Here is a 144179-nt window from a genome sequence, read left to right as displayed (position 1 = left end):
CTCAGTGAAGAATTTCATAAAAATCGCCTATTCACCCCCCTCTAGTCGATATAACGCACTTTCAATTGGTATCAGAGCAAGGTACTCCCTTGTTCTGTGTGATTTTGGTTTAACTGCCTGGAGTTTAGTTATGTCGACCGCAGGTATGATCAAGGTCTCTGCTGGGTGTCCTACCTTCGATGGGACGGACTACCCCTACTAGAAGAATAAGATGCGAATGCATCTTGAGGCAATTGATAACGATCTCGGGTATGTTGTGTAAAATGGTGTCCCCTCAGTCACACCTTCTCTGAATGCTGCTGATGTGAAGAGATTCAAGCAACTCGACACTCAAGCGAAGAATATCATATGTGGCCATCTGAGCAAAGGACAGTATGGCAGAGTGAGTGCTTTGGAGACAGCAAAGCTTATTTGGGACAGGTTTTCCAAAGTGAATGAAGGAGTCTCAACACAGCGTGACTCTCGAGTTGATGTTCTTCGCAATCTCTTCAACCACTTCAAAAGACTCGACAATGAAAATGTTCAACAAACCTTCGATCGCCTCACTGACATCTCAAATGAGCTTCAAGCACTTGATGCCACTGACATCACTGACCATGAGGTGGTGAAGAAATTGCTGAGATCGCTTGATTCCTCATTTGACACTCTGGCATTGATGATACAAGAATGTGTTGATTACAAGTCACTTGATCCCGCTGATATTCTCGAGAGGCTAAATACTCATGAGTTCCACCTTGCTGAAAAAAGAGATCTCTACGGTTCGAGCTATGGCAGATCTCATGCGCTGAAGGCCAAGGCAGTATCTGAGTCCGAAGATGAAGACTCTGGTAGCAGCCTTGGTGATCCTGGAGAACAAAGCCATGATCTAGCTCTGCTTGTGAAGAAGTTCCAAAAGTTCTCAAGACGTGGTCGCCTTGGAAGACCCTCAAGGAGCAATGATTCCTCATCCAGTGACTACAAGAGGAGGCTCTGTCACAAATGCAAGAAACCTGGACATTACATTCAAGATTGTCCTCAGTAGGAAAAGGAATCAAAGAAGAAGAAATACAGGGATTACAGTTCTGATGATGCGAAGAAAAAGAAGAAATCCACAAAATCTTCATCATCAAAATCCCCAAAGTCTTCATATCACAAGAAGAGCAGCTCCAAGAAGGCTAGGGCATTCATTGGCAAGGAAATGGACTCTGAGGCAGAATCAGAAGAAAATAAGGAAGAGGAGTCATCTGAGGAGTCCGAATCCGGAGTGGCGAGCCTAGCTCTCGCTACTGCATTCATCAGCAAGTCTATCTTCAACACTGAAGAAAATGACCTCCCCAACAAGGCTGATGAAGGCGATGATGACTACGCTCCCACCTATTGCTTCATGGCAAAGGGTGCTAAGGTACTCAAATATACCTCCTCTGAATCTAGTGAGCATGAATCTGATGAAAACCTTAAGCCCAGTTATTCTAAACTTGCTAAGATTGCAGTAAAACAACAAAGGGCTCTTGAAAAGGTTCAAAACATGCTAGACAAAAGTGATGATATGTTGGGTGAAGAAATGGATCGCACTAAAGCCTTGACTGAAAATCTTCAGAGACTTCAGACTAGGTTTGACGATCTTCAAGGTCATCATAACACTCTCTTATCTGATCATGAGAAGCTTTCTTATGAATTTCTTCAAAGAAAGCAAGACCTTGAAAAGCTAAGAGTGAGTTATGAAGATCTTCAGAAGGAGCGCGATTCATTACTTGCTCAAAAAATCAGCGCTTCTCAGGAAGAATTTGTTCCTCCTTGTTTGAAGTGCATTAAACGTTTATCTGCTCATTCTTCACCTGAATGTTCAAATGCTGCTAATGTTTCAAATTCTTCACGTGCCTCTGCTATCACTAATTCCTCATTTGAGGACATTGCTAGTATTACTGACGATGCAGGGATGAAGGAATTGTACATGACAGGCATGTACAAAAGCCTCAAAGGGCATCAGAATCTTTGTTATGTGCTTAAAAAGCAGATCCTCAACAAGAACCCTAGGAAAGAGGGTATTGCTTTTGAAGGGAAACTCAATGCTGATGGTACATATTGGAAGCCTGAGCAGTACCCCAAAACTACATGGGTTGCTGCAAAGGGACCTCCAGTTGATCCATCTAACTTATTTGGATTTGCTTGTGAATCTCCTCGTTCTGATGATGAGTCATTTGACTCCAACTATAAACTGTTCAAAAATCAAAATGGTGAAGTATTTGCTAGATATGTTGGCACTAACTGCAGGAACGGTTCCCCTATGAAGAAAATCTGGGTTCCCAAAAGATGCCTTGAAAATCTTCAGGTGAATGTCATCATGACACCACCTATGAAGAATAGGAACCCCGGATCAAATTCTTCATATGGACCAAATTCGTCATATGGATCCAAGTCCTCATACGGACCAAACTCTTCACATGGATCATATTCCTCAAAAGGACCAAAGTCCTCATATGAACATCATCGTGCTAACCCGTCTGTTTCGCAGGGAAGATCTAAGGATTATGGATATGTGCATTATTCTTCAAATCATTATGTCCATAAGTCCTCGAAGAATTTCTCTGCCTACTCTTATGCTTACTCTAACCCCTCTTATGTGAAACGAAATGGACTGGCTTCTATGCCATCCTTCTCGTATGGAGCTCGCAGAGTGATGAACTCTTTGCCACCCCTTCAGATGTGGGTGGTGAAGAAAAAGAACTAATCTCTTCTGCAGGGTCAGGTCTCCAGACGTACGTAATCGTCTGAAGAATTTTCTGGAGACCTGAGTTTGCCTGACAGGACGCAGGCTAATCATGAAGAAATGAACTTTCATTTCTCACGTCCTCATACTGCTTTATCTGTTCTTTTGCTTGATGAAATTGATCTGATGAATTGATGTCATATTCTTCACTGATGAAGTATATGAGTTTGTAAGCTACACTAATTCATTTGCAGGATGATCAACCAAAAGCCACTGAGTGGGTCCTCGATAGTGGATGTACAAATCACATGAATGGTGACAAGAATCTATTGATGGATGCTCCATTATCTCTGTCACATCTGAAGCATATCATCTTTACCGACAAAGGCAAAAGTCAGGTATTGGGTCTAGGTAAGGTTGCAATCACAAAGGATCGACACATGGACAAAGTCATGCTTGTTGAGTCCTTAGGATACAACCTTATGTCTGTCTCAATGCTTTGCGATCTTGATATGGTTGTTGTCTTTGGCAAGTATCGTTGTGTTGTGGTCATGGAAGCTGACAATTCCAAAGTCTTCGAAGGCTTTAGGAGAGGAGACCTGTATATTGTTGATTTCTCTATAGGACCACAACCAGCCGTGTGTCTACTTGCAAAAGCTTTAGAAGGCTGGCTCTGGCATCGATGACTTGGTCATGCAGGCATGAGGAATTTGCACACGCTTGCGAAGAAGAAGCATGTCATTGGCATCGAGAATGTCAAATTCCTCAAGGATCACCTATGCGGAGCCTGTGAAGCTGGGAAGATGACAAAGGCCAAGCATCCAGCGAAGACTATCATGACCACCACTCGCCCATTTGAATTGCTTCACATGGATCTCTTCAGTCCTAATCATTATTCTGCTGTTTCAAATGAAACATCTCAATATGGCTTTGTTATGGTTGATGATTACTCTCGTTACACATGGGTACACCTTGTTACTTACAAACATGAAGTGCAGGAAGTCTTCAAACGATTTTACTCGAGGGCTTCAGCCAACTTTGGTGTGAAGATTAAGCACATCAGAAGTAACAATGGCACTGAGTTCAAGAATTCTGGTCTCGATGACTATCTTGATGAACTTGGTATTACTCATGAGTTATCTGCTCCTTACACTCCTCAGCAGAACGGCGTCGTGGAGCGCAAGAATAGGACTCTTGCTGAGATGGCTCCCACTATGCTTGATGAATACAATACACCTCGTCATTTCTGGACTGAGGCAATTGATACTGCATGACACATCATCAACAGAGTATATCTTCACAAATTCTTCAAGAAGACTGCCTATGAACTCCTCACTGATAAGAAACCCAATGCAAGTTATTTCAAAGTCTTCGGTGCTAAATGTTGGATTAGAGATCCTCATCACAACTCAAAATTTGCACCGAAAGCACATGAAGGTTTTATGCTTGGTTATGGAAAGGACTCGCACGCCTACAGAGTCTTCAACAACGTTCTTCACAAGGTTGTTGAAACTGTAGATGTGCGGTTCGATGAAACTAATGGCTCGCAAAGAGAGCACCTACCTACTATGATAGATGAACCAGCACCTGAGGAAACTATCAAGTTCAAGGCTACTGAGGATGTCATTCCTACTGAAGAATCTGCTGAAGAATTCATTCCAGAACATGAAGAACGTCGGCCTAATGCACCTGAAGAAAATACTGAAGAAAATGGTGCTGAAGAGAATGCTGATCAAATTCCTCAACGACAACCAGCTCATCCTCGCATTGCAAAAGAAGTCCAAGTTGAAAAGATCATCAATGACATCAAAGCGCCACGTCCTCTCACATGCTCAAAAGCTTCACATTTATCTAACTTTTGTGGGAACTATGACTTTGTCTCTATCACAAAGCTCACTAAGGTAGATGAAGCATTTCTGGAGCCTGAGTGGATTCAGGCCATGCAAGAAGAATTACATCAGTTCGAGCTCCACAATGTCTGGGAACTGGTCAAACGTCTAGATCCTCGCAAGCACAATATCATTGGCACAAAGTGGATCTACCGAAACAAGCAAGATGAAAATGGCCTTGTGATGAGGAATAAGGCATGGCTTGTAGCTCAAGGCTACACACAGGTTGAAGGAATTGATTTCGATGAAACTTTTGCACATGTTGCTAGACTTGAGGCTATTCGCATATTACTTGCTTATGCTAACCATCATGATATCACTTTATATCAAATGGATGTGAAAAGTGCATTCCTCAATGGTAAGCTTGAGGAAGAAGTATATGTTGCTCAAACCCCTGGTTTTGAAGATCCGAAGAATCCTGACAAAGTCTTCAGACTCAACAAGGCCCTCTATGGCCTCAAGCAGCCCCCACGGGCGTGGTATGACACATTGAAGGAATTCTTCATGGAGAAAGGCTTCAAACCCGGTTCACTCGACCCTACTCTTTTCACTAAATCTTATGATGGTGAATTGTTTGTGTGCCAAATATATGTTGATGATATTATCTTTGGCTGTACTGACCAACGTTATAGTGATGAATTTGCCTATATGATGAGTGAAGAATATCAAATGTCTATGATGGGAGAGTTGAAATTCTTCTTAGGTCTTCAAATTCGTCAACAACACAATGGCATATTCATATCTTAGGAGAAATACCTCAAGGATGTACTGAGGAAATTCGGCATGCAAGATTGCAAAGGCGTCAAAATTCCTATGCCCACAAATGGCCATCTGTGCACTGATGAAAATGGTATTGACTTTGATCATAAGGTATACCGCTCCATGATTGGTTCTTTATTGTACTTATGTGCATCTAGGCCAGATATAATGCTTAGTGTTTGCATGTGTGCCCGATTTCAAGCTACATCGAAGGAATCACACCATAAGGCTGTGAAGCATATTCTTCAATATCTAGCTCACACACCAACACTTGGGTTATGGTACCCCAAGGGCTCGGCTTTTGATCTCATTGGATATTCTAACTCTGACTATGCTGGTGATCATGTGGACTGCAAGTCAACATCTGGTACATGTCATTTCCTCGGACGATCTTTGGTCTGTTGGTCCTCGAAGAAACAGAATTGTGTATCACTATCTACTGCTGAAGCTGAGTACATTGCCGCCGGTTCTTGTTGTGCTCAATTGCTATGGATGAAGCAAACTCTCAAGGACTACGGTGTCAACATGAAGAATGTGCCTCTCTTCTGTGACAATGAGAGTGCCATCAAGATTGCTCACAACCCAGTTCAGCACTCGAAGACTAAGCACATTCAGATTCGTCATCATTTTCTTCATGATCATGTGTTGAAGGGCGACATTTCTATTGAGCATGTGAAGACTGAAGAACAGCTAGCCGATATCTTCACAAAGCCCTTGGATGAGAAGAGATTTAGCAAGTTGCAATGTGAGCTAAATATCCTAGAATCTTCGAATGTTCTTTGGAAAGGACACTCATCCTAACACTTATGCAAAATTGATGACTTAGATGTGCAACACATGAAGAAACGTTTTTCTTCAAATCAATGAAGAATAACACTCTTACTATGAAGAAATTAATGAAGAATTTGATTCTCAGAACCCTACGATAATTGTACGCAGTGTTTGAAATCATCATTCTTATACGGTGGGTCATGCCACCACCAAAAGTTGAAACTCCTCAATTGTTCATATTCTTCAACTTTGCATTGTCTTCACTGTTTCCGTCATTTTTCTTCATTGGCTATATATATATATGAGTTTAGGTCCTCTACAGCATTCACTTATTGCTAATTCTTCAAGTTGGTTTTTCTGCTAAGTGAATGTGATCGGACCCTTCCCCCTCTATGCTAATCTCAACCCAAACTGTTCACAAATTCTTCATGTGCGTTCTATTTGAAACTCGTTCAAAATCTTCACTGTGTCCTTGTCAGCTGAAGAAATTGCGAACGGAACTTTAAAACCTATCTTATCTAAATTTTCAGCTTTGCCGCTCAAACCGTTCTGCATCCCACGATACACTTATCCTTTCACCCACGATCGAACACGATCTCCACCTCTCAGTACGTGGGTGACACATGTTAAGCGAATGAGAAGGGTCAGGGGCACGTTCGTCCAATTTCTTCGGGCGAACAGTTTTTCACCGTGACTATAAATACCCCTCTTCCCCTTCCTCACTTCTTTTACTCCGCTCAACCTCTCTCTAGCTCGAGCTTCTCAAACTCTAGCGCCGCCGCTACTTCATCATCGCCGGTGAGGAAGAGCTTCACTGCCTTGACCTTGTCGCCGCCGTACTCACGCCGGCCGCGGAAATCTTCACTCTGTCGCCGCCGTAGTCGTCTTCCTCCGCCGAGTTAGGGCGTGGAAGATCTACACAGATGAACTTCACCTCTCCACCTCACTGTTCATCGTGTTCTTCATCCAGGTTAATTAAAAGTTACTTTTACTACCCTTGTTGATTCGAATGATTATCTACAAAATCTTCAAAGGTGTTTTTCTTCATATCGTCACACACTAAAACACCTCACATATCATCTCTTCTTGATTCGTTTCTCTAAGCTATGTTTTTCTTCAATATTCCTCAAATGTGTGGATTTTTTAACTACACATCTCTGGAACCTAAGACAAAGAACGCTTAGTGAAATTCTTCAAGACTCATCTGGTCAAATTCCTCAAACTTGTTCTTTATAAAACCTTCTGAGAACGCATATGACCTCTCCAAATTCCTTGCAACTATAGTCTGTTCACAGGTACTCATGTCAGCTGCTGAATCACTAGGTTCTCATCAACTTAATTCATTTGCAGCGTTCCTCGAAGAAAAGTTGCATACTTCTTCAGAAAATTCAATTGTTCAAATTCCTCAACTGAAGAAAATGGCTGACGGTAAGAAGCCATAGAAAGGAGGAAAGCGGGCTGAGGTCAACACATTGTTTGAGATCCCTGATGATATATATGCTGGGTACTGCACACCTCCTGAGGAAGACAAAAATCAGCGCACGGTGCGCATTCAGAAGATAGAGAGGAGATGGGCTAGAGAGTGAAGGGAGTACAGATATGTCACTCCCAAATACATGAAGAAATTCGCACTCAATCCTCCATGCCCAAGACCTCCATTGGCACCTGGCAAAATAGCTGATCCCACCAGCCTCAAGCGTGGTGAGGACTATCCTGATGAATGGGCCAAGCGCCAAGCTAAGTTGGCTAAGCAAGCCAGAGAAGCAGTGAAGAAATTCAATGAAGACTCTGCTGCTGCTGCCTCTGCTGAGGCCTCTGCTGTCAAGCCGAAGAAGGCTATGTCAAAGAAGCCTGCGCGCAAGCCAAGTGCTTCACCAACAGTTCCCTCAAGGCCAAGTTCCTCAGCAATGCCCTCACGGCCAGAATCCTCAAAGCCCTCACGGCCAATTCCTCATGATGCTCCTGCTCCTTCAAAATTCTCAGCTCCTCCAAAGTCCTCGGTTGTTCCGACAAAGTCCTCAGCACTTGTGCATCTTGCCTCGTGCCAAAGGACTACAGGCATCTCAATTGCCTCAGGAGCTTCAGCTAGTTCCTCAGCTGCACCAAATTCCTCAACGGGACCCTCTCTACTGAAGACAAAGGCCACTGTTGGACGAGGTCCTCACCCTAGTCCTCAGAAGAAGCAAGTCGTCTTCCAAGTGCTGTCTGATGAAGACGAAGCTGATGATGATGAACTTGCTGAAATCATCAGAGATAGGCAAGTCAGGGCCGCTAGAGCCAAGGGAACAAATGTGCCACTGCTTTTGGATCCCAAGTTGATCCTTGAATACATTGACGTTTGGCACAAGGACCCCAACACTCCCATGCCTGACTTCAAGCTGACTACTGGCCAAAGTCACATGCTGACTCACTTCATTCAAGAAGAAAAATGGAAATTTGAGAAGGCCAGGCAGATCAAGAAAGCGCAGTACAAGAAGGAGCGCTATCTGAAGAAAAATGTTGTCTCTATGACAACTGAAGAACTTGTCACTACTCAATCTGAGATCAAGAAACTCAGTGATGAATTTGACGCATATCATGCTGATTGGTTGGAGCCAAAGTTCGTTTTGTGAGACTCGCTGATAACTTCACCTCAAATGTTGCAGCCCCAATGCAACAGGAAGTTCCTCAGGCTAAAGCATCTGCTCAGCCGACTGAAGAACATGCCAGCACCGCTGATGAAAATCAGGCTACTAAAGAAAATGTGAGTTCCAGGGCTGATGACTGCATTCCAGCCGCTGAAGAAATTGCCAGGGCATCCACTAGTGGTGCGCCTGAAGAAACTGAAGAAATCAGGGCAACTCCATCAGTTGTGCCTAAAGAAAATCAACCAAATTCCTCTGCTCCTCCTGCGCCAACACCAACTCCGATCCTGCCATCTGCATCAGATGTGAAGAAGACCAAGGCTGCAGAGTGTGCAGCAGTGAAGAAAAGGAAAGCATCAGCTACTTCAGATTCTTCAGCTCCGAAGAAGATGAAGCCTTTGACCAGTTCATTTGCAAATCCCATTGATGATGTTCCAATCTCATCCATGTCATCAAAGGACCTTGTTCCTTTTGGTGAAGAATATGAGATCCCTAGCGGATCTGATGAAAAAAATCATTCTGCTGCTTCGTCAAAGCAGATTGATGAAGAAATTGAAGTGGATACGATCCCTTCAACACCTGTTATCTCCTCGCCTATGCCTCGGTTCACAGCTGAAGAGGCTGGCGTTGAAGAAATGGAAGATGAAGATGTGGACGTTGGCTGCTCCACACCCATGATGAGTGATGAATTCTGGGAAAGTCAGCATCCAAACTCTCCAATGTTCACACCGTTGCAGCAAATACCTCAGTCCCCGCACAAACTGTTCAAATGGGCTCTGAAGAAACTCACCCCACTTCATCTGTACATGAGGAAATTCCAGCCACTAGTGCTGAAGAAACTGCTGCTGTTGAACATCTAAAGACGCAGCCTGCCACTGAAGAGGAACCAGAAATTCCTCAGCCTGAAGAACCTGAGATTGTGATTCCTAAGGTCATGATGCAACTCACTGACACTCCTCTGCCCAAGCCAAATGATCCATTATCACGCAAGCAAAAGTTCAAGGCTGATGATTTCTTTGGCGAGCACGTATTCTTCGAAGATTACAACCCATATGATTCTGCTTGTATAAGAAATAGGCGTTTTTGGACTGCTAGCAAATTTCTATTCCTAAGTGTTGTGCAACAAAGAGAAAATCTTCTACCATGAGCACATTCCTCACGTGGATATGGAATCTCTGCCGTGTTTCATGCCAGTCCTCAGTGTTCTTCACGACACTGGACTATTAAACTTTTGCTCTGACATCTGTGATTGGAATGAAGAACTGATTCTTCAATTTTATGCAACACTGCACATCACAGGAGATTCTGAAGATGTGAATTCATGGGTGCTGGACTGGATGTCTGAAAACACTCACTACACAGCACCAGCATCTGAATTGCTTCGTGCCTTACCACTCAGTCCTCCCCTTGAAGAAGCTCGTTGCATCTACAGTGAACTTGAGCTTACAAATCATTACATGCAGGTTCTGATGAAACCATTGAAGCCAAGTCAGGCCCCACGAACCAAATTCCTCGTGAAGGAATTACTTTATGTGCCCAGAACTGTCTATCATATTCTTACAAGGACAATGAGTCCTATCAAAGGCCACGACTCATCTGATGAGAAAATTGTTGGCATCATGAAGAATTTGGTATTCAACATCGTTCATGGCATTCCTGTCAATTATCACGATTTCTTCATGAGGACTCTGGCATATGTTACACTGTCTCCGTTTGAGCTGAAGCCTTATGCACCTTGGATTATGAGATTCCTCAGGACAAGGTCTTCATTCAACTACAAAGCTGATTTTCAGAATCACCTCAGCTACTTGCCCCCGATTGAAGTCCTCAAGCAGACCTATTCCTCAGTTGATGAAAAGGGCAAGGCACCAGCTGTTATAGATGAAGGCATTCGTCCATTGGATGGACAGTTTCGCAAAGCTGCCTCTTATTCCACCAATGATGACTCTGCCACACATGACTCTGCCAATGCACCCAAGTCTACTCCTCAAGCCACTGCTCCTCATGTGATGACTGATCGTGAGCTTCTGCTTAGTCTTCACCAGAAGGTGGATCGAAATCATAAATGGGTTAAGCGTCAGTTTGGTTCATTTCTTCACAACATGACTGTTACACACAATGCAGTGAAGAAAAACCAATACTACCTCCATGAAGTCTTCGGTCACACCTGGGCAATACTGTCACATCTGTATGGTGAAGAAGATATGAAGAAAATGGGTCTCAAGGAAGATTTTGACTGGTCTGCACCTCCACCGAAGAAATTCAAGAAGGTCAAGGTTCCTTCCTTGGTGGCCAGCTCATATTCTTCATCGCGTGACACGGATGAGAATAAAGATTTGGACGACACTGCGGCAGGCCCTGCTACGACAAACGACCCCAACAACGCTGGCGCTCCTTCATCAACTTGATATTCTTCAGGGGCGTTAGTCCTCATATTCGATCCTTTTGGTCATTTGATGACAAAGGGGGAGAATTTTGAGTTAGTCTTCAAGCGCGTCTTTCTATATGGGCGTTTTTTTCAATTTACAACTCTCGTTCTTTTGAGACTTTATTGGATCGAGTTGTAAACTTAAACCCGATGGTGCTTTGATACTTTTGATATGTTTTTCTGCATGCTTATTCCTCATATATGCTAATGCACGCATGCTGAATTACATCAGTCACCATATTTCATCATGCATTTCAAATTCTTCACTGTTATATGTCAAATGCGTGTATGAATTACAAGATATAGGGGGAGATCTCCATGATTCAACTCTTCAAGTGTGCTTTGCTTCAAAAGCAAATTCCTCACTATGCACATCTTCAGGGGGAGTTCTTCTATATCTTGCAATCAAATTCCTCAATGTCAGTATTTACACTTCATATGTTTATCCCCGTTGAAAACTTAAACTATATTGTCATCAATCACCAAAAAGGGGGAGATTGTAAGTGCATCTAGTGCCCCTTAGTGATTTGGTGTATTGAAGACTTATAGGTTAAGGGAATAATGCATTTGTGAGTGTACACAGGTTTATAAGTCTATGAGGAGTTTGATATTTACAGAGAAAGTCGACCCCTAAAAATTAAGTTCTTCGACTGAAGACTTTGGATTTCTGAAGACTTTGAAAGTGAAGAAATTGGTGTGACCGTGAAGACTTGGTATTCATTCGAGAAACATGAAGCGTGAAGACTTTTGTTTTCGTAGTTTCATTCTCTCTTTCTTGAGTCATAGGAAACACCGTACTGTTAAAGGGGGTCGAGGAAATACTAAGGAAAAATTTCCATGTGATGCTCAACTCAAAATCCTACACCTACCAATCCCTTCGAGTGAAGCCATTGGAAATCTCATACAGTCCAGTCATATTCTTCAGTGACAGAGACGAAGTTCTTCTGGTCTCTGAGGAATTTCTTCTGACTGAGGAGTTAGAAATTCACCAGTGCGGATTGTCTACACTGTGAGGAACATGATAGACCTGAGGATTTTGCTACTCAAAATTCCGCCCGTTGCTATGCTATGCGCCAGCTGTCCCAAAATATCTATCCACCTAATGGTCATATCATTGAAGGGCATTTATGTCTTATCATGTCGGGCTGCTCCCTGGGCTATAAATAGCCGCCCCCTACAACCACTAGCTGGTTGGCTGCTCCAAGAGAAACTGACACTTGTCATTTGAGAGAAACCCATCCTCCGAGGACTTTGAGCGAAAATCATCAAGTGAGGAAAAAACCCAAACCCAAACACCTACAAACCCCAAGTGATTGAGCATCACTCAAGAGATTAGGCGGTTAGGCGTGGTTCCCATCCTCCGAGGACTTTGATCCCGCGTGGTTCCCACGCTTGTTACCTTTGAAGACTGTGCTTCTTCTAGACGGTTAGGCGTCATGGTCTAGAGCATCCAAGAGGAATTGTGGATCGCCAAGTGACCAAGTTTGTGAAGGTTCGGAAGTCACCTAAAGACTTACCACGAGTGATTGGACGAGGTCTGTGTGACCTTAGTTCAAGGAGAATACGGTGAGGACTTGGTGTCCTGAGCTGCGTGTTCAGGACTGGGTGTCCGGGACTGTGTGTCCTCGAGTTTAAATACTCAGCCGCTCCAACCAGACGTACAACTGTGGCAGCAATTGGAACTGGTCTACCAAATCATTGTCTTCACCAAGCTTACTATATCTATTCCCTCAACTCTTTCATTTCCTCATAACTGTGTTGTGTGTTTGTTCATATATGTGTTTGAAGACTTTGACTGAAGACTTTCTCAATTTCCTCGGTTCAATTTCTTCAGTCTGTTTGTCTTTATCTTGTGTTATCATGTGCTTACGCTAACTGTACTCTGTGCCTGTCTTCATTTCATCATGATGACTATGCTTGTATTCTGTTATTTTTACTTTTGAGTACTTATTCCGCTGCTAGTAGTTCTTCGCTAAGGAATTTCCTCACCGGCAAATTCCTCAGTGAAAATTTTCATAAAAATCGCCTATTCACCCCCCTCTAGTCGATATAACGCACTTTCAGTGAGTGTTGCGTGCGTCCATGTGTATGTGTGAGTGTTGCATGTTGGATGCATGCATGGGGCATACTCCCTCCCATTGAGATGTTCATATTTCAAGCTTCCTCTGTTCCCTCCATATGGTGATACTCCCTCTGTTCCCAAATAGTACGGAGTAAAAGCCTCCCTTTGTTCCCAAATACGGAGTATTTGTCTTTCTACAGATTTCAACAAGTGACTAGGTACGGAGGAAAATGAGTGAAGTGAGCATAGAGGCATAGGGATACTGTAGAAAGGAAGTCCTCACGATCCATTATTCCCCATCTCGGTCAGAGAGAAGTATTCAACTAGTCTTCGTAGTGAAGTGACAATACACGCTGCAGCAGACGGGACACGTAATTAATAAGCTGAACCAGCGTGTTGGTGTTACTAAATCAGCCTTACCCAGTACTGCCATCTCTTCTTCTTCCTCCTCTCTTCCCCATCGTCGGCAGCACACAATTTACCCCCGCTCACTGCTCGCCCGCCCGCGCCATCTTCCTTGGTAGCTCGCGCGTACCATATCCCCCCGCTCACTGCTTGGCCACACGAGGAGAAGCTTCTTCGCTCGCCCTCCCGAATCCACTTCTCCGCTGGCTCGCAGGCACCGAAAACCCCAATGGAAGAACCGACTGACACGCAGAGTCGCGATTGGAATTCCCTCCCCGATGTTCTCTTGGAGCAGATCTGTAGTCGTATGAACCTACTCAGCACTGTCCGTCTGGTTGCATGCTCAGTGTCGTTGTACCGTCTACTCGTCTGCAACCGGCCGGCTCTTTTCAAGACACCCTGCTTGCTGATGCTCGATCCTCACAGGTGGCCCAGACACCGACTTGACGATCCTACGGAGGTTGACATGGTGTCCCTCGACATGCTACCACTACCCGTCCACCTGTCCTTCATGCGCGGCCACTACTGGGCGGGCATGAAGGCCAACTGGACCGTCCTCATCCACCACACCGCTAGTCCGTGGCGTCTTGTGGATATCTACACCCAGTGAGAGATCACCCTTCCATCGTTGGATACCGCCGCCATCGAACCTCGCGGCCCGCCGAACACTCCTGCCTACTACGCACGAGACGCGTCAAGCTTTTGGCTCGACCTCTGTTTGCAGAAAGTTGTAATCTGCGAAGTGCCCACACCATCAGAAGACTACATGGATTGCAAGCTCATTGCCTTGTTCAACATGGGATTAGTCTATCTGGAATCCGGTCGCCATACATGGTTATGGCTCATCATCAATCCTGTTGAGGCAACATTTATGTCTGATGCTATAGTGCATGATGGCATCGTTTACGCGGTCGACACACAGATTGGCTGCCTATACTGGTGGAATCTATCGTTGTGTAATTGTTCTATATCATCTCATCTTTACCTTATGAATACGACTGCCTGTTCATTTATTACAAATTTAGAATGCATAGCATGTCTATAACCACATCATTGCTATATGTTCCTCTCATTTCCTAGATTTTTATGACCACACATGTTATTGTTAGAGTTGATATGAGAACAATTGGCATCTAATGATTGTTAAATACATATTATGAGCATAACATCATGATTGCTATATGTTACTCTCATTTACAAGATTTTTATAACAACACATGTTATTGCTTAGAGTTGATATGAGAACAATAGTAGTAAGTGCTATGGTAGAATATGAGTAGGCACTGTTATAGCTGTTTCCCTCTCATTGTTACATGATGTTTGAACCATGACATATTGCTAGAATATGAAAGCCATTGGCTTGTATTTTTAACTTGGGGTATGATTATGACCACGACATTGCAATTCTCTGTCTATGATATGTGTCACTGTTATAATAATCTTAATTCCACACATACTCTTAACATGATTGTTTATTTTTGTCCTTTTGGTTTCCAATTTGAATTGTTGCAGCAGACGCAAATGCGCTGGCCTTCATGATTCCAGGACCTGGAATCATACCAGCCGATGGGTGGTGGTTTATCGCTCGTTCAGCTGACGGTGGTCATTTGATGCTCATTCGCACGTACCAAATTGACCAAACCATTACATCAAACCACATGCAGTACAATGCGTGGGGCGTACGTGACATTGATGGCTATGGCTGCTTCGTGTTCAAGAAAGATCCCAGCTCCATTGGGCCATGCATATTCAACTGGAGGTGGGTTTATAGCTGTAACACTCCAAAATTTTTGATTTGGTTTTTTATCAAATTCTTTATTTTAGTGGAAGGAGGTCATTTAAAAAATTCTAAAGGACTCTCCTTCTCAAAATTTTCATTTGTGACAAGTATTTTTTTGGGTTCTTCCAAATCTTGATCTTTGGTCTTAAGGGTTTTTCATCTCATGTTGGCTCAACACAAATAACTTTGGAGGGTTTTTACAAATCATTTCTATTAAAAAGAATTCCTATAAAATTATGGATTACATCTTTCCATTTAAAAATTTCTCTTTTGACATGGCATATGTAGAATATTTTTCTTCCAAAACCCACCTCCCCACTTTGGGTCAAGCCAAGCATCCTATTCCAGCAAGTCTCAACCTCTTTTAAATTTTATTTCTATTTATTTTACCCACAAAATCATTTTCTGTCATTTATTTGGGCCTTGATGATTTACAAAGGAACTACCAAATTTCTATTGAATCTTGATCCCAAATAAACTCCTCTGGCTAGTCCTTAGTACCCTCAACCTAGATCCATCAAGATCTGCTAGTCCACAGTTCAAATTTTTCAAAATGTGCTTACTGCAAGTTTGGACCAGATTTGCCATTTTTGGTGAAATTCATTCTTTTTCTTTTCCAAAAATTCTGAGATAATTCAGGCAGTCTCCAGATGCATCAAGAGATCACCTCACCAAGCCTCAGCTCAAGAAAAAATTTCCACATGCTCAAATCATTTCGTTGAACAGTTGGTGTGCATTGTTTCTGTTCAAAATTCAGATTTCAGAGTTTCAGTTTTAGAGACAATGTCGTTTTCGTCAGTCAGCAGCATCGATCTCGCCAGTGCACGCGTTGGCTCGTAGCTCACTTCTCCTCCTTATTATCCAGTGCGTCGCGCGGTTGCTTGGCCAGTTGCGAGTGTCGGTGGCGACGTGTCGCGTCAACTCTGGCGCCTTCCGCGGTGGCAGAACCACCCGTGGTGGTCAGCAGGGGCCAGCCCTGTCATACGGCACCGTCCAGCACCGCCCACACCACCAGAAGCCTACGCGTGGCCGTCCTTTCCCCCTGTGCGTGCTGCAGAGCCGTCGCCGTGGCCTGAGAGGCACAGAGCGCGCTCTCTGCCGCAGACGAGCCTGTGAGGCCGTACCGTCGAAACCACAGGAGCATATCAAATCCGACCAAGGTTAGCCGTTGGATGGTGCTAGTGGACCAATCCGCAGCTGCCCAGTCACCTAAACCGCCTGCCTGACCACTACCTCGTCGTAATCACTCGCCGGAGTAACCCCGTTCTCGGCAACCGCCTCGGGCTGGCTATAAATGGAGGCCCCGAGCTCGTTCTCGACCCAGCACCTTCCCTCCTCGCCTTAGAACCTCGCCACGCTCATCAGAAGGCCTCGGGAAAGCCTTCTTCCCCGACTCCGTCCGCCCTGATCCGCTTCGGGCTCTGGCAAAATTTTCTCTGGTGAGGGCACCCCCACCTCCCAAACCTTGTCAGCAACCTCCTAGTGCACCCACTCTTCTAACCCGAGCCCCAACTTGACATTTGCAGGCCTCCTCGGCGAGATTCATCACCGCCCGAACCACCGTCCGCTGGCGTGGAGGCCGATGTCGACGTGGTGCTCGCCGACGACCAACTCCACCACCCATAGACACCGGAGAGCTCCATGAGTCCGTAGGTACCATCCCCTCCCCCTACCTCGTCATGGATCGACGCCGGCGACCACTGCAAGCCTCGGGCGCCGGTGGACTCTGTTTAGAATTTTAATCCTGACGGGTGGGACCCCCTCGTCAGCCTCTCCTCTCTTATTCGAAGCGTTATCTGAAAGCGCCTTCGGGCAAAGTACGTTTTTCTTTTGGGTTGGCGTATTTCTAACCGAAGCATTTTCTGTTATTTCTAAACTATCCCCTGGATAGTTTCTGTTTCATCACAGATTAGTCCCTGGACTAAAACCTTTATAACTTTTAAACAAAAGATGATTGAGTTAATTCTTTTTCTGTCATCTTTATTTTTCTATCTAGTTTTTTTATCATATTTATTAGAAAAATATTTGGAACAATTTTATTGCACGCACGGTATTCAGGTTAGTAACCGATTTTTTTATACCGTAGATACCGAAGGAGGTGACGGAACCGCAAACTTCGCCGAGCTAGACTCCGACTACTCCGAACCAGGCAAGCATGTTTGAACCTTTGATATGATGGGTGTTTTGCATGTTTGCTTGAGTAGTTTTTCTCATGGCATGTTTATATAAGCAATTGTGAATGTTATATTGCATGCAAGGCAAGCTACAAGTGGACTTCGAAATATGATGTGTTCATATGATGGTGATATAACCTGATCATGTGGTGCATGATAGGTGGTAAGCTGGTATTGTTGAAGCATGCCAGTCTTATGCCAACCGTTTAACTCCAGTATTAACGTGGATCAAGTCATGTCCCGTTCGTCCCCTTTTTGTGCCACCACATTTCTTCTACAAAGAATGCGGTCTAGTCAGTTGCTAACCTCTTTCCTTGTACACACCAAATAGAGGGGCCGCGATGAGGGTTCCATGGCCCTGGATTAAAGCCTGTCATCCGGTCAGGGGGCATGGGTGTTTCCGGTTCGGGCTGAGAGGGGGGCACCCCTTAGAGCGCGTGAATAAAAATTTGATCCCATGCTACTCGAGGTTGTAGCCTCCCCGTCTCAAAAAATTTCTTGAACGTTGCCTAGGGTGATTCCTGGCAGCAGAATGCGGAATGGGTGTGTACGGGTTAGATGTGTTTCTTCTAAAATACCGTGAACGGAACTAGGCCTTTGTGACTACTGAAATCCGTTGGCTGTGGGTAAAGAGTACAAACTCTGCAGAGTCAAAACCAGTCAAGTAACCATATCCATGATCAAGGACCTCGACCATCACATCAGTGACAGTCTCCGTGTCGATCTCAGTGTCCGTGACAGTCTCCGGAGAATGAGCATGAAACCGAGAATGGTAAACCTGGCTGAATGTTATGTCTGTGAATGGACTAACCAGTATATTATTATGTACTGAGTATTTCCTTGGGATGATTTAAATTCATGAGGTACTTGAATTCGATTGATGAAATATAAGCCCTTTATGTGATGTCGCTCAGACGTCCGACTATGGCATTCTTGTTATTTACTTTTGATATAAGCCCTTTATGTGATGTCGCTCAGACGTCCGACTGTGGCATTCTTGTCATTTACTTTTGATGTAAGCCCTTTATGTGATGTCGCTCAGACGTCCGACTGTGGCATTCTTGTTATTTACTTTTGATATAAGCCCTTTATGTGATGTCGCTCAGATGTCCGACTGTGGCATTCTTGTCATTTACTTTTGATATAAGCCCTTTATGTGATGTCGCTCAGACGTCCGACTGTGGCGTCCTTGTTATTTACTTCCATTATAAGCCCTTTTCAAGATGTCGCTTAGACGTCCGACTGTGGCATACACTGTCATTTACGTTTCAGTATAAGCCCTTTATGTGGTGTCGCCCTGACGCCCGACTGTGGCATGTCAATTTATTTTCCTTTCGAGGCGTCGCTTCAGACACCCGATCGGTCTTCAGCTATTTTATTGGGATTTCAGGAGGACTACCGCCCGACTTCCTTTCATTTATCATGCAGTGCAAATTTATTACCTGGGTGTGCATTACTAGTCTGCTCATGTGCATCATGTTTGCATTTGTTATATCTTATGTCCAAACTGTCTTGCGAGTACATTCAAAGTACTCACCTGGCTTGTTGATTTGGCCAGATGTTAACGAAGGCGATCTTATGGATGAAGAGCACGATAGTGAGTCCGACGCCTAGAGGAGACCCAGTCAGTCCTGTGCGATCCTGGAGTTGGTCACTTGTATTATATACGCTTCCGCTACCCAAATAAAATCGTCAAGCCTCACTGTGGCGCTTGATGAGCTGTAAGATTTGGAGTCATGTCACCCACTTCACTGTGACATATCCACCACTTTTTATTACGAGTCAGTAGTTATGCCACCATACCCCTTTGTGTCATATCTGCCTTTATGTATAATATCGGTGTGCTTGTAATAAAATTGTTGAGCGGCCTCAGCTCAACCTTGTATAATATTTAGTACTTCTGGATTTCTGTATCAAGGATTTGTGTACCAGTAAGGAGGATTCTTCTATACTGGTCCGATAAAATGGTCAGTTTTTCAATAAATGTTTTATTGGAAACCGGTCCTGACAACCTTGGTATCAGAGCCAGGCTGACTATAGGAAGCCACTAGGTGCGATCGCTAATCGGTTATTAGCGTAATGAGTGCTATTTTAACATTTTGCAATTGTGGCAATTTTCTGTTAGTCATCATAAATTTATGAATTGACTATCTGGAATTTTTGTCTACTCTTGTAGATGGCTGGAAGCGACTGTGAGTCACAGGTGTTCGCCAATGTACCTAAGGGATTTATCAAGCTTCTCGTCTCCATCACCAAGGTCGCGATCGGGCCATCGACTCGTCCGAAGATCACACTCTACCAGCACAAGATCAGCGACAGCGTGTCTATGCACCAGGCCACGGTGCAATTCAAGGGAGGACGTTCTGAGACACGCCGCTTCCGATTTGTGGGAAGGGCCATGCCTACGAAGAGGCATGCCATGCAGATGGCTGCCCGTGAGGCGATAGCTCGTCTCCGAGATGCTCTTCCTTCGATGAAGACTCGTCGCTACCGCTACCTCCCATGCCACGTGCCATACACTTGTCACTATGTGTTCGCTTGCGCTAGGGGGGAGAGAGATGAAGCTATTGAATTGTTGGTTGAGTATCTCAAAGCTCTCGAGGCAGCTTTTGATAACCTCGTGGACGACTTTGTGGCTGCTCGTATGGACTTCGTGGAGGGCTGTTCCGCCAACAGGAGGGAGCTCCTCCGTACAGCAACACCACTGACTTACGTCTCGTCCTCAACATCCTATGCACCTGCCATCTTAGCCACCACTCGCCGCTTGCCTACCACCGAGGAGTTTGACCAAGTCATTGCTCCTACTCCAGTCAGAGCTGCACCACCTGTCGTGCCCGCACCAGCTCCTCAAACCAGTACTTCGCGCCTAGAGCCTATTAGTGAGGAGGAGATTGAGTCTCCAGCATCATTGGGTCTTACCCTCGGCAGGCAGAGGGAAGTTTTTACCATCTCCGACTGAGTGCACCTAGCAACCGTGTGATGTACCAGCTTGTATGATATGTTTATATGTATATAGGTTTGGTGAGAAGTAGTTTGTGTGCGCATCATGTAGGAACTCGGAGAAGTGCACTAGCCTAAATAACATGTCCGGAAGGTGTACTCACATCCCGAGTGATGTATTGTACAATTATGGCTTGTGTGTAAGATATGTACTGAGCAGTCCTTCTCCATGCGCAATCAAGTATTTTTCTTGAAAAAAATTTGAGTTCTTAAAATTCTGCCTTTGCAAAAAATTATTTATTTTTGCCACTCAGTTTTCTCATGAATTCTGTAAAAATACCCCAGAGTGGAAAATGCCTCGTCCCTGGACTCGTTCCATGCCATCTCTGCCGGAGGAAAATTATGGTACCCAGACTAGTAACAATTTCACACAGGGGCAGTCAAGTCAGCAAGGCAGTGAAGCAGCATTTTTTCAAATATGCCGCCTTTATGAGCAAAGCCAGCAGCAGCATCAAGAAATGATGAACCATGTTATCAATATGGGAAACCACCGTGAACCATATCAGTAGCATTCCAAATTGTCTGAACTACAAAAGACACGTCCCCCAATGTTCTCTCACACTGATAAACCTCTTGAGGTCGATGATTGGCTTCGAGACATTGAAAGGAAGTTAATTATTGCACAATGTTCGGACCGTGAGAAGGTACTTTATGCACCTCACTACCTCACTGGAGCAGCTGCATCATGGTGGTAAAATTTCCTACACATGCACCCCAATGAAAATAACATCACCTGGGAAGAATTTAAAGAAGGTTTTCGTGGGGTGCACATTCCTAGAAGCATTATGAAGATCAAGAAAAGGGAGTTTGATGACCTCAAGCAGAGAAGCATGACAGTGACTGAGTACAATAGTCAATTTACTCAATTATCTCGTTATGCCAACGAAGAGCATATGACTGAAAATAAAAAGATGGAAAAATTGCTGGACGGTCTGGCACGAGCACTTAAATGCCAGCTGGTCGTACACACCTTTCCGGATTTCAAGACACTTGTGGACAAAGCTATTACATTGGAAAATGAGCGTCGTAGCTTGGAGGATTTTCGCAAGCGCAAAAGGGACAAAACTACTCATGCTCGCAACAATCAAAACAAGACTGATTTTCAGAAAATTGGAGCGAACAAATCCCCAACCAGTGCTCCATGCCCGAACAAAAACTTTCATGCAAGAGACAAGGATTTTACATATCGCCCAGGTGTTACTTGCTACGCCTGTGGAGAGGAAGGACACTATGCCAAACAGTGCCCAAAGCCAAGAAACTTGGCCCCCAAGCCGAACAACAATGGAAATAATTCAACACCCAAGCGTAACAACTTCAACCCCAATAACAATCATAGGAAGGGTCACTTGAACCATGTGACCAAGGAGGAAGCACGGAATGCCCCAGATATCGTACTCGGTACGTTCCGTGTCAACACAATACCTTCCATGGTTTTGTTTGATTCTGGAGCTTCTCACTCGTTCATTTCAAAGAAATTTGCTTTGCAACATGATTTTTTGATGCTTCCCCTGGAAAAATCCATGACCATCAAGTCCCCCGGGATTAAGCAAATCACTCAGAGTTACTGCCAATGTGTGGTTATTGAGATTGAAGGACTAAACTTTCAGGAAAACCTCATTGTATTGGAAAATAAGGGACTGGATGTTATCCTAGGAATGGACTGGTTAACCACCAACAAAGGATTTATCGACTGCTTCAATCAGACTGTAATTCTTACTCATCATCATGGGAAGACAATAAAAGTTGCAGCTCAAGAAAGGCCAGTATCACGGCAACCAAGGTTGAACAACATGGACATTTCAGAGTTAAGAACAGTTCTAGTGGTGTGTGAGTTCCCTGACGTATTTCCTGAAGAACTACCAGGCATGCCACCAGACCAGGAAATAGAGTTCAGCATTGAACTAGCACCTGGAACCACCCCCATTTACAAGAAGCCCTATAGAATGGCACCCTCCGAGTTGGTAGAATTAAAGAAGCAAATAAAAGAATTGCTGGACAAGGGATTTATACGGGTCAGCTCCTCACCTTGGGGTTCACCAGTATTATTTGCCAAGAAAAAGGATGGGACACTGAGATTATGTATAGACTATCAAGCTCTCAACATGGTCACCATCAAGAACACATATCCGATACAACAACAACAAAGCCTTTAGTCCCAAACAAGTTGGGGTAGGCTAGAGGTGAAACCTATAAGATCTCGCAACCAACTCATGGCTCTGGCACATGGATAGCAAGCTTCCACGCACCCCTGTCCATAGCTAGCTCTTTGGTGATACTCCAATCCTTTAGGTCTCTCTTAACGGACTCCTCCCATGTCAAATTTGGTCTACCCCGCCCTCTCTTGACATTCTCCGCACGCTTTAGCCGTCCACTATGCACCGGAACTTCTGGAGGCCTGCGCTGAATATGCCCAAACCATCTCAGACGATGTTGGACAAGCTTCTCTTCAATTGGTGCTACCCCAACTCTATCTCGTATATCATCATTCCGGACTCGATCCTTCCTCGTGTGGCCACACATCCATCTCAACATACGCATCTCCGCCACACCTAACTGTTGAACATGTCGCCTTTTAGTCGGCCAACACTCAGCGCCATACAACATTGCGGGTCAGACCGCCGTCCTGTAGAACTTGCCTTTTAGCTTTTGTGGCACTCTCTTGTCACAATTATAAAAAATATCCGATGCCACGGATAAATGATTTATTTGACCAACTCACACAAGCAAAGGTTTTCTCAAAAAATGATTTAAGGTCAGGGTATCATCAATTAAAAGTACGGATAGAAGATATCCCTAAGATAGCATTCACCTCCAGATACGGATTATATGAATTTACAGTAATGCCGTTTGGACTAACAAACGCCCCCGCATATTTTTTCCACCTCATGAATAAAGTGTTTATGAAATTCATGGACAAATTTGTGGTGGTGTTCATTGATGATATTCTGGTATACTCTAAGACACCAGAAGAACATGTTGAACATCTCAGAATTGTACTGGGAGAATTAAGGAAGCATCAATTATACGCCAAATTCAGCAAATGTGAATTTTGGTTGAGACAGGTTGGTTTTCTAGGCCACGTGTTGACCCAAGAAGGTGTTCCGTGGACCCAGAAAAAGTCAAGGCCGTACTTGGCTGGAAACCACCAGCCAACGTGATAGATGTGCGAAGTTTCCTGGGGATGGCTGGATATTACCGAAGGTTTATTGAGGGGTTCTCCACCCTAGCAAAACCAATGACACAGTTACTCAAGAAGGATAAGAAATTTGTATGGACTGAAGCTTGCGAGAAAAGTTTCCAAGAGCTCAAAAGGAAATTAACAACAGCACCAGTATTGGTTGTACAAGACATACACAAAAGTTTTGAAGTATATTGTGACGCATCCCGGAAGGGCCTCGGATGCGTACTAATGCAAGAAGGCAAAGTAGTCACATACGCTTCTCGGCAACTACGAAATCATGAAGAAAACTATCCTACTCATGACTTGGAATTAACAGCAGTCATTCATGCACTCAAAGAGTGGAGGCACTTTTTGCTTGGAAATCGTTGTGAAATATATACGGACCATAAAAGCCTCAAATATATTTTCACACAACCAGAACTCAATTTGCGGCAACGGCGCTGGTTAGAATTAGTGAAAGATTATGACGTTGGCATTCACTACCATTCAGGAAAGGCGAATGTAGTGGCAGATGCTCTTAGTCGAAACCCCAGCTCGGGCAACGACAGTCTACAGAACTTGAGACCTGAATTTCAGCAGGAGTTCGCTAAACTCAACTTGGTGATGGTCACTGAAGGCAATGTGTCAAATTTAGAAATACAGCCCACCCTAATGGAACAGATTAAGAAGGCTCAGCATGGACACCCCAGCATCGAAGGCATAAAAAGAAAAGTGAGTCTGGGCAAGGCCTCAGAATTCGTCATGGACGATGAGGGAATATTATGGTACGGAGACAGACTTTGCGTACCAAATATAGAGGACCTAAAACAGCAAATTCTAGCCGAAGGCCACACCGCTCCATATTCAATCCACCCTGGAGGAACCAAAATGTACAAGGCTATTCATGAAAAATTTTGGTGGCACGGTATGAAGAGGGATATAGCCACATTCATTGGATGTTGTGATTCATGTCAACGCATTAAAGCCGAGCACCAAAAACCAGCAGGACTATTACAGCCAAACAGGATACCTGAGTGGAAATGGGACGAGATTGGAATGGATTTTATTGTCAGACTACCTCGGTCACGACACGGAAATGATGCCATATGGGTCATCACAGATAGATTAACTAAGGTGGCACATTTCATCCCAGTAAAGACAACCCACACCACTCAGAAGCTTGCCAAACTTTATCTCTCCCGTATAGTTTGTCTGCATGGAATTCCAAAGACTATAATATCCGACAGAGGGACTCAATTCGTCTCTAGATTTTGGGATCATTTACAACAAGCTTTGGGAACTCAACTAGTATTCAGTACAGCATACCACCCCCAGACTGGAGGGCAAACTGAACGTGTGAACCAAATTCTAGAGAACATGCTAAGAGCATGTGTTCTCACCTACGGAACCAGTTGGGAAGAAAGCTTGCCGTATGCCGAGTTCGCATACAACAACAGTTACCAAGCCAGTCTACAAATGGTACCTTTTGAAGCATTGTATGGGCGAAAATGTCATACCCCATTAAATTGGTCAGAAACAGGAGACAGTCGTATCTTCGGCCCAGACATGCTCAAGGAAGCTGAGGAGAAAGTAAGACTAATCAGGGATCGACTCAAGACAGCCCAGAGCCGACAAAAGAGTTATTACGATCAGAAACATCGGGAAGTCAGCTTTGAACCCGGTGAGTATGTGTATCTACGAGTATCTCCTATGAGGGGCCTACAACGATTCAAAGTTAAAGGAAAGCTAGCACCACGGGTTATTGGACCCTTCTGTGTGGTTGCACAAAGAGGCACAGTGGCCTACCAGCTAGACCTACCCAAAGAACTGTCAGACGTCCACGACGTGTTCCACGTCTCACAGTTGAGGAAATGTGTAAGCAACCCAGAAGAGCATGTATCTCACGAGAACATTGATATGCAACCAGACCTCACCTACGCGGAACGTCCAGTAAAAATATTGGAGTAATCCGAAAGGAGGACCCATCAGAAAACAATTACGTTTTTCAAGGTTCAGTGGAGCAATCACACCAAGGATGAAGCAACATGGGAAAGAGAAGATTTTCTTCAGACAGAGTACCCACACCTATTTGAGGACCAGCTGAAATCTCGGGGACGAGATTTTTCCTAAGGGGGTTGGTGTTGTAACACTCCAAAATTTTTGATTTGGTTTTTATCAAATTCTTAATTTTAGTGGAAGGAGGTCATTTTAAAAAATTCTAAAGGACTCCCCTTCTCAAAATTTTCATTTGTGACAAGTATTTTTTATGGTTCTTCCAAATCTTGATCTTTGGTCTTAAGGGATTTTCATCTCATGTTGGCTCAACACAAATAACTTTGGAGGGTTTTACAAATCATTTCTATTAAAAAGAATTCCTATAAAATTATGGATTACTTCTTTCCATTTAAAAATTTCTCTTTTAACCTGGCCTATGTAGAATATTTTTCTTCCAAAACCCACCTCCCCACTTTGGGTCAAGCCAAGCATCCTATTCCAGCAAGTCTCAACCTCTTTTAAATTTTATTTCTATTTATTTTACCCTCAAAATCATTTTTTGTCATTTATTTGGGCCTTGATGATTTACAAAGGAACTGCAAAATTTCTATTGAATCTTGATCCCAAATAAACTCCTCTGGCTAGTCCTTAGTACCCTCAACCTAGATCCATCAAGATCTGCTAGTCCACAGTTCAAATTTTTCAAAATGTGCTTACTGCAAGTTTGGACCAGATTTGCCATTTTTGGTGAAATTCATTCTTTTTCTTTTCCAAAAATTCTGAGATAATTCAGGCAGTCTCTAGATGCATCAAGAGATCACCTCACCAAGCCTCAGCTCAAGAAAAAATTTCCACATGCTCAAATCATTTCGTTGAACAGTTGGTGTGCATTGTTTCTGTTCAAAATTCAGATTTCAGAGTTTCAGTTTTAGAGACAATGTCGTTTTCGTCAGTCAGCAGCATCGATCTCACCAGTGCACGCGTTGGCTCGTAGCTCACTGCTCCTCTTTCTTATCCAGTGCGTCGCGCAGTTGCTTGGCCGGTTGCGAGCGTCGGTGGCGACATGTCGCGTCAACTCCGGCGCCTTCTGCGGTGGCAGAACTGCCCATGGCGGTCAGCAGGGGGCAGCCCTGCCATACGGCACCGTCCAGCACCGCCCACACCACCAGAAGCCTACGCGTGGCCGTCCTTTCCCCCTATGTGTGCTGCAGAGCCGTCGCCGTGGCCTGATTGGTGCAGAGCGTGCTCTCTGCTGCCGACGAGCCCGTGAGGCCGTTCCGTCGAAACCATGGGAGCAGATCAAATCCGACCAAGGTTATTCATTGGATGGTGCCTGTGGACCAATCCGCAGCTGCCCAGTCACCTAAACCGCCTGCCCGACCACTGCCTCGTCGTAATCACTCGCTGGAGTAACCCCGTTCTCGGCAACCGCCTCGGGCCGGCTATAAATGGAGGCCCTAAGCTCGTTCTCGACCTAGCACCTTCCCTCCTCGCCTTAGAACCTCGCCACGCTCATCAGAGGGCCTCGGGAGAGCCTTCTTCCCTGACTCCGACCGCCCCGATCCGCTTCGGGCTCCGGCAAAAATTTCTCTGGTGAGGGCACCCCGCCTCCCAAACCTTGTCAGCAACCTCCTAGTGCACCCACTCTTCTAACCCGAGCCCCAATTTGACATTTGCAGCCCTCCTCGGCGAGATCCATCACCGCCCGAATCACCGCCCGCCGGCGTGGAGGCCGCCGTCGACGTGGTGCTCGCCGATGACCAACTCCACCACCCACAGACGCGGGAGAACTCCGTGAGTCTGTAGGTACCATCCCCTCCCCCTACCTCGCCGTGGATCGACGCCGGTGACCACCGCAAGCCTCGGGCGCCGGTGGACTCTATTTTGAATTTTAAACCTGACGGGTGGGACCCCCTCGTCAGCCTCTCCTCTCTTATTCAAAGCGTTATCTGAAAGAGCCTTCGGGCAAAGTACGTTTTTCTTTTGGGTTGGCGTATTTCTAACCGAAGCGTTTTCTGTTTTTTCTAAACTAGCCCCTGGATAGTTTCTGTTTCATCACAGATTAGTCCCTGGACTAAAACCTTTATAACTTTTAAACAAAAGATGATTTTGAGTTGATTCTTTTTCTGTCATCTTTATTTTTCTATCTAGTTTTTTTATCATATTTATTTGAAAAATATTTGGAACAATTTTATTGCACGCACGGTATTCACATTAGTATCCGATTTTTGTATACCGTGGATACCGAAGGAGGTGACGGAACCACAAACTTCGCCGAGCTAGACTCCGACTACTCCGAACCAGGCAAGCATGTTTGAACCTTTGATATGATGGGTGTTCTGCATGTTTGCTTGAGTAGTTTTTCTCATGGCATGTTTATATAAGAAATTGTGAATGTTATATTGCATGCAAGGCAAGCTACAAGTGGACTTCGAAATGTGATGTGTTCATATGATGGCGATATAACCTGATCATGTGGTGGCATGATAGGTGGTAAGCTGGTATTGTTGAAGCATGCTAGTCTTATGTCAACCGTTTAACTCCAGTATTAACGTGGATCCAGTCATGTCCCGTTCGTCCCCTTTTTGTGCCACCACATGTAGAGGGGCCGCGATGAGGGTTCCATGGCCCTGGATTAAAGCCCGTCATCTGGTCAGGGGGCATGGGTGTTTCCGGTTGGGACCGAGAGGGGGGCACCCCTTAGAGTGCGCGAATATAAATTTGATCCCATGCTACTCGAGGTTGTAGCCTCCCTGTCTCAAAAAATTTCTTGAACATTGCCTAGGGTGATTCCTAGCAGCAGAATGCGGAATGGGTGTGTACGGGTTAGACGTGTTTCTTCTAAAATATCGTAAACGGAACTAGTCCTTTGTGACTACTGAAATCTATTGGCTGTGGGTAAACAGTACAAACTCTGTAGAGTCAAAACCAGTCAAGTAACCATATCCGTGATCAAGGACCTCGATCATCACATCAATAATAGTCTCCGTGTCGGTCTCAGTGTCAGTGACAGTCTCCAGAGAATGAGCATGAAACCGAGAATGGTAAACCCGGCTGAATGTTATGTCTATGAATGGACTAACCAGTCTATTATTATGTACTGAGTATTTCCTTGGGATGATTTAAATTCATGAGCTACTTGAATTCGATTGATGAAATATAAGCCCTTTATGTGATGTCGCTCAGACGTCTGACTGTGGCATTCTTGTTATTTACTTTTGATATAAGCCCTTTATGTGATGTCGCTCAGACGTCCGACTGTGGCATTCTTGTCATTTACTTTTGATATAAGCCCTTTATGTGATGTCGCTCAGACGTCCGACTGTGGCATTCTTGTTATTTACTTTTGATATAAGCCCTTTATGTGATGTCGCTCAGACGTCCGACTGTGGCATTCTTGTCATTTACTTTTGATATAAGCCCTTTATGTGATGTCGCTCAGACGTCCGACTGTGGCATCCTTGTTATTTACTTTCATTATAAGCCCTTTTCAATATGTCGCTTAGATGTCCGACTGTGGCACGCACTGTCATTTACGTTTCAGTATAAGCCCTTTATGTGGTGTCGCCCTGACGCCCGACTGTGGCATGTTAATTTATTTTCCTTTCGAGGCGTCGCTTCAGACACCTGATCGGTCTTCAGCTATTTTATTGGGATTTCGGGAGGACTACCGCCCGACTTTCTTTCATTTATCATGCAGTGCAAATTTATTACCTGGATGTGCATTACTAATCTGCTCATGTGCATCATGTTTGCATTTGTTATATCTTATGTCCAAACTGTCTTGCGAGTACATTCAAAGTACTCACCTGGCTTGTTGATTTGGCCAGATGTTGACGAAGGCGATCTTATGGATGAAGAGTACGATAGTGAGTCCGACGCCTAGAGGAGACCCAGTCAGTCCCGTGCGATCCTGGAGTTGGTCACTTGTATTATATACGCTTCCGCTACCCAAATAAAATCGTCAAGCCTCACTCCGACGCTTGATGAGCTGTAAGATTTGGAGTCATATCACCCACTTCACTGTGACATATCCACCACTTTTTATTATGAGTCAGTAGTTATGCCACCATACCCCTTTGTGTCATATCCGCCTTTATGTATAATATCGGCATGCTTGTAATAAAATTGTTGAGCAGCCTCAGCTCAACCTTGTATAATATTTGGTACTTCAGGATTTCTGTATCAAGGATTTGTCTACTAGTAAGGAGGATTCTTCTATACTGGTCCGATAAAATGGTCGGTTTTTCAATAAATGTTTTATTGGAAACCAGTCCTGACAACAGCCTCGGCAACCACTCCTTGTTCCTCGGGCTCAATTATCCGATCATCCAACCAATCATCTATCATATCACCGGCGATGATTACTGTGCTATGCAACTTCCATTCGCGAGGGGGGGCTGTGTTTACACATCATACCATGGGTTTCATGAATCACCATATCCAGAGATTCGTCGACACAGCTTATTGCTAGATAATCTTCAGTGTGTGAAAGGCATCAAGCTTCCATGCGATGGATGGCTTTTGCAAACCCGACATGCGGCGATCTGGTTCATGCCAACAGCAAATATGCACAACTTGATTCGTGCTGATATCTAGACTGAGCCATGTATTCTGCTGTTGTAGCACGGCCCACTTTTGTTGGATATTATGTATTGTTGTTAGTTTGAAGCACTCCTCTGGTTTGAAGGATAGATACCTTCCTGGGATCAAGTGCGTCCTAACTCACCTGCGTAGGATGTACTGATAATGATGATGGAGATGATGTGCAGAAGCCATATATATATCAGTTAGGCTTCAAGTGCGTACTTGTTAGTTAAACCTATGTATAAATTGTGACACTAAATACGACTAGTAAGTAGTACAGTAGCAGTACTAGTATACGTCGGTCAAATTATTCATCATGTCCACACATTGAATTGACGTGACAACACGCTGCGCGTGAGGTGACACAAGAATCCCGGTGGCGTGTTCGGGTATACTGGACTTCAGATTTGGAGTACCACTTATCTGTCGAAATCTTTCATCATTCACTTAAAACAGTCGATTGATCATACATTGAGTACCATATAACTGGAATTACCGATGCAAGTCAAAGAGGGATTGGCCGGTGCTGCCGGCTGGCGTCAAGTTCGATCCCACGGATCAGGAGCTGATCGAGCACCTTGAGGCCAAAGTGAGTGCTGACAGCGCGAGATTTCAGTCTCTCATCGATTTGTTCATACCAACCATCGACAGCGAGCACGGCATATGCTACACCCAACCAGAGAAACTTCCAGGTAAGACACCGATCGGCCGTCTACTTGCACAAACATATTTCTTTGTTTATAGCTCTATTTTTGTTTTTAGACGCAGACCTGGTGAAGCAATTACAATTTGACAGTTAATAAAAAGTGAAACAAGTGACTGCAACATGCCAAAGATGTTATGAAAATGCCAACTAGGTACACTAAAACCTGTATTCCACAATACTGCAGGTATCACACTGAGTGTCCTAAGGAAGCATTTCTTCCAGCGCAATTCCATGGCGTTCAAAAGGGGCACGTGGATGCGTCGCAAGATACAGTTGGAGTGCGGCATGCACGCGATGTGGCACAAGACCGGCAATACCTTGTCGGTGATGGTCAACGGCCGGCAGACGGGCAGCAAAAAAGGTTCTGGTGCTGCACACCAACAAGAACTTCGACCAGCAGAGGACCAACTGGGTGATGCACCAGTACCACCTCAGGGACCTAGAGCAACAGAAGGAGCGGGAGCTGGTCCTCTGCAAGATTTTCTACCAGACGAACACTAGGGCCAGGAGTAAAAAGATTATAAGTTAGTTTGGTATTGGTAGTTGTACTACCTTGTCATCCGCAAGTTGGTATTGTTGTTACGATCTTTTGGTATGAACTTGCATTTGCTTCCAACCATCATGCTGAGCGTCGACGTGGATATAAAGCTAAATCATTTGTTTCGAAACGAATTTTCAGGCACCTGATTTTTATTTGATGGGTAGCATAAGCACCCGCCGTTCGAATTCCCAGTTCCCCAATTTTTTCGAAACAAGTGCATGCACTTATTATCACGATAAAAAAATATCCATGTTGCATCCCAGTTATCAGTCTGTACTTGTAGAATTCTCTCGTTTATTGAGCACGTATATTGTTTTTTCAGGTCGAGCAAGTTTCAACTGGGTTGTAGACTGCCCAGGGTTGGTTTTGTTTTTAACAGGCCCAGCCCATGACAACAACGGGTCACAAAGATCCAGCAGGTATCTACTAGCCTCTGGCATGCCAACTTTAGTTATATTTTGTCTTACAACATCCACAGGCAGTTTTTTTACTGAATCAAACACACAGCCCAGTTCTATTATCCTCTTGAAACGCATGTCCTACATCCGTTTTCTAATCTCTACCTATAGTTTTACTAGCTCATATACACATATCATTATATTGAAAACACATAAAATTCCCTATTCATATTTACATCCTTATTTTTGTTGTTTTTTCCCACCCAACGCTGATTTTTTTACCACTGGTTTTCCCTTAAACCAACTCAATTGTCCCACGTCTTATTTGCTTACAAAAACAAACGATTTTTTTGGCAAATCAATAAGTTCTTAAAAAATGTTTATCATTTCGGGATTACAATAGTTCGGACTCCACCCAAATATGAAAAATAAGGTTGACCTTTTTGACCGTGGTCCTGGGCAAAAAATGGGCTGTAATAAATTACTTAAGAATTAGCAAATGGGCTGCAAATTATAAAAAATAGCAAATGGGCTTTATGCTGTCTGCCACAGATTTGGAGGCTGACTTGTGGGCCTACTAAGTTCATGCGTACACAAGGTTTCTCAAAAAAGAAACTTAGTCAACAATCGACTCTACCAGCGTCAGACCGTTAGATGTCAATCTAATGGCAATCGTGCTTCTTCAGTCTCTATCTTCCTGCCCCAGCCACCCAAACCAGCGCCATCGGAACCGCCTGTTCCCGCCTCCCGTGGCCGGCAGTGCTGCCGGGCAGGCCTCACGGCCCCATCATACTCGCATCCCTGGCCTATCTATCCCTCTACTCACCCACACCTCCTGTTATTTTCCGGCGATGGCAGCCGAACCAGTCAACCCTCGTACTCTGCACCGCGTGGGCAGCCACTGCCGTGTCTTCCCCGTCTCCATGCCGTTCCCTTCGTAGGCCTTGCGGTCGTCCACCGCCCTGGTGCTCTCGGCGCGGCGTGGTCAACGATGTCCATCCAACGGCCGTAGTGCTTCTTCAACCTCTGGTCTTCTTGCCCCAGCCGCCCAAAGCAGCGCCGGTCGTGCCGCATGCTCCTGCCTCCCGTGGCCGGCTATGCTGCCGCGGAGGCCTCACTGTCCCCATACTACTCCCACCGCTGGCCAGGCCATCCCTCCACTCACCCACTCCCCCTGTTATTCTGCGGCGACGGCAGCCTCACACCGCAGCAGAACCAGTGAACCCTCGTACTCCTCTCCACGTGGGCATCCACTACCGCGTCTTCCCCGGCTCTGCGTCGTCCCCTTCCTAGGCCTCGCCGTCGTCCACCGCCGTGGTGCTCTCGGCGCGATGTGGTCAATGTGGTCAACGACCGACTTCCATCGGCAGCTGACAGCTGGGTCCACGGCAGCCGCAAGGAAGTGCCTCCTTATTATGCGTAAAAAAATTATTCCTGCACCTGACAGCAGGGACCCACCGGACGGGCCACCAATATTTCGTGGAAAAAACGTTTCCCCCTGACTATTGGGACCCACCGGACGGACCACCGTATTTCGCAAAAAAAACGTTCCCCCGCTGTCAGCTCAGACCCACCGGAAGTGCCTCCTTATTACGCATAGAAAAATGAATACTCCCCCTGCCCCCTGCTAGCTGGGACCCACCATGGTGGGAGGCTGACTTGTGGGCCTACTAAGTTAACGGGGATGGAGGGCTTTGTCAACTTAGTCAATATGAACGATTCTAGCTCCAGTGAACGTACGATGTCCATCCAACAGTCGTCGTGCTTCTTCAATCTCTGCTCTTCCTGCTCCAGCCGCTCAAATAAGTGCCGGCGGGACTACCTGCTCCCTCCTCCCCGCGGCCAGCTCTGCTGCTGCGCAGGCCTCACCGCCCCACCGTACTCCCATCGCTGGCCTAGCCATCCCTCTACTCACCCACACATGCTGTTATTCTCCTGCAACGGCAGACGAACCAGTAAACCCTCGTACAGTCGTACTCCCCTCCGCGTGGGAAACAACTGCCGAGTCTTCCCTGCCTCCGTGTCGTTCCCTTCCTAGGCCTCGCCTTCGTCCACCGCCCTGGTGCTCTCGGCGCAGCCTGGTCAACGTGGTCAACGACCGACATGCATCTGAAGTGGACTATACGTGGAGAGGCCGGCAGTTGGGTCCACAGCCGCATTCAAGGAAATGCCTCCTTATTACGCGCAAAATAATGATTCCTCCACCTGACATCAGGGACCCACCGAAATGGCCTCTGTATTTCATGAAAAAAACGTTACTGCCGCTGACAGCTTGGACCCACCAGCTATATCTTCGCATGCAAGGAAGTGCCTCCTTATTACGCACAAAAAAATTGAATACTCCCCCTGTTAGCTGGGACCCAATATAGTGGCAGGCTGACTTGTGGGCCTACTAAGTTGACGGTGACGGAGGGCTTTGTCAACTTAGTCAATATGCATGATTCTAGCTCCAGTGACCGTACGATGTCCATCCAACAGCCGTAGTGCTTCTTCAACCTCTGGTCTTCTTGCTCCAGCCGCCCAAACCAGCGCCGGTCGTGCCTCGTGCTCCTGCCTACCGTGGCCGGCTGCGATGCGGCGGAGGCCTCACCGCCCCCTACTACTCCCACCGCTGGCCAGGCCATCCCTCTACTCACCCACACCCCCTGTTATTCTGCGGCGACGACAGCCTCACACCGCAGCGAACCAGTGAACCCTCGTACTCCTCTACGCGTGGGCATCCACTGCTGCGTCTTCCCCGGCTCTGCGTCGTCCCCTTCCTAGGCCTCGCTGTCGTCCACCGCCCTGGTGCTCTCGGCGCGGCGTGATCAACATGGTCAAGGAACGACTTCCATCGGACGTGGACTATACATGGAGAGGCTGACAGTTGGGTCCATGGCCGCAGCAAGGAAGTGCCTCCTTATTACGTGCAAAATAATTATTCCTCCACCTGACAGCAGGGACCCACCGAACGGGCCACCGTATTTCGCGAAAAAAACATTTCCCCCTGACTGCTGGGACCCACCAGCTACACCTTCGCACGCAAGGAAGTCTGTCCGGGTAAAAAAAACAAAACGATTCGCCCCCCTGACTGCTAGGACCCACCAGCTACATCTTCGCACGCAAGGAAGTGCATGACAGTCAGGACCCACCTGGTCGAAGCGTACGTAGCGTTGTCATTCTGGTCGCGAACGTGTACGTACATACTGGTCGATGTAGAGGCACGCACGTGTCGTAGTAGAGGTGCGCACATAGCATGTACACGTACATACACCGGCCAGGGTGCAAGAAAGAAAATACGGCCACGTATGTGTATATACGGGCGGGGTCTCGAACGCCTACTGGCGCATACGTACGACCAGGGCTCATGTACATGGCTGGGTCGGAACGGAGAAACAGCGTCGTCGTCGTGTTCATGGGGAGGCAACGGAATGCGTCGTGTTCACGGGGAGGCAACGGAATGCGTCGTGTTCATGGGGAGGAAACGGAATGCGTCGTGTTCATCGGGAGGCAACGGAACGCGTGGGAGCCAACCGGCTGGGTCAGAACGGAATGCGTCATCGTGTTCATCGGGAGGGCTTGGACGGAACAGGCGATGGAAATGAGGCCTGGCGTACCGAAAAACGGAGGAAACGGACCTCCTACGTTTGGAACGGGGTCCTGTTGATCGGGAGGGGTGTAGACTACCGCAAAACGGAGGAAACGGGCCTCCTACGGTCGAAACGGGGGTCCTGTTGATCGGGAGGGGTGTGGCGTACCGCAAAACAGACGAAACGGACCTCCTACGGTCGAAACGGGGGTCCTGTTGATCGGGAGGGGTGTGGCGTACCGCAAAACGGACGAAACGGACCTCCTACGGTCGAAACATGGGTCCTGTTCATCGGGAGGGGTGTGGCGTACCGCAAAACGGGACTCCATGGGATACTGTTCATCTCCACCATCGACCTCCTCCAGCCTCCACGGGCTACCGTCGACCTCCTCCAGCCTCCACGGGCTACTGTTCATCCAGCCTCCACCGCGCGCTACTCCACCGGCTACTGTTCAACCACCCCTCCATGGGCACCCCTCCAACGTCTACTGTTCATCCAGCCCTCCACACCACGGGGTCCTGTTCAACCACCCCTCCACGGGAACCCCTCCATCGTCTACTGTTCATCCAGCCCTCCACACCACGGGGTCCTGTTCATCCAGAGGCAACACCACCACTCACTGTTCATCCAACCCCCCCCCCCCCCGCAACGCTCACTATTCATCCAATCGATCGGCTTCAGTTAGCAGCAGTAGCGAAGGAATCGCTCGATCGGGTTCAGTTAACAGCCATCGATCGATCGCTCGGGTTCAGTAACGTGTAGCCTGCAGTGCAATCGCTCGGGTTCAGTTAGAGCCCAACGCCTCGCTCGGGTTCAGTTAGAGCCAATGCCTCGCACACACGCGCGTACATGTATGAGAGAAACGTGCATCGCTCGGCCCCCGACCTCCCACCGTAACCGGGAACTCCCTGAAATTTTCCTCCCCCTCGCTTCTACCATGGTTTTTTCCGTCATGGACGGCCCAAAGAATGTCATGCAACCATGTCTCCGGCCCGCCCAGGACGAAAAGCCCATTTTCTATCATGATTTTTTGTCATAGAAGTAGGAGCCCACAACATCTATGATGATACCGGGTTTTGTCACAATTATCGTCATAGAAGTGTCATATGTATGACAGGAAAAATTTCGTTCCGCCCAAAATGTCACGGATGTGTCTTTTTTTGTAGTGGAGATCGTGTCCGCTTATCACGGGATTCTTATCAATATGGGCATGGGTAATCCAACCGTGTCATTTGCACGATCCCTTGGGAATATGCGAGCTTAAGGCCCATGAGGAGGCGTTCGATATTCATCGCCTTTATAAAGGGGTACAAACCCATCTTTCTCCCCCATGCCTACCTCTTCCTCAGCCTTTCCAACCCCGAGCTCCAGCGCCCAGGTCTCGATTTTTTCATTGCTACCAAGCCTTCTAGTCATGTCCAAATCTAGCTCCCAAGGCAGGTGGATGGCCTCCTCGGTCACCGAGGAAGATATCGCGAAGCTCTGGGAGGCGAGGTACCTGACTGCGGAAATCCCCCACAGGCTCCCTGCAAAGGGGCAGGTTATCCCGACACCAAAATCTGCCGAGAGGGTTGTATTCATCCCTCACTTCCTCCGCGGGTTAGGGTTCGCTCTCCACCCCTTCGTTCACGGCCTTATGTTCTATTATGGGCTAGATTTTCACGACCTAGCCCCAGACTCCTTTCTCCACATCTCAGCGTTCATCATTATGTGTGAAGCCTTTCTCCGCATCCCCCCACACTTCGGCGTATGGCTCAAGACCTTCAGTGTGAAGCCGAAGATAATCGACGGGGAGCAGGCGAAGTGCGGCAGCGCTACGGTGAGCAAGCTCGCCAATACTGTCTGGCCAAAGGGCACCTTCTCGGAAACCTCCAACTTATGGCAGCGGGAGTGGTTTTACATCACCGAACCTCGTGGTACCAAATGGGGTCACTGGGATCCCTTCTACGGTAGGCGGGCGCGGGGTCGTGAGAAGAGCGGGTCTGACAGGGAGCACACAGATTGTTTACCCAGGTTCGGGCCGCGAAGATGCGTAATACCCTAGTCCTGCTTTGGTGGATGTATTTGAGTATTCTTGTGTTCTTGAGCTAGCTACGGGGTGCAACTTTGCCCAAAAGAGCCGAATCCCTCTCCTGGTCACCTCGAGCCTCCTTTTACAGGCAAAAAGTGGTTGCCACAATGGCACACAGGAAGTGGAATGGTCTACAGTCGATGAGCCTATCCTCTGGGACCGTCGGACAAACGCATTTAATGTGCCGTCGACGTGCCCCCCTTGCCTTATCAGGGACGCCAGGGAAGCACGTCCTAGTTGTCGCCGCCTCGCCTAGCCTTGACACGCGTCCGAGCTGACGGGGCGTCGTGGCGCCATGTTGATTGGATGCTAGGCTGGCGCGGTGGTGGAGCCTTCAGGAAGACTTGCATGCCACCACACATGAGCTTGCTGGATTGGTATAGAGGTCGCACGTCGCCACATAGGCACCTGCTCGACTGGTTGAGCTGGCAGCTGCATGGGGACGATGGTGGAGTCTTGGCTGGCGCAGGCCTGGCAGTGGCCCTGCTGATGCCCACGACAAGGGTCTTGCCGGGGGGGCGGCAAGGGTCTTGCCATGGCGTTGCTGTCATCCCCGGCAAGAGTCTTGCCGGGGGTCTTGTGGATTTCCTCGGCTAGGATCCTACCGAGGGTCGACGTCTTCTGGTCTTCATCCGATCTCATATGTTTCCGATCTTTAAGAAGATTTGCATGCCACCACAGAGGCGCCTCCCGAGCCTTGGCTCCAACGTAGTTCATTGGGTTGGAGCCCGTGGGCTCAAGGGTGGCTCGCTCTGCTGGTGTTGGGCAAGTTGCCCTGGCAAGGCTCTTGCCGGGGCTGCGGGGGGCCGCCTCGGCAAGGATCTTGCCGAGGGAGTCCACCTCACCTTCTTGCCCTCCTACGCTTCTGGTCTTGGGGTTGCCTTGGTTGTCTTGTGCTTCGGCTTCTCTCCGGCTTCCCTCCTCTGCCCTGCTAAGTGTGGCCGCGGCGCGTGGCTCTGACTGCCCGTGCACAAGTAAAGGGGTCAAAAGGAGAGTCCCTACTTTTGTACACCGATAGGAGCCCCCGGGTCTGGGCCACACATAAGCGCGACGCGTTGCTGGGCTAGGCCCAGAACGGTGCACGGGCAGGTGGGGCGGATTTTACCGCAGTAGCTTCTCGTCTGCGGCGCTTCCCCACGACCCGCGTTGAACGCACGACGTGGAGGGTCATGCGTGACGTGGGGGTCATGCGTGGGGCGGCTTCCGCACGCATGCGTCATATCATGGTAAAGAGGCGGTTCGTGCCTTCCCCATAAAAGGAGGGAGGCGCAGAGGCACGACCCATTTACTTGGGCAGACTCAGGTCGTGGTCTTCAAGGCGCTCGTGCCCCACGATCACGGGGTAGGGAGCGGCTTCTTCGCCCGTCCCTTCAATGTTGCTTGCTCGCCATGTGTCCCTCATGTAGGTGGCAGGAGGTGGAGGCGGGAAACCAGGCCGTCACTGATTGGGGCAGCGGGCCGGTCCTGATTCCCTACGCCCCCGATGACCGGATTGGTCGAGTGGGGCGGCCGAGCCCCGACTCTGCCCCTTTATAAGAGGGGTAGGGGCGGCATTCCACATTCTTCCATCATCCATCTCCTTTCACCTCCGCTTCTTTCTTCCATCTGCCATGGCGAGAGGAAGCGCTGGCCCTTCGACGGTGGCGGCGAGGGTTGCTACTCGTCAGCGTGTTCCTCCTTCCCAAGAGCTCGTGCCGGCGGAACTAGCCATGTGAGGAAGGGGGAGGGCGAGGCCGAGGTCGTCGTGGTGCTCGGGGGAGAGGAGGACGGGGCGGCGCATCGGCCTCGCCTCCGCCAGCGATGCCTCCCCCGACGGAGGGCCACGACGGGGACCAACCCCGCGAGTTCTTCATCAGGTTGCGCCGGCCACCGCGTCGCCGCCTCCGTCTCCCTACTGCATTTTCTTGGGAGATGGAGCTCGATCCACCACAGACCCTCCGGTTGCACATGAGGGGCTGCGGGAATGGCAGCACACGAGTCGACGTTGACTTCCCCGCTCCTCATGTCATGTACCTCCGCCGTGGATGGAAGATGTTCACTCGCATCCACAGCTTGACGGCGGGGCTTGTCCTCTACTTCAAGTTAATGGAGGGTAGCCTGCTTTACATCAAGGTCTTTGGAGATCTCGAAACTTGCTTGAAGTGCTGCGTGGGGAGCTCCTCCGACAATGAAGATTCCTCTTCAAGCGGGAGTGATGAGGAGGGCAGCGACAGCGATGACGAGAGCATCGAGCGGGGTCACGTCGACCTCATCTCCGACTGACCGCGTCGCCCGCCCTACGTCGTGCGGCCTGCTGAGGGCCTTCCTCGTCAATCTCTCCATCGGGGCGCTCCTCGTCGTCTCCTTGGGTGGCTGGTGGCCGTCAAGTCAGAGTACGCGGGCACCGACGCCTTCGCCGCGTATTGCCGGCCCGCCGCCTCGTCTTCCAGCTCCTTTCCCGGCACCAAGATGTTCTCTTGGTGCCTTCTGCTCCTCGTATCTCGCTTAGGTGCTCTTTTCGCCCTTCCGCCGTCTTGTTCCGCTTTCTGAGGAGATTGACAATAAAGGGATTACAGGCATCTTATCTCTTTTTAGTTTGTAAGCCTGCGGGAACTTGTTAATTTTAAGACTTGTTATCCCCTTGATCATGTTTTTAATTCCGTATGAACTATACCCGTATGGGATGTTTTTAATGAAAAAGGGTGCTTACCGAGTTCTTTGTGCGTGATCGAGGCCCATGCCAAGGAACGAATCCTTGTTATTTTTAAAATAAACATTGTTGCCCGGCAACAGGCCTTTCCGTCCCCTGACTTTGGTCAACCATTCTCATGCTTTTGGCGGAGGCAGGGGCGAAGTAGAGTTAGGCCCTTCGTTTATTTCCTTTCCACCGCGTCTACAACCCGGTTCTGTCCCAGGGACTTGGGTATAAGAAGAAGGGGGCGCACGGTGGTCTTGGAGCAAAACGAGGTTTCATTTGTCCCAGTTCTATACGGAAATGCACAACAGGGGATGAAGGACTTATCTGAATCCGCAGCCCCCGGCAACTTTGGCTTGCCGTGGTTAGATCCTTGCGTCTTCAGCCCCCGGCAGTCTTGGCTTGCCGGGGCCAGAGCGCCGATTCATTTTGTTTCTCCCAAGCGGCTCAGTAGAAGTGTCCATGTGCCCTGCAAACCAAAGGAGACAGAAAAACACATACTCGACCTCTAGGCTAGGGGTTAGTCGCTGCTACACACTATCAACCCTAACTGAGGGAGAGACTTAACATAGCATGCATGCTAAAACTTAGGGCACCGGCGATTCGTTTATTTATGCTCAGGGTCTGCGCTTGGCTTTGTACAGAGGGTTACATGCCTTGCCGGCAAGGCTTGTACAAAAGGTGGGTTGCCGGGGGGGCGGCAACCGCGCCTTATGGGGAAAACTTGCGAAGATGTTCAATATTTTAGGAGTTGCTCATTGGAATAGCATCTTCGGTCTCCAGGCGGACTGCGCCAGGCCTGGTGACTCGTATTACCCGATAAGGGCCTTCCCACTTTGGCGTCAACTTGTTGGAATTCTTGGCCGACTAAACGCATCGAAGAACAAGGTCACCTTCCTCAAAGCTTCGGGCATGAACCTTGCGGCTATGGTAGCGGCGCAAGGCTTGCTGGTAGCATGCTGCTCTCACAGCCGCCCGAAGACGATCTTCCTCAAGGAGCGTTGCGTCATCTTGCCGCAATCGCTCTTGCTCAAGCTCGTCATAAGCGAGCACTTGAGGTGACCCGTATATGAGTTCCATGGGGAGAACTGCTTCTGCCGCGTATACCAGGGCAAAGGGTGTCTGGCCGGTGGCTCGATTTGGCGTTGTTCTGATCGACCAAAGAACCGTTGGCAACTCATCAATCCAGCACCTTCCACTTTTGTGCAGCTTGTCAAAGGTCTTTGTTCTCAGGCCTCGCGGTACTTCAACATTTGCCCTCTCCGCCTGGCCGTTGCTCTGTGGGTGTGCCACGGAAGCGAAATAGACCTTGCTGCCGTGGTCTTAGGTGTACTGCACGAAGGTGTGGCTTGTGAACTGCGTGCCGTTGCCGGTGATGACTCTGTTTGGCACACAAAAACGGTAGACTAGTCCCTTGAAGAACTTGACGGCTGATTGTGTTGTCACCTTTCTCACTGCTTCCACCTTCAGCCACTTTGTGAACTTGTCGATCGCAACGTACAAGTACTCAAAGCCCCCAGCAGCACGGGGGAAGGGGCCCAGTATGTCGAGCCCCCAGACCGAAAACGGCCAGGAGAGGGAGATTGTTTGAAGGGCTTGAGCTGGTTGATGAAGCTTCTTTGAATGGAACTGACATGCTTCACACTTGGTTACTAGTGTCGTTGCATCCTGGAGGGCAGTGGGCCAAAAGAAACCTTGCCGGAACGCTTTGCCTGCAAGGGCCCTCGACCCTATGTGGGAGCCACATATGCCTCCATGTATCTCCGCCAACAACTCCAGTCCTTCCTCCCAGGGAATGCACTTCATGTCGTTCGGTCGCTTCCTATACAGGACGTCATCGGTGAACTGATACATGGAAAACCGACGGGCTACTTTCTCCGCTTCTTCATGCTCCTCGGGAAGATCCCCTGTTTGGAGGAATCGGACGGTATGATGTGCCCATGCCAGAGCCTGGGGCTCGACGGCAAGGGCCAAAGGCATTTCTTCTGCCATGGGAGCGGCCGTCTCTACGGCTAGGGCTTGACGGCCTGCCGGAATCAGTCGCTCCTCGGCAGGCTTAGAATCCACGGCAACACCCTCACCGGCGGCCCCCTGGGGCTCAGCGGGAAAGTACTTGCCGGGGCCTAATTTCCTCTGTTTATTCTACTCCGTTGATGGTTCGACGGATGGTTGAGTTAACCGAAGCAAAAAAGTACCTGGTTCCATAGGTAACTTGAATGCAGCGCGCTTTGACAGGTAATCGGTGATGTTGTTCTCTGCTCGGGGAACGTGCTCCGCTTGTATACCATCAAAGCGCTCCTCCCGTTTCCTCACCTCATATTCGTAGGCCTCCATCAACGGGCTCTAATAATCTTTGTTAACTTGCCTGGCGACAAGCTGTGAATCACCCCTGGCGATGAGCTTCTTGACCCCGAGGTCTGCCGCGATCCTGAGACCGGCAAGCAACCCCTTGTACTCAGTAGTGTTGTTTGTGGACATCTCCTTGGGAAAGTGCATCTGGATTACATACTTGAGGTGCTCTCCGGTGGGTGCGACGAGCAGCACACCAGCACCGGCGCCTTGCAGCAAGAAAGCCCCATCAAGGTACATGATCCAGTTGTGACTTGCTTCCTTGCCGGGGAGGGTGGTCTCCTGGATCTCTTCGTCAGGCGTTGAGGTCCATTATGCAATGAATTCTGCCAAGACTCTGCTCTGGATTGTCAAAGTACTTTCAAACTTCAAACCAAAGCTCGAAAGCTCCAAGGCCGACTCCATAATCCTTCCGGTTGCGTCTGGGTTGTGCAGTATCCGTTGTAACGGGAGGCGGGTGACGACGGTGATTTTGTGTGCTTGGAAGTAGTGACGCAGCTTCCTCGAGGCCATAAGGAGTCCTAAGAGCAATTTCTGCACACCATAGTACCTTGACCTAGCCCCCTGCATGAGGGAGCTGACAAAGTAAACCGGGTGCTCCATCATCTTCTTCTGCACTGCCTCACTTGATTGCATGGGGTCTGTCCTGATGCTGTCAAACTCCGCCGGGGGCCTTGCCTTGCCGGCATCGGGCCCTGCCGGTGGAATCTCTGGCTTGCCATCTGCCAGTCCTGCCGTCGCCACTGCCTCTTCACCGACCTCCCTCTGCACCACTAGCGCGGCACTGACCACTTGATTCATCGCTGCCAGATACAGCAGCAACGGCTCTTGTGGTTTAGGCGCAACCAGTATTGGTGTGGAGGAAAGGTATTTCTTCAGATCCTGCAATGCTGCCTCGGCCTGTGGGATCCACTCCATTGGGCCGGCCTTCTTCAAGATCTTGAAAAAGGGAAGGGCACGCTCAGCGGACTTGGAGATGAATCTGCTCATGGCGGCAACGCAGCCAGTGAGCCGACACACATCCTTGATCCACTTGGGTGCCTTAATATGCTCAATAGCCTTGATCTTGTCCAGGTTTGCCTCGATCCCACACTGCGACACAAAGAACCCGAGAAGTTTGCCGGACGGAACGCCTAACACATACTTCTCAGGGTTCAGTTTGAGGTTGATCTTGCGTAGGTTGGCAAATGTCTCTTCTAAGTCTTGTACAAGGGTTACCTTGTCCTTGGTTTTGACCACTATGTCATCCATATAAGCTTCCATATTTCTATGTAGCTGGGGCTCAAAACCAATTTGGACCGCCCTTGCGAATGTCGAGCCAGCACTCTTCAACCCAAAAGGCATCCGTAAAATGCAATACATACCACATGGGGTGATGAATGTTGTCTTCTCTTCGTCTTCCTTTGCCATGAAGATCTGGTGGTAGCCCGAGTAGGTGTCGAGGAATGATAACAGATCGCACCCGGCCGTGGAGTCAACAATCTGGTCAATGCGCGGCAATGGGAAGGGTCCTTAGGACAAGCCTTATTGATATTTGTGTAATCAATACACAGCATCCACTTCTCGTTCGCATTGCGCACCACCACCGGATTGACCAACCACGTCGGATGGAGAACTCCTCTCACCAAGCCCGCCGCTTCCAATTTCCTGATCTCCTCTATGATCAATTCCTGCTGTTCCAAAGCTTGCTTCCTAAACTTCTGCTTGACGGGTCGCGCATGGGGACAGACCGCAAGGTGGTGCTCAATCACTTCCCTAGGAATGCCGGGGATGTCGGATGCTTGCCATGCAAACACATCAACATTCGCCCGCAGGAAAGTGACGAGCGCGCTTTCCTATTTGCTATCGAGGGTGGAGCTTAATGTGAAAGCTCCTCCCATGCCATCCTCCTTGACGGACACCCTCTTGGTCTCTGGTGGTGCAGCTCTGGATTTCTTGCCCTTGCCGAAGGAGCTCTTTGGCACGTACTCGATGGTAGCACAACACTCCGAAGAGGTGCGCTTGCCTGAGAGGGTGCGAGAGGTCATTTTGGTCTTCTTATTCCCTCCCGGGGCTTCAGTGGCTGGAGCAAGTGCCTTAGCGGCAGCTGCTGCAACTGCTTCTCGGTAGAGTTGGTCAGCGCAGATCAGCGCGTCCTTCTTGTCGGATGGGGCGGTGATGACGGTCATCGGCCCAGGCATCTTCAGCGTGTTGTAGGCGTAGTGTAACGCCGCCATGAACTTGGCTAGTGCCGGGCGGCCGAGGATCCCGTTATAGGGCAAGGGAATCTCGGCTACATCGAAGACAATCTTCTCCGTCCTGTAGTTCAGCTCGCCTCCAAACGTCATAGGCAGCGTGATCTTCCCCTTCAGCTGGCTCCTTCCCGGGTTGACCCCTTGAAACGTGCCCGTTTCCTCGAGGTCTCCATCAGGAATTTGCAGCCTTTTGATCACAATGGGTGAGATCAAGTTCAGACCGGCCCCGCCGTCAACCAACATCTTGTTCACCTTGAGGTTGCGTATCGTTGGTGAGACCAACAACGGCAAACACCCAACCGCAGTTGTGCGGTCAGGGTGGTCCTCAGCATCAAAGATGAGGGGTGTGCTGGACCACTTTAGTGGCCTCTGAGCGTCGAACGAGGGCTCCACTGCTGTGATCTCACGCGCCCACTGTTTGAGCTGGCGGTGAGAAGTATGCAGCGAGGCGCCACCATCGACGCACATGGCCTCCGTAGCCTTCTGGAACTCATGCTCACCGGACTCGTCATCCTCATCATGATCATCGTCTTCCTGCTTCTTGTGACGGCCCCGAGCGGGCCTCTCTTGCTAGTTATCCTTGCCGCGGCGACCTCCTTGGCCGCCACACTTCTTGCCGGATCCTTCGGCACCATCCTGACCCTTCTCCTTGTCCCACCTCTCATATTTGGATTTTTTCTTTTCAGCAAGCAGCTCAACTTGTCGTCAGTTCTAGAGGTCGTGGCCCTTGGTGCGGTGGATCTTGCAATAATGCTTGTTGGAGCCCCCTGGCTTGTCGGCAGCCGCCAAGGCCCGGCAAGCAGCGCACCCGGCAATCTCCTTGCCAGGGTCGTCTGCCTTGGCCTTCTTGGTGGCACCGGTGTCGTCGGATCCCTCGACAGCAAGCACGTCCTTGCCCTTGTGTTTCTTGTTGTGATGCCGACCCTTCTTCATCGGGGCGGCAGTGTCTCTGTCGGTAGAGTCGGGTTCCGGGCCGGTGTCTTTGCCGGGGTACTTCCTCCCCTCTTCTGCCCGAGCGCATCTATCGGCCAGAACGTAAAGCTCGGCCACATCCTTGACCTTATTCATTGCCAGCTCTTCACGCATCTTGCGGTTGTGCACATTCTGATGGAATGCGCTGATCACGGCGGCGGGATGAACATCTGGGATATTATATTGCACTCGGCTGAACCTCTGTATGTACTTGCGGAGGTTTTCACCTTCCTTCTGGGGAATGATATGTAAATCACTCGCCTGGCCATGAGCTTGGTGGCCTCCAGTGAAGGCACCAACGAACTCATGGAACAGATCTGACCAAGAAAAAATAGAATCCGCCGGCAAGTGAATCAACCAAGACATGACATTGGGTTTCAGGGCCAACGGGAAGTAATTGGCAAGCACCTTATCGTCACGATCTCTAGCGGCTTGCATCGCGATGGTGTAGATGCTAAGGAACTCTGACGGGTGGGTCTTGTCGTTGTACTTCTCGCTGAAGTCGGGCTTGAACGTGCGGTGGGACGGCCACTGGAACTGCCGCAGTTCACGGGTAAAGGTTGGGCAACCCACCTCGTAAGGTAGGCTGTCGGAGCCTCCCGATGCTGGGTGTCCATAGCAGGCCCCGCCCGCCTGTCCGACTGGTGGCGCGTATTGCGCCGGCGCTCGATGGTTGTTTGAGCGTCTTCATGGGCTCCCTCCCGAAGAACCTGGCGTTGGTCGCGGTGGGTCCGTGGGTCAGACGACGCTATGGAAATGTCATCACAAGCGTCATCACAATGGACCGACATTCGTGGTGGCTGGCAAGGAGGAGGAGAGTGCACGGTGGCCGCGGCGCCTCCGGCCCCTCCACCGTCGGCATGTAGTGGCTCGATGGAGCGCCGGCCTGAGGGCCCCGCTGGTCGTGGCTTGTTTTTGTTGGCGACGCCGACGAGGCTCCGGATAGTGGCTCTCCACTCGTCGAGCTTCTCCGTAGCGGGAGGGAAGTCGAGGAGCAGCTGCGCGCGCGCCAAGGCTTCTGCTGGCGTGGGTGGCGGTGAAACCTGCGTGGACCGTGGCACGCTTCGACTTCTAACCATGTTAGAAGGAGCTCTGTCACGGCCCAGCGGTTGTGCGCCATCTTCGCCAGCACTTCGGCGGGCATGCTGGCCTCCTTCATCCCGCGGATGACGCACAAGACTCTTCCCACGACGGTGTCTAGGGTCACCGGCGTGGTGACGCTGCTCGTCGCGCACAACCTGGGAAGAGCGTGCTGTGGGCGCCGGGGTAGGCTTCCCGGAGGTCGTCGCGCCACCCATGGGTGGCACGGCGACGCCCCCGGAGGGTCCCGTGCCGCCTGCGGGGGGTCCAGCTCCGTCTCTGGATCTTGCGGCGTGCGTCCCGTTGCCTTGCGCACGAACGACGCTGCTCGCCAGGCTCTGACTGCTAGAGCGATGTTGGTGCTCACGGGCCGTGCCTCGGGTCCTGTCCGCGACTGGCCCGCTATTCGCCCGCACCGGTACGGGCCGTCCGGCTCCTGACGAACCGATCACCGTGGCTTCCTTCTTCTTGGGAGCCATGACGATGAAGAACCGCTAGGCTGACTGGCAGACCGGATTTTCACGACTGCGCGCCCCCTACCTGGCGCGCCAGAGATGTCGGTGGAAACAACACCTATGGGGTCACTGGGATCCCTTCTACGGTAGGCGAGTGCGGGGTCGTGAGAAGAGCGGGTCTGACAGGGAGCACACGGATCGTTTACCCAGGTTCGGGCCGCGAAGATGCGTAATACCCTAGTCCTGCTTTGGTGGATGTATTTGAGTGTTCTTGTGTTCTTGAGCTAGCTACGGTGTGCAACTTTGCCCAAAAGAGCCATATCCCTGTCCTAGTCGCCTCGGGCCTCCTTTTATAGGCAAAAGGGGGTCGCCATAGTGGCACACAGGAGGTGGAAAGGTCTACAGTCGATGAGCCTATCCTCTGGGACCATCGGACAAATGCATTTAATGCACTGCCGACGTGCCCCCCTTGCCTTATCGGGGACGCCAGGGAAGTACGTTGTCGGTGTCAAAACCGGCGGATCTCGGGTAGGGGGTCCCGAACTGTGCGTCTAAGGCGGATGGTAACAGGAGGCAGGGGACATGATGTTTACCCAGGTTCGGGCCCTCTTGATGGAGGTAATACCCTACGTCCTGCTTGATTGTTCTTGATGATATGAGTATTACAAGAGTTGATCTACCATGAGATCAAAGAGGCTAAACCCTAGAGGCTAGCCTATGGTATGATTGTCTGTTGTCCTATGAACTAAAACCCTCCGGTTTATATAGACACCGGAGGGGGCTAGGGTTACACAAGGTCGGTTACAAAGCAGGAGATATACATATCCGTATTGCCTAGCTTGCCTTCCACGCCAAGTAGAGTCCCATCCGGACACGGGACGAAGTCTTCAATCTCGTATCTTCATAGTCCAACAGTCCGGCCAAAGGATATAGTCCGGCTGTCTGGAGACACCCTAATCCAGGACTCCCTCAGTAGCCCCTGAACCAGGCTTCAATGACGATGAGTCCGGCGCGCAGTGTTGTCTTCGACATTGCAAGGCGGGTTCCTCCTCCGAATACACCATGGAAGAGTTTGAATACAAGGACGGTGTCCGACCCTGCAAAATAAGTTCCATATACCACCGTAGAGGGAATAATATTTCCACAAATCTAATTTGCTGACACGTTTTGGCAACATGACACCACGCCATGGCCCGGTCATTATTCAAACCGTTTTTCTCAACCAGCTCCGCACATAACGCGAGGCGGTTTTCTTGACACGTCTTGTCAAAGCAGAGATCGTGTCCCCTGATGTCTACTACACAACCTTCTTCTCCTAGACGTTGTTGGGCCTCCAAGTGCAGAGGTTTGTAGGACAGTAGCAAATTTCCCTCAAGTGTATGACCTAAGGTTTATCAATCCGTAGGAGGCGTAGGATGTAGATGGTCTCTCTCAAGCAACCCTGCAACCAAATAACAAAGAGTCTCTTGTGTCCCCAACAAACCCGATACAATGGTAAATTGTATAGGTGCACTAGTTCGGTGAACAGATGGTTATACAAGTGGTATATGGATGGTAGATAAAGGTATTTGTAATCTGAAATTATAAAAACAGCAAGGTAACTAATGGTAAAAGTGAGCGTAAACGGTATTACACTGCTAGGAAACAAGGCCTAGGGTTCATACTTTCGCTAGTGCAAGTTCCCTCAACAATACTAACATAATTGGATCACATAACTATCCCTCAAGATGCAACAAAGAGTCACTCCAAAGTCACTAATAGCGGAGAACGAATGAAGAGATTATGGTAGGGTACGAAACCACCTCAAAGTTATTCTTTCCAATCAATCCGTTGGGCTATTCCTATAAGTGTCACAAACATCCCTAGAGTTCATACTAGAATAACACATTAAGACACAAATCAACCAAAACCCTAATGTCACCTAGATACTCCAATGTCTCCTCAAGTATCCGTGGGTATAATTATACGATATGCATCACACAATCTCAGATTCATCTATTCAACCAACACATAGGACCTCAAAGAGTGCGCCAAAGTTTCTACCGGAAAATCACGACGAAAACGTGTGCCAACCCCTATGCATAGGTTCATGGGTGGAACCCGCAAGTTGATCACCAAAACATACATCAAGTGAATCACGCGATATCCCATTGTCACCATAGATACGCACGGCAAGACATACATCAAGTGTTCTCAAATATTTAAAGACTCAATCCGATAAGATAACTTCAAAGGGGAAAGTCAATCCATTACAAGAGAGTAGAGGGGGGAAGAAACATCATAGGATCCAACTATAATAGCAAAGCTCACGATACATCAAGATCGTATCACCTCAAGAACACGAGAGAGAGAGAGAGATCAAATACATAGCTACTTGTACATACCCTCAGCCCTGAGGGTGAACTACTCCCTCCTCATCATGGAGAGCACCGGGATGATGAAGATGGCCACCGGAGAGGGATTGCCCCCTCCGGCAGGGTGCCGGAACGGGTCTAGATTGGTTTTCGGTGGCTACGGAGGCTTCTGGCGGCGGAACTCCCGATCTATTGTCTGTTCTGGAATTTTTAGGGTACGTGAGTATATATGGGTGCAGGAAGTACGTCGATGGAGCTTCGGGGGCCCCACGAGGCAGGGGGCGCGCCCCCACCCTCGTGAGCACCTCCCTTGGCTCCTGGCGTGGGGTCCAAGTCCATCTAGTATCTTTCCTTCCAAAAATAACTTCTCCAGTTGATTTCGTTCCGTTTCGACTCCGTTTGATATTCCTTTTCTTCGAAACACTGAAATAGGCAAAAAACAACAATTCTGGGCTGGGCCTCCGGTTAATAGGTTAGTCCCAAAAATAATATAAAAGTGGATAATAAAGCCCAATATTGCCCAAAACAGTAGATAACATAGCATGGAGCAATCAAAAATTATAGATACGTTGGAGACGTATCAAGCATCCCCAAGCTTAATTCCTGCTCGTCCTCGAGTAGGTAAATGATAAAAACAGAATTTTTGATTCGGAGTGCTACTTGGCATAATTTCAATGTAATTCTTCTTAATTGTGGCATGAATATTCAGATCCATAAGATTCTAGACAAAAGTTCATATTGACATAAAAATAATAATACTTCAAGCATACTAACTAAGCAATTATGTCTTCTCAAAATAACATGGCCAAAGAAAGCTATCCCTACAAAATCATATAGTCTGGCTATGCTCCATCTTCACCACACAAAATATTTAAATCATGCACAACCCCGTTGACAAGCCAAGCAATTGTTTCATACTTTTGATGTTCTCAAACTTTTTCAATCTTCACGCAATACATGAGTGTGAGCCATGGACATAGCACTATAGGTGGAATAGGATGGTGGTTGTGGAGAAGACAAAATGGAGAAGATAGTCTCACATCAACTAGGCGTATCAACGGGCTATGGAGATACTCATCAATAGATATCAATGTGAGTGAGTAGGGATTGCCATGCAACGGATGCACTAGAGCTAGAAGTATATGAAATCTCAAAAAGAAACTAAGTGGGTGTGCATCCAACTCACTTGCTCACGAAGACCTAGGGCATATTGAGGAAGCCCATCATTGTAATATACAAGCCAAGTTCTATAATGAAAGATTCCCACTAGTATATGAAAGTGACAACATAGGAGGCTCTCTATCATGAAGATCATGGTGCTACTTTGAAGCACAAGTGTGGTAAAAGGATAGTAACATTGTCCCTTCTCTCTTTTTCTCTCATTTTTTATTTTTATTTTTGGGCCTTTTCTCCTTTTTATGGCCTCTTTTCTTTCTCTTTTTTTATTTGGGCTTCTTTGGCCTCTTTTATTTATTTTTCGTCCGGACTCTCATCCCGACTTGTGGGGGAATCATAGTCTCCATCATCATTAACTCACTGGGACAATGCTCTATAATGATGATCATCACACTTTTATTTTCTTACAACTCAAGAATTACAACTCGATACTTAGAACAAAATATGACTCTATATGAATGCCTCCGGCGGTGTACCGGGATGTGCAATGACTCATGAGTGACATGTATGAAAGAATTATGAACGGTGTCTTTGCCACAAATACAATGTCAACTACATGATCATGCATAGCAATATGACAATAATGGAGCGTGTCATAATAAATGGAACGGTGGAAAGTTGCATGGCAATATATCTCGGAATGGCTATGGAAATGCCATAATAGGTAGGTATGGTGGCTGTTTTCAGGAAGGTATATGGTGGGTTTATGGTACCGGCGAAAGTTGTGCGGTACTAGAGAGGCTAGCAATGGTGGAAGGGTGAGAGTGCGTATAATCCATGGACTCAACATTAGTCATAAAGAACTCATATACTTATTGCAAAAAACTACAAGTTATCAAAGCAAAACGCGCATGCTCCTAGGGGGATAGATTGGTAGGAAAAGACCATCGCTCGTCCCCGACCGCCACTCATAAGGAGGACAATCAATAAATAAATCATGCTCCGAATTCATCACATAACGGTTCACCATACGTGCATGCTACGGGAATCAAAAACTTCAACACAAGCATTTCTCAAATTCACAACTACTCAACTAGCATGACTCTAATATCACCATCTTGATATCTCAAAACAATCATCAAGCATCAAACTTCTCTTAGTATTCAAAACACTCATAAGAGAATTTTATTATTAATCTTGTATACCTAGCATATTAGGATTTTAAGCAAATTAGCATGCTATTTAAGACTCTCAAAATAATCTAAGTGAAGCATGAGAGTTCATCTATTTCTATAATACCACCACCGTGCTCTAAAAAGATATAAGTGAAGCACTAGAGCAAATGACAAACTACTCCGAAAGATATAAGTGAAGATCAATGAGTAGTCGAATAATTATGCAACTATGTGAAGACTCTCTAATATTTAAGATTTTCAGATCTTGGTATTTTATTCAAACAGCAAGCAAAACATAATGAAATAAAATGACGCTCCAAGAAAAACACATATCAGGTGGCGAATAAAAATATAGCTCCAAGTAAAGTTACCGGTGAATGAAGACAAAAGAGGGGGTGCCTTCCAGGGCATCTGTCGGCGTTCTGGGAACGGGGGTCCCCAGACTTGCCTGCCTGCGGCCTGTGGCATGGCTCAAAGGGGGGCCCAGCGCGGCCCATCTTCACCAACACAAACCCAAGACCCTCGCGAGGGGCCAAGCCTCGCGGGGCGGACGACACGGAGCTTCCTCAGGCGCGGCCTCGTCAGGCTGGCTCACGAGGAGGCGGAGAGATCAAGGCGGGGTACCTCACGAGGTGCCCGTGACGCAAGCCATGACGACCGGGGGCGCCAGGCGGGTGCCAGCCCGCGCAGCGTCCTCGCTTCCTCTTTGGTGCAAAGGGGGCAAGCGCAGCCGCGGAGTACCGAGGCATCAGGCAAAGGTTGCCATTTCGGTGCAACGAGACCAAGACCAGGAGGACTACGAGGCGGAGGTCATCGTGGAGCCCAAGACGGGCAAAGTTGGCTCCGACAGCAGGGGGCTGGGCACCCCAGCATCCACATACAGCCACCGCTCGCGGAACCCAGCCGCGGGCGGAGGGAGCTTGAAGTCAATCCCAGAGGCCGTTGTCTCAGGCGCAGCAACGAAGCTCACACACGCCCAGCGTTGGGTAGGGTCAACAAGACGCAGCGAGAAGAAGTGGCGCAGCAAGGCAACCGAAGGAAGGATGCCCATCATAGCCTCGCAAACAAAGGCGAAGACCGAAAGGAGAGCGATGGATTCAGGACCCAGATGCATCATGTGGATCTGATAATGGGAGAGCATGGCATTGAGGAAATCAGAAAAGGGAGGAACCAGACCCGCCCACAGGGCGTCGGCAAAATACGGGACCTCGGTGGCTATCCTGCCGTTGGAGAAGTGGGACGCGGGCCAAGTCGTCGTCCTCCCGCATTCATTGAAGATGGTGGCCAGAGCCAAGCTGACTTTGCCCAAGCCCTCGGCGGGGGCCGCCAACGGCGGCGGGCAAGGCGGAGACATGGGTTTCTCCCCTATTCCCTTCTTCGTCGGAGCCATGGCGATGGGAAGGGGGGGAAGGTTCAAGATTGAGTTGGAAACAGAAACCAGAGTTCGAGCAGAGGAAGGACAGAGGGCGCTCGAGCAACCAAACAGGGGAACGGCTGTGTACGACTACGGGTCCGCCTAGCACGGCGCAAGATAAGGAGGGCGTGGGGGAACAGTGCCGCCCACGTCCAATCAACCACCACGCGGCGCCCAAGGCCGCAGGCTGTTAGGGCCCACAGCGCTTCGCTCTTGCCCTTCCGCCTCCCAGCACGGCCAAGTCCGGGCGCGCCTTGGGCCCGGGGGCTACTGTCGGCGTTCTGGGAATGGGGATCCCCAGACTTGCCTGCCTGCGGCCTGCGGCGTGGCTCAAAGGGGGGCCCAGCGCGGCCCATCTTCACCAACACAAACCCAAGACCCTCATGAGGGGCCAAGCCTCGCGGGGCGGACGACGCGGAGCTTCCTCAGGCGCGGCCTCGTCAGGCTGGCTCACGAGGAGGCGGAGAGATCAAGGCGGGGTACCTCACGAGGTGCCCATGACGCAAGCCATGATGACCGGGGGCGCCAGGCGGGTGCCAGCCCGCGCAGCGTCCTCGCTTCCTCTTTGGTGCAAAGGGGGCAAGCGCAGCCGCGGAGTACCGAGGCATCAGGCAAAGGTTTCCATTTCGGTGCAACGAGACCAAGACCAGGAGGACTACGAGGCGGAGGTCACCGTGGAGCCCAAGACGGGCGAAGTTGGCTCCGACAGCAGGGGGCTGGGCACCCCAGCATCCACATACAGCCACCGCTCGCGGAACCTAGCCGCGGGCAGAGGGAGCTTGAAGTCAATCCCAGAGGCCGCCGTCTCAGGCGCAGCAACGAAGCTCACACACACCCAGTGTTGGGTAGGGTCAACAAGACGCAGCGAGAATAAGTGGCGCAGCAAGGCAACCGAAGGAAGGATGCCCATCATAGCCTCACAAACAAAGGCGAAGACCGAAAGGAGAGCAGTGGATTCAGGACCCAGATGCATCATGTGGATCTGATGATGGGAGAGCACGGCATTGAGGAAATCAAAAAAGGGAGGAACCAGACCCGCCCACAGGGCGTCGGCAAAATACGGGACCTCGGTGGCTATCCTGCAGATGGAGAAGTGGGACGTGGGCCAAGTCGTCGTCCTCCCGCATTCATTGAAGATGGTGGCCAGAGCCAAGCTGACTTTGCCCAAGCCCTCGGCGGGGGCCGCCAACGGCGGCGGGCAAGGCGGAGACACGGGTTTCTCCCCTATTCCCTTCTTTGTCGGAGCCATGGAGATGGGAAGGGGGGAAGGTTCAAGATTGAGTTGGAAACAGAAACCAGAGTTTGAGCGGAGGAAGGACAGAGGGCGCTCGAGCAACCAAATAGGGGAACGGCTGTGTACGACTACGGGTCCGCTAGCACGGCGCAAGATAAGGAGGGCGTGGGGGAACAGTGCCGCCCACGTCCAATCAACCACCACGCGGCGCCCAAGGCCACAGGCTGTTAGGGCCCGCAGCGCTTCGCTCTTGCCCTTCCGCCTCCCAGCACTGCCAAGTCCGGGCGCGCCTTGGGCCCGGGGGCTACTGTCGGCGTTCTGGGAATGGGGGTCCCCAGACTTGCCTGCCTGCGGCCTGCGGCATGGCTCAAAGGGGGGCCCAGCGCGGCCCATCTTCACCAACACAAACCCAAGACCCTCGTGAGGGGCCAAGCCTCGCGGGGCGGACGACGCGGAGCTTCCTCAGGCGTGGCCTCGTCAGGCTGGCTCACGAGGAGGCGGAGAGATCAAGGTGGGGTACCTCACGAGGTGCCCGTGACGCAAGCCATGACGACCGGGGGCGCCAGGCGGGTGCCAGCCCGCGCAGCGTCCTCGCTTCCTCTTTGGTGCAAAGGGGGCAAGCGCAGCCGCGGAGTACTGAGGCATCAGGCAAAGGTTGCCATTTCGGTGCAACGAGACCAAGACCAGGAGGACTACGAGGCGGAGGTCACCGTGGAGACCAAGACCAGGAGGACTACGAGGACGGCGTCATCACCAGAGCTTTGTGCAGGCGAAGACTACTTTTGTCAAGATAATTGATACTAGCTGTCCCCCTTCAAATTAGCCCGCCATTGTTGGCTCCCTTCCCGCTCGATATTTGGGAAGAGGACCAGGGCCTCTATAAATAGGACCAGCCACCCACAGAGCAAAGGGAGGCTGAGAGGTAGACAGAGAGGCAGGCATGGAAAGAGAGAGAGAGAGAGAAAGGTGACTGAGCTCTTCCCAGCAGTTCATCGCCCCAGCCAAGAACAGACCCTCGCGAGGCTGTTCTTCCTTGTATTGTTCATCATCATTAGCCCAAGATGCATTCCACCACACCACAAACTGGAGTAGGGTATTACACCACAACGGTGGCCTGAACCAGTATAAACCCTGTGTCTCTCGCAAGGCGGGGGGTGCAGGTAAGGTAGGAGGCGAAATCTCCACGCGCACCCCAGTGTTCGAACCTCAAGGGTCTGCCGGAACCTGAAATCCGACAGCATCCCCAAGCTTAGGCTCTTGGTTGTCCTTGAATATTACCTTGGGGTGCCTTGGGCATCCCCAAGATTAGGCTCTTACCACTCCTTGTTCCATAGTCCATCGAATCTTTACCCAAAACTTGAAAACTTCACAACACAAAACTTAACAGAAAACTCGTAAGCTCCGTTAGCATAAGAAATTAAATCACCACTTCAAGGTACTGTAATGAACTCATTCTTTATTTATATTGGTGTTAAACCTACTGTATTCCAACTTCTCTATGGTTTATAAACTATTTTACTAGCCATAGATTCATTAAAATAAGCAAACAACACACGAAAAACAGAATCTGTCAAAAAAAGAACAGTCTGCAGTAATCTGGATCAAACTATACTTATGGAACTCATAAAATTCTCAAATAAATTTCTGGACCTGAGGAATTTATCTATTAAACATCTTCAAAAATAATTAACTAAATATCACTCTTCAATAAAAAATGGCAGCAATTCTCGTGAGTGCTAAAGTTTCTGTTTTTTACAGCATGATCAACAAGACTTCTCCCAAGTCTTCCCAAAGGTTCTACCTGGCACAAACACTAATTAAAAGCATAAAACCACATATAAACAGAGGCTATATGAATTATTTATTACTAAACAGGGGCAAAAATCAAGGAACAAAAATAAAATTGGGTTGCCTCCCAACAAGCGCTATCATCTAACGCCCCTAGCTAGGCATGATGATTTCAACGATGCTCACATAAAAGATAAGAATTGAAATATAAAGAGAGCATCATGAAGAATATGATTAGCACATTTAAGTCTAACCCACTTCCCATGCATAGGGATTTTGTGAGCAAACAACTTGTGAGAACAAGAATCAACTTGCATAGGAAGGTAAAACAAGCATAACTTCAGAATTTTAAGCACATAGAGAGGAAACTTGATATTATTGCAATTCCTACAAGCATATATTCCTCCCTCATAATAATTTTCAGTAGCATCATGAATGAATTCAACAATATAAATATCACCTAAATCATTCTTTTCATGATCTACAAGCATAGAATTTTTATTACTCTCCACATAAGCAAATTTCTTCTCATTAATAATAGTGGGAGCAAACTCAACAAAATAATTATCATGTGAGGCATAATCCAATTGAAAACTAAAATCATGATGACAAGTTTCATGGATATCATTATTATTTATAGCATACAAGTCATCACAATAATCATCATAGATAGCAACTTTGTTCTCATAATCAATTGGAACATTTTCCGGAATAGTGGATTCATCACAAAATAAAGTCATGACCTCTCCAAATCCACTTTCATCAATATAATCATCATAAATAGGAGGCATGCTTTCATCATAATAAATTTTCTCAACAAAACTTAGGGGACAAAAAATATCGTCTTCATCAAACATAGCTTCCCCAAGCTTGTGGCTTTGCATATTATTAGCATCATGGATGTTCAAGGAATTCATACTAACAACATTGCAATCATGCTCATCATTCAAATATTTAGTGCCAAACATTTTAATGCATTCTTCTTCTAATACATTGGCACAATTATCCTTTCCATCATACTCATGAAAGATATTAAAAAGGTGAAGCATATGAGACAAACTCAATTCCATTTTTTAATAGTTTTCTTTTATAAACTAAACTAGTGATAAAACAAGAAACTAAAAGACTCGATTGCAAGATCTAAAGATATACCTTCAAGAACTCACATCCCCGGCAACAGCACCAGAAAAGAGCTTGATGTCTACTACACAACCTTCTTCTTGTAGACGTTGTTGGGCCTCCAAGTACAAAGGTTTGTAGGACAGTAGCAAATTTCCCTCAAGTGGATGACCTAAGGTTTATCAATCCGTAGGAGGCGTAGGATGAAGATGGTCTCTCTCAAGCAACCCTGCAACCAAATAACAAAGAGTCAATTGTGAACCCCCAACACACCCAATACAATGGTAAATTGTATAGGTGCACTAGTTCGTCGAAGAGATGGTGATACAAGTGGTATATGGATGGTAGATAAAGGTATTTGTAATCTGAAATTATAAAAACAGCAAGGTAACTAATGGTAAAAGTGAGCGTAAACGGTATTACAATGCTAGGAAACAAGGCCTAGGGTTCATACTTTCGCTAGTGCAAGTTCCCTCAACAATACTAACATAATTGGATCACATAACTATCCCTCAACATGCAACAAAGAGTCACTCCAAATTCACTAATAGCGGAGAACGAACGAAGAGATTATGGTAGGGTACGAAACCACCTCAAAGTTATTCTTTCCAATCAATCCGTTGGGCTATTCCTATAAGTGTCACAAACAGCCCTAGAGTTCGTACTAGAATAACACCTTAAGACACAAATCAACCAAAACCCTAATGTCACCTAGATACTCCAATGTCACCTCAAGTATCCGTGGGTATGATTATACGATATGCATCACACAATCTCAGATTCATCTATTCAACCAACACATAGGACCTCAAAGAGTGCCCCAAAGTTTCTACCAAAGAATCACGACGAAAACGTGTGCCAACCCCTATGCATAGGTTCATGGGCGGAACCCGCAAGTTGATCACCAAAACATACATCAAGTGAATCACGTGATATCCCATTGTCACCACAGATACGCACGGCAAGACATACATCAAGTGTTCCCAAATCTTTAAACACTCAATCCGATAAGGTAACTTCAAAGGGGAAACTCAATCCATTACAAGAGAGTAGAGGGGGAAGAAACATCATAGGATCCAACTATAATAGCAAAGCTCGCGATACATCAAGATCGTATCACCTCAAGAACATGAGAGAGAGATCAAACACATAGCTACTGGTACATACCCTCAGCCCCGAGGGTGAACTACTCCCTCCTTGTCATGGAGAGCACCGGGATGATGAAGATGGCCATCGGAGAGGGATTGCCCCCTCCGGCAGGGTGCCGGAACGGGTCTAGATTGGTTTTCGGTGGCTACGGAGGCTTCTGGCGGTGGAACTCCCGATCTATTGTCTGTTCTGGAAGTTTTAGGGTACGTGAGTATATATGGGTGCAGGAAGTACGTCGGTGGAGCTTCGGGGGCCCCACGAGGCAGGGGGGCGCCCCCCACCATCGTGAGCACCTCCCTTGGCTCCTGACGTGGGGTCCAAGTCCATGCGGTAGCTTTCCTTCCAAACATAACTTCTCCAGTTGATTTCGTTCTGTTTCGACTCCGTTTGATATTCCTTTTCTTCGAAACACTGAAATAGGCAAAAAACAACAATTCTGGGCTGGGTCTCCGGTTAATAGGTTAGTCCCAAAAATAATATAAAAGTGGATAATAAAGCCCAATATTGCCCAAAATAATAGATAACATAGCATGGAGCAATCAAAATTATAGATATGTTGGAGACGTATCATCACCCTTATCACGGGATTCTCATCAATACAAACGTGGGTAACCCAACTGTGCCTGTTGGTATGACTCCTAGATCTTAGGCAAGTCCCAAACGGCCACGAGGAGGACGCCTGATATTCACCCTCTTTATAAAAGGGGACAAGGCTTTTTATTTTTTCCCTCCCGCGCTCAATCGAATCCTTCCCCGCCTCGAGTTGTAACACCCAAAGCTCAGGTCAGGTGCTTCGGACCATCAACTATGTCCGGATCCAACCTTCAAGGTCGGTGGATGCCTTCCTCCGTCACAGAGGAGGACATCAAGAAGTTGAGAGAGGCCAGATATCTGACCGCCGAAATTTCGCATAGGCTGCCCGCCTGAGGGCAGGTCGTCCCTACTCCCGAACCCAATGAGAGCGTTGTGTTCATCTCCCACTTCCTTCGAGGACTAGGCCTCGCTCTGGATCCCTTTGTTAGGGGTCTTATGTTCTATTACGGGATGAATTTTCACAATCTGGCCCCAGATTCCGTTCTTCACATCTCGTCATTTATTGTCGTATGTGAGGCCTTCCTCCGCATTACCCCTCACTTAGGCCTGTGGCTCAAGACCTTCGATGTGAAGCCGAAGATGATCGAAGGGCAGCATGTAGCGTGCGGAGGTGCTTTAATAAGCAAAATCATTGATGCTCCATGGCCAGAGGGTTCCTTCCCAGAGGTGTCCGGATTGTGGCAGCGGGAGTGGTTTTACGTCACAGCTCCCTGAAGTGCCAAGTGGGTAGCTACCCCCACCTTTCGCTTGGGCCCCCCACCGCAACTGATGTCATGGATCAGCAGGGGGTTGAGCTGGGGTCCAGCAAAGGATGTGCCAATACTGCAGAGCCGCATCCAAGATCTCTTTGAAAGAGATTTCAGCCTGGTTATGGTAATGCAAGTTATGCTAGTTCGTCGAATCCAGCCTTGCAAACACCGGCCCCTCCGCATGTGGGAATTCAACTCGGAAGGACCGCGAGCTATTCAGCATTTCCTCAGCATAACACTCGAAGAGATGTACAAATCGTTCTTCGGACCTCAAATAGAGTGTCCGGACACCACTGAGGACAAGGGTCTGAGCTGCAACCGCCCCGCTTCCCAAGTAAGTAATCCCATGTATAACCTACTGTCCTTTTATTTATCATGGCATCATTCTAAAGAGCCACTTTTTGACCAGGACTGGATAACAAAGGCGATGATGATCAGGTGTTTGGCCCCCTTCCTGAGGTCTTGGACAATCCGGTACTAGACAAGATGCTCGAGTCGGCGCCTTATCCAGTGCCCTCGAAGGAAGATGATGGGGGAATAAAGAGGGCGAAAGCGGGCCTCACTCGCTACTTATTCCAGGCGGGGGAATGAGCACCTCCGTGAGGGAGGACAATCAAAGGGAAGAATCTGACATTCTCTCTCCCCGGGGAAGGAAGAGGACTACCTCTGAAGATTCAGAAACTAAGGCTTCCAAACGGGAGAAGAAATATTCATCAGAGGGTCCTGCCTCGGAGGGTATTCTTGCTGCACAATGTCCGCGCGGGGATCAGCCCTCTACCAAGATGTAAGTAATAGAGAAGTACTTAATAGTGGAAACATCCTACCTTACTTCCGAAGACAATAACCGATGCTTATAAATTGTAGTCCGGATCATAGCCCTTCTCGATAGAGTTCGTCTTCGGGGGATCTTCTTTCGGAGATGATGGAGAGCGAAACGCCTCCCCCGGACACCCCGCCTCATGAAGCGGGCGACCTTGAAGTGTCGTCGTGAAGGGTATCTCCGGATCCACTAAGGCCAGAGGATAACCCTTTGGCTACCTGGAATCCCCAGTATCTGGCTCCTAAGGAGACCGACAACAAGGGTCCGTACAGTGTGTGGTCGGACGCGCTGAAGGATCTTCTGGGGCAAGCGGCCGTCTCGGAAGCACATCGTACGCTAATGGGTACGGTAATTGAAAGGATTTCATCCGCTGAAAGCGGTTTGCATGAAGCTTTTATGAGTCTGCTGAAAGGCTTTGAGGTACGTGAAATAATGTATGTTTTTAATAGTACCGCACATGTTAGGTGTTCCCTATGCAGATAGTAGCCCCTGAAACTCTGGTTGTCGTCGAAAACGGCAGCAAACAGAGGATCATAGTCCCAGGTAATAACACCGCCTTTATGTGCAGGTGGCTGAAGCTCCGGTGGCTAGCCGGACTTATGGGTTTGCCGAGCTAAAGCGGCAACTTGATGCGGCAGATGCCGACATCGTGCTTGTCAACAAGCAGCTTGACGAGGCACAGGGTGAGTGATTTCTCTGGTGATCGTCACATAATAAGAGTAGCATGATGCCAGTATCTTTAATATGTTGTGACTGCAGATGGAGCTGCCACCGTGGAGACCCTTCGAGCGGAGCTTGCCCGAGCCAAGGATCAAGCAAGGAGTAGAAATGCGGCCGCTCTAAAGGCGGTCGAAGAGTTAAGGGTCGAACAGGACGTGCATTGCAAGAGCAAGGAAAAAATAGCCAAGATGGTTGTAGAGTTAAAAGATGCCGCTAACCGTTACCAGCTTCTTGAAGAAGAAAATCGGGCGAAGGCGACGGACCTCGAGAAGGCCCTGCTGCCAAGGAAGCCCGCTCCAAAATTAGAGCGACGAAGGAGGAGCTGAATCAAGCTGCAGATATCGTGTCTGGGAAGCCCTTCTTGTTGCGGACTAAGTTCGGAGATCCGAAGTATGCTCCTCTAGACAGGCTATGGAGTTCTATGGATGCCTACATGGATTTGGCTGCAAGTGCTGCTGATGCAGCCGAGTACTTCAAGGATCAGAAAGGTCCCGAAGTGGAAAAGCTATTCTGGTCACAGTTTCACGCTCCAGTCCGTCCGGTGCTGTTGAATGAGCGATTGGCCGAGTGAGCCGAGCTCCATAGGTTTTCCGGACTTTCCATGAGGTCCGTTGTGGATCACCTGTGGCTGGGAGGGCCAAGGCCGAATAGCTACTTTAGTTCAGTGCAACAATTCCTTGGTGTTGTGCCATGCATCGATGCTGTAAACATACCAGCGTGCATAGAGGGTGCGCGGATGGCCCTTGCCCGTGTCAAGACATACTGGGCTGAGATGGAGGCCACCACTGTTGTGACACAGGGTTCGACCGTAGGCCGAGTGGCTGCCGAGCACTACTTTGAAGAAGTTCTAGAAGGCGCTCGTTCGATAGAGGCTCAGTGCTCGAAGAATATTATGTTCTAGTGACATGTATTCCCATTGTAAAAACAATGTTTTACTGAATTATCAAGGCTGTATTTATACTTTTGCCCGAAAGTACTATGATGCCTCCTGTGTGGCCGTTTATGTATATATGTATATAACCTGAAAGTTTGCAGTCGTCGGCTTACGCCCCCACGCATATAATGTGGGGGTGTTCGCAGAAAATGCATATCCACACTTGATCCAACGTCTTGGTCCGTTAAGGAGGTGATAGCACAGCGAACGAGGCAATCGGACTATATTGCTTTAACACTTTCACTTAGCCATAGGAGTTTGACGGTGGGGCTACTATATAGCCCCTGGTACTTCTGCGCTCGTCCGAATATGGGGCGCGTACGTACATGACCAGGAAATGGCCCTTCGTTAATGCGTAGGAATCCCGAAGATTCCGATGAGTCATCAAGTGGTTGACCAGTCTCTCGCTATATCGTGACAGTCAGTTTTCGGCTTTCTCTACTGAGGTGCTCGTCCGGATGAACCAGGGCACAATCGCAGTAGTTCTCCCAGTGCTACCTTAGCCGATATAACGGAACATAAGGTACCAAAATGTGGGAGCCGGGCAAACCCAACATGTGACCAAAGACATGATTCGGAGCTGATGCATATAGGGCCAAACTCGCGATGCCGAACACTCCCTAAGGTGTTCGGTCTTTATAACATATACCGGGCTAAGCAATGCCCTTAATAAGAAACCCCGTGTGTCCAGGTATGTGCAAAATCCTGACGTGGCCACATGCCAATAACGCCAGCATCCTTCTCGGTTGTGTGGAGTATCTGGAGGATGTGAGCAACAAGAGACAGTAAAAAGGTTTACGCAGGGTCTTAATCTAAAAATAAACCTTTGGGCGGGTCCCTGCTACACGTCTGCGCCTGTGTCTATGTTGTGCCGTGTCCTGGACGGGTGTAGCACGATTTTCATCTGCAAAAGGAAAGAACTTAGGTGAAAGTTGCCGTGCCAAAAATAAGAATTGGTTATTATCAATGAACTATCAAAATTCAAGAGAAGCCAAGTTGAGCCGGGCTGGCCCTGATTACACGCGGGAAGCCCCTGGTATCGTTTATGAGGGTTTGATCATCAAACCAATCTCGTGTATAATGATGGAACGCCGCATTCGTTTGACCATGTCCGTGGCCTTGACGACCTGCCATTTTTCTGGTGGGTGAGGCCGTCTAGTTTGCGGCTGCTAGAGCCTCCGCATCCTCTTCCGTGCGTGGGAAACGTTCGGTACTTCCGCTAACTGAGATGATGCCACGTGGACCGGGCATCTTAATCTTGAGAAAAGCATAATGCGGTATTGTGTTAAAACGAGCGAAAGCCCTTCTTTCGAGTAGTGCTTGATAGCCACTTCAGAATGGGGCGATGTGAAAAGTTAACCTTTCGCTTCGGAAGTTATCGGGAGAACTGAATACCACCTCTAGTAGTAGAGAGCCCGTACAGCGGGCCTCTTGGCCTGGTATTACTACCTTGAAGGAAGTATTACCGTGGCTTACTTGTGTCGGGTCTATCCCCATTTTGCGGACTGTGTCCTGATATATCAGATTTAGATCACTGCCGCCGTCCATGAGGACTCGTGTGAAATGGTACCCATTTATTATTGGGTCTAACACCAAGGTCGTCAGTCCTTCGTGCCGGATATTTGTCTCGTGATCCCTACGATCAAAAGTGATCGGGTAGGTCAACCAGGGGTTAAACCTAGGGGTGACGGGCTCTATGGCGCGTGTGCCTCGGAGTGTATGCTTGCTTCTCCTCTTTGTCACATGGATCACGTTTACTGTTTTAACCTCTGGTGGGAACTTTTTCTGTCCTCCGGCACTTTGCTGGTGAGGCTCATCCTCGTCTTCGCTTGGTGTCTCTTCCCCTTTGTGTTCGGCATTTAGCTTACTGGCCTGCTTGAAGACCCAACATTCTCTGTGGGTATGATTTGCAGGTTTGTCTGGGGTGCCATGAATCTGACAGAGTTTGTCAAGAATTTTGTTTTGGCCAGATTGTCCTTCTCTGCTGCCTTTGAAAGGCTTTTTCCGCTGACCTGGTTGGTTTTGGGGAACGTAGTAATTTCAAAAAAATTCCTACGCACACGCAAGATCATGGTGATGCATAGCAACGAGAGGGGAGAGTGTTGTCCACGGGTTAGATGTGTTTCTTCTAAAATACCGTAAAAGGAACTAGTCCTTTGTGACTACTGAAATCTGTTGGCTGTGGGTAAAGAGTACAAACTCTATAGAGTCAAAACCAGTCAAGTAACCATATCCGTGATCAAGGACCTCGATCATCACATCAGTGATAGTCTCCGTGTCGGTCTTAGTGTCAGTGACAGTCTCCGGAGAATGAGCATGAAACCGAGAATGGTAAACCCGGCTGAATGTTATGTCTGTGAATGCACTAACCAGTCTATTATTATGTACTGAGTATTTCCTTGGGATGATTTAAATTCATGAGCTACTTGAATTCGATTGATGAAATATAAGCCCTTTATGTGATGTCGCTCAGACGTCTGACTGTGGCATTCTTGTTATTTACTTTTGATATAAGCCCTTTATGTGATGTCGCTCAGACGTCCGACTGTGGCATTCTTGTCATTTACTTTTGATATAAGCCCTTTATGTGATGTCGCTCAGAAGTCCGACTGTGGCATTCTTGTTATTTACTTTTGACATAAGCCCTTTATGTGATGTCGCTCAGACGTCCGACTGTGGCATTCTTGTAATTTACTTTTGATATAAGCCCTTTATGTGATGTCGCTCAAACGTCTGACTGTGGCATCCTTGTTATTTACTTTCATTATAAGCCCTTTTCGATATGTCGCTTAGATGTACGACTGTGGCACGCACTGTCATTTACGTTTCAGCATAAGCCCTTTATGTGGTGTCGCCCTGACGCCCGACTGTGGCATGTCAATTTATTTTCCTTTCGAGGCGTCGCTTCAGACACCTGATCGGTCTTCAGCTATTTTATTGGGATTTCGGGAGGACTACCGCCCGACTTCCTTTCATTTATCATGCAGTGCAAATTTATTACCTGGGTGTGCATTACTAATCTGCTCATGTACATCATGTTTGCATTTGTTATATCTTATGTCCAAACTGTCTTGCGAGTACATTCAAAGTACTCACCTGGCTTGTTGATTTGGCCAGATGTTGACGAAGGCGATCTTATGGATGAAGAGTACGATAGTGAGTCCGACGCCTAGAGGAGACCCAGTCAGTCCAGTGCGATCCTGGAGTTGGTCACTTGTATTATATACGCTTCCGCTACCCAAATAAAATCGTCAAGCCTCACTCCGACGCTTGATGAGCTGTAAGATTTGGAGTCATGTCACCCACTTCACTGTGACATATCCACCACTTTTTATTATGAGTCAGTAGTTATGCCACCATACCCTTTTGTGTCATATCCGCCTTTATGTATAATATCGGCGTGCTTGTAATAAAATTGTTGAGCAGCCTCAGCTCAACCTTGTATAATATTTGGTACTTCTGGATTTCTGTATCAAGGATTTGTCTAGTAGTAAGGAGGATTCTTCTATACTGGTCCGATAAAATGGTCGGTTTTTTAATAAATGTTTTATTGGAAACCAGTCCTGACAACAGCCTCGGCAACCACTCCTTGTTCCTCGAGCTCAATTATCCGATCATCCAACCAATCATCTATCATATCACCGGCGATGATTACTGTGCTATGCAACTTCCATTTTCGAGGGGGGTGTGTTTACACATCATACCATGGGTTTCATGAATCACCATATCCAGAGATTCGTCGACACAGCTTATTGCTAGATAATCTTCAGTGTGTGAAAGGCATCAAGCTTCCATGCGATGGATGGCTTTTTCAAACCCGACATGCGACGATCTGGTTCATGCCAACAGCAAATATGCACAACTTGATTCGTGCTGATATCTAGACTGAGCCATGTATTCTGTTGTTGTAGCACGACCCTCTTTTGTTGGATATTATGTATTGTTGTTAGTTTGAAGCACTCCTCTGGTTTGAAGGATAGATACCTTCCTGGGATCAAGTGCATCCGAACTCACCTGCGTAGGATGTACTGATAATGATGATGGAGATGATGTGCAGAAGCCATATATATATCAGTTAGGCTTCAAGTGCATACTTGTTAGTTAAACCTATGTATAAATTGTGACACTAAATACGACTAGTAAGTAGTACAGTAGCAGTACTAGTATACGTCGGTCAAATTATTCATCATGTCCACACATTGAATTGACGTGACAACACGCTGCGCGTGAGGTGACACAAGAATCCCGGTGGCGTGTTCGGGTATTCTGGACTTCAGATTTGGAGTACCACTTATCTGTCGAAATCTTTCATCATTCACTTAAAACAGTCGATTGATCATACATTAAGTACCATATAACTGGAATTACCGATGCAAGTCGAAGATGGATTGGCCGGTGTTGCCGGCTGACGTCAAGTTCGATACCACGGATCAAGAGCTGATCGAGCACCTTGAGGCCAAAGTGAGTGCTGACAGCGCGAGATTTCAGTCTCTCATCGATTTGTTCATACCAACCATCGACAGCGAGCACGGCATATGCTACCCCCAACCAGAGAAACTTCCAGGTAAGACATCGATCGGCCGTCTACTTGCACAAACATATTTCTTTGTTTATAGCTCTATTTTTCTTTTTAGACGCAGACCTGGTGAAGCAATTACAATTTGACAGTTAATAAAAAAGTGAAACAAGTGACTGCAACATGCCAAAGATGTTATGAAAATGCCAACTAGGTACACTAAAACCTGTATTCCACAATACTGCAGGTATCCCACTGAGTGTCCTCAGGAAGCATTTCTTCCAGCGCAATTCCAGGGCGTTCAAAAGGGGCACGTGGATGCGTCGCAAGATACAGTCAGAGTGCGGCATGCACGCGATGTGGCACAAGACCGGCAATACCTTGCCGGTGATGGTTAACGGCCGGCAGACGGGCAGCAAAAAAGGTTCTGGTGCTGCACACCAACAAGAACTTCGACCAGTAGAGGACCAACTGGGTGATGCACCAGTACCACCTCAGGGGCCTGGAGCAAGAGAAGGAGCGAGAGCTGGTCCTCTGCAAGATTTTCTACCAGACGAACACTAGGGCCAGGAGTAAAAAGATTATAAGTTAGTTTGGTATTGGTAGTTGTACTACCTTGTCATCCGCAAGTTGGTATTGTTGTTAACGATATTTTGGTATGAACTTGCATTTGCTTCCAACCATCATGCTGAGGGTCGACGTGGATATAAAGCTGAATCATTTGTTTCGAAACGAATTTTCAGGTACCTGATTTTTATTTGATGGGTAGCATAAGCACCCGCCGTTCGAATTCCCAGTTCCCCAATTTTTTCGAAACAAGTGCATGCACTTATTATCACGAAAAAAAAATATCCATGTTGCATCCCAGTTATCAGTCTATACTTGTAGAATTCTCTCGTTTATTAAGCACGTATATTGTTTTTTCAGGTCGAGCAAGTTTCAACTGGGCTGTAGACTGCCCGGGGTTGGTTTTGTTTTTAACAGGCCCAGCCCATGACAACAACGGGGCACAAAGATCCAGCAGGTATCTACTAGCCTCTGGCATGCCAACTTTAGTTATATTTTGTCTTACAACATCCACAAGCAGTTTTTTTACTGAATCAAACACACAGCCCAGTTCTATTATCCTCTTGAAACGCATGTCCTACATCTGTTTTCTAATCTCTACCTATAGTTTTACTAGCTCATATACACGTATCGTTATATTGAAAACACATAAAATTCCCTTTTCATATTTACATCCTTATTTTTGTTGTTTTTTCCCACCCAACGCTGATTTTTTACCACTGGTTTTCCCTTAAACCAACTCAATTGTCCCACGTCTTATTTGCTTACAAAAACAAAACGATTTTTTTGGCAAATCAATAAGTTCTTAAAAAATGTTTATCATTTCGGGATTACAACAGTTCGGACTCCACCCAAATATGCAAAATAAGGTTGACCTTTTTGACCGTGGTCCTGGGCAGAAAATGGGCTGTAATAAATTACTTAAGAATTAGCAAATGGGATGCAAATTATAAAAAATAGCAAATGGGCTTTATGTTGTCTGCCACAGATTTGGAGGCTGACTTGTGGGCCTACTAAGTTCATGCGTACACAAGGTTTCTCAAAAAAGAAACTTAGTCAACAATCGACTCTACCAGCGTCAGACCGTTAGATGTCAATCTAACGACAATCGTGCTTCTTCAGCCTCTGACTTCCTGCCCCAGCCGCCCAAACCAGCGCCGTCGGAACCGCCTGTTCCCGCCTCCCGTGGCCGGCAGTGCTGCCGGGCAGGCCTCACGGCCCCATCATACTCGCATCCCTGGCCTATCTATCCCTCTACTCACCCACACCTCCTGTTATTTTCCGGCGATGGCAGCCGAACCAGTCAACCCTCGTACTCTGCACCGCGTGGGCAGCCACTGCCGTGTCTTCCCCGGCTCCATGTCATTCCCTTCGTAGGCCTTGCCATCGTCCACCGCCCTGGTGCTCTCAGCGCGGCGTGGTCAATGATGTCCATCCAACGGCCGTAGTGCTTCTTCAACCTCTGGTCTTCTTGCCCCAGCCGCCCAGAGCAGCGCCGGTCGTGCCGCATGCTCCTGCCTCCCGTGGCCGGCTGTGCTGCCGCGGAGGCCTCACTGTCCCCATACTACTCCCACCGCTGGCCAGGCCATCCCTCCACTCACCCACTCCCCCTGTTATTCTGCGGCGACGGCAGCCTCACACCGCAGCCGAACCAGTGAACCCTCGTACTCCTCTCCGCGTGGGCATCCACTACCGCGTCTTCCCCGGCTCTGCGTAGTCCCCTTCCTAGGCCTCGCCGTCGTCCATCGTCGTGGTGCTCTCGGCGCGACGTGGTCAATGTGGTCAACGACCGACTTCCATCGGCAGCTGACAGCTGGGTCCACGGCAGCCGCAAGGAAGTGCCTCCTTATTACGCGTAAAAAAATTATTCCTGCACCTGACAGCAGGGACCCACCGGACGGGCCACCAGTATTTCATGGAAAAAACATTTCCCCCTGACTGCTGGGACCCACCGGACGGACCATCGTATTTCGTGAAAAAAACGTTCCCCCGCTGTCAGCTCAGACCCACCGGAAGTGCCTCCTTATTACGCACAGAAAAATGAATACTCCCCCTGCTAGTCCACTATGTCATCCATATAAGCTTCCATATTTCTATGTAGCTGGGGCTCAAAACCAATTTGGACCGCCCTTGCGAATGTCGAGCCAGCACTCTTCAACCCAAAAGGCATCCGTAAAAAGCAATACGTACCACATGGGGTGATGAATGTTGTCTTCTCTTCGTCTTCCTTTGCCATGAAGATCTGGTGGTAGCCTGAGTAGGTGTCGAGGAATGATAACAGATCGCACCCGGCCGTGGAGTCAACAATATGGTCAATGCACGGCAATGGGAAGGGTCCTTAGGACAAGCCTTATTGATATCTGTGTAATCAATACACAGCATCCACTTCTCGTTCGCCTTGCGCACCACCACCAGATTGGCCAACCACGTCAGATGGAGCACTACTCTCACCAAGCCCGCCGCTTCCAATTTCTTGATCTCCTCTGTGATCAATTCCTGCTGTTCCAAAGCTTGCTTCCTGAACTTCTGCTTGACGGGTCGCGCATGGGGACAGACAGCAAGGTGGTGCTCAATCACTTCCCTAGGAACGCCGGGGATGTCGGATGCTTGCCATGCAAACACATCAACATTCGCCCGTAGGAAAGTGACGAGCGCGCTTTCCTATTTGCTGTCGAGGGTGGAGCTTAATGTGAAAGCTCCTCCCATGCCATCCTCCTTGACGGACACCCTCTTGGTCTCTGGTGGTGCAGCTCTGGATTTCTTGCCCTTGCGGAAGGAGCTCTTTGGCACGACCTCGAGGGTAGCACAACACTCTGAAGAGGTGCGCTTGCCGGAGTGGGTGCGAGAGGTCATTTTGGTCTTCTTATTCCCTCCCGGGGCTTCAGTGGCTGGAGCAAGTGCCTTAGCGGCAGCTGCTGCAACTGCTTCTCGGTAGAGTTGGTCAGCGCAGATTAGCACGTCCTTCTTGTCGGATGGGGCGGTGATGACGGTCATCGGCCCAGGCATCTTCAGCGTGTTGTAGGCATAGTGTAACACCGCCATGAACTTGGCTAGTGCCGGGCGGCCGAGGATCCTGTTGTAGGGAAAGGGAATCTCGGCTACATCGAAGACAATCTTCTCCATCTTGTAGTTCAGCTCGCCTCCAAACGTCATAGGCAGCGTGATCTTCCCCTTCAGCTGGCTCCTTCCCGGGTTGACCCCTTGAAACGTGCCCGTTTCCTCGAGGTCTCCATCAGGAATTTGCAGCCTTTTGATCACAACGGGTGAGATCAAGTTCAGACCGGCCCCGCCGTCAACCAGCATCTTGTTCACCTTGAGGTTGCATATCGTTGGTGAGACCAACAACGGCAAACACCCAACCGCAGTTGTGCGCTCAGGGTGGTCCTCAGCATCAAAGATGAGGGGCGTGCTGGACCACTTTAGTGGACTCTGAGCGTCGAACGAGGGCTCCACTGCTGTGATCTCACGCGCCCACTGTTTGAGCTAGCGGTGAGAAGTATGCAGCGAGGCGCCACCATCGACGCACATGGCCTCCGTAGCCTTCTAGAACTCATGCTCACCGGACTCGTCGTCCTCATCATGATCATCATCTTCCTGCTTCTTATGACGGCCCCGAGCGGGCCTCTCTTGCTAGTTATCCTTGCCACGGCGACCTCCTTGGCCGCCACGCTTCTTGTCGGATCCTTCGGCACCATCCTGACCCTTCTCCTTGTCCCACCTCTCATATTTGGATTTTTGCTTTTCAGCAAGCAGCTCAACTTGTCGGCAGTTCTGGAGATCGTGGCCCTTGGTGCGGTGGATCTTGCAATAATGCTTGTTGGAGCCCCCAGGCTTGTCGGCAGCCGCCAAGGCCCGGCAAGCAGCGCACCCGGCAATCTCCTTGCCAGGGTCGTCTGCCTTGGCCGTCTTGGTGGCACCGGTGTCGTTGGATCCCTCGACAGCAAGCACGGCCTTGCCCTTGCATTTCTTGTTGCGATGCCAACCCTTCTTCATCGGGGCGGCAGTGTCTCTGTCGGTAGAGTCGGTTTCCGCGCCGGCGTCTTTGCCGGGGTACTTCCTTCCCTCTTCTGCCCGAGTGCATCTATCGGCCAGAACGAAAAGCTCGGCCACATCCTTGACCTTATTCATTGCCAGCTCTTCACGCATCTTGCGGTTGCGCACATTCTGATGGAATGTGCTGATCACGGCAGCGGGATGAACATCTGGGATATTATATTGCACTTGGCTGAACCTCTGTATGTACTTGCGAAGGTTTTCACCTTCCTTCTGGGGAATGATATGTAAATCACTCGCTTGGACATGAGCTTGGTGGCCTCCAGTGAAGGCACCAACGAACTCATGGAACAGATCTGACCAAGAAAAAATAGAATCCGCCGGCAAGTGAATCAACCAAGACATGACATTGGGTTTCAGGGCCAACGGGAAGTAATTGGCAAGCACCTTATCGTCACGATCTCTAGCGACTTGCATCGCGATGGTGTAGATCCTAAGGAACTCTGACGGGTGGGTCTTGTCATTGTACTTATCGCCGAAGTCGGGCTTGAACGTGCGGTGGGACGGCCACTGGAACTGTCGCAGCTCACGGGTAAAGGTTGGGCAACCCACCTCGTAAGGTAGGCTGTCGGAGCCTCCCAATGCTGGGTGGTCCATAGCAGGCCCCGCCCGCCTGTCCGACTGGTGGCGCGTATTGCGCCGGTGCTCGATGGTTGTTCGAGCGTCTTCATGGGCTCCCTCCCGAAGAACCTGGCGTTGGTCGCAGTGGGTCCGTGGGTCAGACAACGCTATGGAAATGTCATCACAAGCGTCATCACAATGGACCGACATCCGTGGTGGCTGGTGTAGAGGAGGAGAGTGCACCGTGGCCGCGGCGCCTCCGGCCCCTCCACCGTCGGCATGTAGTGGCTCGATGGAGCGCCGGCCTAAGGGCCCCGCCGGTCGTGGCTCATTTTTGTTGGCGACGCCGACGAGGCTTTGGATAGTGGCTCTCCACTCGTCGAGCGTCTCCGTAGAGGGAGGGAAGTCGAGGAGCAGCTGCGCGCGCGCCAAGGCTTCTGCTGGCGTGGGTGGCGGTGAAACCTGCGTGGACCGTGGCACGCTTCGACTTCTAACCATGTTAGAAGGAGCTCTGTCATGGCCCAGCGGTTGTGCGCCATCTTCGCCAGCACTTCGGCAGGCATGCTGGCCTCCTTCATCCCGCGGATGATGCACATGACTCTTCCCACGGCGGTGTCCAGGGTCACCGGCATGGTGACGCTGCTCGTCGCGCACAACCTGGGAAGATCGTGTTGTGGGCGCCGGGGTAGATGTCCCGGAGGTCGTCGCGCCACCCATGGGTGGCACGGCGACGCCCCCGGAGGGTCCCGCGCCGCCTGCGGGGGGTCCAGCTCCGTCTCTGGATCTTGCGGCGTGCGGCTCGTCGCCTTGCGCACGAACGACGCTGCTCGCCAGGCTCTGACTGCTAGAGCGATGTTGGTGCTCACGGGCCGCGCCTCGGGTCCTGTCCGCGACTGGCCCGCTATTCACCCGCACCGGTACGGGCCGTCCGGCTCCCGACGAACCGATCACCGTGGCTTCCTTCTTCTTGGGAGCCATGACGATGAAGAACCGCTAGGCTGACTGGCAGACCGGATTTTCACGACTGTGCGCCTCCTACCTGGCGCGCCAGAGATGCCGGTGGAAACGACACCTATGGGGTCACTGGGATCCCTTCTACGGTAGGCGGGCGCGGGGTCGTGAGAAGAGCGGGTATGACAGGGAGCATATGGATCGTTTACCCAGGTTCGGGCCACGAAGATGCGTAATACCCTAGTCCTGCTTTGGTGGATGTATTTGAGTGTTCTTGTGTTCTTGAGCTAGCTACGGTGTGCAACTTTGCCCAAAAGAGCCGTATCCCTGTCCTGGTCGCCTCGGGCCTCCTTTTATAGGCAAAAGGGGGTCGCCATAGTGGCACACAGGAGGTGGAAAGGTCTACAGTCGATGAGCCTATCCTCTGGGACCATCAGACAAACGCATTTAATGCACTGCCGACATGCCCCCCTTGCCTTATCGAGGACGCCAGGGAAGTACGTTGTCGGTGTCAAAACCGGCGGATCTCGGGTAGGGGGTCCCGAACTGTGCGTCTAAGGCGGATGGTAACAGGAGGCAGGGGACACGATGTTTACCCAGGTTCGGGCCCTCTTGATGGAGGTAATACCCTACGTCCTGCTTGATTGTTCTTGATGATATGAGTATTACAAGAGTTGATCTACCACGAGATCAAAGCGGCTAAACCCTAGAGGCTAGCCTATGGTATGATTGTCTGTTGTCCTATGGACTATAACCCTCCGGTTTATATAGACACCGGAGGGGGCTAGGGTTACACAAGGTCGGTTACAAAGCAGGAGATATACATATCCGTATTGCCTAGCTTGCCTTCCACGCCAAGTAGAGTCCCATCCGGACACGGGACGAAGTCTTCAATCTCGTATCTTCATAGTCCAATAGTCCGGCCAAAGGATATAGTCCGGCTGTCTGGCGACACCCTAATCCAGGACTCCCTCAGTAGCCCCTGAACCAGGCTTCAATGATGATGAGTCCGGCGCGCAGTGTTGTCTTCGACATTGCAAGGCGGGTTCCTCCTCGGAATACACCATGGAAGAGTTTGAATACAAGGACAGTGTCCGACCCTGCAAAATAAGTTCCATATACCACCGTAGAGAGAATAATATTTCCACAAATCTAATCTGCTGACACGTTTTGGCAGCATGACACCACGCCATGGCCCGGTCATTATTCAAACCGTTTTTCTCAACCAGCTCCGCACATAACGCGAGGCGGTTTTCTTGACACGTCTTGTCAAAGCAGAGATCGTGTCCCCTGATGTCTACTACACAACCTTCTTCTCATAGACGTTGTTGGGCCTCCAAGAGCAGAGGTTTGTAGGACAGTAGCAAATTTCCCTCAAGTGTATGTCCTAAGGTTTATCAATCCGTAGGAGGCGTAGGATGAAGATGGTCTCTCTCAAGCAACCCTGCAACCAAATAACAAAGAGTCTCTTGTGTCCCCAACAAACCCGATACAATGGTAAATTGTATAGGTGCACTAGTTCGGTGAACATATGGTTATACAAGTGGTATATGGATGGTAGATAAAGGTATTTGTAATCTGAAATTATAAAAACAGCAAGGTAACTAATGGTAAAAGTGAGCGTAAACGGTATTACACTGCTAGGAAACAAGGCCTAGGGTTCATACTTTCGCTAGTGCAAGTTCCCTCAACAATACTAACATAATTGGATCACATAACTATCCCTCAAGATGCAACAAAGAGTCACTCCAAAGTCACTAATAGCGAAGAACGAATGAAGAGATTATGGTAGGGTACGAAACCACCTCAAAGTTATTCTTTCCAATCAATCCGTTGGGCTATTCCTATAAGTGTCACAAACAGCCCTAGAGTTCATACTAGAATAACACCTTAAGACACAAATCAACCAAAACCCTAATGTCACCTAGATACTCCAATGTCTCCTCAAGTATCCGTGGGTATAATTATACGATATGCATCACACAATCTCAGATTCATCTATTCAACCAACACATAGGACCTCAAAGAGTGCGCCAAAGTTTCTACCGGAGAATCACGACGAAAACGTGTGCCAACCCCTATGCATAGGTTCATGGGTGGAACCCGCAAGTTGATCACCAAAACATACATCAAGTGAATCACGTGATATCCCATTGTCACCATAGATACGCACGGCAAGACATACATCAAGTGTTCTCAAATATTTAAAGACTCAATCCGATAAGATAACTTCAAAGGGGAAAGTCAATCCATTACAAGAGAGTAGAGGGGGGAAGAAACATCATAGGATCCAACTATAATAGCAAAGCTCACGATACATCAAGATCGTATCACCTCAAGAACACGAGAGAGAGAGAGAGATCAAATACATAGCTACTTGTACATACCCTCAGCCCTGAGGGTGAACTACTCCCTCCTCATCATGGAGAGCACCGGGATGATAAAGATGGCCACCGGAGAGGGATTGCCCCCTCCGGCAGGGTGCCGGAACGGGTCTAGATTGGTTTTCGGTGGCTACGGAGGCTTCTGGCGGCGGAACTCCCGATCTATTGTCTGTTCTGGAATTTTTAGGGTACGTGAGTATATATGGGTGCAGGAAGTACGTCGGTGGAGCTTCGGGGGCCCCACGAGGCAGGGGGCGCGTCCTAGGGGGGGCGCGCCCCCACCCTCGTGAGCACCTCCCTTGGCTCCTGACGTGGGGTCCAAGTCCATCTAGTATCTTTCCTTCCAAAAATAACTTCTCCAGTTGATTTCGTTCCGTTTCGACTCCGTTTGATATTCCTTTTCTTCGAAACACTGAAATAGGCAAAAAACAGCAATTCTGGGCTGGGCCTCCGGTTAATAGGTTAGTCCCAAAAATAATATAAAAGTGGATAATAAAGCCCAATATTGCCCAAAACAGTAGATAACATAGCATGGAGCAATCAAAAATTATAGATACGTTGGAGACGTATCAAGCATCCCCAAGCTTAATTCCTGCTCGTCCTCGAGTAGGTAAATGATAAAAACAGAATTTTTGATCCAGAGTGCTACTTGGCATAATTTCAATGTAATTCTTCTTAATTGTGGCATGAATATTCAGATCCATAAGATTCTAGACAAAAGTTCATATTGACATAAAAATAATAATACTTCAAGCATACTAACTAAGCAATTATGTCTTCTCAAAATAACATGGCCAAAGAAAGCTATCCCTACAAAATCATATAGTCTGGCTATGCTCCATCTTCACCACACAAAATATTTAAATCATGCACAACCCCTTTGTCAAGCCAAGCAATTGTTTCATACTTTTAATGTTCTCAAACTTTTTCAATCTTCACGCAATACATGAGTGTGAGCCATGGACATAGCACTATGGGTGGAATAGAATGGTGGTTGTGGAGAAGACAAAAAGGAGAAGATAGTCTCACATCAACTAGGCGTATCAACGGGCTATGGAGATACTCATCAATAGATATCAATGTGAGTGAGTAGGGATTGCCATGCAACGGATGCACTAGAGCTAGAAGTATACGAAAGCTCAAAAAGAAACTAAGTGGGTGTGCATCCAACTCACTTGCTCACGAAGACCTAGGGCATTTTGAGGAAGCCCATCATTGTAATATACAAGCCAAGTTCTATAATGAAAGATTCCCACTAGTATATGAAAGTGACAACATAGGAGACTCTCTATCATGAAGATCATGGTGCTACTTTGAAGCACAAGTGTGGTAAAAGGATAGTAACATTGTCCCTTCTCTCTTTTTCTCTCATTTTTTATTTTTATTTTTGGGCCTTTTCTCCTTTTTATGGCCTCTTTTCTTTCTCTTTTTTTATTTGGGCTTCTTTGGCCTCTTTTATTTATTTTTCGTCCGGAGTCTCATCCCGACTTGTGGGGGAATCATCGTCTCCGTCATCCTTTCCTCACTGGGACAATGCTCTTATAATGATGATCATCACACTTTTATTTTCTTACAACTCAAGAATTACAACTCGATACTTAGAACAAAATATGACTCTATATGAATGCCTCCGGCGGTGTACCGGGATGTGCAATGACTCATGAGTGACATGTATGAAAGAATTATGAACGGTGTCTTTGCCACAAATATAATGTCAACTACATGATCATGCAAAGCAATATGACAATAATGGAGCGTGTCATAATAAACGGAACGGTGGAAAGTTGCATGGCAATATATCTCGGAATGGCTATGGAAATGCCATAATAGGTAGGTATGGTGGCTGTTTTGAGGAAGGTATATGGTGGGTTTATGGTACCGGCGAAAGTTGTGCGGTACTAGAGAGGCTAGCAATGGTGGAAGGGTGAGAGTGCGTATAATCCATGGAATCGACATTAGTCATAAAGAACTCATATACTTATTGCAAAAATCTACAAGTTATCAAAGCAAAACGCGCATGCTCCTAGGGGGATAGATTGGTAGGAAAGGACCATCGCTCGTCCCCGACCGCCACTCATAAGGAGGACAATCAATAAATAAATCATGCTCCGAATTCAGCACATAACGGTTCACCATACGTGCATGCTACGGGAATCACAAACTTCAACACAAGCATTTCTCAAATTCACAACTACTCAACTAGCATGACTCTAATATCACCATCTTCATACCTCAAAACAATCATCAAGCATCAAACTTCTCTTAGTATTCAAAACACTCATAAGAGAATTTTATTATTAATCTTGTATACCTACCATATTAGGATTTTAAGCAAATTACCATGCTATTTAAGACTCTCAAAATAATCTAAGTGAAGCATGAGAGTTCATCTATTTCTATAATACCACCACCATGCTCTAAAAAGATATAAGTGAAGCACTAGAGCAAACGACAAACTACTCCGAAAGATATAAGTGAAGATCAATGAGTAGTCGAATAATTATGCAACTATGTGAAGACTCTCTAATATTTAAGATTTTCAGATCTTGGTATTTTATTCAAACAGCAAGCAAAACATAATGAAATAAAATGACGCTCCAAGCAAAACACATATCAGGTGGCGAATAAAAATATAGCTCCAAGTAAAGTTACCGATGAATGAAGACAAAAGAGGGGATGCCTTCCGGGGCATCTGTCGGCGTTCTGGGAACGGGGGTCCCCAGACTTGCCTGTCTGCGGCCTGCGGCGTGGCTCAAAGGGGGGCCCAGCGCGGCCCATCTTCACCAACACAAACCCAAGACCCTCGCGAGGGGCCAAGCCTCGCGGGGCGGACGACGTGGAGCTTCCTCAGGCGCGGCCTCGTCAGGCTGGCTCACGAGGAGGCGGAGAGATCAAGGCGGGGTACCTCACGAGGTGCCCGTGACGCAAGCCATGACGACCGGGGGCACCAGGCGGGTGCCAGCCCGCGCAGCGTCCTCGCTTCCTCTTTGGTGCAAAGGGGGCAAGCGCAGCCGCGGAGTACCGAGGCATCAGGCAAAGGTTGCCATTTCGGTGCAACGAGACCAAGACCAGGAGGACTACGAGGCGGAGGTCACCGTGGAGCCCAAGACGGGCGAAGTTGGCTCCGACAGCAGGGGGCTGGGCACCCCAGCATCCACATACAGCCACCGCTCGCGGAACCCAGCCGCGGGCGGAGGGAGCTTGAAGTCAATCCCAGAGGCCGCCGTCTCAGGCGCAGCAACGAAGCTCACACACGCCCAGCGTTGGGTAGGGTCAACAAGACCCAGCGAGAAGAAGTGGCGCAGCAAGGCAACCGAAGGAAGGATGCCCATCATAGCCTCGCAAACAAAGGCGAAGACCGAAAGGAGAGCGATGGATTCAGGACCCAGATGCATCATGTGGATCTGATAATGGGAGAGCACGGCATTGAGGAAATCAGAAAAGGGAGGAACCAGACCCGCCCACAGGGCGTCGGCAAAATACGGGACCTCGGTGGCTATCCTGCCGATGGAGAAGTGGGACGCGGGCCAAGTCGTCGTCCTCCCGCATTCATTGAAGATGGTGGCCAGAGCCAAGCTGACTTTGCCCAAGCCCTCGGCGGGGGCCGCCAACAGCGGCGGGTAAGGTGGAGACACGGGTTTCTCCCCTATTCCCTTCTTCGTCGGAGCCATGGCGATGGGAAGGGGGGAAGGTTCAAGATTGAGTTGGAAACAGAAACCAGAGTTCGAGCGGAGGAAGGACAGAGGGCGCTCGAGCAACCAAACAGGGGAACGGCTGTGTACGACTACGGGTCTGCCTAGCACGGCGCAAGATAAGGAGGGCGTGGGGGAACAGTGCCGCCCACGTCCAATCAACCACCACGCGGCGCACAGGGCCACAGGTTGTTAGGGCCCGTAGCGCTTCGCTCTTGCCCTTTCGCCTCCCAGCACGGCCAAGTCCGGGCGCGCCTTGGGCCCGGGGGCTACTGTCGGCATTCTGGGAATGGGGATCCCCAGACTTGCCTGCCTGCGGCCTGCGGCGTGGCTCAAAGGGGGGCCCAGCGCGGCCCATCTTCACCAACACAAACCCAAGACCCTCGTGAGGGGCCAAGCCTGGCGGGGCGGACGACGCGGAGCTTCCTCAGGTGCGGCCTCGTCAGGCTGGCTCACGAGGAGGCGGAGAGATCAAGGCGGGGTACCTCACGAGGTGCCCGTGATGCAAGCCATGATGACCGGGGGCGCCAGGCAGGTGCCAGCCTGCGCAGCGTCCTCGCTTCCTCTTTGGTGCAAAGGGGGCAAGCGCAGCCGCGGAATACCGAGGCATCAGGCAAAGGTTGCCATTTCGGTGCAACGAGACCAAGACCAAGAGGACTACGAGGCGGAGGTCATCATGGAGACCAAGACTAGGAGGACTACGAGGACGGCGTCATCACCAGAGCTTTGTGCAGGCGAAGACTACTTTTGTCAGGATAATTGATACTAGCTGTCCCCCTTCAAATTAGCCCGCCATTGTTGGCTCCCTTCCCGCTCGATATTTGGGAAGAGGACCAGGGCCTCTATAAATAGGACCAGCCACCCACAGAACAAAGGGAGGCTGAGAGGTAGACAGAGAGGCAGGCAGGGAAAGAGAGAGAGAGAAAGGTGACTGAGCTCTTCCCAGCAGTTCATCGCCCCAGCCAAGAACAGACCCTCGCGAGGCTGTTCTTTCTTGTATTGTTCATCATCATCAGCCCAAGAGGCAATCCACCACACCACAAACTGGAGTAGGGTATTACACCACAACGGTGGCCCGAACCAGTATAAACCCTGTGTCTCTTGCGTTGTTCTTTCCTTAGTTCAGATCCTAGCAAGGCGGGGGGGTGCAGGTAGGTAGGAGGCGAAATCTCCGCGCGCACCCCAGTGTTCGAACCTCAAGGGTCTGCCGGAACCCAAAATCTGACAGCATCCCCAAGCTTAGGCTCTTGGTTGTCCTTGAATATTACCTTGGGGTGCCTTGGGCATCCCCAAGATTAGGCTCTTACCACTCCTTGTTCCATAGTCCATCGAATCTTTACCCAATACTTGAAAACTTCATAACACAAAACTTAACAGAAAACTCGTAAGCTCCGTTAGCATAAGAAAGTAAATCACCACTTCAAGGTACTGTAATGAACTCATTCTTTATTTATATTGGTGTTAAACCTACTGTATTCCAACTTCTCTATGGTTTATAAACTATTTTACTAGCCATAGATTCATTAAAATAAGCAAACAACACACGAAAAACAGAATCTGTCAAAAACAGAACAGTCTGCAGTAATCTGGATCAAACATATACTTATGGAACTCATAAAATTCTCAAATAAATTTCTGGACCTGAGGAATTTATCTATTAAACATCTTCAAACATAATTAACTAAATAGCACTCTTCAATAAAAAATGGCAGCAATTCTCGTGAGTGCTAAAGTTTCTGTTTTTTACAGCATGATCAACAAGACTTCTCCCAAATCTTCCCAGAGGTTCTACCTGGCACAAACACTAATTAAAAGCATAAAACCACATATAAACAGAGGCTATATGAATTATTTATTACTAAACAGGGGCAAAAATCAAGGAACAAAAATAAAATTGGGTTGCCTCCCAACAAGCGCTATCATCTAACGCCCCTAGCTAGGCATGATGATTTCAACGATGCTCACATAAAAGATAAGAATTGAAATATAAAGAGAGCATCATGAAGAATATGATTAGCACATTTAATTCTAACCCACTTCCCATGCATAGGGATTTTGTGAGCAAACAACTTGTGAGAACAAGAATCAACTTGCATAGGAAGGTAAAACAAGCATAACTTCAAAATTTTAAGCACATAGAGAGGAAACTTGATATTATTGCAATTCCTACAAGCATATAATCCTCCCTCATAATAATTTTCAGTAGAATCATGAATGAATTCAACAATATAAATATCACCTAAATCATTCTTTTCATGAGCTACAAGCATAGAATTTTTATTACTCTCCACATAAGCAAATTTCTTCTCATTAATAATAGTGGGAGCAAACTCAACAAAATAATTATCATGTGAGGCATAATCCAATTGAAAACTAAAATCATGATGACAAGTTTCATGGATATCATTATTATTTATAGCATACAAGTCATCACAATAATCATCATAGATAGCAACTTTGTTCTCATAATCAATTGGAACATTTTCCCGAATAGTGGATTCATCACAAAATAAAGTCATGACCTCTCCAAATCCACTTTCATCAATATAATAATCATAAATAGGAGGCATGCTTTCATCATAATAAATTTGCTCAACAAAACTTAGGGGACAAAAAATATCATCTTCATCATTAGCTTCCCCAAGCTTGTGGCTTTGCATATCATTAGCATCATGGATATTCAAGGAATTCATACTAACAACATTGCAATCATGCTCATCATTCAAATATTTAGTGCCAAACATTTTAATTCATTCTTCTTCTTTTGCATTGGCACAATTATCCTTTCCATCATACTCATGAAAGATATTAAAAAGGTGAAGCGTATGAGACAAACTCAATTCCATTTTTTTATAGTTTTCTTTTATAAACTAAACTAGTGATAAAACAAGAAACTAAAAGACTCGATTGCAAGATCTAAAGATATACCTTCAAGCACTCACATCCCCGGCAACAGCACCAGAAAAGAGCTTGATGTCTACTACACAACCTTCTTCTTGTAGACGTTGTTGGGCCTCCAAGTGCAAAGGTTTGTAGGATAGTAGCAAATTTCCCTCAAGTGGATGACCTAAGGTTTATCAATCCGTAGGAGGCGTAGGATGAAGATGGTCTCTCTCAAGCAACCCTGCAACCAAATAACAAAGAGTCTCTTGTGTCCCCAACATACCCAATACAATGGTAAATTGTATAGGTGCACTAGTTCGTCGAAGAGATGGTGATACAAGTGGTATATGGATGGTAGATAAAGGTATTTGTAATCTGAAATTATAAAAACAGCAAGGTAACTAATGGTAAAAGTGAGCATAAACGGTATTACAATGCTAGGAAACAAGGCCTAGGGTTCATACTTTCGCTAGTGCAAGTTCCCTCAACAATACTAACATAATTGGATCACATAACTATCTCTCAACATGCAACAAAGAGTCACTCCAAAGTCACTAATAGCGGGGAATGAACGAACAGATTATGGTAGGGTACGAAACCACCTCAAAGTTATTCTTTCCAATCAATCCGTTGGGCTATTCCTATAAGTGTCACAAACAGCCCTAGAGTTCGTACTAGAATAACACCTTAAGACACAAATCAACCAAAACCCTAATGTCACCTAGATACTACAATGTCACCTCAAGTATCCGTGGGTATGATTATACGATATGCATCACACAATCTCAGATTCATCTATTCAACCAACACATAGGACCTCAAAGAGTGCCCCAAAGTTTCTACCGAAGAATCACGATGAAAACGTGTGCCAACCCCTATGCATAGGTTCATGGGAGGAACCCGCAAGTTGATCACCAAAACATACATCAAGTGAATCACGTGATATCCCATTGTCACCACAGATACGCACGGCAAGACATACATCAAGTGTTCTCAAATCTTTAAAGACTCAATCCGATAAGGTAACTTCAAAGGGGAAACTCAATCCATTACAAGAGAGTAGAGGGGGGAAGAAACATCATAGGATCCAACTATAATAGCAAAGCTCACGATACATCAAGATTGTATCACCTCAAGAACATGAGAGAGAGATCAAACACATAGCTACTGGTACATACCCTTAGCCCCGAGGGTGAACTACTCCCTCCTCGTCATGGAGAGCACCGGGATGATGAAGATGGCCATCGGAGAGGGATTGCCCCCTCCGGCAGGGTGCCGGAACGGGTCTAGATTGGTTTTCGATGGCTACGGAGGCTTCTGGCAGCGGAACTCCCGATCTATTGTCTGTTCTGGAAGTTTTAGGGTATGTGAGTATATATGGGTGCAGGAAGTACGTCGGTGGAGCTTCGGGGGCCCCATGAGGCAGGGGGCGCGCCCTAGGGGAGCGCCCCCCACCATCGTGAGCACCTCCCTTGGCTCCTGACTTGGGGTCCAAGTCCATGTGGTAGCTTTCCTTCCAAACATAACTTCTCCAATTGATTTCGTTCTGTTTCGACTCCGTTTGATATTCCTTTTCTTCGAAACACTGAAATAGGCAAAAAACAACAATTCTGGGCTGGGTCTCCGGTTAATAGGTTAGTCCCAAAAATAATATAAAAGTGGATAATAAAGCCCAATATTGCCCAAAACAGTAGATAACATAGCATGGAGCAATCAAAAATTATAGATACGTTGGAGACGTATCATCCCCCTTATCATGGGATTCTCATCAATACAAACGTGGGTAACCCAACCGTGCCTGTTGGTATGACTCCTAGATCTTAGGCAAGTCCCAAACGGCCACGAGGAGGACGCCTGATATTCACCCTCTTTATAAAAGCGGACAAGGCTTTTTATTTTTTCCCTACCGCGCTCAATCGAATCCTTCCCCGCCTCGAGTTGTAACACCCAAAGCTCAGGTCAGGTGCTTCGGACCTTCAACTATGTCCGGATCCAACCTTCAAGGTCGGTGGATGCCTTCCTCCGTCATAGAGGAGGACATCAAGAAGTTGAGAGAGGCCAGATATCTGACCGCCGAAATTTCGCATAGGCTGCCCGCCTGAGGGCAGGTCGTCCCTACTCCCGAACCCAACGAGAGCGTTGTGTTCATCTCCCACTTCCTCCGAGGACTAGGCCTCGCTCTGGATCCCTTTGTTAGGGGTCTTATGTTCTATTACGGGATGGATTTTCACGATCTGGCCCCGGATTCCCTTCTTCACATCTCGTCATTTATTGTCGTATGTGAGGCCTTCCTCCGCATTACCCCTCACTTAGGCCTGTGGCTCAAGACCTTCAATGTGAAGCCGAAGATGATCGAGGGGCAGCATGCAGCATGCGGAGGTGCTTTAATAAGCAAAATCATTGACGCTCCATGGCCAGAGGGTTCCTTCCCAGAGGTGTCCGGATTGTGGCAGCGGGAGTGGTTTTACGTCACAGCTCCCTGAAGTGCCAAGTGGGTAGCTACCCCCACCTTTCGCTTGGGCCCCCCACCGCAAATGATGTCATGGATCAGCAGGGGGCTGAGCTGGGGTCCAGCAAAGGACGTGCCAATACTGCAGAGCCGCATCCGAGATCTCTTTGAAAGAGATTTCAGTCTGGTTATGGTAATGCAAGTTATGCTAGCTCGTCAAATCCAGCCTTGCAAACACCGGCCCCTCCGCATGTGGGAATTCAACTCGGAAGGACCGCGAGCTATTCAGCATTTCCTCAGCATAACGCTCGAAGAGATGTACAAATCGTTCTTCGGACCTCAAATAGAGTGTCCGGACACCACTGAGGACAAGGGTCTGAGCTGCAACCGCCCCGCTTCCCAAGTAAGTAATCCCATGTATAACCTACTGTCCTTTTATTTATCATGGCATCATTCTAAAGAGCCACTTTTTGACCAGGACTGGATAACAAAGGCGATGATGATAAGGTGTTTGGCCCCCTTCCTGAGGGCTTGGACAATCCGGTACTAGACAAGATGCTCGAGCCGGCGCCTTATCCAGTGCCCTCGAAGGAAGATGATGGGGGAATAAAGAGGGTGAAAGCAGGCCTCACTCGCTACTTATTCCAGGCGGGGGAATGAGCACCTCCGTGAGGGAGGACAATCAAAGGGAAGAATCTGACATTCCCTCTCCCCGGGGAAGGAAGAGGACTACCTCTGAAGATCCGGAAACTAAGGCTTCCAAACGGGAGAAGAAATCTTCATCAGAGGGTCCTGCCTCGGAGGGTATTCTTGCTGCACAATGTCCGCGCGGGGATCAGCCCTCTACCAAGCTGTAAGTAAACGAAAAGTACTTAATAGTGGAAACATCCTACCTTACTTCCGAAGACAATAACCGATGCTTATAAACTGTAGTCCGGATCATAGCCCTTCTCGACAGAGTTCGTCTTCGGGGGATCTTCTTCCGGAGATGATGGAGAGTGAAACGCCTCCCCCGGACACCCCGCCTCAAGAAGCGGGCGACCTTGAAGTGTCGTCGTGAAGGGTATCTCTGGATCCACTAAGGCCAGAGGATAACCCTTTGGCTACCCGGAATCCCCAGTATCTGGCTCCTAAGGAGAGCGATAGCAAGGGTCCGTACAGTGTGCGGTCGGACGCGCTGAAGGATCTTCTGGGGCAAGCGGCCGTCTCGGAAGCGCATCGTACGCTAATGGGTACGGTAATTGAAAGGATTTAATCCGCTGAAAGTGGTTTGCATGAAGCCTTTATGAGTCTGCTGAAAGGCTTTGAGGTACGTGAAATAATGTATGTTTTTAATAATACCGCACATGTTAGGTGTGCCCTATGCAGATAGTAGCCCCTGAGACTCTGGTTGTCGTCGAAAACGGCAGCAAACAGAGGATCATAGTCCCAGGTAATAACACCACCTTTATGTGCAGGTGGCTGAAGCTCCGGTGGCTAGCCAGACTTATGGGTTTGCCGAGCTAAAGTGGCAACTTGATGCGGCAGATGCCGACGTCGTGCTTGTCAACAAGCGGCTTGACGAGGCACAGGGTGAGTGATTTCTCTGGTGATCGTCACATAATAAGAGTAGCATGATGCCAGTATCTTTAATATGTTGTGACTGCAGATGGGGCTGCCACCGTGGAGACCCTTCGAGCGGAGCTTGCCCGAGCCAAGGATCAAGCAAGGAGTAGAAATGCGGCCGCTCTAAAGGCGGCCGAAGAGTTAAGGGCCGAACAGGCCGTGCATTGCAAGAGCAAGGAAAAAATAGCCAAGATGGCTGTAGAGTTAAAAGATGCCGCTAACCGTTACTGGCTTCTTGAAGAAGAAAACCGGGCGAAGGTGACGGACCTGGAGAAGGCCCTGGTGGCTGCCAAGGAAGCCCGCTCCAAAATTAGAGCGACGAAGGAGGAGCTGAATCAAGCTGCAGATATCGTGTCTGGGAAGCCCTTCTTGTTGCGGACTAAGTTCGGAGATCCAAAGTATGCTCCTCTGGACCGGCTATGGAGTTCTGCGGATGCCTACATGGATTTGGCTGCAGGTGCTGCTGATGCGGCCGAGTACTTCAAGGATCAGATAGGTCCCGAAGTGGAAAAGCTATTTTGGTCATAGTTTCACGCTCCAGTCCGTCCGGTGCTGTTGAATGAGCGATTGGCCGAGTGAGCCGAGCTCCATAGGTTGTCCGGACTTTCCATGAGGTCCGTTGTGGATCACCTGTGGCCGGGAGGGCCAAGGCCGAATAGCTACTTTAGTTCAGTGCAACAATTCCTTGGTGTTGTGCCATGCATCGATGCTGTAAACATACCAGCGTGCATAGAGGGTGCGCGGATGGCCCTTGCCCGTGTCAAGACATACTGGGCTGAGATGGAGGCCACCACTGTTGCGACACAGGGTTCGACCGTAGGCCGAGTGGCTGCCGAGCACTACTTTGAAGAAGTTCTTGAAGGCGCTCGTTCGATAGAGGCTTAGTGCTCGAAGACTATTATGTTCTAGTGACATGTATTCCCATTGTAAAAACAATGTTTTACTGAATTATCAAGGCTGTATTTATACTTTTGCCCGAAAGTACTATGATGCCTCCTGTGTGGCCGTTTATGTATATATGTATATAACCTGAAAGTTTGTAGTCATCGGCTTCCGCCCCCACGCATATAATGTGGGGGTGTTCGCAAAAAATGCATATCCACACTTGATCCAACGTCTTGGTCCGTTAAGGAGGTGATAGCACAGCGAACGAGGCAATCAGACTATATTGCTTTAACACTTTCACTTAGCCATAGGAGTTTGACGGTGGGGCTACTATATAGCCCCTGGTACTTCTGCGCTCGTCCGAATATGGGGCGCGTACGTACATGACCAGGAAACGGCCCTTCGTTAATGCGTAGGAATCCCGAAGATTCCGATGAGTCATCAAGTGGTTGACCAGTCTCTCGCTATATCATGACAGTCAGTTTTCGGCTTTCTCTACTAAGGTGCTCGTCCGGATGAACCAGGGCACAATCGTAGTAGTTCTCCCAGTGCTACCTTAGCCGATATAACGGAACATAAGGTACCAAAATGTGGGAGCCGGGCAAACCCAACATGTGACCAAAGACATGATTCGGAGCTGATGCATATAGGGCCAAACTCGCGACGCCGAACACTCCCTAAGGTGTTCGGTCTTTATAACATATACTGGGCTAAGCAATGCCCTTAATAAGAAACCCCGTGTGTCCAGGTATGTGCAAAATCCTGACGTGGCCACATGCCAATAACGCCAGCATCCTTCTCGGTTGTGTGGAGTATCCGGAGGATGTGAGCAACAAGAGACAGTAAAAAGGTTTACGCAGGGTCTTAATCTAAAAATAAACCTTTGGGCGGGTCCCTGCTACACGTCTGCGCCTGTGTCTATGTTGTGCCGTGTCCTGGACGGGTGTAGCACGATTGTAATCTGCAAAAGGAAAGAACTTAGGTGAAAGTTGCCGTGCCAAAAAGAAGAATTGGTTATTATCAATGAACTATCAAAATTCAAGAGAAGCCAAGTTGAGCCGGGCTGGCCCTGATTACACGCGGGAAGCCCTTGGTATCGTTTATGAGGGTTTGATCATCAAACCAATCTCGTGTATATATGATGGAACGCCGCATTCGTTTGACCGTGTCCGTGGCCTTGACGACCTGCCATTTTTCTGGTTGGTGAGGCCGTCTAGTTTGCGGCTGCTAGAGCCGCCGCATCCTCTTCCGTACGTGGGAAACGTTCAGTATTTCCGCTAACTGAGATGATGCCACGTGGACTGGGCATCTTAATCTTGAGAAAAGCATAATGCGGTATTGCGTTAAAACGAGCGAAAGCCCTTCTTTCGAGTAGTGCTTGATAGCCACTTCAGAATGGGGCGATGTGAAAAGTTAACCTTTCGCTTCGGAAGTTATCGGGAAAACTAAATACCACCTCTAGTAGTAGAGAGCCCTTACAGCGGGCCTCTTGGCCTGGTATTACTCCCTTGAAGGAAGTATTACTGTGGCTTACTTGTGTCGGGTCTATCCCCATTTTGTGGACTGTGTCCTGATATATCAGATTTAGATCACTGCCGCCGTCCATGAGGACTCGTGTGAAATGGTACCCATTTATTATTGGGTCTAACACCAAGGTCGTCAGTCCTTTGTGCCGGATATTTGTCTCGTGATCCCCACGATCAAAAGTGATCGGGCAGGTCAACCAGGGGTTGAACCTAGGGGTGACGGGCTCTATGGCGTGTGTGCCTCGGAGTGTATGCTTGCTTCTCCTCTTTGTCACATGGATCACGTTTACTGTTTTAACCTCTGGTGGGAACTTTTTCTGTCCTCCAGCACTTTGCTGGCGAGGCTCATCCTCGTCTTTGCTTGGTGTCTCTTCCCCTTTGTGTTCGGAATTTAGCTTACTGGCCTGCTTGAAGACCCAACATTCTCTGTGGGTATGATTTGCAGGTTTGTCTGGGGTGCCATGAATCTGATAGAGTTTGTCAAGAATTTTGTTTAGGCCAGATTGTCCTTCTCTGCTGCCTTTGAAAGGCTTTTTCCGCTGACCTGGTTGGTTTTGGGGAACTTAGTAATTTCAAAAAAAATTCCTACGCACACGCAAGATCATGGTGATGCATAGCAACGAGAGGGGAGAGTGTTGTCCACGTACCCTCGTAGACCGAAAGCGGAAGCATTTGCACAATGCGGTTGTTGTAGTCGTACATCTTCACGATCCGACCGATCAAGTACCAAACGTACGGCACCTCCGAGTTCAGCACACGTTCAGCCCGATGACGTCCCTCGAACTTCGATCCAGCCGAGTGTTGAGGGAGAGTTTCGTCAGCACGACGGCGTGGTGACGATGTTGATGTTCTACCAACGCAGGGCATCACCTAAGCACCACTGCAGTATTATCGAGGTGGACTATGGTGGAGGGGGGGCACCGCACACGGCTAAAAGATCAACTTGATCAATTGTTGTGTCTTTCGGGTGCCCCCTGCCCCCGTATATAAAGGAGTGGAGGAGGGGGAGGGCCGGCCCTCTCTATGGCGCGTCCTAGGGGAGTCCTACTCCCACCGGGAGTAGGATTCCCCCTTTCCTAGTAGAACCAGGAGCCCTTCCAAGTAGTAGGAGTAGGAGGGAAGGAAAGGGAAGGGAAAAGGAGAAGGAAGGAAGGGGGCGCCCCCCTCCCTAGTCCAATTCGGACCAGCCCATGGGGAGGGGTGCAGCCACTCTTTGAGGCCTTTCTCTCCTTTCCCGTATGGCCCATTAAGGCCCAATACGAATTCCCGTAACTCCCCGGTACTCCCAAAAATACCCGAATCACTCGGAACCTTTCCGATGTCCGGATATAGCTGTCCAATATATCGATCTTTATGTCTCGACCATTTCGAGACTCCTCGTCATGTCCCTGATCTCATCGGGGACTCCGAACTCCTTCGGTACATCAAAACACATAAACTCGTAATATAACCGTCATCGAACTTTAAGCGTGCGGACCCTATGGGTTCGAGAACTATGTAGACATGACCGAGACATGTCTCCGGTCAATAACCAATAGCGGAACCTGGATGCTCATATTGGCTCCTACATATTCTATGAAGATCTTTATTGGTCAAACCGCATAACAACATACGTTGTTCCCTTTGTCATCGGTATGTTACTTGCCCGAGATTCGGTCGTCGGTATCTCAATACCTAGTTCAATCTCGTTACCGGCAACTCTCTTTACTCGTTACGTAACACATCATCCTGCCACTAACTCATTAGTTGCAATGCTTGCAAGGCTTATAGTGATGTGCATTACTGAGTGGCCCAGAGATACGTCTCCGACAATCGGAGTGACAAATCCTAATCTCGAAATAGGCCAACCCAATAAGTACCTTCGGAGACACCTGTAGAGCACCTTTATAATCACCCAGTTACGTTGTGACGTTTGGTAGCACACAAAGTGTTCCTCCGGTAAACGTGAGTTGCATAATCTCATAGTCATAGGAACATGTATAAGTCATGAAGAAAGCAATAGCAACAAACTAAACGATCAAGTGCTATGCTAACGGAATGGGTCAAGTCAATCACATCATTCTCTAATGATGTGACCCCGTTAATCAAATGACAACTCATGTCTATAGCTAGGAAACTTAACCATCTTTGATTCAACGAGCTAGTCAAGTAGAGGCATACTAGTGACATACTGTTTGTCTATGTATTCACACATGTATTATGTTTCCGGTTAATACAATTCTAGCATGAATAATAAACATTTATCATGATATAAGGAAATAAATAATAACTTTATTATTTCCTCTAGGGCATATTTCCTTCAGTCAGGAGCCCCTGAATCTGGCATTTACCGCCGGGTTATCTGGGCTACCTTGCCGGGGTAGCTGATCCACGGGCACCTATGGGACCGGCGGACCGGGTCCCTTTTGGTTCGGCGGGGGGCGGAGGTTGCGCAAAGAGCAGATCGAGGCGAAGCACGCGAGCGATTTACCCAGGTTCGGGCCGCACGGATGCGTAAAACCCTACTCCTGCTTTGTGGATTGGTATTGATTTCTAGCTCGGGAGCGAGATCGAGCGTGAGTGTGTGGAATTTCTGAACCCGCGAGAGCTCTCGAGATGGCCGACCCCCTCTACGTTGCACACGGGCCTCCTTTTATACTCAAGGGGTTACCGACATAGAGCAACGGGGGCCAAGGGCAAAAATGGAAAGGGTGCCGTGGGTAGGCACAGCTAGGTGCTGTAGTAGGCACAGCTAGCGGCTACAGTGTTATCATACCTAACCCTGACGGCAGGGGACAAGGGCATTAAATGCCCGTCTGTGTCGCCTAGACAGCACCGAAAGGGACCGCTAGGGACGGCACCGTCTTGCCACGATGGTTGTCTTGTCAGCGCTTGCGTGCCACCGCACGCCCCTAGCTGCACAGCCTCCTGCCACGTGCGCTTGGGAGGGGCCCCGGAGCGACACGTGGGTGGATGTGCTGGAGCGTGGGCGTGGAGTGGGGGCTTGCCGCGGCAAGTGCCTTGCCGCGGCCGTCGACTTGTCGCTTCCGGGAGCTTGTCGCTCACTGGGCCTTGTCGGGGCGCGTAGCGCGCCGCGGCAAGTTCCTTGGAATGCCTTGGACGGCCTTCCCGGCAAGCGCCTCTTGCCGGGGCCTTGGGACGCTTCTGATGGCCTTCCCGGCAAGCTCCTCTTGCCGGGGTCTTGACTTCTTCCCGGCAAGCTCCTCTTGCCGGGGTCTTGTCTTGAGTACTTTGTTCTTGAATGGTCTTCAAAGGGACCACGGAGGTTCTTGGCGGTGACCTGGCAGGCCTTGCCGCGGGACGCTGCGACTGCCCGTGCACAAGTTCGGGGTACTAAGGGTACCCCTACTTTAGTACACCGACAGGAGCCCCCGGGCCTGGGCCAGACACGGTGCCGAGCGCTGTTGGGCCAGGCCCAAAACAGTGCACGGGCACGCGCGGCCTAGGTCACGCCGAATCTTCCTCCGCTTCCCCCGCGCCCTCCCCCCGAATGGCACGCGTTGAATGCGGCGTCGTGGGAGAGGTCGTGGGGGTTCCTTTTCTCGAAATGTGGAACGTCCCCCCCCTCCCCCCTTATAAGCAGGGGAAACAGGGGCAGTTGGGCCATTCGCCCGTTGCCGTTCCCAATCTCAGAAATCTCCGCCGCTCCCTCGCCTCCCCAAAGCAGAGAGAAAGAGAGGGCAGCGCTTCGCCCCCCACCGCCGCCAGCACCACCAACGCCGTCGACCCCCTCCACTGCTTCCACCATGGCTCCGAAAGCCGACAGGGGGAAGACCGTGAAGACGACCGAGGTGCATCGGCTCACGGCGCTGCGGAAGACGCGGGCTGTTTTCCCCCCCAGGCTCGGCGCGAAGGAGCTGTGGGAGGACTACTCTTTGTTCTGGTCGGCGGAGACGCGCGCGCATCCGCGCACAAAGGTACTCCCCGCCGCTGCTTGCAAGGAGGCTCCGACTGGATACGCCTTCTTCGCATTGTTCTTCCACTCCGGGCTCTGCCCGCCTTTCTCTGATTTCTTCTGCGATGTTATGAACACCTATGGATTCCACCTCCTCGACTTCACCCCCAATGCCGTTTTGACAATGGCAGTTTTCGCGCATCTGTGCGAAAACTTTGTCGGAGTTCTTCCCAACGTAGCCCTCTTCCGCCATTTCTTCACTCCTCGAGTAGAGAGGGGAGAGCCTCTATCCGGCGGAATCGCCTGGATCTCGAGGACCGGCAAGAAGGAGACCTATCTGGAGGGAGAGTTCCGCGGCAAGTGGGAGGAGTGGAGGGCTGATTGGTGCTGGATTGTCGAGGAGAGTCCGCAGCCTTTCACCGCCCGGCGCCAAACCCCGGTGGCGCGCGGCGACGACTGGAGCGTCCTGGCCCCGGAGGACGACAGGCTGGGGATCGCCGTCACCAGGATCCTGCGCCTCCGGAATGCCGGGCTCACTGTCGGCGCGGTTGGCGCAGACTTCCTCCGCCGCCGCATCGCCCCCCTGCAAGAGCGGGGGAGGCCAACTTGGGAGTTCAAGAACGCGGCAGACGTTATGAGGCTGCGGCCGGGCCTCAACTTCAACTTCACAGTTCTGGAGCTCCATGCGATGCTGCAGGAGCTGTTCAGATATGACCCCCAGCATCCCGAGGTGTTTAGGTTGCCGGGGGGCGTCGTGCCTTTGTGCAACAACTCCGCGCTCGACCGCATCCGTGCAATGATGCCGGAATGCGACTCGCACGGGATTGTGCCAACTTGGCAGGAGCCTGCCGACGAGGTCGTGCAGCACTTCTTCGACAACTTGGTGGAAGTGGCAGTCCACCCCGACGAGAAGGACGGCCTTACCCGCGACACCACCGACGCGGAGATGGCGCGCATCGCCACCAGGCTGGAGGAGGCGGCGGAAGCCGCGGCCGCGGGCGAGTTTGGGTTCACCACCGCGGAAGCAGACGCGACAGAAGTGGCGAGCTGTGGCGAGCAAGGGGAGCCTGCCGGCAAGGAGGGGCTTGCCGGGCAAGACGCTGATCCGGGCGAGCCTTCCAAAGACACGGGCAGCTCGCGGCAAATCGACTCCTCTTCCTCCTTGCCTCCGGACAGCCCACCAGAAGCAGAGCCCCCAACGCCGCCCAGAAGGCGTCTCCGCAAGGCTGGCGACGAGGCGGAGCGGCAAGCGGGTCAACAGTCGCCACGCCGCGTGACGCGCTCGACCGCGGCAAACACCGTTGCCGCGGGAGCGCCTCATGCTACGACGGCAACTGGAGCGGGGTCCAGCCGGATCGCCGCTTCGGTCCCTGCTGCTTCCCGTGCCGCGCTGACAGCCGGAGCGGGGTCTTCTCAGACCGCCACCACTGCTCCCGCTAAGCGGCCAAGGGAATCTTCTCCTCCGCCTCCTCGCTCTGGGAGCGCGCCGGGCTTCGACTTCTCCGCGCTGAGCTCCGACGAGGAGGATGAAGAAGAGTAAGCTTCTCTTGCTGCACTCGCATTTCTTCGGTTTTTGCTGTTGTTCTTGTTTCTCAATTGCTTTTCCCTGAACCATGCTCCTTTTTAGGACTCTGGCCCAGAGAGCGGCAAAGAGAGCTAAGGCCCCGGTGGTCATCATCGAGGACGTGCCCACTGCGACAACAGGTGGCGCGCCCGAGACAACCTTGCCGGACCTGGCGACTTTCCTCCATGGCAGCCCCCAGCGTAAGTGTGTGAACTACTTGTCGTGGTGAGGCGCGCATGGGTACTTGTCTTTGCTGATATCTGTTTGTTGCCTTGTGTAGGAGCGGAGCAGCCTCACCAGGAGCGTCCGAAGACAGCCCCCGGTATGCCATCTGCTTCAACTACGCCGCCCAGGGAAAATTCTCCGGCAAGAGATTCTCCGGCAGGGGGTGGCTCTCCGGCAAGGGGAAGCTCTCCGCCGAGGGACGACACCAGCATCCCCCCAGCGGCAGAGACCATGGCCACCGAGCCCAGCGCAGGTAATCTTCTTGCTTCAAAACTTCCCTTGGGTTATTCTTCTGATCTTCTTGAGTTTCTGGCTGGATTTTGCTTGACTCTTCCCCCCTTTGCCGGCTGTCAGATCCATCCGCTGCGGAGCAGATGGAGACAGAGGTCGCTGCCGACGAAGCTGCCGGTGCTGGAGACGCCGCCGGTGCCAAGGCCGCCAAGGCTGGTGCCGCAGCAACTGGCGAGCAATCTGGCGATCGTACTGATGGCCCTGGGGCCGCAGGAGCGCCAGGCGCTACGCCGACCGCTGATCCATCCACCGAAGCCACAGCGCCAAGTACCGAGGAGCCCCAACCGGGCGCTTACTTGAAGGCCGGCGAAGGCGTCTTCATCAACCTCCCCTGGGCGTCAAGCTCCAGGGCGCCGGTCGAGGGGGAGGTCTTCGACGGGGAAGTGCTTGCCTCCGCGGGTCTGAAGCTGGTCGACGCGCCGAGCAGCAGCAGCAACGAGCCCGAAGAGGAGCGGCTGCTGCGCAGGTTGATGTCGCTCTACCGCGCGCAACAAGCCAAGCTGGAGTCCCGCGAGGCGCTTGTCGCGAAGGCGGGAGCAGACATTGAGAAGCGTGCAGACGAGCTCGGGGGTTTCCATCGGGAAGCTCTCCGATCCCTTGCGGAGGAGCGGGAGCAGCTCGCTGAAGCGAAGAAGGCCTTTCTCCTCGAGAAGGCCGAAGCCGAAGAGCTGCAGCGACTGGCCGCCGTGAAGCTAGCCGCGGAAGAGGGTGAGCAGGCGCAGCGGAAGGTCCACCTCGACGCTCACGAGGAGGAACTTGCCGCGCGTGAGGAGAAGCTTGGTGGAGCCCTCAAGCAAGCGGAGGACGCTGCCGCCGCTGCCGAGGCCGCCAAAAAGGTGCTGGAGATGAAGGTGGTGCAGCTGGAGGCCGACCACAAAGCATATGGCGAAGAGCTTAGCGCCGCCAAGGACTCCAACGCTGCCCTCGAGTCGAGGCTGGTCGCTTTGACCAAGGCGCTGGACGGCGCCAAGGAGCGGGAGGCGGCCCTGAAGAAGGAGATCGATGCCGACAAGGCGTTGCTGGAGAGTGCTGCCACCACCCAAAACGCCTTTAGGGATACGGTGGAGCACTGGACGGAGAGCCTTGTGAACGCCGTCGGGGACATCGATAAGGAGCTGGCGCAGCTGGGGGTGGAGGACTTCGGGTACTCCTCCGACGAGAACCTCCAACCTAGCGCCAAGCTCACTATGTTCTTCCAAGGCGTGGCGACGGCGCTCCAGCGGCTCCGGGATGAGATCCCGAAGCGGCTGGCCGACGAGTCACGCGAGATCTGTGCGGGAGCCCTTCAGAAGGTGTTGATGAAGGTGGCCTTCCGCAATCCAGGCCTCCGCCTCCACAACGTCCTCAGATCCTTGCCGCCTGATATCGACCAGGAAGAGCTCAAGGCCCTTGTCGCACCCATTGTGGACAAGGTGAGCGGGATCAAGAGGGTCGAGGGCGACCGCGTCGACTAGGCCGCCGGCTTCCTTCTTTCCTTGTCGCTGCTAACTATGTCATAGAAAACATTTATTAGAGCTGCGACAAGCTGTTTTGTAATATAACTTTCTTAAGGACAGCCATTGCAATGTTATTCCCTTTACTTGACTCCTCCCTTTGTATGTTTTTGCCCTACGCTTTTAGGGAACTTGCCGGTGCAGGCATCCGGTCCGCGAGCGCTGAGCACGGAACTGGCGGTGCCGCTACCGGCAAGAAACCTTGTCGCAGCCAGCTGCAGCTCACTTAAGTTGCTGAGCGGGGCTCGAAGCAAAGTAAGGGCGCGACTAGTGTAGCAACTAGCCGCAGCTAACTTACGTTGTTGAGCAGGCTCAAAACAATGCAAGGGGGCGGCTAGTGTAGCAACTAGCCACAGCTCACCTAATGTTGTTGACCGAGCTCGAAACAACGCAAGGGCGCAGCCAGCTACGAGTTGGTTCCTCCGCGCACAGGTTTCCCATACAAAGTGCAGTCGTTCAAGGGAGATAACTTGGAATTTAAAAAAATTGGCTGCTCAAACTTTGGCAACTTAGCTTTTCTGTCGTTTGCTTCCCGGCAAGACGAAATTCTTGAACGACGCCTGGTCCATACCCTTCTCTTCTCCCTTCCCCCCCGGCAAACTTGTGGGCGAGGGATCCTTTCTTTCCTTGGAAGAAGGAAGAAAAGAAAGAAGAGAAAATAAAGATATAGAGCCTTGCAGCTCGTTATCGCTTACCGTGGGGCTGGTGCTGCACAAATGCCAGAAAATAGAAAGCATAAAATCGACAAAATGCGCGGAGCACGCGAGCTTTACTGCGCACGGGATCTGCGCCCGGCCTCGTACAAAGGATTACATGCAACAGCGGCAAGACTTTGTACAACAGGTGGTCCGGAACGGGTTCCGAGATGCCGGGGTAGCTGATCCACGGGCACCTATGGGACCGGCGGACCGGGTCCCTTTTGGTTCGGCAGGGGGCGGAGGTTGCGCAAAGAGCAGATCGAGGCGAAGCACGCGAGCGATTTACCCAGGTTCGGGCCGCACGAATGCGTAAAACCCTACTCCTGCTTTGTGGATTGGTATTGATTTCTAGCTCAGGAGCGAGATCGAGCGTGAGTGTGTGGAATTGCTGAACCCACGAGAGCTCTCGAGATGGTCGACCCCCTCTACGTTGCACACGGGCCTCCTTTTATACTCAAGGGGTTACCGACATAGAGCAACGGGGGCCAAGGGCAAAAATGGAAAGGGTGCCGTGGGTAGGCACAGCTAGGTGCTGTAGTAGGCACAGCTAGCGGCTACAGTGTTATCATACCTAACCCTGGCGGCAGGGGACAAGGGCATTAAATGCCCGTCTGTGTCGCCTAGACAGCACCGAAAGGGACCGCTAGGGACGCCACCGTCTTGCCACGATGGTTGTCTTGTCAGCGCCTGCGTGCCACCGCACGCCCCTAGCTGCACAGCCTCCTGCCACGTGCGCTTGGGAGGGGCCCCGGAGCGACACGTGGGTGGATGTGCTGGAGCGTGGGCGTGGAGTGGGGGCTTGCCGCGGCAAGCGCCTTGCCGCGGCCGTCGACTTGTCGCTTCCGGGAGCTTGTCGCTCACCGGGCCTTGTCGGGGCGCGTAGCGCGCCGCGGCAAGTTCCTTGGAATGCCTTGGACGGCCTTCCCGGCAAGCGCCTCTTGCCGGGGCCTTGGGACGCTTCTGATGGCCTTCCCGGCAAGCTCCTCTTGCCGGGGTCTTGACTTCTTCCCGGCAAGCTCCTCTTGCCGGGGTCTTGTCTTGAGTACTTTGTTCTTGAATGGTCTTCAAAGGGACCACGGAGGTTCTTGGCGGTGACCTGGCAGGCCTTGCCGCGGGACGCTGCGACTGCCCGTGCACAAGTTCGGGGTACTAAGGGTACCCCTACTTTAGTACACCGACATACCTTCTTTATTTCGATGCTTGTTTTTGTTGCGTCGTGGTTTACCATTGCCATCCCTGACTTCGGATGTGCTTGGGTCGCTGGTGCTGCTACGGGCCAACCAGCTGTCCTCGCCCGCTGTTAGGGCTGCCATTGTTCTCGATTTTTCTTGACCGAGGTGTCTGGCGAGCCATTCGTCTCAGAAGCTGTGTTTAAAAGCTGCTAAGGCTTCGGCGCCCGGATAGTCGACGATTTGGTTCTTCTGGGCGAGGAACCTATTCCAAAGCTTTCGGGCGGACTCTCCGGACTGTTGGATTATATGACTTAAATCGTCTGCATCCGAAGGTCGGACATAAGTCCCTTGAAAATTGGCCCGAAAAGCGTCCTCGAGCTCCTCCCAACTTCCAATTGAGTTTTTGGGGAGGCTTTTCAGCCAGTGCCTAGCTGGCCCTTTAAGCTTGAGGGGCAAGTATTTAATGGCATGGAGATCGTCTCCACGAGCCATACGAATATGGAGGATGAAGTCCTCTATCCAGACTCTAGGGTCTGTGGTTCTATCGTACGCCTCTATGTCAACCGGTTTGAATCCCTCTGGGAATTCATGATCCAGCACCTCATCAGTGAAACATAAGGGGTGTGTGGCACCCCTGTATTGGGATGTGCCATGGTGTTCGGACAGTTGTAGTATTCGGTATTGGTTTTGTACCGTAGCGCGCTTCTTAGATCCATAGATGGATCTGGTCGCGTCAGGTTTTTGACGCAAGTTCTCACGTAGATCGTGTGTTCACTTATGCGTGACTTTGTTAGCTGCTCTATCGCGTTCACAAGATGGTGGATCCGGCCGGTTGGCCGTATCACTCTTCGGTTGTATGGGCTCTAAGGCCTCGTCGTTGAATTCCGGTAATAGCTTGCGCTTTGGATAGCTATTTTTATGGTAACTTCCACCATACTTTGTTACTTTGTTCCACTTGTTGTTGAGCGTATCTTGTGCAACCTTGAGCCTTTGCTTCTGTTTATTCAGGCTCCTCGCTGTGGCCATAAGCCTTCTGCGGAGGTTTTCTTACTCCAAGTGCGTTTCCGGGATGATGTGTGCATCTTCGTCTGGACTGTTGTCTTCCCCAGACGGGGTTTCATGAGGCTTATCCTTGGCGGCGTCGTGTTCGGACGTCGGATCCGTACTATGTTTGCAGTTTGCATCTTGATCGTGCTCTGCCGGGGGGGTGGTGTAGTCGTCGTTTCTTCTAGAGTCGACTGGACTGTTATTTCCTCTTGCGCTATTATCATTGTTTTTGCTATGGCGGGACTTAGAGCGGCGCCGACGTGGGTTGCTTGGAGGGGGCATCCTCCGTTGTCTCTTTGCCATTGCCCTCTCTGGGTGTATCCACCATGTATACGTCATGTGATGAAGTGGCGGTCCAGCGCCCTGTGGGCGGTGGTTCCTGTTCGTCTCCTGCATTGTCGTCCATACCGTCGATGTCTTCGGAGTCGAAGTCGAGCATGTCGGTTAAGTCGTCGACAGTGGCTACTAAGTGGGTGGTGGGTGGGCAGCGAATTTCTTCATCGTCCGCATCCCATTCTAGCCGGACATAGTTCAGCCAAGGTTCTCCTGACAGGGAGAGAGACCTTAATGAATTTAGCACATCTCTGATAGGCGAGTGCTGAAAGATATCCGCGGAGGTGAACTCCATGATCGGCGCCCAGTCGGATTCGACAGGCACGGATGTAGGCAGCTCGGAGTCTGTGGCCGGGGATAAATCCAGTGGTTCGGCGACGCGGCTCTCGAAAGGAGTGAAGTCAGTATCTGGCTCTATCGCCACTGAGAATGCGGCCTCCATGGCGGGGTCCATCCCTTCGCTCTCGGATGGCGCGATTTGCTCCGGATAAACGGCCGGAGTAGCTGCGGATGCGATCTCCCGAACACTGTCCGACGGCAGAGTTACGTCTTGCTCGTCGCGACTGTGCGGCGCGTCCGGCATGGGCTCGAATCCGGCGAAGATCAAGTCTACGCGGATGTCGGCCGTGTAGTTCAAGTTTCCAAATCTGACCTGATGGCCAGGGGCATAGCTTTCGATCTGATCCAGATGGCCAAGAGAATTGGCCCGCAGTGCGAAGCAGCCGAATGCGAAGATCTGTTCGGGGAGGAAAGCCTCACCCTGGACCGCATCGCTAGCGATGATCAAAGGAGCCATCAAGCCTTATGGTGACGACACACTGGAACTCTCAATGAAAGCACCAATGTCGGTGTCAAAACCGGTGGATCTCGGGTAGGGGGTCCCGAACTGTGCATCTAAGGCGGATGGTAACAGGAGGCAGGGGACATGATGTTTACCCAGGTTCAAGCCCTCTTGATGGAGGTAATACCCTACGTCCTGCTTGATTGTTCTTGATGATATGAGTATTACAAGAGTTGATCTACCACGAGATCAAAGAGGCTAAACCCTAGAAGCTAGCCTATGGTATGATTGTCTGTTGTCCTATGGACTAAAACCCTCCGGTTTATATAGACACCGGAGGGGGCTAGGGTTACACAAGGTCGGTTACAAAGGAGGAGATATACATATCCGTATTGCCTAGCTTCCCTTCCATGCCAAGTAGAGTCCCATCCGGACACGGGACGAAGTCTTCAATCTCGTATCTTCATAGTCCAACAGTCCGGCCAAAGGATATAGTCCGGTTGTCCGGAGACCCCCTAATCCAGGACTCCCTCACACGTCCCAGCTGTCATCTCCTCACCTGGCCTTGACACGCGTCCGAGCTGACGGGGCGTCGTGGCGCCACGTTGGCTGGCTGCTGGGCTGGCGCAGTGGTGGAGCCTTCAGGAAGACTTGCAGGCCACCACGCAGGAGCTTGCTGGGTTGGTGTAGAGGCCGCACGTCGCCACACAGGCGTCTGCTCAACTGGTTGAGCTGGCAGCTGCATGGGGACGGCAGTGGAGTCTTGGCTGGCGCAGGCCTGGCAGTGGCCCTGCTGATGTCCTCGGCAAGAGTCTTGTCGGGGGCCGGCAAGGGTCTTGTCGTGGCATTGATGTCATCCCCGGCAAGAGTCTTGCCAGGGGTCTTATGGATTTCCTCGGCTAGGATCCTGCCGAGGGTCACCGTGTTCTGGTCTTCATCTGATCTCATATGTTTCCGATCTTGATGAAGATTTGCATGCCACCAAAGAGGAGCCTCCCAACCCTTGGCTCCAACGTAGTTGATTTGGGTTGGAGCCTATGGGCTCAAGGGTGGATCGCTCTGCTGGTGTTGGGCAAGTAGCCCCGGCAAGCCTTGCCGGGGCTGGGGGGCCGCCTCGGCAAGGATCTTGCCGAGGGAGTCCACCTCGCCTTCTTGCCCTCCTGCGCTTCTGGTCTTGGGGTTGCCTTGGTTGTCTTGTGCTTCGGCTTCTCTCCGGCTTTCCTCCTCTGCCCTGCTAAGTGTGGCCGCGGCACGTGGCTCTGACTGCCCATGCACAAGTAAAGGGGTCAAAAGGAGAGCCCCTACTTTTGTACACCGACAGCAGCCACGCATGTGTTCCGATCTGACCCTCCATTGTGACTCGCATCATGGATTAATAAGGGGCTTGACTGGGGATCAACCGATGAAGTGTAGACGCTGCAAAGTCGTATCCGGAGCATCCTCGAAAAGGACACCAGCCTCATTAACGTGATCCGGGTGATGCTAGTCCGCCGGGTTCTCCCGTGTCAGCGACGGCCTCTCCTCATGTGGGAGTTCAATCCGGAAGGGTCGTAGACCCTTCACCAATTCTTCAACACAACGCACAGAGGGATGTGGAAACTATTCTTGAAGACACGAAAGCAGTGGTCGGACACATCCGAGGACATCGTACTCGACTGCAACCATCCGGATACTTCGGTAAGTACCCAACTCCTGAATGCAATTCGGTTAATTATCCCACAGCGATGTACTGAGAAACCTACCTTCAACCAGGGTTGGATAAAGAAGGCGGAGCGAATCAGGTGTTCGGCTGCACTTCCCAAACACTCAGCTGATCCTTTGTTAATGAGGATGATGGCGCCGGCACCGTATCAAATGCTGGCGAGGGAGGACAAGAAGAAGAGCAAGAGGGCTGAAGGTGGCCTCTTCTCTAAAGGTGTACTGGATGCTACGTCCGGGGTGACTGAAGCTCCCTCTTCCAAAGACGAAGACAAAGGGGAAGAAGAAGAAAGGGATATCCCTTCCCCCCACAGGAAGAAAAGGACTGCCCCCGAAGACTTGGAGGTGGAGGGACCCAAGAGAGGTAAAATATCCCTGTCAGATGGTTCGGGTTTGGAGGACGATGTTGATGCAGAGCTCCTTCCTACAGACAAGCCCTTTGCCGAATCGTAAGTGAACAAGATGCTCTAGACATATCCCATTCTTTTTGGTTTTGCAAGGGTAACATTTGAACCATATGTTCGCAGTCCAGGCCGCTATCTACCTCCACAGTCCTCCCCATCGGGGGACTTGCCTCCGGAGATGATGGAAAGCGAGACGCCTCCTCAAGCTTTACCGTCCCTAAGGGCGGACGACTTCGAGATGTTGTCCCGGAGGATCTCCCCTGACCATCCAACGGCACGGGGGACAGAGGAGACAGCACCCGAAGGTGATATTTCGACTGTCATGGGTCCGGAGGAGGTGGCCCCTGCGGCGACCAAAAATGAGGGCCCCGAACTATCCGGTTTATAGCCGGAGATGACTCTAGGGTTGAGTAAGCGTACCCTTTTGAAGGGAGTCTGCACTCTCGCAGCAGCCCCCAGGAATCCGGAGGTGCCGGATACACTGATGGGCACATTGCAAAGTGCGTCCATCGCAGAGGAACATCGTACCTTAATGGGTACGGTAGTTGAGAGGATTCTGTCCGCGAGAAGCAGATTGAACGAAGCCTTCACAAGCATGTTGAGAGGCTTCGAGGTATGCAATGTAATAACCGCTCTTTTCATGCAAAATGCGCCTGTGTATAGATAGTAGCCCTTGAGACTCTGGTCGGCTTCCACGGGGAGGCGATCAGAGGATCAAAAAGATATGCTCAGGAAGTAACATGATTAATTTGAAAACAGGTTGTTATGTCAAAGGCGACTGCCCAAGCCGCGGAAGTTGGAGATTTAAAGCAGAAACTTGAATTAGCTGATGAAGACATTGCCCATATTAACAGGCGGCTTGATGAGGCACAAGGTATGTTTTGGGACCGCCCGCTTACGCATGTATAATAGTATGAGCACAAAGTTAAAAACCATGCACTGTGATATGCATAACTGTAGATGGTGCTACCATGGTTGAGATCCTTTGGGCCAAGCTTGCCCAGGCCAAGGAGCAAGCCAGAGTGAGTAATGCAGCTGCCCAGAAGGCGGCTGCTGCTTTAAAGGCGGAACAGGCCACTCGGCGCTAGTGCGAGGAGAGAATATCTGTCATGGAGCGAGAGCTAGGGGATGCCACTGGCAAGTGCAAATCACTCGAGGAGGATAACAAAGCCAAGGCCGCCGAACTCGACAAGGCCTTACAAGAGGCGAGAGAAGCCTGGTCCGAGTCTAGAGCGACTCGGGAGGAGATCCGGAAAGCTGGGGAGATAGCGGTTGGTAAGCCCTTTTTTACAGACTAAATTCGGCGACCCGAAGTATGCTCTGCTTAATCAATTGTGGAGTTCTTCATACGCGTTCTTGGACCTGCTGAAGAGTGTCTCCGACGCGACATAGTTCTTCCAAGCACGGGAAGGACGTTCCGCGGAGAAGCTTTTCTGGTCACAATTCAACGTGCCACGGCGTCAAGCGTTGCTGAACGAACAGATGGCACAGTGGGTCGAGCTCCACAAGATGTCTGGAGCTGCCATGAAGGACGTCGTGATCCGGCTGTGGCCGGCTGAACCCATTCCAAACAGCTATTTTGGTTTGGTGCAGCGACTTGTCGATGCAGTGCCGCGTATCAACGCCGTCAAGCGGTCGGCGTGGATAGAGGGTGCTCGGATGGCCTTCGCCTGCGTCAAGATGTACTGGCAAAGATGAAGTCCACCGATGTTGCGGCTAAGGGCCCACCCGGTGGCACGGACCACCGCACGCTTGAGCATTATTTGGAGGATGTCCTAGAGGGCGCCCGCTTGATAGAGGGTCAGTGCTCGAAGGGTATTGTGTTCGAATAGATGCACCGGGATTGTGAGAACAATATTATGATACATTAAGGCTGTTTTATATTCATACCTTGGCTTAGAAGTTATTTCCTCCCGTGTGGCTGTTTTTTTATAATCTGGAAGTTTTCCAGTTGTCGGCTTCAGCCCTCGCATATAATACGGGGGTGTTCGGATTAGCATCTGATCGCTCTTGACCCAACGTCTTGGTCTGTAACGGAGGTGTCAGTGCGGCGAACTAGGCAACCAGACTATAGGGCTTTAACACTTTCACTTAGCCGTAGGAGTTTTATGGTGGATCTATGATGTATCCCCTGGTATGTACGCGGTGATCCGAACACAGTTGTGTTACATAGGTGACCAAAAAAATAAAGAACGGTCCTTCGTGTAGTATGGAAGGAATTGCAAAAGATTCTAATTAGTCTCTGAGTGGTTGACCAGCTCTCGCTGCATCATGACAGTCAGTTTTCGACTTTCTCTACTGAGGTGTTTAACCAGGTGAACCGGAAACACAATTGCAGTAGTTCTCCCTTTACAACCCTAGCTAATAAGACAGAACGTAAGGTAGTAAGCACAGGAGCCGGGCAACCCAACTATTGACCAAAGACATGATTCAGAGCTGATGCATATAATGCCAAACTCGCAACGCCGATGTATGTTGTAGAGCTGTTCAGACTTTTTCGGCAACCCATATGTTGCCGTATCGAGCCCCTGGCGATTTCTGCCGAGGTGTGTGCGTGAAACAACCGAAAAATGCAATTCTATGAGGAAAAGAAAATACTGGAGATGGATTATGTTCACTGGAATCTGATTGATACGTTGAACGCGGTCTTACAGATTATAACACCACTACCCAGGCCATTTTACATGCCAGGGTCGAAGGCTGAGGAAAAACGCTCTATATAGGTTTTAAATAGAGTATTTGGTCCACAAAAAATTTTCTTGACCTCTTGTCGCACGTCTGCGTTGCCGTTGCCTCAGCGAAAAGTATTCCTTAAAAGGAGTGATCTTTGGTTATTTGTATTAAACTGGGCTCAGAAAGAGTCCAGGTAGGTCCGTAAGATGAACCATTTTTAGTCACCTGTGGCGAATATAAGATATAGTTAGAAAGAAGGAAAGGTTGTAGGAGGGTGAACCGTATTGTAGGCCTGTCCACATTGTGCCTCCGCCGATGACCAAGGTACTTTAAGTGCATAATTATGCATGCGCGATACAAACTTCGCGGGTATATATGGTGAACGATGGAGGCGGAACTGCTAATCCAGCTTTAAAATCAGTCGGTCCTATGTAATAGGGGTCGGTGGCTTAATGGCCCATGAGATATGCGGCTTGAAGCGGCCGCTTGATACTTCGGCTGCGATGGCCGCGATCTGCTCCTTGGTGTGGAGGGAGCAGTTCGTGTTTCTGTTAATTGTGATGACGTTGCGTGGACTGGGCATCTTAAGTTTTAGATAGGCGTAGTGTGGGACCACATTGAAATGAGCAAAATCGGTCCGCCCGAGCAGTGGATGGAAGCCGTTGCAGAAGGGGCAATGTTGAAGATCAAGTCTTTGCTTCAAAAGTTGTCCGGCGAGCCAAAGACGACTGTCGGTGTCAAAACCGGCGGATCTTGGGTAGGGGGTCCCAAACTGTGCGTCTAAGATCGATGGTAACAGGAGACCGGGGACACGGTGTTTACCCAGGTTCGGGCCCTCTCTATGGAGGTAATACCCTACGTCCTGCTTGATTGATATTGATGAATATGAGTATTACAAGAGTTGATCTACCTCGAGATCATAATGGCTAAACCCTAGAGGTCTAGCTTGTATGGCTATGATAATGAGTCCTCTATCCGGACTAAGTCCTCTGGTTTATATAGACACCGGGAGGATCTAGGGTTACACAAGGTCCTTACCAAGAAGGGAATCTACATATCCGGTCGCCAAGCTTGCCTTCCATGCCAAGGAGAGTCCCATTCGGACACGGGTGCAGTCTTCAGTCTTCCTATCTTCACAGCCCATCAGTTCGGCCCATGGCTAATAGGTCGGACGCCCGAGGACCCCTTAGTCCAGGACTCCCTCAGTATCCCCCGAACCTGGCTTCAATGACAAGGTATCCGGCGCGTAGTGCTGTCTTCGGCATTGCAAGGCGGGTTCCTCCTTCCAAACTCCAAAATAGTCTTCGGACGAATTGATCGTGTCCGGACCTGTAACACACACCACACACAACCGTAGAGAGGATATAATAATACACGAGTTCAATCCGATGACAACTTTTACAACATGACATCACATCCATCCGGTCATAATTTCGAACCGTTTTTTGCGTGCGGCTCCATGTTTCGAGACGCAGTTGTCATTGGCACATCTTGTCAAAGCAGAGATCATGTCCCCTTATTACGGGATTCTCATCAATACGGGTGTGGGTAACCCAACCGTGCCGTTTACACAGCCCTCGGGAGCAGGCGAATTTTGAGGCGAGTGGGGTGGCGTTCGATATTCACTGCCCTTATAAGGAGATAAGATTCCCCTTTCTTCTCCCATGCTTTCTCTCTTCTTCCGCCTTTCCACTCTTGAGCTCCAGCACTCAAGTTCTCATCTTTTTCCCACTCAAGAAAGTACTCCACCATGTCCGGATCCAGAGCAGGTGGCAAGTGGATGGCTTCTTCTGCTAAGAAGAAGGACATCAAGGAGCTTCGAGAGGCCGGATACCTGGCCAAGGAGATCGTTCACCATCTCCCGGCCGAAGGACAGATCATCCCTATCCCAGAACCCCATGAGAGGGTTGTGTTTCTCGCACATATTGTCTATGGGCTGGGATTCCCTCTCCACTCGTTCGTCCACGGACTGATGTTCTACTACGGGCTAGATTTCCATGATCTAGCCCCCAACTTTGTCCTCAACATCTCGACATTTATAATCATTTGTGAGGCCTTCCTCCGCATCCCGCCTCACTTCGGCCTATGGCTGAAGACTTTCAACGTAAAGCCGAAGGTGGTGAGAGGCCAACAGGAAGAGTGCGGAGGCGCCATGGTGGGCAAGATGCCCAACGTGATATGGCCCGAAGGTTCCTTCGTGAAGGGGTGACAGTCGGGGTGGTTCTACATCACCGAGCCGCGTGACACCAACTGGGGGCGGCCCCCGAATTTCGATCCGGAACTCCGCTGCGGCTTACCTCCTGGCAAGAGAAGGGCCTCGCCTGGGGCTCTTCGAGCGAGCTGACTGGGCTCCAGACGTGCATTCAGAACATGCTAACTATCGGTGTCAAAACTGGCGGATCTCGGGTAGGGGGTCTCGAACTGTGCGTCTAAGATCGATGGTAACAGGAGGCAGGGGACACGGTGTTTTACCCAGGTTCGGGCCCTCTTGATGGAGGTAATACCCTACGTCCTGCATGATTGTTCTTGATGATATGAGTATTACAAGAGTTGATCTACCACGAGATCGTAGAGGCTAAACCCTAGAAGCTAGCCTATGGTATGATTGCTGTATATATTCTGTATCGACTAGCCTGGCCTCAGTTTATATAATGCACCAAAGGCCTAGGATAACAAGAGTCCTAGCCGAATATGCCGGTGGGGAAGAGTCCTTGTCTTGATCACCAAGTCTTGTGGAATCTTCCATGTATGCGGCAGCTGTCCGAACTGGCCCATGAGTATACGGCCATGGGGGTCTTCGGCCCAATCTAACAGATCGGGAGATGATGTGGTGAGTACCCCCTAGTCCAGGACACCGTCAGTAGCCCCCTGAACCGGTCTTCAAGTTAGGGACGCTCCTCGATTGTCACATCCCTAGCTTTACCTTGGCCTTGGACTATCTTGGTTGTTGCATCATGTTTAAATTCAAAGGAAAATTGAATTGAGGGAATTCCCAAAGCCTCAGAAATCTTTTAAAAATGAGCAAGTTAAAATTTTCTTCCAATGAGCCCAAGGAAATGTTCACTTTAATCCCTGAAAATATTGGCAAGAGGTAAAAATCCAAACCAATATTTTAGGGCATTAAGGGTAATTAATTTGGGCATTTTGAATTAAACCATAATGTATTTGAATTGGCTTTATTTGTGTTAAAAAGAAATACATGTCCAATAATTTTGGAAATTATTGTGGGGCTCTAGAGTAATATCTCTAGTCCATACAATAATTTACAGAAGCAACAAAAATGGTTTAGTTTTAAAACTAAATCAAAACAGAGGAAAGAATAGAAAACAGAAACGAAACAAAGAGAGAGGAAGGACCCAAGGTCCACTTACCCGGCTGGGCCGGCCCACCTGGCCTATGCCAGTCGTCACCCACCTCCGCCAGTAGGCAGAGGAGGGACAGCACACGGCGCGCGCACGGGCGCCACGCCACCAGGCTGCCTGCCTGCGTCGCCTGGCCACCGCGACGCCTCGCGTCTTCTCCCCAGCGCCGCCTCGACCCCCCTGGACACCACTCTTCCCCCCTTCGCTCTCTCCCTCGTCCTCTCCCGCTATCACCGACGCGCCCGTAAGCCGCCGTCGCCGTAGTTGACGGCACCGCCTTCCCCCCCCCCCCCCCCCCGACCCCTCGCCGTGCCTTCGAGCTCCGCCTCGACGTCTTCGACCTCCTCGCGTTGCCACACGTCCCCGGACGCGCTCCTTTGCCCTCACCGACCTCGTCCTCGTCCTCGACCTCTCGTCGCCGGAGATCCCTCTCGCCACCCCGTTTCGCTCCGACCTCCTCCGAGCTCGCCGTCCGCTCCACTACATCCATCGTGAGCCCCTGCCCCTAACCCCCTCCTCTACGCCTCGGTTGCGCCCCTAGCCGCCATCTCCGCCGAGCCCGAGCGCTCTGCTCCGCCGGCGACGTCGCCGTCGTGGCCACAGCCACACGGCTCGAAATCAAGCGTGTCACCGCGTTTTCCACACTCCCAGGAGGCCGTAGCCCCTCTTCGCACCCCTGTTGTGCATCCCAGCGCCGAACCCGAGCATGCCCGAGCTCGGGCCGCCGCGGCCGAGCTCCCCGCCGTCGCCTCCAGCCGCCCCAGGCCCGGCTAGCGCCACCGTCCAACGCGCGCTGGCCTGGGCTCTCGAACGAGCCCAACCACGCTGTGAACGGGGCCCCAGAGCCCGCTACCGCGGCCCTCCGCCGCGTCTGGTCATCGCCGGTGGCTAAACGCCGGTGGTTTAGCCCCGGTTGACCAGGGGTTTGACCTCCCCTGTCATGTGGGCCCAGGCGCATGTTTAATTAGTGTTAGGTTTAGTTAGTGTTAATTAACTTAGCTAATTAGATGAGCCACTGACATGCGGGCCCTGCCCTACTAATTAACCTAGGATTAGGACTAACAAAAATTAGTTAGTCTAATGACACTGACATGCGGGACCCACTGGTCAGGTTTGACCTGGACCAGCCCTGTTGACTCATTGACGTCACGCTGACGCAGTGCTGACGCAGTTAATCTTTTCTAGAATTAGTCTATTTTCAAAATAATTCAGAAATTCTAGAAAATAGTTAAAACTTTGAAAAATCATAGAAATTCAACCGTAACTCCAAATGAAAAGATTTATATATGAAAAATGATCAGAAAAATCCAACCTATCCATTTGTATCATTTTCATGCATGTTAGAACAACTTATAGTTGCTGAATAGGGCAAATCATATGTTTGGCATTTGAATATCCACATATGGAGTTTGAATTTGAATCTTGGGTTCAAACCAACTTCATTTAACCTGTTGCTAGTTGCATTAGCTCAATCAACAGCATATTGCCATGTCATGATCATGCATCATATTGTGCATTGCATTCATTGTGTTTCCTCACTGTTGCCGGTATTTGCCCCCTCTTAGTAGACGATGTTTTCGACGATGTGATCAATGACACCGATGAAGAGCTATACTATCTTCAGAAGTGCCAGGCAAGCAAAACCCCCTTGTTCATTCCGATACAATCCCACTCTCTCGCTCTTGCTCTATTTTGCTGCATTAGGACAACAACGATTCAACTGTTAGATGCTGCGGTAGTTGAACCCCTTTCCTCTGCATGACCTGTCATTGCCACAGTAAATAGATGAAACCCACTAGCATGAGTAGGAGTTGTTTGAGCCCTGATATGCCTACTCATTCATGCTTGTTGTCATGCCTGCTACTGCTTAGAGTTGAGTCAGGTCTGATTCATCGGGAATGAATTGGAACGTGGTGAACATGTCCTACCGTTGAGAGCTAAGTGTGTGAACATGATTTGGTAAAGGTAGCGGTGAGAGGCCATGTAGGAGTACATGGTGGGTTGTCTCATTGCAGCCGTTCTCAGGAACTGAGTTTTGTGTTTGTGATCCATGAACAGTTACTACCACACATTGGGTTCCGATAACTCAGCCCCTCTCGGCTTATTAATCAACTCGATCTCTGTCCAGGAGTTGCAACTAGTTTCTGGTGTTTGTAGGTAGTGTTAGTAGTCTACCAAGTGGCACCCGGTACAGGTGGGCTTGGGACAGACTAGGCACAGTGGCACGGTGTACCAAGTGGCACCCGGATGGTGGGCTTGGGAACCCTGCACACATCGTTTGGGGCCGTGAGTGACACCCCGGCCGGATCTCCTTGCGGATGGAACCCGAATAGGCGATAAACCTGGACGAGAGACTTGGGTGGCTAGTCAGGTCGTGGCCGACACCCTCGCCCGGCTTCCTCTTGAAGTTTGCCGAGGTACATGACGTGTACAGGGCGATAAGTGGCGAGAGCGTGTGTGAAGAATTACACCCCTGCAGGGTTATCATTATCTATTCGAATAGCCGGATTCCTCGGATATGGAAACTTGGACCCCTTGCATAGTTCATAGACAAGTGAAAGTGGATACTCTAAAATGCGCAAGATAAGCATGAGTGCTATGGATGGCATTCTTGTAGGGAGACGGGAGCGGATCCATAGTGGTGTATTGATATGGTGAATATGTGGACTCGTGTGCGCCACCTCAAAAGAGTTACTTGCAGTCGTAGTTCAGGATAGCCACCGAGTCAAAGCTAGCTTGCTGCAGTTAAACTCCACCATCCCTTTGTTGATAATGATGCATATGTAGTTAGTTCTGATGTAAGTCTTGCTGAGTACATTTGTACTCACGTTTGCTTAATTTATGTTTTTGCAAAGAGATTTCAGTCTCGGTAGTAGTTCCGCGTGGACTTCGACGTTTAGCTCGTTACCTCAGCTACGATCTTATACCCTTGGGAGGATCTTGTAGATAGTCGGGCTTCTCAGCCTTTTTCATTTGTAGATGTCTGTACTCAGACATGTTAAGCTTCCGCATGTGCTTTGACTTGTATGCTCTGAATGTTGGGTCATGAGACCCCTGTTGTAATATCTCGCTCCTCGGAGCCTAATGAATAAATACTCTGAGTCATAGAGTCTTGTTGTGATGCCATGTTGTAGTGCACATATTGAGCATATTGTGTGTATGATTGAAATGCTTGGTATGTGTGGGATCCAACAACCTAGTTGTTTACCCTTGGTAGCCTCTCTTATGGGGAAATGTAGTCTTGTGCTTCCATGAGCCATAGTAGTCCGCTACAGCCCGGTTCACCGAAGTCCTGCTAGCCCAACACTACTGCTCCGGAACACTTGACTGGCCGGCATGTGATTCACTTCGTTCCTGTGTCTGTTCCTTCAAGGAAATGTCACGCGGTGACATCTGTAGTCCTACCTAGCCTGCTATAGCCCGGGTTCCCGGAGTCCTGTTAGCTCGGTGCTACAGCCCGGATTCACACGCTGCTGACTGACATGCTCGATGTTGATTCATGTATGCATGTCCCCGTAAGATAGTGCCACTTTGGGTTCACGACTAGTCATGTTGGCCCGGGTTCTCTGGCATATGGATGCTAGCGACACTATCATATACATGAGCCAAAAGGCGCAAACGGTCCCGGGCCATGGTAAGGCGACACCCGTGGGAATACCGTGTGTGAGGCCGCAAAGTGATATGAGGTGTTACAGGTTAGATCGGTGTGACTTAGAATCGGGGTCCTGACAGCTTTGGTATCAGAGCCTGACTGCATGTAGGATTACCAAGCCAAGCTGGTCGAAGTCGTGTCTAGAAATGCTTTAGTTATATAAGGGAATTGATTGTGGATGGGAGCGTAAGGCTCTTTTTACTCCTTATCCTCATGACCTTCTGATATGAGTCATCTTATCTTTCTACGGGGTTAAGAACTAGGCTTCTCTTCTATCTCTCAGGATGACGTGTTACTAAACCGTAGTTGCCTAGGATTGTTGAGTTCAAGCCTCAGTTCAGTTCCTACTACTTCCATATGTTCATAGCTGGCCTCAGAACCTTGATATTGTGATGTTGAGTGGTGATGCCACCATTTTTGCAGGATGTCTCAAATCATTTTGAGCATTTACAGCCGTTATGCTGTCCGAGTCATCCCATGTTTCTAAATAATCTAATGCACTTGCAAATCTTTCCTCCGTGTTCACGATGTTCTTTTGTGTCAGAATAAGCACACTAACCAGTGCGTTGAGGTACTCTATTGCCTCGGTATATATGTGGGAGCTATTATTATGACCCTAGGTGTTTTAGGGAGTCACCTAGTAATCTAGCCATGTTTGGTGTTCCCAGTGTGATGATTCTGGCCACCGTTCTCGAAAGCATCTTGTGATGCCATTTAATAGTAGGTATTCTACTCCTGGGTTCTTGAGCCCAAGATTCACCCTACTTACTTCATGTTGTTAGTATTTGCTAGTTCCCTTAAGATATTAGTAACCATGTGATAGTCCTCGAGGTCTGTGGTATATCGTTCTTCCAATACCATGAGCCAATATGGCAGAAGTTATTTGAACCAAAAGATCACAATTAGAGTACTCTTGAGGAGTTCTCCATTCATAATTTTGACTCTGCCAGTCCTACCTCTCTGCATGGGTTATCCAGAAGAAACATGTTGAACTTGGTTCGACATACTAATCTATGCATCCACAACCCAGAAAGATATATGTTCCTTGAGTTGACCCTCCTCAGTTGTATTCTGACCCTAGTCTATCAATTGATAGTCAGGAATAGTTGTGCATCCGTGTTCATCGATGCCTATTATTCTTGTGGTCCGTCAAGCCATTCTATTCCGGAATGACTAGGAGAAACAAACTCCAGTACCTCGTCCATATCTAGGATTGGGTCAAAGTAGTTGTATCCCGCAGATCAAAATGCCAATCCAACTTTTGTTCTATTCTACCATGGAGTATCACCCTCTTTCATAACAAGAGTATTGTGAGAATTGCACACACCCTCAAATGAATTCTTGACACGGTGATACTTCTTGCCATCATTGTTCATTCCTCGGTTCCCATGTTATTGTAACTAGAATGCCGACAAGTGAATCATGATGTGTGAAATCAATACTCCTAGCAGCCTTGTTGCTTGGTAGTTAAAGGACAATAATTTCATTCTTAGCGCGTTGGTTCTTAAATCATCACTCTAAGACTGATTGTGCTACCTAGTCTTTATTTCCTCATGCATTCTTCGATCAATGAGTTAGGATTACGTCAATCCCTCGCTCTTTTGATCATATCGTCTTGCCTTGAAAAGCAAGATTGTTCTCGAGCTTAGTAACATATGGGTGGTTCGTGATTTTCTGAATATCCTCTCAGAAGTATCACCAGGTTGTCCCATGACCGTTATGTTGAGCTCGCGATCATGTTGGTTTTTCTCTAAACCAGCCATTCTCCAAGAATCTGTGTTGGGTACGTACCCCTCAGCTAGTTGGTTAAGCTGAACAACAACTTGGAGAGTTGGAGGATAAAAGCTGCCTGACTTAGTTCATTTTCAAACGGATATCCTTGTGTTTGTGTGTGCTGAAGAAAGATGATATCTTCATCGATTGATCTTCATGTTCAGCTAATGGACCTATCATCTTATCCAAACTTTGATTTGAGTATGGGCTATCATCAAATCAAATCAGAACCAACAATGTTCGTAATGTTGTCTTACTCGTGGTTGTTTCCTCGAGCATACACCATTATATCTTTTGGTCTGACCAATGCTATCACCGTCTTCATTTAATTGTGGAATTCCATCTATATGGAAGCCTGGATGGTTTGTTGTTGAGCCCATTGACAACATTTTAATCTTGTCCATGATTCATGTTGAACATCTAAGTTAGCGTTGGAAACTTTTGAAAGCATTTTCTTCGTGCTAGCTCATGAAGTTTATGTTTTGATGGGAGAAGTGACTTCCTCTAATTCACGTGCATATGATGCAAGTTGTCGTCGTGAATTTGAGAAGGTTTGTTTTTGCTTCCTATGGAATCATCCCAAGTCAGTCATGCACATGTGCGAAGTATTATGTGGTTTGGAGACTTGCAACCTTCATTCTATATGTGTCCCTGGCACACCAAGCCACTGATTGATTTTTTCAAGGAAAAGGAGTTGTTGGGAAAATCCTAGGTCATGCACAAGACTTCGTTACCCTAGATGATGGTTCCCCACTAGAACTCGGTAGTGTTTTATCATAAGACTATTATGTGGTCATGCTTGTCTGGGATAGCGTGTTCACATGTGTTTAGCAGAACCAGCTCATGTTTTGGAGCTTACTATCTTAGTTCATTCCTCGAGAATCTTGCAACGCCATCTCATCAACTTGTGTTGCAAACTTTCTTTTCAGACATGCTGAGTCTGAAGTATCCTATCACCAATCGGATCTGAATCTCAGGCAGATATGATGGTTGGAACATTCCCACAGTTGCATTTTGTTCCCAGCTTGCACCGCCATTGTGCCAATTCCCCATGGGCTGCCCTTCTCGGTAGTTGCTGTCCAATATCATCTTCAAAAGTGGACATACCATGAGTCCCATCCATTTCCGATGATAAGAAAAAAAAGCATCCATTGCGTTGTCTTCAACAAGGTAGTCCACATCATCCATTCTAGTCCGGGTATGCCATTCCTCTGAACTTCACCAAACGATTGTTGGTGAATTGCCTTAGGCTGGTATAGAGAGTTTCAATGATCTCCATATCAAAAGTAATTCTTTTTGCCACTTAAGGGAATAACTCTATGAGTCATCTCCCCTAAGATGTCTCGTTATGGTATCATGGGCAACTTAACTCCTCGCTAGATTGGAACCCCCTCACCATCTATTTAAGCGTGGAATTGTTGCCTACCAAATCGAACCTTCACCATCTGTTTCTTCCATCCCTCTTGATGTATGTTTGTGTCTCAAATCGAGAGAGTTACTGTGTCTCATCCCTTGAGTTGATCGTGAATTGCTCGATCTTCGAGAAGATCGCTTCCTATAGAATCTCTTTTGTCGTCATCGAGTTGAATGAAGATTTCGAAAGCAAAGACGTCAAGGTCAAATTTGAAGCAATGAATAAACATCCTCGAGAAGAGCAGTTGGATCATGAAGATTGTGATAGTTCGAGTCCCCTCTTCTTTTTACCCACGCTTGAATCTCGGGACGAGATTCTTCTTTAGTGGGGGTGAGTTGTCACATCCCTAGCTTTACCTTGGCCTTGGACTATCTTGGTTGTTGCATCATGTTTAAATTCAAAGGAAAATTGAATTGAGGGAATTCCCAAAGCCTCAGAAATCTTTTAAAAATGAGCAAGTTAAAAATTTCTTCAAATGAGCCCAAAGAAATGTTCACTTTAATCCTTGAAAATATTGGCAAGAGGTAAAAATCCAAACCAATATTTTAGGGCATTAAGGGTAATTAATTTGGGCATTTTGAATTAAACCATAATGTATTTGAATTGGCTTTATTTCTGTTATAAAAGAAATACATGTCCAATAATTTTGGAAATTATTGTGGGGCTCTAGAGTAATATCTCTAGTCCATACAATAATTTACAGAAGCAACAAAAATGGTTTAGTTTTAAAACTAAATCAAAATAGAGGAAAGAATAGAAAAGAGAAACAAAACAAAGAGAGAGGAAGGACCCAAGGTCCACTTACCTGGCTGGGCCGGCCCACCTGGCCTATGCCAGTCGTCACCCACCTCTGCCAGTAGGCAGAGGAGGGACAGCACACGGCGCGCGCGCGGGCGCCACGCCACCAGGCTGCCTACCTGCGTCGCCTGGCCACCGCGATGCCTCGCGTCTTCTCCCCAGCGCCGCCTCGACCCCCCTGGACACCACTCTCCCCCCCCCCCTTCGCTCTCTCCCTCGTCCTCTCCCGCTATGGCCAACGCGCCCGTAAGCCGCCGTCGCCGTAGTTGACGGCACCACCTTCTCCCCCGACCCCTCGCCGTGCCTTCGAGCTCCGCCTCGACGTCTTCGACCTCCTCGCGTCGCCACACGTCGTCGGACGCGCTCCTCTGCCCTCACCGACCTCGTCCTCGACCTCTCGTTGCCGGAGATCCCTCTCGCCGCCCCGTTCCGCTCCGACCTCCTCCGAGCTCGCCGTCCGCTCCACTACATCCATCGTGAGCCCCTGCCCCTAACCCCCCTCCTCTACGCCTCGGTTGCGCCCCCTAGCCGCCATCTCCGCCGAGCCCGAGCGCTCTACTCCGCCGACGACGCCGCCGTCGTGGCCACAGCCACGCGGGCTCGAAACCGAGCGTGTCACCACGTTTGCCACACTCCCAGGAGGCCGTAGCCCCTCTCCGCGCCCCTGTTGTGCATCCCAGCACCGAACCCGAGCACGCCCGAGCTCCGGCCTCCGCGGCCGAGCTCCCCGCCGTCACCTCCGACCGCCCCAGGCCCGGCTGGCACCACCGTCCGACGCGCGCTGGCCTGGGCTCTCGAACATGCCCAACCACGCTATGAACGGGGCCCCAGAGCCTGTTCCCGCGGCCCTCCGCCACATCTGGTCATCGCTGGCGGCTAAACACCGGTGGTTTAGCCTAGGTTGACCAGGGGTTTGACCTCCCCTGTCGTGTGGGCCCAGGCGCCTGTTTAATTAGTGTTAGGTTTAGTTAGTGTTAATTAACTTAGCTAATTAGATGAGCCACTGACATGCGGGCCCCGCCCTACTAATTAACCTAGGATTAGGACTAACAAAAATCAGTTAGTCTAATGACACTGACACGCGGGACCCACTGGTCAGGTTTGACCTGGACCAGCCCTGTTGACTCGCTGATGTCATGCTGACGCAGTTAATCTTTTCTGGAGTTAGTTTATTTTCGAAATAATTCAGAAATTCCAAAAAATAGTTGAAACTTTGAAAAATCATAGAAATTCAACCGTAACTTCCAAATGAAAAGATTTATATATGAAAAATGATCAGAAAAATCCAACCCATCCATCTGTATCATTTTCATGCATGTTAGAACAACTTATAGTTGCTGAATAGGGCAAATCATATGTTTGGCATTTGAATATCCACATATGGAGTTTGAATTTGAATCTTGGGTTCAAACCAACTTCATTTAACCTGTTGCTAGTTGCATTAGCTCAATCAATAGCATATTGCCATGTCATGATCATGCATCATATTGTGCATTGCATTGATTGTGTTTCCTCACTGTTGCCGGTATTTGCCCCCTCTCAGTAGACGATGTTTCCGACGACGTGATCGATGAATCCGATGAAGAGCTATACTATCTTCAGAAGTGCCAGGCAAGCAAAACCCCCTTGTTCATTTCGATACAATCCCACTCTCTCGCTCTTGCTCTCTTTTACTACATTAGGACAACAACGATTCAACTGTTACATGTTGCGGTAGTTGAACCCCTTTCCTCTGCATGACCTGTCATTGCCACAGTAAATAGATGAAACCCACTAGCATGAGTAGGAGTTGTTTGAGCCCTGATGTGCCTACTCATTCATGCTTGTTGTCATGCCTGCTACTGCTAAGAGTTGAGTCAGGTCTGATTCATCGGGAATGGATTGGAACATGGTGAACATGTCCTACCATTGAGAGCTAAGTGTGTGAACACGATTTGGTAAAGGTAGCGGTGAGAGGCCATGTAGGAGTACATGGTGGGTTGTCTCATTGCAGCCGTTCTCAGGAACTGAGCTCTGTGTTTGTGATCCATGAATAGTTACTACCACACATTGGGTTTCGGTAACTCGGACCCTCTCGGCTTATTAATCAACTCGGTCTCTGTCCAGGAGTTGCAACTAGTTTTTGGTGTTTGTAGGTAGTGTTAGTAGTCTACCAAGTGGCACCCAGTACAGGTGGGCTTGGGACAGACTAGGCACAGTGGCACGGTGTAGCAAGTGGCACCCGAATGGTGGGCTTGGGAACCCTGCACACATCGTTTGGGGCCGTGAGCGACACCTCGGCCGGATCTCCTTGCGGATGGAACCCAAATAGGCGATAAACCTGGACGAGAGACTTGAGTGGTTAGTCAGGTCATGGCCGATACCCTCAACCGGCTTCCGCTTGAAGTTTGCTGAGGTACATGACGTTTGCAGGGCGATAAGTGGCGAGAGCGTGTGTGAAGAAGTACACCCCTGCAGGGTTATCATTATCTATTCGAATAGCCGGATTCCTCGGATATGGAAACTTGGACCCCTTGCATAGTTCATAGACAAGTCAAAGTGGATACTCTAAAATGCGCAAGATAAGCGTGAGTGCTATGGATGGCGTTCTCGTAGGGAGACGAGAGCGGATCCATAGTGGTGTATTGATATGGTGAATATGTGGACTCGTGTGCGCCACCTCAAAAGAGTTACTTGCAGTCGTAGTTCAGGATAGCCACCGAGTCAAAGCTGGCGTTCTACAGTTAAACTCCACCATCCCTTCGTTGATAATGATGCATATGTAGTTAGTTCTGATGTAAGTCTTGCTGAGTACATTTGTACTCACATTTGCTTAATTTATGTTTTTGCAAAGAGACTTCAGTCTCGCTAGTAGTTCCGCGTGGACTCGATGTTTAGCTCGTTACCTCAGCTACGATCTTGTAACCTTGGGAGGGTCTTGTAGATAGTCAGGCTTCTCAGCCTTTTTCATTTGTAGAAGTCTGTACTCAGACATGTTAAGCTTCCGCATGTGCTTTGACTTGTATGCTCTGAATGTTGGGTCATGGGACCCCTGTTTGTAATATCTCACTCCTCGGAGCCTAATGAATAAATACTATGAGTCGTAGAGTCTTGTTGTGATGCCATGTTGTAGTGCACATATTGAGCATATTGTGTGTATGATTGAAATGCTTGGTATGTGTGGGATCCGACAACCTAGTTGTTTACCCTTGGTAGCCTCTCTTATGGGGAAATGTAGTCTTGTGCTTCCATGAGCCATACTAGTCCGCTACAGCCCGGTTCACCAGAGTCCTGCTAGCCCAGCACTACTGCTCCGGAACACTTGACTGGCCGGCATGTGATTCACTTCGTTCCTATGTCTGTTCCTTCGGGGAAATTTCACGCGGTGACATCCGGAGTCCTGCCTAGCCTGCTACAGCCCGGGTTCCCGGAGTCCTGTTAGCCCAGTGCTACAGCCCGAATTCACATGCTGCTGACCGACATGCTCGATGTTGATTCATGTATGCCTGTCCCCGTAAGATAGTGCCACTTTGAGTTCACGACTAGTCATGTCGGCCCGGATTCTCTGTCATATGGATGCTAGCGACACTATCATATACGTGAGCCAAAAGGCGCAAACGGTCTCGGGCCATGGTAAGGCGACACCCGTGGGAATACTGTGCGTGAGGCCGCAAAGTGATATGAGGTGTTACAGGCTAGATCGGTGTGACTTAGAATCGGGGTCCTGACAGGTTTGGTATCAGAGCCTGACTGCCTGTAGGATTACCAAGCCAAGCTGGTCGAAGTCATGTCTATAAATGCTTTAGTTATATAAGGGAATTGATTGTGGATGGGAATGTAAGGCTCTTTTTACTCCTTATCCTCATGACCTTCTGATCTGAGTCATCTTATCTTTCTACAGGGTTAAGAACTAGGCTTCTCTTCTATCTCTCGGGATGACATGTTACTAAACCGTAGTTGCCTAGGATTGTTGAGTTCAAGCCTCAGTTCAGTTCCTACTACTTCCATATGTTCATAGCTGGCCTCAGAACCTTGATATTGTGATGTTGAGTGGTTATGCCACCATTTTTGGAGGATGTCTCAAATCATTTTGAGCATTTACAGCCATTATGCTGTCCGAGTCATCCCACGTTTCTAAATAATCTTATGCACTTGCAAATCTTTCCTCCGTGTTCCCGATGTTCTTTTGTGTCAGAATAAGCACACTAACCGGTGCGTTGAGGTACTCTATTGCCTCGGTATATATGTTGGAGCTATTATTATGACCCTAGGTGTTTTAGGGAGTCACCTAGTAATCTAGCCATGTTTGGTGTTCCCAGTGTGATGATTCTGGCCACAGTTCTCGAAAGCATCTCGTGATGCCATTTAGTAGTAGGTATTCTACTCCTGGGTTCTTGAGCCCAAGATTCACCCTACTTACTTCATGTTGTTAGTATTTGCTAGTTCCCTTAAGATATTAGTAACCATGTGATAGTCCTCGAGGTCTGTGGTATATCGTTCTTCCAATACCATGAGCCAATATGTGCTATAGCCCGGATTCACACGCTGCTGACCGACATGCTCGATGTTGATTCATGTATGCATGTCCCCGTAAGATAGTGCCACTTTGGGTTCACGACTAGTCATGTCGGCCCGGGTTCTCTTTCATATGGATGCTAGCGACACTTTCATATACGTGAGCCAAAAGGCGCAAATGTTCCCGGGCCATGGTAAGGTGACACCCGTGGGAATACCGTGCGTGAGGCCGCAAAGTGATATGAGGTGTTACAGGCTAGATCGGTTTGACTTAGAATCGGGGTCCTGACATCGATTCTTCCGAACTGTTCTTCATCTTCGGTTGTTGGTCTTGAAAACTGGTTCAACAAGTCTTCTCATCTTCGATCTTGAGGATTGCCGAAATGCATTCGACGGGTTTACACGTTGGACATCCGAGGAGCCCCTTTAAGTTTCCGGCTTTGATCAATGGCTTGTTATTTTTATGCCACACCTCGGGTTTGAAGTTGTTCCTGGGAGGTAGTGTCCTCTTGCGTCCGAGCTCCAATGCCGGACTGCATTCGAGGTATCTTTTGCAGCTGAGCACCAACGCCGGACAGCTTTCTGAGCTCCAACGCTGGAATGTATCCGAGCTCCAACACCGGACTATGTCCAAGCTCCAACGCCGGAATATATACGAGGTGTCATATTACCTTGGTTCAAAAAAGTTGAAGGAGTTTAGCCGAGCTTAATGCTGGAAATGCCCTCTATGGAGCCAGCCACTAGCGCCTGAGCTTTATGCCGGACTGCTTCCGAGGTGGTGCACCACCCTGACTGTGGGCCGATTTTTTGTCAATATTTTTGATTGGTGCAATTTATTCTTTGTCGAGATATATAGCCAGTAGCCCTCAAGGTGTGTATCGGTTTAAAACCCAAGATGCACCTGAAGGATGACGTAAGACCGCTGATCCCAGTAGCCGCTGAGACTCAGGTTGATTTGCTAAATGGCCTGAGGATCAAGTCCTAGCTCGGCAAAATACTTCGGGACACAAAAAGCGGCGTGCTCAGTCCTCGAGACTCAGGTTGGGTGCGGCCGACCAACCTGAGGATCAAAATCTCCTCGGCAACTGTATTGCACTTAAAATTTTATGCATTGAATAGGCAATGCAGTAGCCCCCGAGACAATGGTCGGGTAGCAACACCAGATCAGGGGATCGATGTGCCCCTTTAATATGTTTAAATAATAAGCCCGAAGCCCAGTAGCCCCCGAGCCTTAATGCGGGCACGGGTGGCCAAATTAAGGATCGATATCCATAGTAAAATCACAAATTATGTGTAATGACTCTATGTATCCAAGTACTTTACATCATTAATGCTCGGATCCGCATTGTACAAAACTTTGTTGACCGACCCTCGGTTTCCACCTCCTCAGCTAGTAGCCGAGGAGTGTTTGTCCTACTTTATAAAGCCTTTATGAGGGCAAAGATTTACGACAAACAAGGCAATCTGGCCATACGGTTTTATAAACAAAGGTACGTAGAGAGATATGTTATATTACTGTTTAACATAAGAAATGTCTTCCAAAGAAAATAGTCCCGCTATCGGTCCCTTTCTTTGGGTTGTCATGCTAAGCATGATCATGAAACCTCAGATCTAATGTAAGAGCAAAATATTGAGGATTTTAGTTTGGGAGGCCAGTTAATAGCCCCCGGTAGTGTTCGGCGACAGTCAAGGTCAAGCCGTAAACACTTCGGCCATTGTTATGAATGGCCCATCATTTAACACAGTCATCGGATCACTGACCAGTTTACGCTTATTGTGACAGTCAGTTTTTGGCTTTCTCCACTGAGGTGCTTAACCACGTGAGCTGGAAGCACAATCGCAGTGGTTCTCCCTTTGCACACCTAGCCGAACAAAGTGGAACATAGGAAGCAAGTGCAAGAGCCGGGCAACCCAACTATTGACCGAAGACACAATTTGAAACCGATGCATATATAGCAATATCCGGGAATGTTTTTGCCGAATCTCTAAAGGTGTCCGGCGTTGCACTGCGAGACTTGTGCTGAAAATACACAAATAGTTTAAAAGTGCCATAAGCTTGGAAAACCAAAAAACGTCAGAAAAAACTTGACGTCCGAACAAGATCAAGTGTTCGATGCCAATCCGAAAATTGGCCTTAGAAAAAAAGGTGCTTTTGTCGTGCTTTAACATGACACATCCTATCTCAAGACTTCAAGCGGGTCAGCCTACGGCTTCAACCTCCTATCCCAAGGGCGGAGTACTTCTCATTAGGTCAGTTTAGCAAACTAAACTCTAGCGGCTTTGAGAGAGAAATTAGGCTCCCCGGCTAGTGACCACACGCTCGTGTCGAAAAAAGGAGTGATAAATATAATAGTAATAAAAACTTTGCAACGACTAAGAAGAAGAACACTTATTATAAAACGGCTCATATAAATTTAAGAGCCCCCAAGTGACTTGGGTAAAAGAATTCTATGTATAATGATTGTATGTACCGAAGTAATAATATCATATCTTTGTTCACCCGAACTTTAAACGCGTCTTAACCGACCGTCGGCTTCTCCCTCTTTAGTCAAGGATCGAAAAGTGTTATGTACTCCACCTGTCGAGAATATCGATAGCGTTTCCAATAACCAGGCAACCGGGCCATAAGGCTGTAATAGACAAAGCGCGCTTAGGGAACTTATGTTATATTACAAACGAAGTGTAAGAAGCATCTTCGAAGAAAATAGTACCCCCACCGATACCTTTCTTCGGTGCTCATTATTACTATGAGACTTGTGCAATAGATTTTTTGTACTCATGTGTTCCGTTGTGTGCTGATACGTCCATTTTGCATCATGCTTTTATATCGATATTTATTGCATTATGGACTGTTATTTCACTTTATGTCACAACACTTATGGCTATTCTCTCTTATTTTACAAGGTTTACATAAGGAGGGAGAATGCCGACAGCTGGAATTCTGGGCTGGAAAAGGAGCAAATATTAAAGACCTATTCTGCGCAACTCCAAAAGTCCTGAAACTCCACGGAACATCTTAAAATAAATAAAGAAAAATCCTCGCCAAAGATGAAGGCCAGGGGGCCCACACCATACTCACGAGGGTGGGGGTGCGCCCCCCCTCCTACGGCGCGCCCCCCTACCTCATGGGCCCCCTGGTGGCTCTCCGACGTCCATCTTCTCCTATATGAAGTCTTTCAGTGAGAAAAAAATCAGAGTGAACTTTTCGGGACGAGACTCCGCCGCCACGAGATGGTGTGGCAGAGCTGTTCTGCTGGGGATACTTCCCTTCGGGAGGGGGAAATCATCACCATCGTCATCACCAACGCTCCTCTCATCGGGAGAGGGCAATCTCCATCAACATCTTCACCAGCACCATCTCATCTCCAAACCCTAGTTCATCTCTTGTATCCAATTCTTGTCTCAAAGTCCGGGATTGGTGCTAGTAGGTTGCTAGTAGTGTTGATTACTCCTTGTAGTCGATGCTAGTTGGTTTATTTGGTGGAAGATCATATGTTCTGATCCTATATGCATATTATTACCCCTCTGATTATGAACATGAATATGCTTTGTGAGTAATTACGTTTGTTCCTGAGGACAAGGGAGAAGTCTTGCTATTAGTAGTCATGTGAATTTGGTATTCGTTTGATATTTTGATAAGATGTATGTTGTCTAGCCTCTAGTGGTGTTATTTGAACGTCGACTACATAACACTTCACCATTATTTGGGCCTAGAGGAAGGCATTGGGAAGTAATAAGTAGATGATGGGTTGCTAGAGTGACAGAAGCTTAAACCCTAGTTTATGTGTTGCTTCGTAAGGGGCTGATTTGGAACCACATGTTTCATGCTATGGTTAGGTTTACCTTAATACTTTTGTTGTAGTTGCGGATGCTTGCAATAGAGGTTAATCATAAGTGGGATGCTTGTTCAAGTAAGAACAGAACCCAAGCACCGGTCCACCCACATATCAAATTATCAAAGTACCGAACGCGAATCATATGAACGTGATGAAAACTAGCTTGACGATATTCCCATGTGTCCTCGGGAGCGCTTTTCCTATTATAAGGGTTTGTTCCGGCTTGTCCTTTGCTACAAAAAGGATTGGGCCACCTTTCTGCACTTTATTTACTTTTGTTACTTGTTGCTCGTTACAATTTATCTTGTCACCAAACTATCTGTTACCACTTATTTCAGTACTTGCAGAGAATACCTTGCTGAAAACCGCTTATCATTTCCTTTTGCTCCTCGTTGGGTTCGACACTCTTACTTATCGAAAGGACTACAATAGATCCCCTATACTTGTGGGTCATCAAGACTCTTTTCTGGCGCCGTTGCCGGGGAGTGTAGCACCTTTGGTAGGTGGAATTTGGTAAGGAAAAATTTATATAGTGTGCTGAAATTTACTATCACTTGTTACTATGGAAAGTAATTCTCTGAGGGGCTTGTTCGGGGTATCTTCACCCCGTCAAGTAGAGCAAAGAGTTTCTCCTCAACCTATTGAAAATGAAACTCCTTTTGAATTTCCTTCGGGTATGATGGAAAAACTGCTAGCTAACCCTTTTACAGGAGATGGAACAAAGCATCCTGACGAGCACTTAATATATGTGGATGAAGTTTGTGGATTATTTAAGCTTGCAGGTATACCCGATGATGTTGCTAAGAAGAAGGTCTTCCCTTTATCTTTGAAGGGAGACGCATTGATATGGTATAGGCTATGTGATGATATGAGATCATGGAACTATAAAAGATTGAAGTTGGAATTTCATCAAAAGTATTACCCTAAGCATCTTGTTCATCGTGGTCGCAATTATATATATAATTTCTGGCCTCGCGAAGGAGAAAGCATCGCTCAAGCTTGGGGGAGGCTTAAATCAATGTTATATTCATGCCCCAATCATGAGCTCTCGAGAGAAATAATTATGCAAAGTTTTTATGCTCGCCTTTCTCATAATAATCAAACCATGCTCGATACTTCTTGTGTTGGCTCTTTTATGATGAAGACTATTGAATTCAGATGAAATTTATTGGATAGAATTAAACGCAACTCTGAAGATTGGGACCTCAACGAAGGTAAGGAGTCTGGTATGACACCTAAGTTTGATTGTGTTAAATCTTTTATGGACACCGATATTTTCCGTAAGTTTAGCACTAAATATGGACTTGACTCTGAGATAGTAGCTTCTTTCTGTGAATCTTTTGCTACTTATGTTGATCTCCCTAAGGAGAAGTGGTTTAAATATCATCCTCCCATAGAAGTAAAAGTAGCTGCACCTATTAAAGTTGAAGAAAAGACTGTCACTTATAATGATCCTATTGTTCCTACTTCTTATGTTGAGAAACCACCTTTCCCTATTAGAATAAAGGATCATGCTAAAGCTTCAACTGTTGTTCGTAAAAGCAATATTAGAACTTATACACCCCCTGAGCAAGTTAAAGTAGAACCTAATATTGCTATTGTTAAAGATCTCTTGTCTGATAATATTGATGGGCATGTTATTCAGTTCGAAGGTGAAACTGCTAGAATTGCTAAACCTTGTGCTAAAGATAAACATAGACCTATGGTAGGCGTGCCTGTTATTTCTGTTAAAATAGGAGATCATTGTTATCATGGCTTATGTGATATGGGTGCGAGTGCTAGTGTTATACCGCATACTTTATACGAAGAAATTAAGAATGAAATTGCACCTGCTGAGTTAGAAGGTATTGCTGTCACAATTAAACTTGCCAATAGAGATACTATTTCACCAATTGGAATTGTTAGAGATGTTGAAGTCTTGTGTGGGAAAACTAAATATCCTGCTGATTTTCTTGTTCTTACTTCTCCGCGAGATAGCTTTTGTCCCATTATATTTGGTAGACCCTTCTTGAACACTGTTAATGCTAGGATAGATTGCGAAAATAATGTTGTTACTATTGGCTTGGATGATATGGTTCATGAGTTTAATTTCTCTAAATTTAGTAAACAACATCGTGAGGAAGAATTACCTAGTAAGGATGAAATTATTGGTCCTGCTTCTATTGCCGTACCTCCTAGTGATCCTTTAGAACACTATTTGCTAGACCATGAAAATGATATGTTCATGAATGAATGAAGGGAAATAGATGAAGTATTCTTTAAACAGGAACCTATTCTGCAACACAATTTGCCTCTTGAAATTTTAGGGGATCCTCCTCCACCCAAGGGTGATCCCGTGTTCGAGCTTAAACCGTTGCCTGATAATCTTAAATATGCTTATCTTGATGAAAAGAAGATATATCCTGTTATTATTAGTGCTAACCTTACAGAGCATGAAGAAGAAAGATTATTGAAAACTCTGAAGAAGCACTGTGCTGCTATTGGATATACTCTTGATGATCTTAAGGGCATTAGTCCCACTCTATGTCAACATAAAATAAATTTGGAAGCAGATGCCAAACCAGTTCGTGATCCTCAACGACGTTTGAATCCTAAAATGAAAGAAGTGGTAAGAAAAGAAATACTCAAGCTTCTGGAGGCAGGTATAATTTATCCCATTGCTGATAGTCAGTGGGTAAGTCTTGTCCATTGTGTCCCTAAGAAGGGAGGTATTACTATTTTTCCTGATGATAAAGATGAATTGATTCCACAAAGAATTATCACAGGTTATAGGATGGTAATTGATTTCCGCAAATTAAATAAAGCTACTAAGAAAGATCATTACCCCTTACCTTTTATTGATCAAATGCTAGAAAGATTATGCAAACATACACACTATTGCTTTCTAGAGGGTTATTCTGGTTTCTCTCAAATACCTGTGTCGGCTAGAGATCAATCAAAGACTACTTTTACATGCCCTTTTGGAACTTTTGCTTATAGACGTATGCCTTTTGGTTTATGTAATGCACCTGCTGCCTTTCAAAGATGCATGATGGCTGTATTCTCTAACTTCTGTGAAAAGATTTGTGAGCTTTTCATGGACGATTTTTCCGTCTATGGTTCCTCTTTTGAGCTTAAACCTTTGCCTGATAATCTTAAATATGCTTATCTTGATGAAAAGAAGATATATCCTGTTATTATTAGTGCTAACCTTTCAGAGCATGAAGAAGAAATATTATTGAAAACTCTGAAGAAGCATCATGCTGCTATTGGATATACTCTTGATGATCTTAAGGGCATTAGTCCCACTCTATGTCAACATAAAATAAATTTGGAAGCAGATGCCAAACCAGTTCGTGATCCTCAACGACGTCTGAATCCTAAAATGAAAGAAGTGGTAAGAAAAGAAATACTCAAGCTTCTGGAGGCAGGTATAATTTATCCCGTTGCTGATAGTGAGTGGGTAAGTCCTGTCCATTGTGTCCCTAAGAAGGGAGGTATTACTGTTGTTCCTAATGATAAAGATGAATTGATTCCACAAAGAATTATCATAGGTTATAGGATGGTAATTGATTTCCGTAAATTAAATAAAGCTACTAAGAAAGATCTTTACCCCTTACCTTTTATTGATCAAATGCTAGAAAGATTATGCAAACACACACACTATTGCTTTCTAGATGGTTATTCTGGTTTCTCTCAAATACCTATGTCGGCTAGAGATCAATCAAAGACTACTTTTACATGCCCTTTTGGTACTTTTGCTTATAGACGTATGCCTTTTGGTTTATGTAATGCACCTGCTACCTTTCAAAGATGCATGATGGCTATATTCTCTGACTTTTGTGAAAATATTTGTGAGGTTTTCATGGACGACTTTTCCGTCTATGGTTCCTCTTTTGATGATTGCTTGAGCAATCTTGATCGAGTTTTGCTGAGATGTGAAGAAACTAATCTTGTCTTGAATTGGGAAAAGTGCCACTTTATGGTTAATGAAGGTATTGTCTTGGGGCACAAGGTTTCTGAAAGAGGTGTTGAAGTTGATAAAGCCAAGGTTGATGCTATTGAAAAGATGCCATGTCCCAAGGACATCAAAGGTATAAGAAGTTTCCTTGGTCACGCCGGATTTTACAGGAGGTTCATTAAGGACTTCTCAAAAATTTCTCGGCCTCTGACTAATTTATTGCAAAAAGATATACCATTTGTCTTTGATGATGATTGTGTAGAAGCATTTGAAATACTTAAGAAAGCATTAGCCTCTGCACCTGTTGTTCAGCCACCTGATTGGAATTTACCCTTTGAAATTATGTGTGATGCTAGTGATTATGTTGTAGGTGTTGTTCTAGGGCAAAGAGTTGATAAGAAATTAAATGTTATTTATTATGCTAGTAAGACTCTAGACAATGCTCAAAGAAATTATGCTACTACTGAAAAAGAGCTTTTAGCAGTTGTATTTGCCTGTGATAAGTTCAGACCTTATATTGTTGATTCTAAAGTAACTATTCACACTGATCATGCTGCTATTAAATACCTTACGGAAAAGAAAGATGCTAAACCTAGACTTATTAGATGGGTTCTCTTGCTACAAGAATTTTATTTGCATATTGTTGATAGAAAGGGAGCTAAGAACCCCATTGCAGACACCTTGTCTAGGTTAGAGAATGTTCTTGATGACTCACTGCCCATTAATGATAGCTTTCCTGATGAACAATTAAATGTTATAAGTACTTCTCGTAGTACTCCATGGTATGCTGATTATGCTAATTATATTGTTGCTAAGTTTATACCACCTAGCTTCACATACCAGCAAAAGAAAAAGTTTTTCTATGACTTGAGACATTACTTTTGGGATGACACACATCTTTATAAAGAAGGAGTAGATGGTGTTATTAGACGTTGTGTACCTGAGCATTAACAGGAACAGATCCTACGCAAGTGTCACTCCGAGTCTTATGGAGGACACCATGCTGGAGATAGAACTGCGCATAAGGTATTGCAATCTGGTTTTTATTGGCCTACTCTCTTCAAGGATGCCCGTAAGTTTGTCTTGTCTTGTGATGAATGTTAAAGAATTGGTAATATTAGTAGACGTCAAGAAATGCCTATGAATTATTCACTTGTTATTGAACCATTTTATGTTTGGGGCTTTGATTATATGGGACCTTTTCCTGCCTCTAATGGATATACACATATTTTAGTTGCTGTTGATTACATTACTAAGTGGGTAGAAGCTATTCCAACTAGTAGTGCTGATCATAACACTTCTATTAAAATGCTTAAGGAAGTTATTTTCCCGAGGTTTGGAGTCCCTAGATATTTAATGACTGATGGTGGTTCACACTTTATTCATGGTGATTTCCGTAAAATGCTTGCTAAATATGATGTTAATCATAGAATTGCATCTCCTTATCACCCTGAGTCTAGTGGTCAAGTAGAGTTGAGCAATAGAGAGCTCAAATTAATTTTGCAAAAGACTGTTAATAGGTCTAGAAAGAATTGGTCCAAGAAACTTGATGATGCATTATGGGCTTATAGAACTGCATACAAAAATCCTATGGGTATGTCTCCATATAAAATGGTTTATGGAAAAGCATGTCACTTACCTCTCGAACTAGAACATAAGGCGTATTGGGCTATTAAAGAGCTCAACTATGATTTTAAACTTGCCGGTGAGAAGAGGTTATTTGATATTAGCTCACTTGATGAATGGAGAACCCAAGCTTATGAAAATGCCAAGATGTTTAAAGAAAAAGTTAAAAGATGGCATGACAAAAGGATACAAAAGCGTGAGTTTAATGTAGGTGCTTATGTATTGCTATACAACGCTCGTTTAAGATTTTTTGCAGGCAAACTTCTCTCTAAATGGGAAGGCCCCTATGTTATCGAAGAGGTCTATCATTCCGGTGCCATAAAGATCAACAACTTCGAAGGCACAAATCCGAAGGTGGTAAACGGTCAAAGAATTAAACACTATATCTCAAGTAATCCCATAAATGTTGAAACCAATATTATTGAAACCGTAACCCCGGAGGAATACATAAGGGACACTTTCCGGAACGTTTCAGACTCCGAAAAGGAATAGGTATGTGGTACGGTAAGTAAACCGACTCCAAAACCATTTTTAAGGCAATATTTCTCCGTTTTGGAATATTTAGAAAAATAGAAAAATAAGTAGCAGTCCAGGAAGGACACGAGGGCCCCGCGAGGGTGGTGGGCACGCCCCCTACCTCGTGAGCACCTCGTGTGCCTTCCGGACTCCGTTTTCTTGCACGATACGTATTTTGGTCGGTAAAAATTCATTATATAACCTCCCGAAAGTTTTGACTCCCGTATCATGCAAATCTCCTCTGTTCTTGTTTCGAGCTGTTTTCTGTCAGGGTTTTCCAGGCTAGGCATCATGTCATCTCCCTCCTCCAACAATGGTGACAACGATGCTTGGCTAATGAAGATAGATCTGAAGAGGGAAGAACCCACGAGGGTCAACAAGGATGAAAGGATCAAGAAGGCCACGGAGGATCAAGCTCCGGCAGCAAAAGACATCCTTCAACTTGATCATAACCTTCTTACCCGAGATCGAAGCTTTCAAGATGATTGAGTTAGCTTGTATACAAAACAAGTATCTCACACAAGAAAATATTTTGTTGAAGGAGCATATTGTCAAACTAAAGGGCATTATTCACAAGCTGGAGGACCTCTTACGCTCGATGTGCGATTATCCGTCACCTCCACCTTCTTCACCGACAAAGGAGATATAATCACATGGGTATGGGCACTCCCCTTGGCAACTGACAAGCTTGGGGGAGGTGCCCCGGTATCGTATCACAATCACAACTCCTATCTTTACCGTTTTTTAGTTCGATCCTATTAGTAGTATCTTGATCTAGTAGAATAAAGTTTATGGCATGATCTAGTTTTGAGTTTTGCTTTTTGATCTCTCTATGTAATCGAGTCCATGAGCTATATATAATAAAGATTAGTGTTGAGTCAAGGTCTTGATTATTTTGCCATGATCTTGGGTGAATAAAAGAAAAGAGAAAAGGAATAAAAAGAAACAAAAAGTTCATATTGATCTTATTGAGAGTAATGACTTCACATAGAAAGAGTATGATGATTAAAAGTTGTTGGGAGTTGGCAGACATAACTTTGGTCATCGTTGCAATTAATAGGAAGTAATAAGGAAAGAGAGGTTTTCACATATAGATATATTATCATTGACATCTTTTATGATTGGGAGCACTCATTAAAATATGACATGCTAAAGAGTTGATGTTGGACAAGGAAGACAACGTAATGAGTTATGTATTTCTTATATCTGAGATAAAGTATGTTGTCATGGATCCTCTAACTTGTTGAGCTTGGCTTTCCCCCTCATGCTAGCCAAATTCTCAGCACCAAGTAGAAATACTACTTGTGCTTCCAAATACCCTTAAACCAGTTTTGCCATGAGAGTCCACCATGTCTACCTATGGATTGAGTAAGATCCTTCAAGTAAGTTGTCATCGGTGCAAAGCAATAAAAATTGCTCTATATATGTATGATTGATTGGTGTGGGAGAAATAAGCTTTATACAATCTTGTGATGTGGAAGTAATAAAAGCGACGGATTGCATAATAAAGGTTCATATCACAAGGGGCAATATAGAGTGACGTTCTTTCGCATTGAGATTTTGTGCATCCAACCATAAAAGCGCATGGCAACCTCTGCTTCCCTCTGCGAAGGGCCTATATTTTATTATTATCTTCTACCTTATGCAAGAGTCATGGTGATCTTCACCTTTTCTTTTTCATTTTATCCTTTGGCAAGCTCAGCATGTTGGAAAGAACATGATATATATATCTAATTGGATGTAGGGGAGCATGAACCATTATTGTTGACATTACCCTTGAGGTAAAAGGTTGTGGGGCAAACTATAAGCCCCTATCTTTCTGTGTGTCCGATTAAAACTCCGTAACCACAAGTATTGCGTGGGTGTTAGCAATTATGGAGGACTAAATGATAGTTGAGTATGTGGACTTGCTTTTTAGCTCTAACATAGACTCTTTCCAATGTTATGATAAATTGCAATTGCTTCAATGACTGAGATTATAGTTTGTCAGAGCCCAATAAGGTTTATGATTTATACTTTTGCATTGTGAATAGATCATCACTTGAACATAAGTAATCATATGACAAAATCTATATATGTTGCTGTTATGAGAATAATCATGATGCCTTCATGTCCGTATTTTATTTTTATCGACGCCTCTACCTCTAAACATGAGGACATATTTATTGTTATCGGCTTTTCGCTTGAGGACAAGTGAGGTCTAAGCTTGGGGAGTTGATACGTCCATTTTGCATCATGCTTTTATATCGATATTTATTGCATTATGGACTGTTATTTCACTTTATGTCACAATACTTATGGCTATTCTCCCTTATTTTACAAGGTTTACATAAGGAGGGAGAATGCCGGCAGCTGGAATTCTGGGCTGGAAAAGGAGCAAATATTAGAGACATACTCTGTGCAACTCCAAAAGTCCTGAAACTCCACGGAACATCTTAAAATAAATAAAGAAAAAACCTCGCCAAAGATGAAGGCCAGGGGGCCCACACCCTGCTCACGAGGGTGGGGGGCGCGCCCCCATCCTAGGGCGCGCCCCCCTACCTCGTGGGCCCCCTGGTGGCTCTCCGACGTCCATCTTCTCCTATATGAAGTCTTTCGATGAGAAAAAAATCAGAGGGAACTTTTCGGGACGAGACTCCGCCGCCACGAGGCGGAACCTTGGCGGAACCAATCTAGAGCTCCGGCAGAGCTGTTCTGCCGGGGATACTTCCCTCCGGGAGGGGGAAATCATCACAATCGTCATCACCAATGCTCCTCTCATCGGGAGAGGGCAATCTCCATCAACATCTTCACCAGCACCATCTCATCTCCAAACCCTAGTTCATCTCTTGTATCCAATTCTTGTCTCAAAGTCCGGGATTGGTGCTAGTAGGTTGCTAGTAGTGTTGATTACTCCTTGTAGTTGATGCTAGTTCGTTTATTTGGTGGAAGATCATATGTTCAGATCCTATATGCATATTATTACCCCTCTGATTATGAACATGAATATGCTTTGTGAGTAATTACGTTTGTTCCTGAGGACAAGGGAGAAGTCTTGCTATTAGTAGTCATGTGAATTTGGTATTCGTTTGATATTTTGATAAGATGTATGTTGTCTAGCCTCTAGTGGTGTTATGTGAACGTCGACTACATAACACTTCACCATTATTTGGGCCTAGAGGAAGGCATTGGGAAGTAATAAGTAGATGATGGGTTGCTAGAGTGACAGAAGCTTAAACCCTAGTTTGTGCGTTGCTTCGTAAGGGGCTGATTTGGATCCACATGTTTCATGCTATGGTTAGGTTTACCTTAATACTTTTGGTGTAGTTGCGGATGCTTGCAATAGAGGTTAATCATAAGTGGGATGCTTGTTCAAGTAAGAACAGCACCCAAGCACCGGTCCACCCACATATCAAATTATCAAAGTACCGAACGCGGATCATATGAACGTGATGAAAACTAGCTTGACGATATTCCCATGTGTCCTCGGGAGCGCTTTTCCTATTATAAGAGTTTGTTCTGGCTTGTCCTTTGCTACAAAAAGGATTGGGCCACCTTGCTGCACTTTATTTACTTTTGTTACTTGTTGCTCGTTACAATTTATCTTGTCACCAAACTATCTGTTACCACTTGTTTCAGCACTTGCAGAGAATACCTTGCTGAAAACCGCTTATCATTTCCTTCTGCTCCTCGTTGGGTTCGACACTCTTACTTATCGAAAGGACTATGATAGATCCCCTATACTTGTGGGTCATCATGTGCCGACCATGATTGAAAACAATAAGAGCGCTAGCTTTCGGCTTCACCCAGTCTGAGGTCAGAGTTCGGAGGACCCGGTCGTGACAATCGCAGATGTGCTCCCTTTACTCCCTAGCCGAACAATCGGGAACGTAGGGGTAAGCATAGGAGCCAGGCAACCCAGCTTGCAAATCTCTTAAGTCAATATGGTGCATATTGTGGCATAATACACGAACAAGGAACGAAGCCGTACAAGTATAATCATATGCAAGAGGAAAAGCTTCATAAAGGAAGCCCCCAAATAAACGGGGTATTAGAATTTGTGCGTCACAAACAAAGTTTGGACAAGGAAATTTTTTACAAGCAACTTTTTTCCAGAAAAGTATAATGCTTGGTCCAACCGAACACAACTTAAAAATTAAAAACTTTGAGCATGAAGGCAACTTAGCTGGTTAATGTGTTCGGTATTGATGACGCGGCCCGAGCTTGATGCGGGACAAGGTTCCATCCCCCAAGCCGGTCCCAAGGTGGTGGAGCAAAGAGCTCGGCACTCCGAAGTGGTGACATAGCACGGTCAATGCGGGCCGGCAGAGTGATGCCGAAGTCCCTGGCATGGGGTAATGAAGTGTTGACGAAGCCCCCCGTCCAGCCGAGATGACGTGGTATGTCAGTACGCCGAGTTCACGATACTGCCGAACCCGGATCATTTTCCTGTGCACAAAAAATAGTGCAAACCGGAGACAATAGTAATAATAATAATTAAAAAAATCGTTGCATAATAAATAATTTATGCAAAGTGAGTAATAAAAGAAATATGGCCTGGCGCTGAAGTCAATGTCGATGCAGGGCGTCGGTGTGATGCGGTAAAGGTGTGGCAAAGTCTGAATTCACAGCTCGGTCCGAGTTCCGGATGCGGCATTCGCCAGACCATGTACGGAAACTGACTGAACCACCATGCGACCGTCGTTAATGTGGCCATCATTTGATAGACCTGTGTACATATGATGAACAAACCAGAGTAATAATTCCTTGGGAAAAATGAACCCGAACAAGCAAAAAATATTAGGATTAATAGCACCTGGTTTATTTGTTGTAGCAATCCGAAGAAAGGTGATTCCAAAAATTGGGACTCGATCCGCACACCCATTGCCTGATGGGCGATAAAGCGACGGTATGGTGATGCTAGCAAAGGTTGGCTCGCCGAGGCAAAGCCCTCAGTCCAGCTAACACGACGGAGTTGGTCGGCTAGTGACGCCGAAGTCTCCAGAGTAGGATGATGAAGAGATGGCGAAGCCCCCGATCCAGCGAAGATGTCAAGCCTCGATGTCAGCCGATGAGTCGAAGTAGATCGGCGTGATGGACACCAGCTTGAAGAAGAAATAGTGCGGCCCTGCCGATGCAGGTCGTGACGTGGTCGATGCCGGTTTGATGAAGTGACCATGCAGCGATGCTGGTATGCCCGCTCTGTGTAATCCGTGGGGCGGTGATGTTGGTGATGATTTATCCTTCACGATGCCGGACTCTTGTACGGCTTGCCGAGATGATGATCCGAAGAAGTTGAGCTCGGCTCAACAAAGTGACGACGTGTCTAGCGCAGGTCGGCAGCCTTGGAGCAATATTACCGGACTGGTTTGGCACCAGCGTAATGATGAAGACAACCTCAGGGGAGGCTTAAAAATTTACGGGCACATGTTTAAAAACAACACACAATACCCTAGAAGAGAATTCTTCTAAAAAGGTTGTCCAATATCACGTTCATAAAGAAACATGAATTCGGGTCGGATCCGTATTCGCGCAGAAAACGGATCCGAAATTTGGTCCACTCATCGGAAGCTTCCCGGAGTTTGAACCGTCGGATCGAGCTGAAATTTGGAGGAGTGGTAGATATGGGAATTCCGCAGTAGACGAACGGTTGGATCTTCCAAAGGACGTCCGAGGTAGAAGCTGGACACCACGCCCTAAACTCGTCCAGATTCCCATCCAGATTAGACAGGGCTCCGGTATATCGTAGATTGCCAGAGATTCCTCCATCAGAACTCGACGAATTTTTCCAGGGTTGTTTTAGACTCAATTCCGCACATTCCACTGAAGCAATCGTTAAAACGACACTTGAGGAGGCTGTGGCGGCAGATACGAGTTCGCTGTCCAAAAAAACAGTACGGTCGCCCGAGGGCAGTGTTGACGTTGAGCCCCCGGGCTCCCTGGATGATTTCTCCATGATCTTGATAGAGATCGGAGTTGATGTTGATGAAGGCCCTCATCCGAACAAGACGATCGGAGGTAGGGCACAGTCCTCGGTCCAGCCAAGGTGACCGGCCGAGCCGGTGACGAAGAAGCCAGTGTCGTAGTTGACCTATGGGCGAGCCATCGATCCTTTTGCCGATCACACAGCGGAACTCTCAATGAAAGCACCAATGTCAGTGTCAAAACCGGCGGATCTCAGGTAGGGGGTCCTGAACTGTGCGTCTAAGATCAATGGTAACATGAGGTAGGGGACACGGTGTTTTACCCAGGTTCGGGCCCTCTTGATGGAGGTAATACCTGTTGGAAATATGCCCTAGAGGCAATAATAAAATGATTATTATTATTATATTTCCTTGTTCATGATAATTGTCTATTGTTCATGCTATAATTGTGTTGTTCGGAAATCATAATACATGTGTGAATACATAGACCATAACATGTCCCTAGTAAGCCTCTAGTTAACTAGCTCGTTGATCAATAGATAGTCATGGTTTCCTCACTATGGACATTGGATGTCATTGATAACGGGATCACATCATTAGGAGAATGATGTGATGGACAAGACCCAATCCTAAGCATAGCACAAGATCGCGTAGTTCGTTTGCTAGAGCTTTTCCAGTGTCAAGTATCATTTCCTTAGACCATGAGATCGTGTAACTCCCGGATGCCGTAGGAGTGCTTTGGGTGTACCAAACGTCACAACGTAACTGGGTGACTATAAAGGTATACTACAGGTATCCCCGAAAGTATCTGTTGGGTTGACATGGATCGAGACTGGAATTTGTCACTCCGTATGACAGAGAGGTATCTCTGGGCCCACTCGGTAATGCATCATCATAATGAGCTCAATGTGACCAAGTGTTTGGTCACGGGATCATGCATTACGGTATGAGTAAAGTGAATTGCCGGTAACGAGATTGAACAAGGTATTGGGATACCGACGATCGAATCTCGGGCAAGTAACGTACCGATTGACAAAGGGAATTGTATACGGGATTGATTGAATCCTCGACATCGTGGTTCATCCGATGAGATCATCATGGAACATGTGGGAGCCAACATGGGTATCCAGATCCCGCTGTTGGTTTTTGACCGGAGAGTCGTCTCGGTCATGTCTACGTGTCTCCCGAACCCGTAGGGTCTACACACTTAAGGTTCGGTGACGCTAGGGTTGTAGAGATATTAGTATGCGGTAACCCGAAAGTTGTTCAGAGTCCCGGATGAGATCCCGGAGGAGTTCCATAATGGTCCGGAGGTGAAGATTTATATATAGGAAGTCTAGTTTCGGCCATCGGGAAAGTTTCGGGGGTAATCGATATTGTACTAGGACCACCGAAAGGGTCCCGGGGTCCACCGGGTGGGGCCACCTATCCCGGAGGGCCCCATGGGCTGAAGTGGGAGGGGAACCAGCCCCTGGTGGGCTGGTGCGCCCCCCCATGGGCCTCCCCCTGCGCCTAGGGTTGGAAACCCTAGGGGTGGGGGCGCCCCACTTGGCTTGGGGGGCAAGTCCCCCACCTTGGCCGCCGCCCCCACTTGGAGATCCCATCTCCTAGGGGCGGCGCCCCCCTAGGGGCCCTATATATAGTGGGGGGAGGGAGGGCAGCCGCACCAAGTCTCTGGCGCCTCCCTCTCCCCACGTAACACCTCTCTCTCTCTTGTTGGAGCTTGGCGAAGCCCTGCCGAGATCACCGTTGCTTCCACCACCACGCCGTCGTGCTGCTCGATCTCCATCAACCTCTCCTTCCCCTTGCTGGATCAAGAAGGAGGAGACGTCTTCCCAACCGTACGTGTGTTGAACGCGGAGGTGCCGTCCGTTCGGCGCTAGGTCATCGGTGATTTGGATCACGACGAGTACGACTCCATCAACCTCGTTCTCTTGAACGTTTCCGCTCGCGATCTACAAGGGTATGTAGATGCACTCCCCTCTCCCCCGTTGCTAGATGACTCCATAGATTGATCTTGGTGATGCGTAGAAAATTTTAAAATTCTGCTACGTTCCCCAACAGTGGTATCAGAGCCAGGTTTATGCGTAGTTTCTATGCACGAGTAGAACACAAGTTGTTGTGGGCGTTGATTTTGTCAATTTACTTGCCGTTACTAGTCTTATCTTGATTCGGCGGCATCGTGGGATGAAGCGGCCCGGACCGACCTTACACGTACGCTTACGTGAGACTGGTTCCACCGACTGACATGCACTAGTTGCATAAGGTGGCTAGCGGGTGTCTGTATCTCCCACTTTAGTCGGATCGGATTCGATGAAAAGGGTCCTTATGAAGGGTAAATAGAAATTGGAATATCACATTGTGGTTTTGGCGTAGGTAAGAAACGCTCTTGCTAGAAACCTATAGCAGCCATGTAAAAACTTGCAACAACAATTAGAGGACGTCTAACTTGTTTTTGCAGCATGTGCCATGTGATGTGATATGGCCAAAAGGATGTGATGAATGATATATGTGATGTATGAGATTGATCATGTTCTTGTAGTAGGAATCACGACTTGCATGTCGATGAGTATGAAAACCGGCAGGAGCCATAGGAGTTGTCTTAATTTATTTATGACCTGCGTGTCAACATAAACGTCATGTAATTACTTTACTTTATTGCTAAACCGTTAGCCATAGTAGTAGAAGTAATAGATGATGAGATAACTTCATGAAGACACGATGATGGAGATCATGGTGTCATGCCGGTGATGATGATGATCATGGCGCCCCGAAGATGGAGATCAAAAGGAGCAAATGATATTGGCCATATCATGTCACTATTTGATTGCATGTGATGTTTATCATGTTTTTGCTTCTTATTTTCTTAGAACGACGGTAGTAAATAAGATGATCCCTCACAATAATTTCAAGAAAGTGTTCCCCCTAACTGTGCACCGTTGCTAAGGCCCGTTGTTCCGAAGCACCACGTGATGATCGGGTGTGATAGGCTCTAACGTTCGCATACAACGGGTGTAAGCCAGATTTACACACGCAATACACTTAGGTTGACTTGACAAGCCTAGCATGTATAGACATGGCCTCGGAACACGGAAGACCAAAAGGTCGAACATGAGTCGTATAGAAGATACGATCAACATGAAGATGTTCACCGATGATGACTAGTCCGTCTCACGTGATGATCGGACACGGCCTAGTTGAATCGGATCATGTATCACTTAGATGAATAGAGGGATGTCTATCTGAGTGGGATTTCATTAAATAATTTGATTAGATGAACTTAATTATCATGAACTTAGTCTAAAAATCTTTGCAATATGTCTTGTAGATCAAATGGCCCACGCTAATGTTGCCCTCAACTTCAACGCGTTCCTAGAGAAAACCAAGCTGAAAGACGATGGCAGCAACTACACGGACTGGGTCCGTAACCTGAGGATTATCCTCATAGCTGCCGGGAAAGCATATGTCCTTGATGCACCGCTAGGTGAAGCACCTGTTTTCCGTGCAGAACAAGACGTTATGAACGCTTGGCAGACACATAGTGATGATTACTCCCTGGTTCAGTGCGGCATGCTTTACAGCTTAGAACCGGGGCTCCAAAAGCGTTTTGAGCAACACGGAGCATATGAGATGTTCCAAGAGCTGAAAATGGTTTTCCAAGCTCACGCCCGGGTCGAGAGATATGAAGTCTCCGACAAGTTCTACAGTTGTAAGATGGAGGAGAACAGTTCTGTCAGCGAGCACATACTCAAAATGTCTGGGCTGCATAACCGCTTGTCTCAGCTAGGAGTTAATCGGTCGTTGACAGAATCCTTCAGTTGCTCCCACCTAGCTATAAGAGCTTTGTGATGAAATTCAATATGCAGGGGATGGAAAAGACCATTCCCGAGGTATATTCAATGCTGAAATCAGCGGAGGTGGAAATCAAAAAGGAACATCAAGTGTTGATGGTGAATAAAACAACTAAGTTCAAGAAAGGCAAGGGTAAAAAGAACTTCAAGAAGGACGGCAAGGGAGTTGCCGCGCCCGGTAAGCAAGCTGCCGGGAAGAAGTCAAAGAATGGACCCAAGCCTGAGATTAAGTGCTTTTATTGCAAGGGAAACGGTCACTGGAAGTGGAATTGCCCCAAGTACTTAGCGTAAAAGAAGGCCGGCAATACCAAAGGTATATGTGATATACATGTTATTGATGTGTACCTTACCAGCGCTCGTAGTAGCTCCTGGGTATTTGATACCGGTGCAGTTGCTCATATTTGTAACTCAAAACAGGAACTGTGGAATAAACGGAGACTGGCGAAGGACGAGGTGATGATGCGTGTCGGGAATGGTTCCAAGGTCGATGTGATCGCCGTCGGCACGCTACCTCTGCATTTACCTACGTGATTAGTTTTAAACCTCAATAATTGTTATTTAGTACCAGCTTTGAGCATGGACATTGTATCTGGATCTCGTTTAATGCGAGATGGCTACTCATTTAAATCTGAGAATAATGGTTGTTCTATTTATATGAGAGACATGTTTTATGGTCATGCCCCACTGGTCAATGGTTTATTCTTATTTAATCTCGAACGTGATGTTACACACATCCATAGTGTGAATGCCAAAAGATGTAAGGTTCATAATGATAGTCCCACATACTTGTGGCACTGCCGCCTTGGTCACATTGGTGTCAAACGCATGAAGAAACTCCATGCAGATGGACTTTTGGAGTCTCTTGATTATGAATCATTTGACACGTGCGAACCATGCCTCATGGGTAAAATGACCAAGACTCCATTCTCCGGAACAATGGAGCGAGCAACCAACTTATTGGAAATCATACATACTGATGTGTGCGGTCCAATGAGTGTTGAGGCTCGCGGTGGCTATCGTTATGTCCTCACCCTCACTGATGACTTAAGTAGATATGGGTATGTCTACTTAATGAAACACAAGTCTAAGACCTTTGAAAAGTTCAAGGAATTTCAGAGTGGGGTTGAGAATCAATGTGACAGGAAAATCAAGTTCTTACGATCAGATCGTGGGGGAGAATATTTGAGTCACGAATTTGGCACGCACTTGAGGAAATGTGGAATAGTTTCACAACTCACGCCGCCTGGAACACCACAGCGTAATGGTGTGTCCGAACGTCGTAATCGCACCCTATTGGATATGGTACGATCTATGATGTCTCTTACCGATCTACCGCTATCTTTTTGGGGTTATGCTATAGAGACTGCCGCATTCACTTTAAATAGGGCTCCGTCGAAATCAGTTGAGACGACACCGTATGAATTGTGGTTTGGCAAGAAACCTAAGCTGTCATTTCTGAAAGTTTGGGGATGCGATGCTTATGTCAAGAAACTTCAACCTGAAAAGCTCGAACCCAAATCGGAAAAATGCGTCTTCATAGGATACCCTAAAGAAACTATTGGGTATACCTTTTATCTTAGATCCGAAGGCAAGACATTTGTTGCCAAGAATGGATCCTTTCTAGAGAAAGAGTTTCTCTCGAAAGAAGTAAGTGGGAGGAAAGTAGAACTTGATGAAGTATTGCCTCTTGAACCGGAGAGTGGCGCAGCTCAAGAAATTGTTCCTGAGGTGTCTACACCGACTAGGGAGGAAGTTAATGATGATGATCATGAAACTTCAGATCAAGTTGCTACTGAACTTCGAAGGTCCACAAGGACGCGTTCCGCACCAGAGTGGTACGGCAACCCTGTCTTGGAAATCATGTTATTGGACAATGGTGAACCTTCGAACTATGAAGAAGCGATGGCAGGCCCAGATTCCGACAAATGGCTGGAAGCCATGAAATCCGAGATAGGATTCATGTATGAAAACGAAGTATGGACTTTGACTGACTTGCCCGTTGATCGGCGAGCCATAGAAAATAAATGGATCTTTAAGAAGAAGACAAACGCGGATGGTAATGTGACCATCTATAAAGCTCGGCTTGTCGCTAAGGGTTATCGACAAGTTCAAGGGGTTGACTACGATGAGACTTTCTCACCCGTAGCAAAGCTGAAGTCCGTGCGAATCATGTTAGCAATTGCCACATTCTATGATTATGAGATATGGCAAATGGACGTCAAAACGGCATTCCTTAATGGTTTCCTTAAGGAAGAATTGTATATGATGCAGTCGGAAGGTTTTGTCGATCCTAAGAATGCTGACAAGGTGTGCAAGCTCCAACGCTCAATATATGGGCTGGTGCAAGCATCTCGGAGTTGGAACATTCGTTTTGATGAGATGATCAACGCGTTTGGGTTTACGCAGATTATTGATTATTGGTTACGCAGATGATCAAAGTTGGAACATTTGAATGTTCCAACTCCGAGATGCTTGCACCAGCCCATAAATCGAGCGTTGGAGCTTGCACACCTTGTTAGCATTCTTAGGATCGATAAAACCTTCCGGCTGCATCATATACAATTCTTCCTTAAGGAAACCATTAAGGAATGCCGTTTTGACGTCCATTTGCCATATCTCATAATCGTAGAATGCGGCAATTGCTAACATGATTCGGACGGACTTTAGCTTCGCTACCGGTGAGAAAGTCTCATCGTAGTCAACCCCTTGAACTTGTCAATAACCCTTAGTGACAAGCCGAGCTTTATAGATGGTCACATTACCATCCGCGTATGTCTTCTTCTTAAAGATCCATTTATTTTCTATGGCTCGCCGCTCAACGGGCAAGTCAGTCAAAGTCCATACTTCGTTTTCATACATGGATCCTATCTCAGATTTCATGGCTTCTAGCCATTTGTCAGAATCCGGGCCCGCCATCACTTCTTCATAGTTCGAAGGTTCACCGTTGTCTAACAACATGATTTCCAAGACAGGGTTGCCGTACCACTCTGGTACGGAACGTGTCCTTGTGGACCTACGAATTTCAGTAGGAGCTTGATCAGAAGTATCTTGATCATCATCATTAACTTCCTCTCTAGTCGGTGCAGGCACCTCAGGAACATTTTCTTGAGTTGTGCCTTTTTCCGGTTCAAGAGGTAATACTTCATCAAGTTCTACTTTCCTCCCACTCACTTCTTTTGAGAGAAACTCTTTCTCTAGAAAGGATCCATTCTTGGCAACAAAGATCTTGCCTTCGGATCTGAGGTAGAAGGTATACCCAATAGTTTCTTTAGGGTATCCTATGAAGACGCATTTTTCCGACTTGGGTTTGAGCTTTTCAGGTTGAAGTTTCTTGACATAAGCATCGCATCCCCAAACTTTTAGAAACGACAGCTTAGGTTTCTTCCCAAACCATAATTCATACGGTGTCGTCTCAACGGATTTCGACGGAGCCCTATTTAAAGTGAATGTGGCAGTCTCTAAAGCATAGCCCCAAAATGATAGCGGTAAATCGGTAAGAGACATCATAGATCGCACCATATCTAATAGAGTGCGATTACGACGTTTGGACACACCATTACGCTGAGGTGTTCCAGGCGGCGTGAGTTGTGAAACTATTCCACATTTTCTTAAGTGTGTGCCAAATTCGTGACTCAGGTATTCTCCTCCACGATCTGATCGCAGGAACTTGATTTTCCTGTCACGTTGATTTTCAACCTCACTCTGAAATTCCTTGAACTTTTCAAAGGTCTCAGACTTGTATTTCATTAAATAGACATACCCATATCTACTCAAGTCATCAGTGAGGGTGAGAACATAACGATAGCCACCGCGAGCCTCAACACTCATTGGACCGCACACATCAGTATGTATGATTTCCAATAAGTTGGTTGCTCACTCCATTGTTCCTGAGAATGGAGTCTTGGTCATTTTACCCATGAGGCATGGTTCGCACGTGTCAAATGATTCGTAATCAAGAGACTCTAAAAGTCCATCTGCATGGAGCTTCTTCATGCGTTTGACACCTATGTGACCAAGGCGGCAGTGCCACAAGTATGTGGGACTATCATTATCAACCTTACATCTTTTGGTACTCACACTATGAATATGTGTAGCATTACGCTCGAGATTCATTAAGAATAAACCATTCACCA

The 144179-nt window shown here is 48.2% G+C and overlaps 1 protein-coding gene across 1 annotated transcript; it reads left to right on the top strand.

The window, feature by feature from the left end:
• The first annotated feature begins 21285 nt into the window (after positions 1 to 21285).
• On the top strand, positions 21286 to 22731 carry LOC147976407 (uncharacterized). Its single transcript, XM_087520849.1, has 2 exons — positions 21286 to 21976; positions 22172 to 22731. Exons 1-2 carry the CDS (start codon positions 21286 to 21288, stop codon positions 22729 to 22731), a joined length of 1251 nt encoding a protein of 416 aa, XP_087376975.1.
• The last annotated feature ends 121448 nt before the right edge of the window (positions 22732 to 144179 follow it).

This window comes from Triticum urartu, chromosome 4A, assembly GCF_056163025.1.
Source record: "Triticum urartu cultivar PI428250 chromosome 4A, HENAU_Tu73, whole genome shotgun sequence".
Classification (NCBI taxonomy): Eukaryota; Viridiplantae; Streptophyta; class Magnoliopsida; order Poales; family Poaceae; genus Triticum; species Triticum urartu.
The sequence above is the reverse complement of the archived record's forward strand: the minus strand, read 5'-3'. Positions and strand labels throughout refer to the sequence as shown.

Excerpts from the sequence above, each read along its gene's own strand:
- LOC147976407 (XM_087520849.1), top strand. The coding sequence starts at position 21,286 with ATGCACCCCAATGAAAATAACATCACCTGGGAAGAATTTAAAGAAGGT. Across the intron at positions 21,977-22,171 it reads TGCCCCAGATATCGTACTCG|GACTAAACTTTCAGGAAAAC; the intron begins GTACGTTCCGTG and ends TTGAGATTGAAG.